At 43.4% G+C, this 125,963-nt stretch overlaps 4 protein-coding genes across 8 annotated transcripts in view; 2 read left to right on the top strand and 2 right to left on the bottom strand.

Moving 5' to 3' along the window:
- TMEM42 (transmembrane protein 42) overlaps window positions 1–14,848 on the bottom strand; it is a 15,776-nt gene extending 928 nt beyond the window's left edge. The window contains exons 1-2 of the mRNA XM_084620324.1: window positions 14,629–14,848; window positions 1,459–1,605 (exon numbers count right to left, since the gene is read on the bottom strand). Of these exons, the coding sequence (XP_084476450.1) occupies window positions 1,459–1,605; window positions 14,629–14,787 (306 nt within the window). The 5' untranslated portion in view covers window positions 14,788–14,848. The remainder of the gene's footprint in view (window positions 1–1,458; window positions 1,606–14,628) is intronic.
- Window positions 14,849–24,045: 9,197 nt separating this feature from the next.
- Window positions 24,046–60,142, bottom strand: ZDHHC3 (zDHHC palmitoyltransferase 3). 5 transcript variants are annotated; one of them, XM_084620706.1, is made up of 7 exons: window positions 60,124–60,142; window positions 49,326–49,767; window positions 46,643–46,767; window positions 40,036–40,132; window positions 37,690–37,771; window positions 33,025–33,155; window positions 24,046–25,095 (listed from the first exon to the last, which is right to left on the bottom strand). In XM_084620706.1, the coding sequence occupies exons 2-7, from the start codon at window positions 49,629–49,631 to the stop codon at window positions 24,856–24,858; spliced, it is 981 nt and encodes a 326-aa protein (XP_084476832.1). In that variant the 5' UTR covers window positions 49,632–49,767; window positions 60,124–60,142; the 3' UTR covers window positions 24,046–24,855. The 5 variants fall into 5 exon arrangements, with proteins under 5 accessions (XP_084476832.1, XP_084476831.1, XP_084476830.1 ...); XM_084620705.1 differs by lacking the exon at window positions 60,124–60,142 and adding an exon at window positions 59,865–59,958; XM_084620704.1 differs by lacking the exon at window positions 60,124–60,142 and adding an exon at window positions 58,030–58,286.
- A 92-nt stretch (window positions 60,143–60,234) lies between these two features.
- Window positions 60,235–96,244, top strand: EXOSC7 (exosome component 7). The gene is made up of 8 exons (XM_084620709.1): window positions 60,235–60,391; window positions 61,856–61,957; window positions 63,858–63,952; window positions 78,964–79,129; window positions 84,164–84,234; window positions 90,343–90,466; window positions 92,557–92,712; window positions 96,045–96,244. The coding sequence occupies exons 1-8, from the start codon at window positions 60,335–60,337 to the stop codon at window positions 96,147–96,149; spliced, it is 876 nt and encodes a 291-aa protein (XP_084476835.1). The 5' UTR covers window positions 60,235–60,334; the 3' UTR covers window positions 96,150–96,244.
- Window positions 96,245–112,396: 16,152 nt separating this feature from the next.
- On the top strand, window positions 112,397–121,261 carry CLEC3B (C-type lectin domain family 3 member B). The gene is made up of 3 exons (XM_084620341.1): window positions 112,397–112,644; window positions 118,739–118,837; window positions 120,748–121,261. The coding sequence occupies exons 1-3, from the start codon at window positions 112,539–112,541 to the stop codon at window positions 121,146–121,148; spliced, it is 606 nt and encodes a 201-aa protein (XP_084476467.1). The 5' UTR covers window positions 112,397–112,538; the 3' UTR covers window positions 121,149–121,261.
- Window positions 121,262–125,963: the final 4,702 nt, after the last annotated feature.

Consider the following 125,963-nt stretch of genomic DNA (forward strand, 5'->3'; position numbering starts at 1 on the left):
TTTTTAATAATTCTGACAGATAATGTTGACTTTTAAGCATTCCCCCCCCCAATTTACATATTCACAGCTGTGGGAAATTATGGGGTGTCAAGACAATTATTTAATGACAATAGACGTTGAGATTCAAACAGCTAAAGCTTTATAATCATTAAAACACACAACTGTCAACATCACGTCAAAATATACAAAATAAATATCTTTACATCAAACTTTAAATATGTTCTCAAGCAACATTCTTCTTACTTTGCCCAGCTGTAAATTTGAATGATCCCTGATGGAAATATATTTCAGTGGTTTGTGTGTGTATGGCAAAATTGACGTTTACGGACATTTACTGATTTACTGATCCTTCCAAGCCTTCTCTTAAATGTCCCAAGGGATGGGACTATCCTGAAACACTATTCTGCAGATTAAGATGGGAATATCTTCTTCATATTTGACTTTAATTTTCCTTTTCTTAATTTTATCCCATTACTCTTACTTATAGTCCCTAAATTCTTTTCTCTCTCCTTGGCAAAATTCCCATCAAGTTCAGTGTGCCCAGGATGTCACCTCTCGTATTTAAGTCATCTCTTGGCCAAATGAGCGGTTTTAAACCTTCCTTGCAAATCAATGCTGCAGACCCTGATCTTTTTTGCTGGTCTCCTCAGTAATCTCTGAATATTTTCTATGATCAATATCTTTCTGGAAACAAGGGGACTGATCTAAAGTTCACTGAAGTCAACGGAAAGACTTCACTGGACTTTGGACCAAGCCCATAGTGCTAAAAACTCGACAAGAGTTATCTAAAGAAGGGAAAAAGAGATTAATATATCAGTTGAAGAGTTACAGGTAAGCAGGGACAAGTGTAAAACACCCCATATTCCTAAATGCATCATGGTTTTGGCTTGGGGCTTGGTAAAGAGTGATGCAAAGTAAAAGCGAAACCTTGACAGTGTCTCTCCTCTCCAGGTCTTAAGCATGCACAGTGACAAGGCCAGTCTGTTTCCACCTATCAGAAAATTATGATAAACACTAAACCAACCACTAGCTATTGAGCAAGATAGCGTTCGGTTATGTAGTAGGGAAGAATAATTTCCCTACAGAAATTACTAGGAGAAATTCTATGGCCTGTGTCATGTAGAAGATCAGACTAGATGATCCTTGGTGTGATTATCCCACATCTGCCTAATCTGGAGTTCTTACATTTTCCTCTGGAGTATCTAGGGTGACCAGATGTCCCGATTTTATAGGGACAGTCCTGATTTTTGGGTCTTTTTCTTATATGGGCTCCTATTACCCCCCAACCCCTGTCCTGATTTTTCACATTTGCTGTCTGGTCACCCTAGGAGTATCTGGTGCTGGTCTCAGTTAGAATACTAGCCTAGATGGACCCTGGGGGGTCTGATCCAGGCTGGCAATTCCAATGTCACAGAGGTCCCTTCTGGCCTTCAAATCTATGACGTCAGTTCTACTCACCGAAGAGATGAAGTTGGAGGCTGTTGTTGTCACCGTGGCGGTCGCTGAGGAAGAGGAGTAGTGCAGGGCTTTTGCAAAGAAGGTCCACATGACAGCATTGCACGCAAACACCAGACCGACACATCCTACTCGGAGCACCACATGTAACTGCAGAAGGGGGAGGTGGAAATACAGATTTTTTTCACTGATAGTTGACTCTCCCAATTATTTTGCAAACACTTTATGCAAAATAAAATGTCACAAACTGTGAAATGGCCTGGACCTGAATTACAAACATTATTTTGTGAAATCTCAACTGTTGTGTTTCTACATTTGCCAATATGCTGTATAAAAAGGAGGCAAATTATGAAGACTGTTCTGACATTTTAAATGGATGATACATCAGAGGATGCCCTGTTTTTTCCCACACCACAAAAGAAAGAAAATCTGGAGGGGAAAAACAAAAAGACACACGTGGGAAAAACAGAACGGTTGCTCTTCTGTTTACCACCTACCACTGAATGAAGGAGAATCCCTCAGTAAGTGCTTGATCCTACAAGAAACCAAGCACCCTCAACTCCTATTAGCTTCAAAAGCATTTGATGGAGCACATAACCCTGTAGGACAGGGGTGGGCAAACTTTTTGGCCCGAGGGCCACATCAGGGTGCAAAACTGTACGGAGGGCCGGATAGTGATGAGCTGCCAAAATCTTAACAACAGGTTCCCTCCTCACCCCATGAGGGGGTCGTTGTGCACCCCTGCCACCCAGGACTCCTGCCCCATCCAAACCTCCGGCGTTCCTTGACGCCCCCCGCCCAGGACTCCTGACCCATCAACCCCCCTCCCCTGGCCCCTGACTGCCCCCTGAACCGGGCAGGAGGGTCTCGTTGCCCACCATAGTGGGTACCCACCCCACCCCTAAGAGCCAGAGGCACCTGCCGGAGGACGAGGTGGGGAGTCCCGGCGGTGCTTACCTGGGGCAGCTCCCAGGAAGCATCCGGCAGGTCCCTCTGGTTCCTAGGGGCGGGGAAGCGTAGCTGGGGGGAGCAGGGGGAGCGGTCGCTCCCGCCACTGATCACATCAAAAGTGGCGCCTTAGGTGCTGACTCCCTGGGTGCTCCGGGGCTGGAGCACCCACGGGGAAAATTTGGTGGGTGCAGAGCACCCATCGGCAGCTCCCCATCCCGCGCCTGGCCCCAGCTCACCTCTGCCTCCTCCCTTGAACCCACCGCCCCGCTCTGCTTCTCCGACCCCGTCCCACCCCCGCTTCCTGCGATCAGCTGTTCAGCGGGAAGCCGGGGAGGACTGAGAAGCAAGCCACAGCTTCCCGCTCAGGCCGATGGTGGCGGAGGTGAGTAGTTCCCCTGCGCGCCCCCCACCCCGGGTTACCTGCTGCAGCATGGGTGGCCTGACTCGTGCCCCCCGCCCCCCCCCTGAGCTCACTTCCGCTCTACCTCCCTGGGCCTGAGTGGGAAGCCGCCTCCTGCTTCTCAGCCCGCCTCGGCTTCCTGCGCGAACAGCTGATTCGCAGGAAGCCTGGGGGGGGGGAGAAGCAGAGCGGGGCGGCGTGTTCAGGGGAGGAGGCGGAGCGGAGGTGAGGTGAGCTGGGGCCGGGGAGCTGCCGGTGGGTGCTCTGCACCCACCAAATTTTCCCCTTGGGTGCTCCAGGACTGGAGCACCTGTGGAGTCGGCACCTAAGGTGCCACTTTGGGCCGGTTAAATTTAGAAGCTCTTTTAGAACTGGTTGTCCCTCGCAGAACAACCGGTTCTAAAAGGGCTTCTAAATTTAACAACTGGCTCTAGCGAACCAGCTCCAGCTCACCACTGCGGCCGGGTAGGGAAGGCTGTGCCTCCCGAACAGCCTGGCCCCTGCCTCCTATTCGCCCCCTCCCACTTCCCTGACTGCCCCCTCCTGGGACCCCCCAACCCAAACCACTCCCCCCCCCGGGATCCTACCCCCTATCCAACCCCCCCGTTCCCTGTACCCTGACTGCTTAGACCTATCCACACTCCCACCCCCTGACAGGCCCCCCTGGGACTCCCACGTCCTTTCCAACCCCCCGTTTCCCGCCCCCTGACCACCCTATCCAATCTGCTCCCTGTCCCCTGACTGCCCTCCAGGACCCCCCGCCCCCAACTGTAGCACTGCTGCGTGCACGCCGCCACCGCCCCCTTACCATGTCGCTCAGAGTGGCAGGAGCTTGCAGCCTCACTGCCCACACGGCGGTGTGGCACAGCAGGGCAGGGGCCGGGCAGGACAGTCCCACGGGCCGGATGTGGCCCCGGGCCATAGTTTTCCCACCTCTGCTGTAGGAGATGTTGAGCTTCTGAGCAGACTTGGAGCTTCTGTTTCTCAATTTCCTTGGCCTAGACCCTGGAGAAGTAAGTACCCTCCAACTGCATCCAAGCTCCACATGTTCTTTATCTTGTGATCAGACTCTAGTTCCTCGGGTGGGGTGGGGTGGGGTGAACTGGAGACTGCTTCATGGAGGAAAATTCCCTCAGAAATGGATCTATCCTTGCTGGAATATCCCTTAGAAATGCATTATCTGAGAGACCTGCTCTCAGCCTTTGAGCTTCAGGCTACCAAAGAGGAACCAGAGGCCAAAGTTCTTCAAAATCTCAGTCCCCGGATTGACTGTTCTGGGCTGAGAGGAGAAGAAAGGAAACTGAGTGCCTGTGCCCATCTGCCAGTTGCTGCTGTATGTGGGTGTGGGGGGGGGGGTGTCGCTGGAGCAGAGGCAGTGGGATGTTGGCATATGGAGGTGCTTGTTCTTTGCCGCTGTTGCTCAAGTGATAAAGAAGGAAGAGAAAGCTGTTAGGAGACTAGATAGCTCAGGGGATTGTTCATGGGAATCAGCAGTATTCAGCAGCTGTTCAGGAAATCAGTTCAGTTCAGGCCTATACCGAGTATAAATTAAAGGAGTATTTGTGGCACCTTAGAGACTAACAAATTTATTTGAGCATAAGCTTTCATGAGGGCATTCACCTCATGAAAGCTTATGCTCAAATAAATTGGTTAGTAATTGGTTAATTGCTCTGCACCCACCAAATTTTCCCTGTGGGTGCTCCAGCCCCGGAGCACCCAGGGAGTCAGCACCTAAGGCGCCACTTTTGATGTGATCAGTGGCGGGAGCGACCGCTCCCCCTGCTCCCCCCAGCTACGCTTCCCCGCCCCTAGGAGCCAGAGGGACCTGCCGGATGCTTCCTGGGAGCTGCCCCAGGAAATTTATTTGAGCATAAGCTTTCATGAGGGCATTCACCTCATGAAAGCTTATGCTCAAATAAATTGGTTAGTCTCTAAGGTGCCACAAGTACTCCTTTTCTTTTTGCGGATACAGACTAACCCGGCTGCTACTCTGAAACCTGCGTATGAATTGTTACCTTCTGGCCATTTGCTCAGTTACCAATCTGAAATGAGCTGGTCTTCCACAATTCCTAGAGAACAGATAGCCGCTCCACCAAATCTCCCCCACAACCTGAGTCCTCAGCAGAATGGCCAAAAGGATGAATGGTCCTGCAGAGTGAACTTCTGCCTTGCTAGCAGTGGATCCTGCAGAGCAATACTGCGGAGGCGTGGTTGTAGGGGATCTTACACTGCCACTACCTGTAGTGCTGTACTACACGAGGACTTCTACCTTTGTGGCTGTCAATCGGCACTTTTCATGACCACTAGAATAACTCCCCACTTTACGTTACATTAAAATAGAAAAGGGAAACGAGCCGCATATAATTGTGTGTCTCAAACTAAACAAATAAGTAAAAGAACATACTAAATTGCAGGGGACAACTAATGCCACCACAGAAGGAAGCAACTGGAATGTGGATGTAACAATCACAGATGGAGAATGACTCACTGATAGATTATGCGATAAAATCCAGCCCCTCTGGCTAGCTCAGACTACAAAACGTATGGAAAACACGAACGGTCCTATACTGCTAAGGAAAACAAAACAATCTAGAAAGCCCTCCGATTCAGGCTTCAATGCGTCTAAACCACTTATTTCCTGCGGCACACAATGGGCCGAATTCAGTCCTGGCCTAAGAGAGCGCATTGAACCCTGGAGTTGTGCTTGTTTAAGAAAGGCTGAATTTGATCCAGAATCTGTCCAAAGCATGATACGAAAATCAGATAGAAACCAATTCAGGATCAAACCATTGCTCCTTACAACCCTTCTGCTAGCTATTCTGACACAGTATCTGCAGGGAGACATTAGAGCAGAGGCAAATCACGTTTCTGCTGAGAGGCATTTGAGAGAACAAAGTTGTGTTGTAAATGGTTCTGCACACTCCAGGGAGAGCAGACCCACCAGAGAGAGATCTCTGCGCTACAAGGCAAACATCCAAGTGCAATCCGGCGACTGCTAAATTCAAGCACCTTCCAACACTAGCAAGTTTCTAAGACAAAATGAACCTGCGGGCGTGATTAGAAATAAAACCCAGGGTGTGATCCTGCCATGAGCTCTGGGTGGACAGGCCCGTCTCTCTGTGCATGGCTTGTTGTAGGATCAGGGCCTCCGTCTGGAAAAAGGCTGCAGTTTTGTTTTATTTAAGAACCTTATATTATTTGCAAATCTCCCACTTCCCCCATTAATATACCTGGGTTTCATGCCCTAATCTGCTGTATGTTATGTCCTTGAAGTAAGAATATAGAGAGGTGAGGGAGGAAACTGCAGTGGCAAAAAAGACCTGCAAACATCCCATGAGTGCATGAGGGCAGAAAACAACAGTTTTTTTCTGTGCGCTAGATTAATGGCCAAGCCTTCATGGTATATACCTTGTGCTAGACACAACTAAATACCTAAAAGAAATCAATCTTCAATTGATATTGGTGTATGAGCCTTTGAACAAACACACTTGGAAGGTGTTGCCTTCTCCATGGGGATTAACTGCTCTTTGCCTCATGCTCAGGTGCCTTAAATAGCAAGGCCCAGGAGGAGGCCTACGTTCATGGTAGGGACAAACTGTTTCCTGCTAACAATAGAGGCAATTGTATTTTGTGAAGTACACAATACCTCGTGGTCAAGATTAAAGACAATGGCCCACATAACAAATTCAGAGACTGGCTTAATTCTACAAGTTTTTCTTATTAGGGCCCTGCCACAGGGTATCTGCAGGCTTCCGGGGGGGGGGGGGGAGCGATAGCTCAGTGGTTTGAGCATTGGCCTGCTAAACCCAGGGTGGTGAGTTCAATCCTTGAGGGGGCCATTTAGGGATCTGGGGCAAAAATTGGGGATTGGTCCTGCTTTGAGCAGGGAGTTGGACTAGATGACCTCCTGAGGTCCCTTCCAACCCTGATATTCTATGATTCCTCCCTCTTGAGCCTGCGCCCTGTGTTTAGGCTGGTATAATAAAGAATCTTCCACGCCTTCTTTTGCTGGATTGTCCAAGTGTCTTTATTTACAGTGTTTGTGCAGTTCCCAGATCCCCCAACAGCTAGTGACCCACAGACCCTCCCCAGGGTCTCCTGGTTTTTGAGGCTTCCTTCTTTGGTAAGGAGACAGCAATACCCTCTCATGCCTCAGCCCAGCTGTCAGTACTTAGCTCAGCATGTTCCTCTGAGCCAGCCCTCATTAGGGCTTGCAGCTGGGCTCCCTCCTGAATACCTGTGTCTCGTACCCCTGGGCGGAGAGCAGGCTGCAGGCAGCATTTTGGCAGGGCCTTAAAGGGGTCTACCCTTGCCATGCCACAGGCCCTGATTTGACTTTACAGCAGGTCTTTGCATACAGCTTGTTCAGGATGAAACTGCACACTGGTCATGTCTACTCAACCCCAGTGAGCCAGTTTATACCTGTGCTCCATTGTTTATACTGTAAAAAGAAAAGGAGTACTTGTGGCACCTTAGAGACTAACCAATTTATCAGAGCATAAGCTTTCGTGAGCTACAGCTCACTTCCTCAGATGCATATCGTGGAAACTGCAGCAGGCTTTATATATACACAGAGAATATATACACAGTTTATACTGTGTCCTCCAGTGGGCTGACTGTAGGCGACTAGGGTGAGATTTTGAAAACACTCCGCATTGGCCTAACTCTGTTCCCACTGAAGTTAGTGGTAAAGCTCCCTTGACTTCAACAGACGCCAAGTTAGGCTAAGGCTGAGCACATTTGAAATTCCCTCCCTCAAAGTCCTTAACGGGGTGAGTCCTCCCACTCCATACGCACCACTTCTTTGGTGAGCCTTGTCACAAGGGGTGATTGTGTTCAGACACCAACTGCCTCTTGGGGTTTCTCCTGCTGTGTCCTGGGTCAGTGAGTGCTGGGGTGGGCCTGACGATGCTGAATTTGCTTCCCTTTGTGCTAGCCCCTTCTTCATAGCTTGGCCCTCTGCCCCTTTGTCTCAGACAGTCTCAGCTTTCTCAGGGGAGTGTTACATTTCTGTATAGTGTTACTGTTGGGCAGGGGGGTGGGGGAATTTAGAAATAAAAACCCAACCTCTACATTTTAACTAAATTCAACATATTATTTTTATATTTTAAAAGGACCCAACAAGATGTGCCTGTAACAAAAATACTTCTCATTACCAGGCTAGGTGATCATAATGGTCCCTTTTTTGTCTTAAATAATCTAAATTCTAAATAATCTAAGTTCTAAATTCTTGTTCAAGATGGAGTTAGAAACAGGCAATTGGGAGAAACAACTTGCTTTTAAAAAAGAAAATCTGTCATGTACTTCTGTACAGATATGGACTGGCTACAGAGCTTCCTTATACACACCGGATGTGTTCATTGTAAGATCCTTTAATGCTCTGCCAGGTATGGTTAAGGTTAGCTTAAATAAGGTATTTTACAGAGCGGCACCTAGCAAGTGAACAGTACACTAGCGTTTAGCATTCCACTGCACAAAACAGACATGCTGGTCATCCCTGCTTCAAATAAAAATTAGCAAAGCTGGTCACCATTTTTAATTTTTTTCCCGTCATTATGGAGAGGATCAGCGTTTTTTGGAATTTCAAAATTTTGAATATTTTTGAAAATTAAAAAGGGTGGAGGAGGATATGCAAAAAAAATTAACCAGCTCTAATAATTAGAAAGGGTGAATTTCCCATTTCCTGAGTTAGGGCCTGATATGTCCAATCCAGTTTTTTGTGGTTTTTCCTTTGGACCTCAAATTGTTCTAGCCTGTGTAAGTGTCTAGACTCTCTGACATACTTTTTGGTGTGTGCTTTAAAAACTTCACTAACCTCATCATACATAGTTGCTCATTATTTATGTGATGCAAAATAATTGTGGTCTCTTGGCATTTGTAATCCAGCAAGTACAATTTTGGATCTGTCGATAATGTTTGCTACGTGACTAAACAATTCTCCCCATGTGGTTTTTCATATTGCCTACACCTGCAGCCTCACCTCTTGATTTAAATCAGAAATAATCTTTTACTGTATGCGTATGCAAATCCAAACCAGACGTGATACATACTTCTGTTTGTAAACATTGTGGTAACTAAAATAGGAAATCAAAATGTAAAACAGCAAAGACCTTTGACCACTGAACAAAGTTAAACACAGAATCTGAGGCGAGGCATGATGGAAATCAATAACTGCATCTAGTTTTTTTTTTAACGAAAGGAAAAGGAAAGAGAAAAAGAACTGGAAGGAGAAGAGAAAGCTCTTAGCAAGAGAACAAATGTTTCCTGTTTATTTTGAAGTGCAATAATATCCACCAATTACATGAAAAATTATGGAATAAGGCTACAAATAAGATCATTCTGGGTTGGACTGCAGCCATTTCCCATATCATGCTAGCTTCCTCCCTTGTACAGTTTTATCAAAAATGGCACCAGAAACTTTTGATCCTATTTATTTGCTTTATATTCACAGTTACTGCTGTGCATTTGTCAGTCTCATGTTAACTACAACGACATTGCGCTATGAATTGCTGAGTTACAGTATAGCATGTTAAGGAATGATTTTGGCATTCATCTAAGAGGAAAACCACCCAGGCATTCCTGAGGAATCGGTGCAGGGATGCTACATCTAAGAGGGACCTCAGAGACTTTAAGGTCAGAAGGGACCACCATGATCATCTAGTCTGACCTCCTGCACACTGCAGGCCACAGAACCTCGCCCACGCATTCCTGTCACAGACCCCTAACCTCTGGCTGAGTTACTGAAGTCCTCAAATCATGATTTCAAGACTTCAAGTTACAGAGAATCCACCATTTACACTAGTTTAGACCTGCCAGTGACCCATGCTTCAAAGGAAGGCGAACCCCCAATCCCCTCCGGGTCTCTGCCAAACAGACCCGGGGAAAAATTCCTTTCCAACCCCAAATATGGCAATCAGTTAGATCCTGCGCATGTGGGCAAGATCCACCAGCCAGACATGTGGGAAAGAATTCTCTGTAGTAACTCAGAGCCCTCCCCATCTAGTGGTGCATCACCAGCCATTGGAGATATTTGCGGCAAAGAATCAAATAAGCAATTTATTTTCTGTCACAAAGGTACGAACCATGAGAAGAAAAGCCATAACAGCTGAAGGAACAACTCCACAGCCAGTGGTTTCAGAGTGGATACATGAAGGAATCCTGTGAACTTATGATAACGATTTGAATGTATTACAAAGCTTTAGTAGAGAGAGGGATGACCACATTATTTAGAAATACGATTACAGCAACTATCCCAGGGCTATCCATCTCTCTTGCTGTAGGCCATAGCTTTTGTCTATAGCTCTCACTCCCACGAGTGTGGCTGTAAACACTTCACTATTGGTGAAAACACTTAATTCTTTTTTACATTAGGCCCCGTCCCTAGGTGACGCAACATCAGGAATATACAGGAGGAGTCATTCTGCACTGGCTCAGCCAGTTGTTGAACTGCTCCTTGCTGCTGTCAAGGCTCCCTGTGTAGGGTTTCATGAGTCACAGCATTAAAGGTAAGCTGGGTCTCCAAGGATCACAATGGGCATTTCGACTTCCCCTACGGTGATCTTCTGGTCTGGAAAAAAAGTCCCGGCTTGCAGCTTCCTGAACAGGCCAGTGTTCCAAAAGATGCGTGCGTCATGCACCTTTCCAGGCCAGCCTGCGTTAAAGTCAATGAAACGCTCACGGTGATCCACAAGCGCCTGGAGAACCACTGAGAAATACTCCTTCTGACTAACGTACTCTGAGGTCAGGCAGGGGGGGTGCCAGAATTGAAATATGCATGCCATCTATCATAGAATCATAGACTATCAGCGTTGGAAGGGACCTCAGAAGGTCATCTAGTCCAACCCCCTGCTCAAAGCAGGACCAATCCCCAACTAAATCATCCCAGCCAGGGCTTTGTCAAGCCTGACCTTAAAAACTTCTAAGGAAGGAGATTCCACCACCTCCCTAGGTAATGCATTCCAGTGTTTCACCACCCTCCTAGTGAAAAAGTTTTTCCTAATATCCAACCTAAACTGCCCCCACTGCAACTTGAGACCATTACTCCTTATTCTGTCATCTCCTACTACTAAGAACAGTCTAGATCCATCCTCTTTGGAACCCCCTTTCAGGTAGTTGACAGCAACTATCTAATTCCCCCTCATTCTTCTCTTCTGCAGACTAAACAATTCCAGTTCCCTCAGCCTCTCCTCATAAGTCATCCGTTCCAGTCCCCTAATCATTTTTGTTGCCCTCCGCCAGACTCTCTCCAATTTTTCCACATCCTTCTTGTAGTGTGGGACCCAAAACTGGACACAGTACTCCAGATGAGGCCTCACCAATGTCAAATAGAGGGGAATGATCACATCTCTCCATCTGCTAGCAATACCCCTACTTATACTTCCCAAAATGCCATTGGCCTTCTTGGCAACAAGGGCACACTGCTGACTCATATCCAGCTTCTCGTCCTCTGTAACCCCTAGGTCCTTGTCTGCAGAACTGCTGCCGAGCCATTCGGTCCCTAGTCTGTAGTGGTGCGTGGGATTCTTCCCTCCTAAGTGCAGGACTCTGCACTTGTCCTTGTTGAACCTCATCAAATTTCTTTTGGCCCAACCCTCTAATTTGTCTAGGGCCCTCTGTATCCTATCCCTACCCTCCAGCATATCTACCTCTCCTCCCAGTTTAGTGTCATCTGCAAACTTGCTGAGGGTGCAATCCACACCATCCTCCAGATCATTTATGAAGATATTGAACAAAACCGGCCCCAGGACCGACCCTTGGGGCACTCCACTTGATACCGGCTGCCAACTAGACATGGAGCCATTGATCACTACCCGTTGAGCCCGACAATCTAGCCAACTTTCTATCCACCTTATAGTCCATTCATCCAGCCCATACTTCTTTAACTTGCTGGCAAGAATACTGTGGGAGACCATGTCAAAAGCTTTGCTAAAGTCAAGGAACAACACGTCCACTGCTTTCCCCTCATCCACAGAGCCTGTTATCTCGTCATAGAAGGCAATTAGATTAGTCAGGCATGACTTGCTCTTGGTGAATCCATGCTGACTGTTCCTGATCACCTTCCTCTCCTCTAAGTGCTTCAGAATTGATTCCTTGAGGACCTGCTCTATGATTTTTCCAGGGACTGAGGTGAGGCTGACTGGCCTGTAGTTCCCAGGATCCTCCTTCTTCCCTTTTTAAAAGATGGGTACTACATTAGCCTTTTTCCAGTCATCCGGGACTTCCCCCAATCGCCATGAGTTTTCAAAGATAATGGCCAATGGCTCTGCAATCACATCCGCCAACTCCTTTAGCACTCTCGGATGCAGCGCATCCGGCCCCATGGACTTGTGCTCGTCCAGCTTTTCTAAATAGTTCTGAACCACTTCTTTCTCCACAGAGGACTGGTCACCTCCTCCCCCTGCTGTGCTGCCCAGTGCAGCAGACTGGGAGCTGACCTTGTTTGTGAAGACAGAGGCAAAAAAAGCACTGAGTACATTAGCTTTTTCCACATCCTCTGTCACTAGGTTGCCTCCCTCATTCAGTAAGGGGCCCACGTTTTCCTTCACTTTCTTCTTGTTGCTAACATACCTGAAGAAACCCTTCTTGTTACTCTTAACATCTCTTGCTAGCTGCAACTCCAGGTGTGATTTGGCCTTCCTGATTTCACTCCTGCATCCCCGAGCAATATTTTTATACTCTTCCCTGGTCATTTATCCAATCTTCCACTTCTTGTAAGCTTCTTCTTTGTGTTTAAGATCAGCAAGGATTTCACTGTTAAGCCAAGCTGGTCGCCTGCCATATTTACTATTCTTTCTACACATCGGGATGGTTTGTCCCTGTAACCTCAAAAAGGGTTCTTTAAAATACAATCAGCTCTCCCCCTCATGTTATTCTCCCAGGGGTCCTGCCCATCAGTTCCCTGAGGGAGTCAAAGTCTGCTTTTCTGAAGTCCAGGGTCCGTATTCTGCTGCTCTCCTTTCTTCCCTGTGTCAGGATCCTGAACTCAACCATCTCATGGTCACTGCCTCCCAGGTTCCCATCCACTTTTGCTTCCCCTACTAATTGTTCCCGGTTTGTGAGCAGCAGGTCAAGAAGAGCTCTGCCCCTAGTTGGTTTCTCTAGCACTTGCACTAGGAAATTGTCCCCTACACTTTCCGAAAACTTCCTGGATTGTCTGTGCACTGCTGTATTGCTCTCCCAGCAGCTATCAGGGTGATTGAAGTCTCCCATGAGATCCAGGGCCTGCGATCTAGTAACTTCCGCCCCTCCGCAGTTAGGGAAACACATTTGTGCAAAGTCAGCCACAATGTCATGCACGTTACCCAGAGTCATGGTTCTTCTGACCAGGATGTGATTAATGGCCCTTCAAACTTGCCATCAACACGTTTCCAATGGTCGACTTTCACATTCCAAATTGGTTAGTGACCGATCGGTAGCTGTCTGGAGTTGCCAGCTTCCAGATTGCAATAGCCACCCGATTCTCCACTGGCAGGGCAGCTCTCAGTCTCATGTCCTTGCGCCGCAGGGTGGGGGTGAGCTCCTCACACAGTCCCATGAAAGTGGCTTTTCTCATCTGAAAGTTCTGCAGCCACTGCTCGTCACCCCAGACTCGCATGACGATGTGATCCCACCACTCAGTGCTTGTTTCCCGACCCCAAAAGTGGCGTTCCACGGTGGTGAGCATGTCCGTGAATGCTACAAGCAAACTCGCATCATAAGCGTTACTCGAGTCAATGTCATCGTCAGAGTCCTCACTGTCACTTTGGATCATAAGGAGTAACTCGACTGCCAAATGTGACATACTGGTGAGACTCCTCAGCACTTCAGGATCCATTCCCGCAGACCGAAAGGGAAAACAGAGTGCGCAATACAAAAAACGTTGAAAGATGGCGCCAAATGTGGATGGAAGCAAAGGGAATGCTGGGATGCAAACCGATGCATCACAGGGCGTTGGGACAGGACCCAGAATGCCCCACACTCCCCGTCCCCTTTCCACAAGCCACAGCGCCAGAATGGGAAGAGGGGCTCCGTGGGAAGCGCCAGAATGGGAAGAGGGGCTCCGTGGGATAGCTGCCCATAATGCACCATTCCCAATGCCGCTGCAAGTGCCACAAATGTGGCCAGGCCAGTGCGCTTGTCAGCGTGGACACACTGCAGCGCATTCCCTGCTGCACTCTCAGAAGGCAGGTTTAACGCACTGCGCTCTACATCTGCAAGTGTAGCCAAGCCCTGGGACTTAAATTCTTGTCAGTTTCGTTTTCACAAGGGAAGAGGGACACAGAACAGAACTGCTAGGGGCAGCAATATAGGACACAGGGTGCACACTGAAGGGTCTTGCAACGTCCTTCTTTTCTCTCTGAAAGGATGGCTCACAGCTTCATCCAAAATATGGCCTGTCCTTTTAATGGAAAAACTTTACCCCTAAGCACATCCACAGGAGAGGGGACAGGTATTTACGTACACCCAAGGGGAAGGCTGCCCAGCCAGCACCTCTGGATATTACCCTGCTCCTGACAAAGCCATACCCAAGGGTCGGTGGAGTATGTTCACGTTTTATCGGAGCTCTGCCTGAGCTCCCCCAAGGCACAAGGAAGGGCTCGGGGCTGACGGCGCCGGGACGGGTGCGCGCCGGCGTGGCTCTGGGCAGCCGGGAGAGCAACTGCAGCGGTGCTGGGGCTCCTGGGGGACGGGCGGGGGGAGACCGGCTCGGGCACGGACTGCGCGTCTCTTCCAGGGCAGATCACGCAGGGGCTGGTTTCTCCGCCTCCCCGCGCCGCCGCCCCCGATGGGGGAAGCGGCGCCCAGTGGCCAGCCAAGGCCGGGAGCAGCTGCCCGGCTCTTACCCAGACACAGGCGCCGGCGGCCGCCTCCTCCCCTCCGGCCGCAGCGGCACACGCCTCCCGCAGGTAACCGGCGCCCAGAGCCAGTTTAGCGGAGCCGGCGGCCAGCGCCCCCAGCAGGCCGGCCGCGGCCGAGTGCGCGGCGCCCCAGCCGGCCCGCATCGCAGCGCGGCCCCAGCCCGGCGGCGGAGCCACGTGGCGAGGCAGCCGGCGGCTCTTCCGGGTCTCTGGCGAGCTCACGTCACGTGACGGCCCGCCCCGCCTGCTGGCTGCACAGCGCCCCCGCTCCGAGCTTCCTTGTCTGGGGGGGGGGGGGCGTCCGCTGCTCCCGCCCCTGCACTACTCTGCGCACGCGCTACAGCCGGCTGTGGGAGCGAGGCTGGAGTAACTGCCTGACTGGGCACGTGGGAGCTTTGCCCTGCTCGAGCTCCTCTGCGCGGGAGAGAGTCTGCCGGGCTTCGTCGCACGCGCCGCTACGACCAGTCACATCCGAGCCATCGGGGCCTGCCGCTGCAGCGGCTCGACCTGCGTGTGAGCTGAGATCGTTCCAACCAGCTCTTGTCCGGTAGGTCGCGCTCTGGGACCCAGCTGTTGAAAGAGGTGTCCTTGCTCATCAGGGCCGGTGTAGGTCCCAGAGGAGCTGGATCGTTTCATTACTGATGAATGAATGGCTAGGGTTTGGTCAAGGGTATTTTTAGTAAGAGTCACGGGCAATGCACAAAAATTCAGGGGCTGTGAATACCCTTGACTAAATCTTAAGGGGGTCACTGCTGGGGGGAAGCCGGGGGCTGCTGCGAGCGGCTGCACCGGCCGCCCAGAGACCACTGCTCAGGCAGTCCCCTGGGCCAGCCGCACCGGCCGCTGCTTGGGAGGCTCCCGGCAGCTAGCCCCGGGGACTGGCTGAGCAGTGGCCGATGCGGCTGGCTGCGGGGCCGCCAGAACAGCTGGTTGCAGAGCCCCTCCAGCAGTGGCTGATGTGCCCAGCCCCGGGGCCACCCGAGCAGCTGGCCCCAGAACCAGCTGCTTGGGCGGCCCTGGGGTCAGCCACACTGGCCCCCGCAGAAGTCACGGAGCTCTACTGATGGGGTAAATAAAATACTTCACTTGAGAGGAGCAGTCCATGTGTTCTCACATTGGCCCCTGCTCACGAAACCTACCTTGGCTGCCACTATGCTGACTAATTCTAGGCTGAACCTTTCTAGGGAAGGTTAAATACAAAAAAGTATTGGTGGCTTTTCAGCTTGAGTCATAATGAGACAATCTGGTTCTGGACCTCTTCCAGGCTACTTTGTTTTATGAAGACTGCTAACGTGACAGATCTGTGGTCAGCGACTGCTGGGGCCTGATGGCCAATGATCGATCTTGGTCATGCTCCCTTTGTGAGCTTCCATTGGCACTGCTGAACATAGAGTGTTGCTGTTGTAAATAAGGACCATCACACATATTCCAGAATTGTTTCCCTGTACATCAAGTTATGCCTGGAAGGCAGTGGTAATGGCCTAATAGTACTCACTCATAGGCTAAGTTTAATACACCCCAATGCTGTTTTTGTGTGTGGCTTGTTTGCATGTTGATATTTTTTTCTTTTTATATACATGGAGACCTTTCAGCCATGCATCAACATTAGAAATAGGAAAGATCAATTAAGCTCACCTTGCCCCTCTACCTTCCTGGGCCATCCTAGGACACTGAAGGTAAGATTATACCCTTATGAAAAGCACAAGGAAGTCTTTACTGACCACAAGTTGTCATAATACTGAGTTAACAGCAAACGCACAAAGTGACAACTTCAACAGCACAGTGCCTCACACTAGAGCTTTGGTTCAGTACTATATATATATATATATATATATATATATATATATATATTATAATTTTAGTGGGTTGTGTTTATATACATATAATATACACACATTTTAACAAATATATAAAGGGCATAGGTTGTGGGGAGGAGTCAGTTTTCATGGTTTATATAATGTTCAATGGTCTGGTGGAAAATTTTTAGATGCAAACAAGATAGCAAAGACTATATGCATGTGGATGGGTGGCAGGGTATGTAGAAGAGAGTGATCAACATCTTCTGAATTTTCAAATTTCAATTTTTAAAAATTACTAATAATAATCCTCTCTCTCCAGCACACCAGCTCTGGTAGACAGATATAATGCAGAACATCCATTAGAACAAGAAACACATAACTAACCCGAGTAGCCATATTATTCTGTTGTTTTCCACTCCCCCATTTTTCCTCACCCCTTTGTTCGTATTATTGTATCATGTCAATTTTAGACAAGGTGAGCAAAGAGCACCACCTACTTACCTACAGCACTGAATTTTTCCTTGAGAAGAACGGACAAGGTCCCACTCTGTTTAGCTTGCGAAATGAGAGGCTCACAACCTGAGGTGGTAGGTTTACTGGCCAGAATAACCACAGTCAATTTTGTGGAGGTCTTAAAACAAAAATGTAGCCCCAGCTCATTTCCCTATCTCTCTAAACAGAAATTCTTTTCTGTGTGCAGATATAATGGCTCTTCCATTGAAATGGAGCTCAGCTGTCCTCATGGAACTGTCTCTCCTTTCTGAAAGGGGAGAAGGGGCATTGTTCCCCTCTCAGCCCTGTGGGGATTACCCAGTAAAAGCAGTAGAGCTCTTTGCTTTTGCTATAGCAACCCTCTGCACTGCACTTTTGTAAAGGGGGATCCAAGGAGAGCTACAGTCAGATGTGGCTCTGGTAGAGCAGCTCTAATGAGGCTGGACTGCCAAGGAGTGGAGGACAGGAGCTGTTGGAATGTGTATGGGTGCATAAGGTCTTCACCCAGCTGGTCCTCGCCTCCTGCAGACTCCAGAGGATCTGCCGAGTTCTGCAGCGGAACCACAACTCATTCAGCTGAGGCGCACAGGTAGGTAAACCTTGCCACCCCCAGAATGAGTTGGAGTCATAGTTTGGGGGGACCTCCATGAGAAGATCCTGTAACAGATGCCAGCCCTCCCTAACGTCCCATAATTCTTCCAGTTTCTACATAGTAGTCATGAAATTACTAATTGAGGCTTAGATCTATTCATTTTGCAAGCAAGAGCACACACATTTTATATACATAATATATAGAAATAAAATGTGTGTCACTCATTACCCCTGGGGTCCAACAAACAGCAAATAGTGCCACAGGAGGCCGCCTTCTCCACTGCCCCTGTGGTACATGCACAGGCTGCACAGTGAGGGTCTGATAGGAGGCAAGCTATGGCAATCTCGAATGGGTTGGGGCACTGCTGGATTCACCACCCACGTCACAGGCTGTGGTGTTGTGCTCTAACTGCCGCAAGTGGACTCTGCTGGACTATGTTAACCTGCTCTAGGTACCAAGTGCCCTAACCCCTGCTGACGCTCACCAGTTTGCCTCTGGCTCAGCTCCCACTGCGCGGACTGCAGAGGAGGAAAAGAAGCTGGAGGGGCAGGAGGAGCGGTGGTGGCAAAGAGGGAACAAAACAGAGGAGGGAGAAGAGATGGATCATCCCAGGAAGGACCTAGGCCTGGCCATGATAATTAAAGGCCGTCAGTGGCATAGAAGGGCAGCTTTCCCAAGGCTGCTCCTCCCCATGTCCCTGTTTGAGGGTGGGAAGGATCAGGGGTGCAGTGAGGAGGGGGTAGGTCCCCCCTTGGCCACAGATGCAGAGGGGAGGAGCAAGAGGTCCCTGTTTCTCCAGCAGAAGGAGAGATGGGTTGAGAGAGGTCCATGCAAACTCCCTAATTTTATTCATGAACATCCTAGACGGGTGTGTGCAAAGGGGCGCAAGCAGGGGCATGGCCCCGCCAATAATCAGCAGTGGATGCAGAACTCCTCCCTCCCAGGGCTGTGGTGGGGAGAGCGAGAGAGCTCTGCCCACCGCAGCCACAAGGCTGGAGGAGTTCTGTGCCCCTAGCGTGGAGGATTTCTGCATTCCCCACCAGGCCCTGGTGCAGGAGCTCACTCTCCCTGCCGGTGTTGGAACTCGCCCCGGGGTGGGAGGAGTTCTGGGCTCTGCACCTGGGCCCCGTGTCTGGAGGAGCTCTCTGATCCCCTCCTGTTTTGTACTGTGTTTTTGATTCCTAACATGCAGTGTGCAAACTCAGTGAGCTCATACATGTAACCCCATAACATGAGGTTATGGATGCACGTGTGCCTACGTGGTTTGCATATGTTCCCCCCATTAGGTTAAGGAACCTGTATTCTGGGTGCATTACAGGTAGTTCATTGAAATGGTGAATATACTGCCATTTATTTCTTTGCGTATGATGTATGTGCATGTGACATGGTGTAATGTGTATAAAATGCGTGTGTTTAATGTGCCCCCCACGAAAAGCAGTAACATTTAAAATTCCTGCACACGCCCCTGTCCTTAGAAGTCTCAGAGCAAGGTTGGCATCTCTGTTTGTCTGAAAGAGTGGTGGATCCAGCTCTTCTGAATGAATGAAACACTGAATCCAAATTGTGTACAGAAATGGGTAAAAATGCAGAGTAGTTTCCATGGAAAAAATTGTCAATTTTGAAAAAAATTTTTTGCAAACCAGTTCTGTATTGTGAACTGAGAGCTCTAGTTGAAAGACCACTTCCTACTTCTGCAATCCAAACTATGCCTAGGAGGTGCCTCCTCAGACACACAGAGCGGAAAGGTTCTCTAGGCAGCATTTCAATGGTTTAGAATATTTGAAAACAGGAGTCTGAGGTGGATGGAAATATTAATTCTTTAATAAGTATAACATCTACTGAAGGCACAAAATGGAGTTACAAATAGCAAAACAGAACATTTTTAAATATATAAATTCCTTAACTGCATAGAACAGCTGCTTAACAAGACCCACAGATGTATATAAAATATAAGAGTACTTTACCCTGCTGTCTTATCCCTATCCCTAATAAATTAAACATTTGTGCTGAAAGATCTAACATTTTTTTCTCATTCATGTACTCAGAAAGCTGTATAACTCATTCATTTAAAAACACATTGTTCGTGGAATAGATCACTACCATAGGCTAATCAGTATTTTTATAACACTGTAAATATACAGTAGGGCTTTTCAGAGGAAAAAAGACAACATCCCTACTCCAAAGACCTTACAATTTAAGGGACAGATCCTGCACATGCTTACCACGGGGCATAGTGCTTTCTTGTGGAGAGTAGATCTGGAGATTATAAGGGGACTACTCTCAGTAGCAGTCAATACACTCAGTAGGGTTTGAAGGATCAGGCACCAAGTTAAGACACAACTTGACAGGGATGGTAATACACATTGGAAGGGGAAGGGAAAAAAAGGGTTACATTGATAAGAGCCTGTGGTTTTTTTGGTTAACCATGAGTGTTTCTGGACAATTTGGTAAAAACAACAACAAAAATTTGTCTCAGATTGCCAGATAATAAAAGTACAGGCTGAGGCAAAACAAGACTTTCCTATTCATTGTAGGAGACAGATTCCGTGAAGACATTCTATCACTAGCTAGCGGTCTTCTTCAACAGAATCTCAACTGGCTTTGAAAACATTTACATCACGTTCCATTTGGGTTATTTGCTTTCGTGCGCCTCTTTGTTTTGTTTCTTAGTTTCAGGTAGGCCCAGAAGCAGACACAACCACATAAAAATAATAAGGGGAGGAGGAAACAGGGCTGTCGATTAATCGCAGTTAACTCACGCGATTAACTCAAAAATTAATTGCAATTAAAAAAAATTAATAACAGTTGTAATCGCACAGTTAAATTTCAATTGGTATTCTGTTTATTAAATATTTTGGGTCTTTTTCTACATTTTCAAATATATTGATTTCAGTTACAACACAGAATACAAAGTGTACACTGCTCACTTTATAGTATTTTTATTACAAATATTTGCACTATAAAAATGATAAAAGAATAGTATTTTTAAATTAACCACATACAAGTGCCATAGTGCAGTCTCTTCATAATGAAAGTGCAATTTACAAATGTAGATTTTTTTTTGCTACATAACTGCACTCAAAAAAACAAAACAATGTACAACTTTAGCGTCTACAAGCCCACGCAGTCCTACTTCTCATTCAGCCAGTCACTAAGACAAGTTTGTTTACATTTACTGGGAGATAATGCTGCCCACTTATTTACAATGTCACCTGAAAATGAGAACAGACGTTCCTATTGCACTTTTGTAGCCGGCATTGCAAGGTATTTACGTTCCAGATATGCTAAACATTTGTATGCCCCTTCATGCTTTGGCCACCATTCCAGAGGACATGCTGATGACTCTCGTTAAAAAATAATGCGTGAATTAAATTTGTGACTGAACTCCTTGCGGGAGAATTGTATGTCTCCTGCTCGGTTTTACCTGCATTCTGCCATATATTTCATGTTCTAGCAGTCTTGGATGATGACCCAGCACATGTTTGTTTTAAGAACACTTTCACTGCAGATTTCACAAAACACAAAGAAGGTACCAATGTGAGATTCTAAAGAGATAGCTACAGCACTCGACCCAAGATTTAAGAATCTGAAGTGCGGTCCAAAATCTGAGAAGGACAAGGTGTGGAGCTTGCTTTCAGAAGTCTTAAAAGAGCAACACTCCGATGTAGAAACTACAGAACCCGAACCACCAAAAAAGAAAATCAACCTTCTGTTGGTGGCATCTGACTCAGATAATGAAAATGAACGTGTGTCGGTCTGCTCTGCTTTGGATTGTTATCGAGGAGAACCCGTGATCAGCATTGACGCATGTCCCCTGGAATTCTGGTTGAAGCATGAAGGGACATACGAATCTTTAGCGCATCTGGCGCACAAATATCTTGCAACACTGGCTACAACAGTGTCAGGGAAATGCCTGTTCTCACTTTCAGGTGACATTGTAAATAACAAGCTGGCAGCATTATCTCCTCCAAATGTAATCAAACTGGTTTGTCTTAGCAATTGGCTGAAGAAGAAGTAGAACTGATTGGACTTGTAGGCTCTAAAATTTTTACATTGTTTTATTTTTGAATGCAGGGTTTTTTTGTACATAATTCTACATTTGTAAGTTCAACTTTCATGATAAAGAGATTATCATGTACTTGTATTAGGTGAATTGAAAAATACTATTTCTTTTGTTTTTTACAATGCAAATATTTGTAATCAAAAGTAAATATAAAGTGAGCACTGTACACTTTGTGTTCTGGGTTGTAATTGAAATAAATATATTTGAAAATGTAGAAAACATCAAAAAATTTAAATAAATGGTATTTTATTATTAACTGTGCCATTAATTGCATGATTGTGATTAATTTTTTTAATTGCTTGACAGCTCTAGTAAAATACATGAGTCCTGCAGTCACGTTGAGCAGGAACAGGTGAAAATAAAAAAAGGAGAGGGGGAATATATCCCCTTCAAATGGTCACCACTCCCAAAGAAGCTGTGATTGTGCTCATGTCCAAGAAGCAGCAGCACCATTGGAATGCAACAAACATAAGTCTCTCTCACATGGTGAAATCCTAGCTCCACTGAAGTCAACGGACATTCTACTTTCCCCAGGTATTCTCAGGCAGGTCAGAAACAGTAGCTGAAATCTAATACGAAAGCCTGTTTTTATATGATACCCACTCCGACTTCAAAAAAGCTGAATGGCTTGTATCAGAACAGTCAGAGGCTTATCCAAAAAAATGTATTTTAACAAATAATTAATGTACAGTCCCTGCCATCATTTTATTTCAGCAAATATGTAACACGTGTGTGCCAGTTGTTCCTATTTTTCCCCAAGCAAAACAGATCCTATTTCCCATTCTAATAATTAGCCCTGATATAGCATTTCAAAGTAATTTACATTGCAAACATTAATTAGTCCTCACATAATCCAGTGTTGCTCCGGCCTTTTTACAGCTAGGGCAACTAAGGCCATGTCTACACTAGCACTTATGTCGGCAAAACTTTTGTCACTCAGGAGTGTGAAAAAAAAACACCTCCGAGTAACATAAATTTGGCCGGCATAAGTGCTGATATGAACAGCGCTACGTCAGCGGGAGACACTCACCCATCGACATAGCTTTTATGTTGACAGGAGAGCTCTCTTCCGTCAGCATAGAGCAGCTGCACGAGCGCTCTTACAGCAGCACAGCTATATCAGTACGGTTGTGCTGCTGTAAGCTTGTAAGTGTGGACATGGCCTAAGGCTGAGAGGTTAAATGACTTACCTCAGGCCAAACACCAAGACAGAGCTAGAATACATGAGTTAAAAGGTCCAGTCTTATTTTCCCTCCTTAAATGTTCCCTTCCCCCCCCACTAACTCCCCCATGTAGTTTCTTAAGTGTTCCTCTTCGCCCTCTTGCTTTGAAACACTGTTAGATAAAAGTGCACTTTGGGTGCAGAAGAGTGACAGTTGCTCACTTTACTATAGTCAGATACAACTACATCCTGAGCAGTTTACAGAAGAGATGTTCTGTTTGTTTCTGATGACAGAACAACAGCTTAGTATATAGAAGGACAGGTTTTCTTTTAAAGTAAGCTGTAGATATAGGAACAAACCTGATTCTTAATTCCTGTTGACTAGAGCACCTAGAAAAGTTTCAGATTTTCTCAATTTAAAAAGAAGGGAGGAGGCGCAATTTTTCTGAAATGTTTGCTCAAAAAGTTTTCCTGTTTTTCAACAAATTGCTTGTAGCCGCTGCCAGAGTCAGTGCATACTAACCCACATCAGATCATAAGGGGATTTATTTATTGTGACCCATGGCAGGGGACTGGAACAAAGACAGTCTCTTTTCAGTACTCCTGTGTGTCAAGTCATTACACACTAAGGCTGTGGGGTTTTATTTTATTTTAAATTCTGAACATTTTTCAAATGAGGCTGGTTGGTACAGGTTCCATCTGGAACCTCTTTAATAAATAAAATCATCACCTACCTCTTACATCATAATGCCTTTCATCCATAGAGTTCTATGCTCTTCAGAGAGGAGGTAGGTTTCATTATCCCTGTGTTAGAGAAACTGAGGCATTGAGAGGGGAAGCAACTTGCCCAAGGTCACCTGACAGGCCAGTGGCAGGGCCAAACTATGGCTTCCTTGGGTTCTATAGAATTAAATTGATGGTAGCTAAGGTACCTGTTTTTACAAGGAAAAGATGACCGAAAAAGACTATTAAAAAAAGGCTAAAATATTCCTAAAATAAACTTTTCTTCATTCATATTCATTTGCAATATAGAATCTGTGTAGGACAATGTCGTTTGATAGAAAAGATTGTATTGGCCTCCTTTTAGGATGACTCATATAACTCATTTATGACTTTGCCACTCATGGGCTGTGTAACCTTTCCAACCCATGGTAATAAAACTTTTATATCTAGCATGTATTCTCATGTAAACATTTACTAACTATAAATGTGTAACTATCTAAAATATTCAATAGTGGTCACCTTTAAAAAGTCCACTTCTAACCAAGAATTGACAGCTGAATATTTTAAGATATTGACATTTAAGGCAATATTACAGCATGTCAGACACACACTTTAATGGAAGCTACTGTAACTAAGCAGGTTTCCTTCTTAAAAACAATCCTGCTATTAACAGCAAATAGAATTTCATGACACACTGATAAAGACTTGATCTGGCAGATTTACCATGCTGCCAAGATTCACGTATTCATCTGTTTTGTTTACTAAACAGTAGCAATATACCAGATTCACCTGTTATGTCTGCCAGTGAGTCAGTCACCATCACACTTAGGGCCTGATTCAAAGCCCATAGAAGTCAGTGGAATGGCTCCCCTTGCACAAATGAATGGGCATTGGATCAGGCCTTCAAATAGAAGAATCTCAGGCAGTAGCTGGAGTTACTCTGGGCTAAATTTATCCCCAGCACAATTCCAGTGATGTCAATGGAGTTACACCAGGATGAATTTGCCCATCTGTGGATCTGCCCTGAACTTTAAGACAGCTGAAATCTGAACTGGGAACTTCCTGGGTTAAAGGCAGCATCAGCACCTAGTGAGCCAAAAAAGGAGTTACTCCTTGAACAAACAATTAGGAACTGTGCAAAGCTGGGCAGTTGCTCTTTGCTTAATAAAACCTTTCCAGTGGTGGAAATGGAGCTTATACGTTTTACATTATTGGTTGGGCAGTCAGTAGAGATTTGCATTGCTTCTACTAGTACTGCACCTGACTTCTGGACAAATATGTCCAGATGTTTTCTGCACCATGGTCCCTTAAAGCTAAATCTGGGGTGCGAACATTTCATGAAAACAGAGAGCCTTTGTTGACATTTTGGAGAGCATTTTGCTTATTCATTTAACACTTGGACAGCAACCTCTTGTTCCAAGAATTGCTCAAGAGCCTCTTCGGTCACTATTTCAGGTGGAGTGACTGCTGCCACCCCAGATGGTGGAGCCTTTTTGCAACTCAGGCCTGAAAAAGGATTGAACCAGCTCAGGGAGAAATTACCACCAAAAGCCAGTTTCATCGCTTCCCAGCTGCTGACTTTTTCCCAAGTAGGTTTCTGATTCTTAAGACGCTCGATACCCTGTAGATGAAAAAGAAGAGATTTTTATCATTTATTACTGGCAATTATGCAGCACCCATTACTATAGAGGGGGCGCATGCATATGCATACATAATATCTATATCCATACTAATGATTGTGTCGTAATCTCCATTTAAGGCAGGGCAAAAATGTTTTGTTTTATACTTTACCGATTGAATCAAGTTTCCAAGTTTGGCGCGAGCACACACACAAATCTTCAGAGAACAACAATTTTCTATGTAATTCTTGCAGTAAAAGCTTCTTAATTTTTTGAGCACTCCCTAGTCAGCATAGAGTGGCTAAAGAGGAGACTTTACAGTGGCGCAGCTGCAGTGGTACAGCTGTACCGCTTTAAGCTCTCTAGTGTAGAGATAGCCTTGAATTGTGAGTTCTTTGCACCACAAACTGTCTTTTTGTTGTGTGTTTGTTTAGTGCCTATCACAACAGGGCCCTGGTCCATAAATGGGCAGCCTGGGCTTACTGTAACAAATAAATCTAGAGTAAGAACTTCCTCCATCCTTAATTAAAAATATTGGGTCTTTAATAAAGATCTTCTCTCGGAATTCTGCTAAAGTTAAATAGGAACAGAGTCTAAGAATACTCTCCTCTCATTATTGTGATGTTATAATTCTACTGGTTCTCTAATTATCCATAGATTCTTTAAGGAGAACTTGGCTGAAAAATCATCCCAGGCTTTGCTTTTATCTGATCAGAGTGTAACCACCACTTTACAAGTAGGAGGCCTGATAAATAATTTGATACAGGTTTTCAGATAGTGGCAGTTGTAGTTTCAAAATAGAGATTTGGATTTGGTATAGGCAGGCAGGAGAGGAAGAGCACCATGCAGTTCTGTGCATTAAACTGGAACCTTTTTCACAGTTCATTTAGAGCAGTTTTCCATTTGTTCACACAAGCCAGAATTTTAAAAAAGACTTTTGAGAACGCCCGTAGCCTAAACAGCTTCCAGAAGGGATGAGGAACTGCGTGGCTTTGACAACATATTATACACTCTAACAGGAAACCCTTGCAAACGTAGGCACCATTACGGTCATTGCTGCTTGGCGAGTATGGTGCTCAGCTTCTGTTCTTCTGTCAGGCAGTACTGGAGACAGGCAATATTCACACACACAAAAACAATGCCTTTCTAGCCCTGTTTAAAACTATTGCTTAGTTTCTCACAGGGACATGAACAAGTCTGCTTCTGAGTCCTGCAATTGCACTATTGGAGTGGTGAGCTTGAAGCACTTTTCATCTTAAAGCACAGAAGCAGGTTAGGTTCTCTGCAGTTTGCTAGCCAACGCGGAAGCTATCTGCAGTTAGAAACAAACCATTACTATCCTCACTGCTGTTATTTTTAAGAACTAGTGCAAGTGTGTGTAACAGGAAGGGAAGAGATGGGAAACGAAGCTCTTTTTCTATTGCTTAAACTGATTCCCAAACAGCAGAGCCTATAGGCCTGGTTCACCATTGTGTTAATTCCTTTTTCACAGTTCTGTGGTGAAGTGGAGTAACAGCGCTATAACTTTTGGGTAGCATTTTTTTAAATTTTAGATCCCACACATTATCTAGTAATTTAGGCTGTCATGTACACAAGCTCAACAGGAGGTTGTGCTAATTAGACAGAGTGCAGTTAATCTGATAATCCTGTTGTGCAGTACCCAGCAATCCATTTAACATGTATTCAGGACATGGAGATTGCGGACTATTAAAACTCTGTGTCCTGATCTAATATGGTGTCACCTGTGCTGCTGTCAGGACGGTCTAAAGAGATAGACTAGAGAGGGGATGGTTTAAGAAGGAAAAGTGTCTAAGACATGTAAAAAAAGACTCTAAAAAGAAGAGAAATAGTGATACAAAACTAGGAAAAAACAGCACCTTGCACAAAGCTTAGTTAGTAATATTCCAAAGTCATTGGTTCACGAGTACTCATTTAAAGTTAGTTCTCAAATGAAAACACAGGAAATGCTGCTTACCATTTGAATGCATGAGAAAGGCAGGAGAATTTCAAAAATAAAGTCAAGTAATGTATCACTTCTGGGAATTAAAAAAAAACGACTTACCTTGACACAATTTGGTAAGTCTGCCTCTCACACATTCAAATACTGAGCTGCATCTCACTGTACCTCCTTCTGGGAAGTATCAGTAAAATGACAGACCATTGGTCACTGTCAGATATACACAGTTCTGGAAATAGAGAAAACCACGGGTATTTCTAAAAGCTGTTTTGAAATTTCACTTAAAAGAAAAGTGTACTATATTACTATATGTAATCACAGCAGTTATCCTCCAAATAACCATTGTCTGATAACATTTGGATTTGAGAGGAAAAAAAGTTTACCAAATGTAAAACCAATAAAATGTTCTGGCATTTTAGTTACTCATGTAAACTACCCTGTGGTATGTAAATATAATTGCTATAATGCATGAGAAAGGCAGACCACAAAAGAACTAGAAACAAAAAGGAAAGGAGTACTTGTGGCACCTTAGAGACAAACCAATTTATTTGAGCATGAGCTTTCGTGAGCTACAGCTCACTTCATCGGATGCATACTGTGGAAACTAAGGTGCCACAAGTACTTCTTTTCTTTTTGCGAATACAGACTAACACGGCTGTTACTCTGAAACCTGAACTAGAAACAGTGGAATTTGCCAGTCAGAGAAATGTTAAAGGGTAAACTAATATAGCAAAAATACACGTTTTTTAATTTTCAGTTTTAATAATCTGGATTAACATACTGGATTGTGTTTTTAAAATGTTACAGGACCAGAGTGTAGGCAGGTGTAAATCAGTATAGCTCCATGCTCTCACTGGCTAAGCCAATTTATATCAGCTGAGGATCTGACCCATGATTTTTAACCAGACAGCATCACTCATTAAATCCTCTATCATACCACAAATTAGAATTAAAGAGGTAAACATATTCTGGGGTTTTCAAACACACACATGAGAATGGGTTTCCCAGTAGAGATTGATAATAAAGAAAAATAAAAAAAGTCTTTCTGGTCCTGTAACTGTCCCTTAAGAACTGTGTGCATGCTAAAGGTATCTTTCTTCCACCAATGTCTCCTGTTGAAGCATATAATGAGGTCATAGAAGCCTCTGTGTGCATTCCTAGAGCAACAGATTGAGATATATGAACACACTACTGTGGATTTACTCCTCAGCAAGCAGGAGAAAAATATGGGGTCTGGATGTAGTAAATGTAGTTAACCTTTAGGTGGTTAAATAGCTAACAGTGCATTACTGATTAACTACTTTTTAAACTTAAAAACTGGAGCACCAAAGTTATTTCACCTTCATGCTTCTCCCAGCTTGGATGCAGACGAAAATTTAAAGACATTTAAATTGTGCAAACATTTAGAGTAGGAAAGGAGCAGAAACAGTTTTTGGAAAAGTTTTATTGCATTTGTTTTCCATATGGAAGCATTGACAGAATTGAAAAGATGCAGCATTCACATTACTTTCAAAGTGAGACAGATCCATTAGCCTTTTCCTCCCTGTACTTCCCTCCCTCCGCCCCCATGGCTTCGATTCAGCCTAATAGGTCATTTTACAAAATAAAAGTGTTTTTAAAAAAAGGAAAGGTTACACCGGAATCTATGGATACAACTTATTTACACTTTTCCTTTATGATTGATTGATGGGTCCGACTGGCACTATGCTAATTGCCCCTTTTCAAAATGATCCAGAATATAATAAAATTCCTGTCCAGATACAAAAACATTAGTTTCAGTCACATAAGATTTAGTTTTACCTGAATTTGTTTTTGATGGAATGCCCTCTGTCCCTCTGTCAACCGTTTACAGCACAGAGGTTACTATTCACACAGTCATGACAGTAGGCATGCATACTCCTTAACACTGACATTTCCCAATTTAAAATATTTATACGTATGAACATAAGAAGAGATTTTCAAAGTTGTAAAGATGGGTAGTCCTAAGAACAGAAAATTAATTCTCACAGGTAGACCTACACAAACCATCAGTGCTAAGCTTTTATGGCAAATTGTCATGTTCTACATGTTAACACTGTTGAGTAGGCATCACTTCAACAGCTTGTTTATCAAAGACAGACATATACAAACAAGATCTTAAGAGTTTTAAAATGAAATTTCTTTTTTCCTCTAAGTGTAAGGCATTTAATTGAGAAAGTCTTCCACCAAAGCGGCCATATTTTCCCTAGAGGGGCAACATTACCTGCTTACAAGGGAGGGAGCAGACAAAATAATGCCAGAAAGACGGAATCAATTTTGTCTCTGGAAACAAAAAAGGTGGTATTGGCAACATTTGTTTTAAATACTTTAACTGCATGTGACCACAGTATTCATTGGCTCTCGCATAGCATTCCACCCTCGTCTTCCACCTTTCAGTGTTCAATAAGCCAAGTATCTATTTCCCAGTTGAAGTCCTCTCTTACGAAAGAAACTCACTGCCCAGTCAGAGCTGTACACACCATTAGCAGGTCTGAAGAGATCTGTGTAGGAATGTGGCACCGTTGGCACTTACACAGATATCCTCGCAGTCTAGAGACAGCAGGACAGTCTACTGAGTTAGCAGAGACAGGAACAACAGAGAAAGAGGGTCTCCTTCACATTAGTTATGCCATACCAGAAAGCAGATAGAAACAAAGGCAAGTAAAGTTAACAAGTTTAAAAAAAACACAGGGAAAAGAAGATGCTTCAGCCACCAGAGACATAGTATTATCTAAAATTGCCGAACACAGGGCTTTTTTTCTTTTTTTTTCTCTGCAATGAACAGCCTTTAACAGACATAAAAAGAGTTTCTGTTTTCCATTTTGTTCTAAACATTCATATAAAAATTATATAACAGTAGTGCTGAAATGTGGTTTTATTTTAGTGGAAATTCTGGTCAAGAATTCTTCAGACCACATACTGGTAGGGGTCTGCCTTTCCTTGGTCTGGAGTAGCGAATGGGCTAAGCCATGCTATAGAGAACGGATGGCCAAATACTGCTTTCATGTTCATCCATTTTGTTTTTTTAGCCCATCTTCTCTCTTCCTTTTTCAATTGTTCTATTCCCTGAAAACAGAAATATCACACTTTCAGTCAAGCACTTAATTGCTGTGGTTCTGCTTTCAGGAAAAGGATCTCTCAATTACCCCTTATTGCATGGATGGAGTAAGAAAATACAAAATTTACCTATAGAGAGCCTTTCCTTTAAAAAAGGATAGCAAATATTCCTTGGAAAACAAAATTGCCATTTTTGATCACATTTAAAAATATGCTCAAACCTCTTAAAAAATACCCTACAATTGTTACATATGTCAATTTTAAAACAGAATTACAACATGTACTTTCATTGGATGAAAGCATTCCATATGCCTATGTTGGATAAGGGAAAGTTTTATATGAACCCATTTATATATTTGCAGACAAAAAAAACCCAAGAGAATCCCTATAATGCTCCCAGATTCACCATGCAAGTTCAGGAAATGTCCTCTGTTCAGCAGGGCTGAATGTACCCAGTGCCTCTTAAAACTGCTGCCAAAACATGCATGGGCAGACAGCAGGGAGAAAGTTAAATAAGTATACTGAATGAAGAGAAAAAAATTGATATTGGTTTAGTAAAGATTAGAGGGAGAGCAAAAATAAGCTTTCAAGCAATCAGTTGAAACAGTCCTTAATCAATCACATAAAAAAATCCTTATAATATTTGCAATCCATAAAATAAATTAGGTCTTAAGCATACAGCTCTTGTTGCTATAAATGCATTGTTTGGTTTGAGTAGAGAATGATAATCCTTGATTCCAGCTATCTGTAATGGGCAGACCATTTCAGTCTTTAATTTAGAGCCTTTTTGCAAAATCCTCTTCTTCCTGTCTATTGTTAATAAATGGATCCCCTGCACTGCAGCTCAGTGCACTGTAGAACAAGTGTGAGTCTTCAACTCCCAGTCCTGGAAGTTATGTGCAAGCAGGAGTATGGGCAGCTCCAAAGAGGGAATAAGCACTTTGCCCTGCTCACTGGTGATGCCATCTCCATAGGTAACACAAGGAGCAAAATTTCAGGCTCTGTCAGAAACTGATCTAGCCCTCTTCTAGCAGAGGAGAATCACCACTGTGGGGTATATATGAGAGGGTGGGGTGAGGATGGGAGATTCTCAGAGCTCAAGTCTGCATTGGAGGAAACTTACTCCAGCCCAACAAAATGCAAGGTGAAAGAAGAAGTAAAAAAGACCACATTTAATAGCATTTCTTTTCAAAGTGTTCCTCAACATAAGAATCACATGCTAGATAGACGCAACCTTGGTGCTAACAAATGATGTGTAACACAGGTGACATAGAAGGAAGTTGTAAAAGAATAAAAGCCCTCCCCCTGCCTTTAAAAACCTCAGGACCCTATATTCAGGAACCTATATCCATATGTACATAAACAATATAAGTGACTATTTCTAAAGATGCCCAGCGTGTGTGAAAATCAGGGCACTTATTTAAAGTGCCTAGCTTTAGGCACCCATTCAGTAATGACTTTAGAGACACCACCATTAATTTATGTAAGCTGATACATTTTGTCTTGGTAGGAGCCAGTTGTTCAGCAATATACTCTCCTGGGACCCTACTCAGCAGAAAATATCTGCAACTTTCCCTGGAACAAAGTAGACCTGAATGCAAGTATCATGAAGCTAGCTAGGGAATGAAGAGCTGAGAGAAGCAGACTGCTCTCACATGGTCCTGAATGCTGGATTCTAACTTTGTTTAAACTCTCCATAGACTTGCCCACTAAACACAGCGGTTCCCATACTGTCAGCTGCGGGCCACTGACAGTCCCTCTGCCATGGGTGGAGTTTGGGAGGGCATTGCCCCGCAAACTGTATACGTTGATGGAGTGGTGGCCAGTGATGGCACCTGCCCAGGGCCGGAAGAGCCCAGTGCTGCCGGTGGATGGCAGAAGGCGAAGAGGAGCCACCAGGCAATGGGCAGAGGGTGCAGAGAAGGGGCCGGCTCTGAGAGGTAACCGGCGGGTTCCGTCACTGTCGGGCCCCTTGGAGAATCAGGCCTTCACCCTCTCCTCCGCCCCTGGGACTGGGGCTTGGCAGTGCTGCTCTGTTCCCACCTGGACAATGCCGTGATCGGGACAATCAGATAATGGCTGGGCCCAGCCTGAGTTCTTGCCTATGCCTGAGATTGGCGGCCCCCAAGCCCTTCCCTTGTTTCCGGGCAAGGGGTGCCTGTGAGGCACGCCAGGGTGTTGGGTGGGTGACAGGGCTGCCAGGTGACAAGCTCAAAGTACTCAGTAGGCTGCTGAAGTGGAGGGTGTCGGCAGGGGCTGGCTGTGGCCCCTTCACCCTCTTGCTGGCCCTGGTCCCTGCTGAGGCGAGGGACCCCGCAGTGCCCCTCTCTCTGTCAGACACGTGTTGACAGAGGGCCGCAGTGCCCATTGCAGCTGCCCAGGTGGGCCTCAGGGGGAAAAAGTTGGGAAACCCTAAGACACTCAGTTGTGGCCCCTTTAAGGTTATCACTTCCCCCAACCTACCCAATTAGGTTACCTAAGGAAGATCTTGGACTTCTGTTAAGCTATGACAGACACTCTGAGCATGACTGGTGAAGTCTGATACCATTCTCAAGGGTAAAAGTACTATTACAAGTCAGGGACTTCACCTTTGAAGAAGAGGAGGGCAGGATGCAGTGCTGAATAAGGGACTCCACAGTCTCTGTGTAACCTCCACATTGTTGCCTTATGCTGGTTAAGATAAAAATATCACTCACTGTTGCTGTAGTTGCAATATCCTCACACTACTCAACTTCTTATGCTAGCCATCTAGAGTGAACTCAGCCACTGTGCAGGCTTAGTTTATTTTATATCAGCCTCAGAAGATCCAACGCATGCTAGAGCAGTGAAGGAGAACCACATGACATTTCATAGATCTTACAACTGTGAGCGAGGAAACGCATGACCATGGAGAACTCACCGTTTCGTCAGTGCAGATGGAGTGTACCTGGGTCCCAAACATTACAGATGTGAAGATAAGAAACAAGAGAGCCTCAAAACACAAGAGGATAAGAAGGATCACTGTAGTTGGTGGAGAGAAGGAGCTGCATTCTGTGAAAGCATGACAAAACAATGAATACTCAAAAATATGGGACTAGGGAACAGAGCCCACATGTAAAACTACAAACACGTGTTACTAAGCAGTAAATTCTGCCACTGATATTACATATCAGGTTATCTCAAGTTCTCAACAGTTAGTCAAACAAAATTCTCCTATCAAAATAAGAAACTGACATGACTTCCATAATCAGAGGCCTACTGAAAGGGTATGTGATTCCCAAGGAAGTGAGATACCAAGATAATTAGTACTGTTAATTTGAAGAAAAAGAAACTTGTGCTGTGATATGTATGGCATGCAATTTTCTTTTCCAACTAAGCCCCCCTCGAGTGCTCTCATCTGGACCCCACCACTCGCACATTCTATCCGTAGAGTTTTTACTAATTTTCTCTATGATTAAATCCATTAGGAAGGGGCACCTCAAGTTGATGCTCAGGACACAGAGGAAACCAGAGAAGATTACTTCAGTAGCACCAATTGTCCATTATAAAAAGCATAGCATGTTCCTTTCATAACTGACTTTTGAAGACCAAGAAAGATTATATATTCTTGGTTCTTTCAAACCCATCCCCTTTTTCCCATAAGGTTTATCTATACTGAAATGTCCCTGCAAGGTTAAGCAGGGTTTAAAAGGGTAGCTGTGAAAGTCTTATGACTGGAATATTGGTATAGAGGGATATAGCTTATTCAGGAAGAACCAGCAAGAGAAACAGGGAGGAGGTATTGCATTATGTATCAAGAATATATACACCTGTTCTGAGGTCCACAAGGAGGTGAGAGGCAGAAAGTCTCTAGGTAAAGATAAAAGGGATAAAAAAGTAGGAGTGATGTCACGGTAGGTGTCTACTATAGACCTCCAAATTGGGAAGACAAGATCGATGAGGCATTTCCTGAACAAACAACAGAAATATCCAAAACACAAGGCCTTGTAGTAATGGGGGACTTTTAACTACCCAGACACCTGTTGGGAAAGTAATACAGCAAAACACAACATTTCCTATAATTCTTGGAGTGTACTGGAGACAAAGTTTCAGAAAGTGGAGGAAGTAACCAGGGGAGGGAGGGAACAACCATTTTAGATTGATTCTGACAGGAAGAAACTGGTAACTAATCTGAATGTGGAAGGCAATTTGGGTGAAAGTGATCATGAAATGATAGCCTTTATGATTCTAAGGAAAGGAAGGAGTGAGTGAGAGGAGCAAAATGAGGAGAATGGACTTCAAAAAAGCAGACTTTAACAAACTCAGAGAAGTGGTATATAAGGTCCCATGGGGGAAAAAAATCTAAGGGGAAAAAGTAGTTCAGAAGAGCTGACAGTTTCTCAAGGAGACATTATTTAAGGTGCAACTGCAAACTATCCTGATGCAAAGGAAAGACAGGAAGAATAGTAAGAAGCCAATATAGTTCCATCAGGAGCTCTTTAATGACCTTGAAATCAAAAAGGAATCCTACAAAAAGTGGAAACATGGACTAATTGCTAAGAAGAAGTACAAAAGAACAGCATAAGAATGTAGGGACAAAATCAGAAAGTCTAAAGGCACAAAATGAGTTACACCTAGTGAGGGACATAAAAGGCAAAGAAAAAGAGGTTCTTTAAATACATTAGGAGCAAGAGAAAAAATGAAGGAAAGTGTAGGTCCCCTATTTAGCAGGGAAGGAGAGCTAATAACTGATGACACCAAGAAGGCAGAGGTGTTTAATGCCTATTTTGCTTCAGTCTTCACTAAATAGGGCAATGATGAGCAACAAGAGGAAGGAATGCAAGCCAAGTAGGGAAAGAAAAGGTTAAAAGAAGATTTAGATAAGTTAGTTGTACTCAAGTCAGCAGGCCCTGGTGAAATTCATCCTAGCATACTTAAGGAACTAGCTGAAGCAATCTTGGAACGATTAGCAATTATCTTTGAGAACTCATGGAGGTTGGGTGAGATCCCAGAGACCTGGAGAAGGGCAAAACATAGCACCTATCTTTAAAAGGGGAACAATGAGGACCAGGGGGGAATTATAGACCAGTCATCCTAACTTCGATACCTGGACAGATACTGGAACAAATTATTAAACATTTGATTTGTGAACACCCGGAGGATAACAGGGTTATAAGGAATAGCCAGTATGGATTTGTCAAGAACAAGTCATGCCAGACTAACCTAATTTCCTTCTTTGACAGGGTTTCTAGCTTAATGGATGAAGGGAAGTTGTAGACATGATACCTGATTTTAGTAAGTCTTTGATATAGTCCCACATGACATTCTCATAGGCAAACTAGGGAAATGCAGTCTACATTAAATTACTATAAAGGTGGGTGCACAACAGGTTGAGACACCGTACTCAAAGAATAGTTATCAGTGGTCTGATATCAAACTGGGAGGACATATTTAGTGGGGTCCTGCAGGGGTCAGTTCTGGATCTGGTATTATTCAATATTGGTAATTGATAATGGAGGAATGTAGGCTTATAACATTTGAGGAAGATAAACTGGGAGGGGTTACAAGCATGTTGCAGGACTGGATTAGCGTGTCCAGTTCTGGGCATTACACTATAGGAAAGATATGGATAAACTGGAGAGAATCCAGAGAAAAGCAACAAAATTGATAAAAGATTTAGAAAACTTGATCTATGAGGAAAGATTTTAAAAAACTGGGCATGTTTAGTCTTGAGAAAAGACGACAAAGAGGGGACCAGATAGTCTTCAAATATGCTAGGGCCATTATAAAGAAGGAGAACAATTGTTCTCCATGTCCACTGAAGGTAGAAGAAGAAAAGGGCTTACTTTTCAGCAAAGGAGATTTAGATTAGATATTAGGAAAAACCTTCTAATTATAAGTGTAATTAAGCTCTGGTATATGCTTCCAAGGAAGGATGTGGAATCTCCATCACTGGAGGGTTTTAAGAACAGGTTGGACAAACACCTGCCAGGGATGGTCTAGATCAGTAATTCTCAACTTTTGTACTGGTGACCCCTTTCACATAGTAAGCCTCCGAGTGTGACCCCCCCTTATAAATTAACACTTTTTTATATATTTAACCCCATTATAAATGCTGGATGCAAAGCAGGGTTTGGGTTGGAGGCGAACAGCTCATGACCCCCATGTAATAACCTCATGACCCCCTCAGTGGTCCCGACCCCCAGTTTGAGAACCCCTAGTCTAGATTTATTTGGTCCTGCCTCAGTGCAGGAGACTGGACCTGATGACCTCCTAAGGTCTCTTCCAGCCCTGCATTTCTGTGAGTCTAGGAAAGTGAGGGGGAAATAAGAAAAAAGAAAAATGATACAAACAATATTTAATTACTAGCTTATGAATTAATTCTAATATATTCTCAATTCTGTGAAATCAAATATTGAGAACTGCTTAAAAACAGTTCTTTTCCCACAAGTACACCAATTGCAGATATTGCCGTGACCAAGGATTCTAAATTTTACCAGACACCTAATACCCAGAGGCCAATACAGAAAAGATGAGGACCCCATCAATAGGGTCCAGGGTCAGCAGTAACTACAGAAACTCAGATGCACCCCCCAGCTGCTTTCTGCCAGGGTCCTGCCCCCTGAATCCTGCTCAGCGATTCCATACCTGAAAAAGAGAAGCAGCTCGCTTTTCATTAGCTCTCTAGAGCCTGATTATTTTGGAGAGGGAAAGGAACCCTCCTTTATTTTACCACTCCCACAGCCTCCTTCTGCCCACTGTGGGCAGCTGCAGATTTTATCAGTTTAACTCTGTGCCTGCCTGGCAAAGTTATGAGCTGCAGGCTTGCAATACATTAGTTCCCATTTGTAAGGTTTTCTTCACAGTTCTAATGACTAAAATTGTAATTATTTCAAAGTGAAAACTTAAATCCTGCAAAAATTGAAACTCATCCTCCTGCATGCAAATACATGCACATACACCCACCCACCTCTAAGATAAACTTTTCTACTTGGTATTGGCAAGTGGATTGATCAAGCCCTGGCTCTTTTTAAAAATAAATCAATCTACCTAACTACTGTGGATTAAACCTGATGGTTTAAAGCAGCTTTGTAAAATTCTACTCATTGACTTTTCCAGCATGAGGTGTTTTTAGGTTTTGGAGGGCAGGGAGAGTTGTCTGAACATGGGAGAGTGCATTTTTCCATCTGAGCTGATCAGTTTTCTCAACAGTTTTGCAGGGCTGGTTTCTATTATGTGATTGTAAAAGAGCCCATGCATTCTCCCCATCTCACTTTAGCATGCAGGAATTATCAGTGATACATTCATGTATACACTAATCTTTTCCTATGTACTGAGATAGAGCCTTAATATTCTATCTGTTCTCCAGGTTATGTATGGTGTGTGTTTAAATAGGACTTAACCCTTCAGGAATTTTCTGTCCTAACAGGATAGGTGGAATTTTAAAACTCCAGGAATGGTCACAAAAATAAAAAGTAGCTCATAACATTAACAGCATTCTCTGGCAACAAGCAGTAAAAAAAGCTGCCTTTCCCCTAAACTATATCACAATGCTGTCTCTACAGGTTAATTTGGTATTTGAAAGGAATACTGTGTCAATACTCACTTGTCCAGTCTTCTTCAAAGCAATACAGGAAGTGAAATCCCACCATGATTAGGGCATGCATGGAAATTAGTGCTATATACATCTGAAACAACAAGGTATTTAAAATATTTTTAAGCATAGCTGTAAAAGCTGCTTATACACATATGTCCAAATGAACTACATTAAAAATGTTAAGGCTGCAAAGTCGAGCACTAAAAAATTAGGAAATGCCAAAACTAAGGTAGACAATCTTAATTTGGCCCCCTTGGGCATATGCATTCTGATACAATCTTGTTGTATGATAACACCTCTCCCTTATATAGCACTTTTCATCAGTAGATCTTTACTGCTTTACAAAGGAGGTCAGTATCATCATTCCTATATCACAGATAGGGAAACTGAGACAGAAAGATTTAGTGACTTGCCCAAGGTTACCCAGCAGGACAACAGCAGAGCTGGGAACAGAACCCAGAGTTCCTGAATTCCAGTTCAGCTATCTATCCACAAGGCCATGTTGCCTATCATATACTATTTGTAGTCTCTACTGATAATATGTAAAATGAGATTTTTAGAGGCTCATAACTTGGCCAGATTTGGCCTGATTTTCAGGGGGGACAGCAAAAGGCACATCCCTGATACCAGGACAACACGGCCAAATTTCAAGTCGCTGTTCCAAAGCATGGAAGTGCTAGGGCTTTTCAATGTAACAGTTGTAAGTTTTTGTTTGCTGGGTTTTTGGTTTTATTTTTACTATTGGCACAATGTGTTTTTCCTTGATCTCATTCTGAAAAATAGCTGAACCATTTTCACGGAAATTTAAAAATTAAATAAACAAGTATCAACATGAGGCAGACACTTAGCATGGAGAATTTTAAATTGTTAACTACAGGCATTGCTACCCCCACCACTTACAACATACACACATGTACGTAGGAAGGTTTTCATTGTAGTGGTACAGAATGAGACAAATACCAACGAATTAGGGAACATAATATCTTCCAAATGAGGTGCAAGTGAAAGACAGTGGAAAAATATTTTTCTTTTGACACTCTTATGTGCTACCATCCTTCCGCCTCTTGAGCCCTTAAAAAGAGCTTAATAGAAAAACTTGTTTAATCTTTTCCTCAGACAGATTAGGTGTTTAATATGGTCCACTTTGAAATACAGACTTGTCAAATTTAACTGAAACTGAAATCCAACATCCCACATTTGGGATGAACCAGCTAGGAATGGTATTCCAATCTGGTTATTGAAAGGAGAGATTCATTTACATTTCCCTTTTAAGATACTACAGGCTTAATCAGACGGAGGAGAAGAGACTAGTCCAGTGGAAAAGTACCCGGCATAAATATTTTCATGTTTTCTCAACTAAACTAGGTATTGTGCCTCAAAAAGAAAGCTAACTAGCTGTGCCTCTGGCAATATCAGAATACACCATAAAGTGAAAAGCAAATTAAGGGGTTCATACATTTATTTTCAATTCTTACTTCAAGCCTGACTGAAGACTTGCACCTATTTCCTAATATCAGAACAGACCATCTTCCACCCAGAGACTTACCATAAAAGATTACTGATAAAATGGAACAACACTAAAAGTCAATTGTGCAGCTGTAATATTCTCTTGACATGAATTTTTTGGGTGAAATCCTGGGATTTTTGTCATTGACTTCAATAAAGCCCAGATTTCACTGTTTACATGGAAAATATGGTAATTAAGTTTGCACTCCCATGCTTTTTCTCTATATACAGTAGATACAGGACACAGTCCGTCAGAAAATCAGAAGCATTTCTGCCTGATTTTTGAGTGCCAACATTGGCTACTTACAAGTAGAACCCCTGTAATCCTTGCTAAAAAAATGAGGTTTCTCTCCACCCTCGCAGCAAAGAGGTAACAGCAGATGCAATAATGAGGCACAATATTATTATTATTTGTATTACTGTAGCATCTCAAAGCCCTACTCATGGACCTGAAGTCTATTGTGCAAAGTGCTGCATAAATAAAATATCAATACAGAACAAAAAGTCAGCCCCTCCCCCAAAGAGCTTATTGAGACTTCATTATTATTACTGTGGAGGATTTTGTGAGGTATATTTACTGCTACACTATGAATTATACTAACCAATACTTCACAAATTGACAAAATAAATAGCAAAGTACATTTTGTGATGACTTATTCCTGCTCTTTTATAATATTTTCTCCCTAATTATTTAAATTTTGCTAATTTGTAACATATTTCCCAGTTTGGTTATACTAAGATAAAAACAAACAAACAAACAAAAACCTATCTTCACAGCCATTTAACAGTCATGCTTGGAATTTCATTGTCTCTGCTTGGACAGAAAAATTTACTCAATAAACAACTTACTGTAAACAGTACAAAGTACTTCTGGTTATTCTCTCCTACACAGTTATTAACCCATGGACAGTGATGATCCATTTTCCGAATACACCTCTTGCAAACACTGCAATAAAGAATATCTTTATAGTTTGTGGTTTTCAGAAAATACAGCAAGAGTACAAAGAAAATATTGGGCACCTGGAGAGACACACACACACGTACATACGTTAATTTGGCTACTTCTGTTCAAAATTGTCAATCAACCTATGGTCCCAAATTGCAGTCGTACAAAAAGTAAATGTCAAATCACAACAAAGTAACGTTATGATTAATGGTTCCACTAATATACAGAGATTGAACATTATATATTATATTTAAGCAAATGAAATGAAATTGATTTAAATCTAGTCTAGGTTTGACCGCTGGGCTTTGTGAGAGTTTCAGTGTAGTAGAATAAAAAATAAAATCATAGGATACTGCAATGGATAAACTTCTCAGAATAACCTTAGGTACAATTTCAGTAATTTGTTACAATTTATTAAAATTTACTCTGACAGGAGCTTTGTTGAAAAAAAAAATGGAAAATTCAAATTAATTTTTCAGAAAAATACCTGGCAATGAAGTCAATCAGGCACTGGATTAATTTACCAGTGCCTTTCACTGAGACACCATCACCACAATTAAAAAATTAGATTTTAAGCACTCAGCAAAACTGGGCAGAAGCACTCAAGTGTATGTAACAATTCTAATTACAAATTCTAAAAAATAAAAGTCCTGCAAATGCATATTATGCTTAGGAGTCAAACAATCAAAGATGATTAATTCATTGTAATGTTAGTATCTCTTAGCTTACTAGTCACTGCTGCTTCACTGGCATTTTAAATCTCCAACTAACATCATAAAAGGCTTTTTACTCTTCTATCATCTGATAAAGCAGTGAAGAAAGCCAGTCCCCCTGGTACTAAAATGCACAAAAAAGTATGAAAACCAAATATGAAAACCAGGAATATGTGGATTCAAAACAACCCTCACAGGATTTAAACAGAGAAATGGAGGGTTCTGCTTATTTTATTTTTCTTATAAAGTTAAACTATTTGACCTTAAAGAAAAAACTCAAACTCTTAAAGAAACTAATTACAAGAATGCATTGACAATAAAAATAAAACAAAAAAAAGTTAATAAATATTAACATCCTTATTTTGAAACAATCGAGTATTTATTACAGATCCTGGAAGGAAGCAGTCCCCAAAGGCAAGAAACAGAATTCCCAAGATGCAAATAAACAACTAAGATCTTGAACGTCAGACTGTGCAGGCTCAGGACCAGCAGGCTTTGCAGGATTGGGACGTAAGATTTTTTTTCTCTTCAAGCAGACAAAAAGTTACTCAGGTCAATATTTGCTCCCAGATTCAATAGTCATCACTAACACAAGAAGCTTTGTATTGCAGGAAGAAGCTTAAAATTATTGTGATTTTAAAGCATGCATATTTAAAAGGGCACCCTAACTTAAAAACAGAATTAGTTGCTTTAAAATTGTCCTTTTGATAACACACCATCTATGGTGACTAAGATAGAAAAACTATTGTTTTCTGTCAGTTTATTAGGTGTGCACATGCACCTTTGGGTATAATCAGTCTTGCCGTCTTATTGTTTGTCAGTTTCATGTCCTGTCTCATGCACTATTCTGCCAGTAGCTCACATGCACATTCTTCCCATCTCTGCAAGAGTGACACAGCAGTAGAGACTGTCCTGTGTATAAGTCCAGGGCTAGAGAGGCTCTCCTCTTCCCTGGACCTCTGGCTATGGCCCCAAGGAAGACTATTTTTTACTCCCCAAACCTCTGCAGGGGGCAAGAGAGCACTATCAGAAAGAGGTAGGGAACAAGGCATGCCCAGCAGTACCTTCATTAATGAACTCCCATGTGGGTGCAGGAGAGCACAAGGAGAGTAAGGGAAGCCTCTTTCTTTCCCTACACCCATTCACAGAGCTAGGGAATACCAGGAGACATAGGGAGGGAGCAAGTCGTCCTCTTTGTTATCCCTTGGATCCATTTATGAGCCAGAGGGCATACCACAGGAGGAACGGGTACCCTTTCCCCAGGCTGCTCCACAAGATCTTGGAGATAGAGAAGATGACTAGCTGGGAAGTAGGTATCTACCACCTACTCTCTGCAGCACTCGGGGGAAGCCAGGAGACATTGGGTTGAGAGAAGAGGGGGCAGGAGTCCCCTCCAGAGGGATGACGTGGCGCAGCCAGGCCAAGGGGGGACAGAGACTGTAGCCCACACAGGAGTCCTGAGGAGTAGGGATGGGAGGCAGCAAGGGGCTGGAGCTATGACATCACCTGCAGGAGCCAATGGTGGGACAGGGTGAGAACTGGAGCTGGAGTAACTTCCAGGAGCTGAGACAGGGAGTTGGGAAGCAGCAAAGACCCTCCACCCTCAGATGCTTCCAGGGGGCTAGATGGCAGAGACAGGGCCAAAAGGTTAGTAGGGATCACCCTGCTTCCTTCCCAGGGGCACAGCCAGAAACTCAGGGCCAGAAGGAGCAGTTAGTTGGGTGCAGCTCCCTCATACAAGCATGTGAACAGCAGGAACTCTCATGCACATGGCAACCAACACCCTCTGCTGTGCATGCGTATGTTCCTGCTGTGAGAAACACCCACACACAGAACAGCGAATTATTTATTTTAAAGGATTCCCATGGACCTCAATGGGCATTGGAGATGGCCTGAGAACTAGCGATGTAAAATGTTAACCAGTAAGCATTAGTCTTACCGTTTAACCCACCTTAACTGTTAACCCCGGGTTAACATTTTACATCCCTAGGTAGCAGAAGAGGGTTGTTGTTAATGGTAGCTATAGCTTCCCCAAATCTAAAGAGACAGATGGCTACACAAAGCAGCCTAACCCCCCAGAAAGTAACTGCAGTCCCTTCATGCAAATCCTCTAGGAATACACGGGGGGGTAGGGGGAATGACAACGCTCACACAGATCACTTAACTACCCACTGAAACAAAGTTTTTCTAATTTATACTAAAAAAAAAGAATAATTAGAAATTAGTGACCTAAGTAACTGTTTTAATACTAAAAGCTTATTGTGAATAGCTCCCCCAAGGATATTTGTCATATCAAAAAAGAGAGGGAATGGGGGGGAGCCCCAAACTCCCCACCACATGCATAATTTAGGTCCCATAATTTTTGTTTGTCCTTTGTAAATCAAAATATGGAAATCTGAAATTAAATTACCTATTTAAAGCAAGTTTTAAAATTAATTTAGTAGTAATAAAAGGGCTAATTAAAGCCAAAGTCACAAATGCCATCAGGTCCATGAATGAAGATACTAGTGTTTTGAAACATGTCACTTTTTATGGACTTACACACATTTTGATTTCTGACTTCTATGACTTTTTATTTATATGTCCTCTCTGGGTCTTTCCCCTCAGTTCACTCTCTTTCACTCATTCTCTACCTGTTTCATTCCCACATACCCATACCATACTTCACTGATTATCCCGACAACAGAGGACCCAGTGGCAGACTATCAAAGTAAGATGTAATACAGTAAGAGCTATATCAACCTTCTACTGTCTTGCTGCTTATAACTGCAACTTTCATGCGCTCACCGCTGAGCTGTGTGCAACAGCTTTCCCTGTATTTATACAGCACTCTCCCAGAAAACATACTTTCCTTTAACTAATATTATATTTCATATCTGTGAAAAAGTGATTTAAAAATAATTAAGATATTTTTATGCCTTTTAAAACTCCACACTTGTAACAGACAAGTAACTGACATGCTTGGAGAAATTTGGTCCACAAATAAACAATGACAAAGAAAGTACTGTGCAGGACTCACATGTCATTTTCAATTGCTTTTAACCACTGGTGAATAATTCTGGTTCAAATGTGTCTGTGACCCAGGGATCTCTTTCAACCAGACAGGGGTACATAAGGGTTAGAGGGATCCCATGGGTCTGGTATCTACATACAAGTCTGACAAAGAATGTAACGTAAGGTCTCTAAAGAAAGCCAAGTCATCATAATCACTGACTGATGTATGTACAGAAAATATTTGAAGAGTTATGTATATATGCTTAAAAATATATGTTCTATATGTCATAAGAATGGCTATATTGGTTCAAACCAATGGTCCGTCTAGCCCAGTATCCTGTCATTTGACAGTGACTGTTACATAAGAACGAAAAAAGGCCATACTGGGTCAGATCAAAGGTCTACCTAGCCCAGTATCCTGTCTTCCGACAGTGACCAGTGCCAGGTGCCCAGAGGGAATGAACAGAACAGGTAATCATCAAGTGATCCGTTCCATGTCGCTCATTCCCAGTCTCTGGCAAACAGAGGCTAGGGCCACCATCCCTGTGCACCCTGGCTAACAGCCATTGATGGACCTATCCTCCATGAATTTATCTAGTTCTTTTTTTAACCTTGTTATAGTCTTGGCCTTCAAAACATCCCCGGCAATGACTTCCACAGGTTGACTGTGCGTTGTGTGAAGAAATACTTCCTTTTGTTTGTTTTAAGCTGGCTGCCTATTAATTTCATTTGGCGACCCCTAGTTCTTGTGTTCTTGTGTGGAGTAAATAACACTTCCTTTTTTACTTTCTCCACACCAGTCATGATTTTATGGACCTCTAACATATCCCCTCTTTCCCCCCCCGCCCCATCTCTTTTCCAAGCTGAAAAGTCCCAGTCCTATTAATTTCTCCTCATACAGAAGCTGTTCTATGCAGGGCTTTGGAGCAGAGCCCGGAGCTGTAGCACGGAGCAGCTCCAGAGCAGTGGAGCAGCAGGTTTTTGTCTGGAGCCGGAGCGGAGCCGGAGCACAGCTCCAAAGCCCTGGTTCCATGCCCCAAATAATTTTTGTTGCCCTTTCCTGAACCTTTTCCAATTCTAATCTACCTTTTTGAAGATGGGCGACCGCATCTGCACACAGTATTCAAGATGTGGGCATACCATGGATTCATATAGAGGCAATATGATATTTTCTGTCTTATTATCTTTCCCTTAATGATTCCCAACATTCTGTTTGCTTTTTTGACTGCCGCTGCACACTGAGTGGATGATTTCAGAGAACTATCCACAATGACTCCAAGATCTCTTTCTTGAGTGGTAATAGCTAATTTATACCCCATCATTTTATATGTATAGCTGGGATTGTTTTCCAGTGTGCATTACTTTGCATTTATCAACATTGAATTTCATCTACCATTTTGTTGCCCAACCACCCAGTTTTGAGAGATCCTTTTGTAGCTCTTCGCAGTCTGCCTGGGACTTAACTACCTTGAGTAGTTTTGTATCATCTGCAAATTTTGCCACCTCACTGTTTACTCCTTTATCCAGATCATTTATGAATATGTTAAAGAGGACTGGTCTCAGTACAGACCCCTAGGGGGCACCACTATTTACCTCTCTCCATTCTGAGAGCTGACCATTTATCCCTACCCTTTGTTTCTTATCTTTTAACCAGTTACCAATCCATGAGAGGATGTTTCCTCTTATCCCACGACAGCTTAAAATCTGTTTCAGAAGAAGTTAACAGAACAGGGCAATTTATCAAGTGACCCATCCTATCATCAATCCCAGCTTCTGACCACCAGAGTTTTAGGGACACCCAGAGTATAGGGTTGCATCCATGACCATCTTGGCTAATAGCCATTGATGGACCTATCCTCCATGAACTTACTTGGGCTGTGTAAGGGGAGGGCAGGAGAGCATCAACTTCTGATGCTCGCCTCACAGCACAGTCCAGGTGGGGAAAGTGACCTGGATGCAGGGAGCCCTGGCGTTGCTCCTCACATCATAGCCTCCTAAGGGGACACTGAGGAATGTTGTGGGGAGGGGACAAGTAGTATCTGTGCATCATTGCTCACACCCCTGCCCCACGTTCCGCCGCCGAGAGAAATCTGGGCACCCCGCACGTGTCGCCTCTGCGAGTTTGCGGTGTTCCCCTGCCAGCCAGCAGCATGCACCTCTGCACTGCCTCACGGCACAACCCCCACTTCCCCCCCGACCACGGCACTCTGGGCAGTCACCCGGGTGGCCCACCCATAAGGCGGACCCTGGTTGTGTGTGAAGTAGAGCTGTGTTCTAAGGTGAATTAGTAAGCTGTGGTGTACTTTTCATTTGGGAACAGCAGGCCTGGTAATTCTGGGAGTGTCCAATGAAGCAGGGGCTGGACACTAAAGGGGATTCTCGCAGGACTCAGCGGTTGGTGTATCCCTATTGCTAACCTGTAAAGAGAGCACAAGGTCTGGAGGGGAGTGCTTGTGTTGCCAGAAGGGTCAAGGAGCTGACCCCAGGCAAGGCATAGACAAGGGCAGGTAGCGAAGTGCCTCACAATCAGGATGCGACATAATGTCAAAAGGCACAATATCAAAGTATTCTGGAACATGCTACATTTTATGGTCCTCATTGAGCACTGGGATTTTCAGAGGAACTTAACAGAGTTAGGCACCCAACTCACCTTAGGGTTCAATGGGAGTTAGGTGCATAAATCCTTTAAGCCCCCATGGAAATCCCATTCTACAACAGTACACTGATCCACCACATAAGTGCTTTCTTTTAACCTTGAACCACAGCATCACATCATTAAATCACAACACACAAGTGACTGTACCTGCAGTGATGTGCTCTGTCTGGTTTGATGCTACAGCATTTTGGACACTTATAAACCACCTGTCCTGGCTTCAGTTGTAAACTCTCAATGAATTCTTTTGTGGCATTACCTTTGGGCACAGCACCCTGGAAATGAAAACAAAGATTTCAGTACCCACAGTAAGAAAAGGAGTACTTGTGGCACCTTAGAGACTAACCAATTTATTTGAGCATAAGCTTTCGTGAGCTACAGCTCACTTCACCAGATGCATACCGTGGAAACTGCAGCAGACTTCATATATACACAGAGAATGTGAAACAATACCTCCTACCACCCCACTGTCCTGCTGGTAATAGCTTATCTAAAGTGATCATCAGGTGGGCCATTTCCAGCACAAATCCAGGTTTTCTCACCCTCCACCCCCCCACACCAATAACATCAAGAGACCCAGTTCAAGCTCTTGGAAGGGAAGAGAGATGCACATTTCCCTAACATCAACCATAATATTTCACAATTTGATTGAACAAGAGAAAAGATACAGAAAGGACACTATTGTAAGGCCATACTATAGTACGTAAATAATAAGCAGGGTGTAATCCTTATCTGTTTACTTGGACTTGTCATCTGACCTTGTGTCACAGCAAATTGGACATATGCATGTGTTCTCATAAAAGTTACACAACTGAAATGTTTAATGTAAGTAAAAATGTTGCAGACAAACATATTTTGCGTCTGTTCATAAACGGCCAATTTGTTTTGGGTTTTTTAAATGAGAACTCTTAGAGAGATGTTAAGTATACAAATACCACTTTAAAAATAAGGCCCAGAAAAAGAAATAAGATTAGCTAAAATTCTTGCACTCACTGTGATAGTGCAGTTTTTGAAGTCTCCCCTTAAATATGCATCTTTAATATTGCTGAGTTAATGTTACTGAAGGAACCTTAACTCTCAAAAGACAGAAAATTAAAGATCTCCAACCTTAATATTAACAATTTCGGTGCAAAAACGTTAATTAAAAAAGCCTGAAACATACCACACGAATGACTGCTAGTGTGGAGGTACATATTAAAATAAATCTTGTGTTAGGAAAATAACATTACAATTGACTTTTGGTGGAAGAGTTTTTATAGCAACAATGCTTTCAACTACATTTTTAACACTGGACATGCTCTTCCTTGTAGTGACTGGCTCTTTGCTCTAGCCCCACCGCTTCACAGTTTCCTCACCTCTGCCTCACTGCACCTATTCTGTCCCCATCATCTCCTTTCTATGCCCCCCTTCTTTTGTCTTTCTGTTTAGCTGATACTCTCATAACAAAACCCAACCAAATAACTGAAAAAAAACCTTAACACCCATTAGCCCCTCTGCCAGCCACCATAAATAAGTAAATGTCCTGTTAGTTCCACATTTATTTATCACTCTACTTCTGCATTATGTCCCTTTCTTCTACCCTTTGTCTGCCTGTTTTATTTAGATTGGAAACTCTTTATGGCGAGAACTGTCTCTTACTCTCTCTATACAATGCCTAGCACAATCAGACCCCTTAGTGACACTACTGTAATTCAAATAATTTACAATAAAAAAAAAATCCTTCAAAATACGAACTGTATGTAAATTGCTGCAGTGCTGTATTCCTGAGTCTGACGACAAAAGCTTCAGTACCTCCACTATCGCTCATAGTTGACCAAGTTTACAGTAAGCTGCAGTGAAACTGCCCAGAACTAGGTAAGTTCCCTGCTGCTGTTCCTGAATAAGATGCAAGCTAAGCAATAAATACAGGCATTAGAGTTTTCATGATGGGGGGTTTCACCCGCAAAGTGGAGCTTGGGGGAGGGATCAGAGTGTCAGAGACTCTTTCAACATTCCCAACATCAGCCACTAGACTCTTAAGGCAGAAGAGACAAAACTTACTCTCCTTTTTGTCAGCTAGAAGAACAAGAACTTTAAATTTAATCTACTAGCCAAATATGAAAGACAGGGCCATCAAAGAAGATTTAGGGATAGCACTCTGATAAAAAATCCCCTACCAATAGTTCAGAGATGAGAGGAGAAAGGAGGGTAGGACTGTGTTTTTGACCAAGGCAAAGTCCCTGGATACTGCACTATCCATCTTGTGTTTCACATCTAACCTTAGATTGTTTAGCCTTCCAGTTAAAAGGAATCTGGTACATTTTTGAAGCCATGGAGATATGGGCTGATATTATTAGGGGGATTTAATGCTAAAAACAGACATACAAATTAGTAGGTATAATCCAAGAAATTCAGCTATATCATTAATGTGAAAAAGAATCATAACTTTTTCACTACAGAAGTCATTGTAATTTTTTTCCTATCCCATTCCGCTGTAGTGACATTTGATGAGACAGACAATTGAAACAAGTTTTTCTAGCTTTCCGGCTTGTCAGGTCATGACAAGCCAAAAACATTATATCTAGTACTGGTGAGTAAAAGGGTGATAGTGTGAAAGGTGTGTGAGAGAGAGAGAGAGACTAATAGGAAGCTGTTCATACCAGGCTCAAGAGAATCTGAGATTTGGTCCCTTACATTTGGTGAGTCAATCTGACACAACAGAATGATATATTAGCATACCACAACACCAAGCTTACTGATCATGATGACAGACAAGTTATTTAAATCTGCTATTCCACAAGGGCCCAAGTTCTCCCACATCTGACAGGCAAGAAAAACATAACAGTATACTTACTGGATCTGATAGCATAGCTCGAAAATGTGAAGCCAAAGCCAGGAGAGCCAACATGTTGAACAATATCCCATTGATCACACTATAAATGTAGTCTCTTGATGGAACTAACATAACAAGAAGGACTACAAAGTCTGCATAGACGACAAGCATCCAGGTCACCACAGCACATGCAATACCACAGCCATCTCGAATAAACCACATTGCTCCCAAGGAACTATGGCTAGGAGGTGGAACACACTTGTCTGGCTGGAGGTATTCAGGTTTCCTCTCAATATCTCTGAAGCGGTGGATTGGAGTAATCATCATAGGTTATAATGTTCATACTTGCATGTGAAAAAGAATCAAAAATAGTCGTCTCCTGCTTTACAAATGAAACTCAGAAAGCTCCTTCTACATAACGGTGTGAGAAGCATGTAGAAGATTCCAGGCTGCAGAAAGGGAGCTGAAAACCAAAAAGAAAGTCAATGAACATAAAACTGTGTTTTAGAGATAATCTAAAGTTTATATAGAACTTCTTGTCCAGAAGGAGCCCAAGTGCTTTTCAAACTTTAATCAGAAGACTTATAAATTATACATAGGAATCCCTTAACCCACCACTGCAAAGCATCCACTGCTGGGGAGAAGTGCTTCAACTATTTAACAAAACACAGCACAGTAGTTAGGTAGGAGCTGGTAGGAGCAGCTGCAAAAGCAGCCAAACCAGGGACTGCAGCACTGGGAGAGAAGGGGGTAAAATGGTCGCAAGCCAGGGCCGTTCCTCCCCCTAGCACCTCCTCAGATGCACAACTGTGAAATTCCACCACACTACTGCCCAGGTGGTGCCTCCTCTCCATACTGGGTCTTGGAGAAAACCTGCAGAGAAAAAGCAGCCAGGGACCCCAGCTGGAGCAACAGCCAAATGTTTGGGCATTCAGAGAACTTTGTATAGTTCTGACTGGACTTTCTCTGCCCTGTGCTGATTGGCTGTTTGGTCTAGCCCTCTCCTTCACCTTAAGCTTTACTCCACCACCTGTCCCTCTTATCCCCCATCCCCTTTGACCCCTTGATATCCCCCCTCCCCTTTTTCCTTTCCATTTATGTTATCCCCTCCTAACTAAACCCACCACAAAAAAAAATTTAAAATCACATTGTTCACTCTGCGTTCATGTTATTACCCATTTTCTTCACGCAGTGCCTGTCTTGTCTATTTAGATTGTAAGCTCTTCAGGGCAGGGGCTACCTATTACAGTGCTCTGTATCTGTACAGTACCTAGCACAATGGGGCCCAATCCAGTTGGTCTTTATGCACTTATAATGAAAAACTGTATTCATGTGGTTATTTGTGTAGTGTACATGGGGCTATAGCTAACAGCTTTATGAAAATCAACTCTTCTTAGCCAATACATCAGAGGCCAGAGTTTTATTTCTTGATTTGAAGCGTCTGGTTTTGGGTGGAGGTTTAATTGGAGGTGTATATTTCTGAAGAAAGCAGTTGAGCAAGGATAAGTATATGTAAAGAGAACTTTTCCCCAAGGAGTAGGGGGAGGTAGAAATTAGCCAGCTTCAAAGGCAGGCCTGGCTTGTTCGTGAGGTTGAAAATCAGGTCTGGAGACTCATTTCTGACAGCAGCAGATGGGGCTGTATCTAATAGGCAATGAGGAGATATGGTTGCTTAAGAGACACAGAACCCAGTTCTCCTCTCATTTACACAGTGTAAATAAGCAGTAACTCCACTAGTCAATGGAATTACATCAGTGTAAGTGAAAGGAGAATGAGGCCCATGGTTTCTCAAATATAGAGATATAAATATATTTTCTGTCCTAAGTAACAAAGAGCTTTGTTTGTGGTACACTATTTCTCAGAGCAGATGGTAACAGTTTTTGTTTGAAATCTATATAATTTCTGTATGAGTTTACCTTGCATTAGAAGTTATTTTACAGAAAGAATCAATTTATGGTATTTGGCATTGTTTAAAGCACTAACCACATCACCACCTGTTAAGAGCATTTCCACCTTGCTTTGTTCAGGAAGAAGGTAACAAAGAAAGGCGAAATCTGTGCTGGGCGACCTGTCAAATGTAAGGATGCATTGGATCAGGGTGAACCATGTCTAGTAGCAGGTGACGGGACATAAAAAAGATTAAGGGCCTGATCCAAAGCTCATTGATGTCAATAGGCTTTTGATTAAGCACCTGAATAGATCTACGACAGTTTCAGAACATTCAGTAGCATTTAGGAAAAAGAAACCCTACGCACACCACATTTTGACTGCCACTGGAACAAAGAGGTCTGAAGTTTTCTTGTTTCTTAAGATCTTGTGGGCTTAGAAAGAGCTAAAGAAACATCAGCTACTCAAGCTGCAGAAAGAGAGAGGTATAAATCCTGGAAATATAAACACAAAGGAGCTGAAGACCAAAACAGTGAATGGAGACATCTTGCTTTCTGCTGCTGGCTATAAAGCTTTACAAGATGTTGGACAGGAGAAATAAAGCTGGTCTTTTAGACCAGCTTTGCTATTTTGATGCTGGCCCAGGACTTAAAATAGCAAGTTCCAGACCCCAGACCAGTGTAATTCACAATATTCCTCCACTCCGCCGCTGCTGCCAAAAGGTAGTCATCATGAAAAAGCCTGCTTATGTGGTGAATACAATTTTCAGTAAAAAGAAAAGGAGTACTTGTGGCACCTTAGAGACTAACCAATTTATTAGAGCATAAGCTTTCGTGAGCTACAGCTCACTTCATCAGATGCATATCGTGGAAACTGCAGCAGACTTTATATATACACAGAGAATATGAAACAATACCTCCTCAATTTTCAGTATCCATTTTGGGAAACATAATGCTGTAAGGAGCGTGTTACCCAGAGAACCACAGTAGTAAATTTTTAGTGTTGATCGTAAATAAGAAGCTGGAACTTACAACTATAATTTTCAATAGTGTCCAAGACAAGGTGTTAAGGCAGAAAGGGCACTTGGAGTTAAAACACTGGACCAGAGAGAAAATTATACAGCGGTTAGGCCTCTAACCTGGGACTTGGAAGACCTGAGCTCAATTCCCTAGTCTGCCACAAACTTCCTGTGTGATGTTGGAAAAGTCACTAGTGTCTCCAGGCCTCAATTCCCCATCTGTAAAATGGGAAGAAAATTTACCTCACAGGGATGTTGTGAGGATAAATATATTAAAGACACTCACATACTAAAGTGATGGGAGCCATATAAGTACAGTACCTAAAATAGATACACCATGACACATCATGCACATTTTAAAAATATATATCTCTAAACAGTTTTTAGATATACCCTCTCACTATTTCATTTCTATTCAAAGAATGAAGCTGCTGTGAAAATTATTATTTCGTAGCAAGGGGGCCTGTTTCATTATATCAAGTTGGACTGTGAGAATCTCCTTTCCTATTAGAAAGTATAGAAAAATCTGATATTCTTGAAGTTGTAAGGAAAATTCTACAGATTAACCCCAAAATTAATTTTAAAATATCATCTCTAATCTAGAATTTCTTTACTGCAGTTTAAGCCTGGTATTTCTTGTTCTGTTTGCTGAGACTAACTGCCAAGAATAATTAATCCCTGTGCTCATTTTAATGTTCCTTTACATATTACATATTAATAATTTTAGTTGCTATCCTCTGAACATCACCCTTTAAAGTATAGTGCCCAAATGTGAACACAGTACTCCAAGTGAGGTTTAACCAATATGGAGTAAACCAGAATAGTTACGCTGCATGTTATATTGTGCTTTAACAACATGAATATCACAGCTGGGTTGGGATTTTTTTTTTTCCTTTGGCAACAAGCGTCACATTGATAGCTCTCTTGATTTATCACCCATTATAACACCTTGATCTTCCTCTCTCTGGCACTGTACTACTACCTTCCCATTCTTTCTTCATTCTATATTTGCGCATTTGAATATCCCTTCTTTATGTGCACTTCTTTATCTTACCTTTATAGAATCTCAGTGTACTGATTTCAGCCAGTTTTATTTCTGAAGACTGTACTGCATTTAAACCTCATCATCCAATTCACTGAGGAAAATACTGACAAGTGCCCACAGCACCCCATTCAACACTCCTCCATTCATCTGAATGGAGCATTAACACAATCTTTTTTGTCTCTAAGTCTACTCCTCAATACTGCTATATGCTAAGGATTTTCTAGAGGCTTCGGCTATCCCAAAGCCTGTGGTAGCAAGTATTCTGACTAGTCATCTACCTCAGTGGTTCCCAACCTTTCCAGACAACTGCACCCTTTTCAGGAGTCTGATTTGTCTTCCATACCCCCAAGTTTCACCTCACTTAAAAACTACTTGCTTACAAAATCAGACAAAAATACAAAAGTGACACAGCACACTAGTACTGAAAAATTGCTTATTCTCATTTTTACCATATAATTATAAAATAAATCAACTGGAATATAAATACTGTACTTACATTTCAGTGTATAGTATAATTTGTCTGTATGAAATTTGTTTGTACTGACTTCACTAGTGATTTTTACGTAGCCTGTTGTAAAACTAGGCAAATACCTAGATGAGCTGAGTACCCCCTGCAAGACCTCTGCGTACCCCTAGTTGAGAACCACTGACCTAGTGCAGGATATATAAGGGGAGTTGCTGATAAAACTTACTGCACTGCAATATTAAATAGATTGCAAGCAACCTTTTATTCCTTGAGTTCATGCACCCTGGAGTATATTCAACTACAATTAGGATAGTTTTAATTTCTAATCTTCTCTGAAATGACCTTAACATTGAGATTATGCTGATCTAGAGCACAGAACAAAGAGGATTCACTAGCTACTGTTAGTCACATCTGGACTACTTTACCTGGTCAGCTCGTAGAGCAAATTTTTCATACTGTCCTCATTTCAACAGAACGATCAAGTAAGATGTATTACTATACCTCTTTCACAACTAAGGGCAGGAAAGTAGCATTCCGAGATATTATACTAAGATGCTTGTTACACTAAGGCTAAGTGTACACTACAGACCTATGTCAGTATAACTATGTCATATAACCCATGAGCATGCAGTTATACCGACCTTCGCCTCCCATGTAGACAGCACTATGTCAACGGGAGAGCCTCTCCCATCAACATAGCTGTTGCCTCTCGGAGAGGTAGATTAACTGTGCTAATTGGCATAGCAGTGTCTTCACTTAAGCACAACAGCGGCACACCAATGCAACTTTTTAAGTGTAGACCTGCCCTAAGATAAGAAAAACTAGTCATTAAAAATGCAAACAAGCGAACAAGAATGTCATCACAAGACAAGTTCCCACATCTCTCGTACAGAAACCTATTAAGATTTGTAGTCACAGTTTCTTCTCTTAACCTCATCAGAGTAAAGAGAACGGTCCATAGGAAAGGCGAGAAATTGACAACTTTCTACCCAAGAGAGCAGCATAATAATTCTGTCTTCACTGCACTATTATGCCTGGTGAAAAGCATTCCTCTTAAACCCTATTCCTACAGCTGGATTAATAAAACAAATATTGTCATAAAAACTTCTTTGTGAAGGGCTTATCTTATTGAACAAGTTTTTAAATAGGTATGTGTAGTTTATCTATAACTGCAACATTTAAGTAAAAACTAAGAATTGAAATAGAACCTTTATTATTAAAAATGATGCAAAATATTTCTAGCAAGAATTAATATGCTGAAAACCTTCCATTTATTTGGAAAAATAAAGTTTATTTTATGACAAAAAAGATCTGCAATTGCATCAAACTTCTGGGGTCCTTGTCTCTAAATTTCCGTGAACATTTTGTCCAAATGCAATACTTCTTATTATGATCAGTCCCACAGATGAAATAAGAACTACTCATGGTAGTAAATTCTACAGTCAAACAGCACTAGTGTTTGTAGGACTGGCTCTTTAAAGCACTTTTAAAGGCAATGACAGAAACAAACATGTAGCTTCACTTTTACATAAAAGTTTCAACATTGACAGTCATTACCTTATTTTAAAAAAAGCCTTTTTGTTGCTTTCATCAAATACTGAAAAACATAACTTTCACTGAAACTGGCCTCAAGATCCTACTGTCTTGTTGTAGATGGCAGTCATTTGCTGTAAAATATCAACACACTTTCTATGTTACCGTCATAATGGAACAATATGCTGTCATAATTTGAGTGAAAGCCTCTCTCCCTCTGGCTTATTTGCATCTTCATCACCTTGCATGTCCAGCACAGTAGTCTCATTTGTGTGTCTGAAAATATACTTGCCCTTATTTGGATTGGGAGCCAAGAAAAATCTAACAGAATTCTGATCTGCACTCTGGGAACAGATTCAAAAAAGGATTGCAGGTGAAAGATGAGTATTTGTGATTTATTTTCCTAGGTTTTCTCAAATGCTGAAGAGTTCTAGTGAACAATACCAAATTTATATATTTATGGAAAAATTATTTTATGATAATGTTGGAAGAGCTCTAGAAATATTCAAAAGTATTAAAAATAAATCAATAGGAATTACTTTTCACTAACATGCAGTGATTCTCAACCAGGGGTACATGTACCCCCCTGGGGGTACGCAGAGGTCTTCCAAGGGGTACATCAACTCACCTAAATATTTGCCTAGTTTTACATTAGTGATGTAAGTACAAACTAAAATTTCATACAATGGTTTGTTGGTACTGCTCTATATAAGTTACACTGAAATGTAAGTACAATATTTATATTCCAATTGATTTATTTTATAATTATATTGTAAGCATGAGAAAGAAGCAATTTTTCAGTAATCACGTGCTATGACACTTTTGTATTTTTATGTCTGATTTTGTAAGCAAGTTTTTAAGTGAGGTGACACTTGGGGTACGCAAGACAAAACAGACTCCTGAAAGGGATACAGTAGTCTGGAAAGGTTGAGAGCCACTGTCTTGTAGCATCGTAGTTTTAGGATGGCTTATACATAAAAGTGGAGGTCATAACTTTTATACAGTAGTATGCCGTTATAAGCCCCAATTAAACATCAAATGATGTACAAAGCACTTTTCAGATGAGTGCAAGTGTTTAACTGTTCACATACTTGTTAAAGATCTCACCGGCATTCAAACTTCTTTATTTTAATTCAATTCTAGGTTTCCAAGGCACTGTCCAACTGTTGAGGTTGCAGAATTTAAATCCCATGGCACCTCATTAAAGGATGTGTTTATATACTGTTTTGAACAGCATTGTTCAGTAACACAAACAGTGCTGGGATGCTGAAGGCCTAAATGAAGTAAAATAAACTTTTTTAAAATAGGTAAAAGTCTATTTAAAAAGAATAGGATAGGTTCCTGGGTTAGTGTTTTTGTTTTGTGGTTGCTGGTAAACACACACCACAGAAACCTATCCTTGCAACAAAGCCTGTTGCCAACTGTGTCCACATATCTATTCAGGGGACACCATCACAGGGCCTAATCACAACAGCCATATTATCAGAGGCTCGTTCACCTGCACATCTACCAATGTGATATATGCCATCATGTGCCAGCAATGCCCCTCTGCCATGTACATTGGCCAAACCAGACAGTCTCTACGTAAAAGAATAAATGGACACAAATCAGACCTCAAGAATTATAACATTCAAAAACCAGTCGGAGAACACTTCAATCTCTCTGGTCACTCGATTACAGACCTAAAAGTCGCAATTTTACAACAAAAAACCTTCAAAAACAGACTCCAACGAGAGACAGCTGAATTGGAATTAATTTGCAAACTGGACACCATTAAATTAGGCTTGGATAAAGACTGGAAGTGGATGTGTCATTACACAAAGTAAAACTATTTCCCCATGAAGAAAAGGAGTACTTGTGGCACCTTAGAGACTAACCAATTTATTTGAGCATAAGCTTTCGTGAGCTACAGCTGAATGCATCCGATGAAGTGAGCTGTAGCTCACGAAAGCTTATGCTCAAATAAATTGGTTTGTCTCTAAGGTGCCACAAGTACTCCTGTTTTTTTTGCGGATACAGACTAACACGGCTGCTACTCTGAAACCTATTTAAAACGAGACATCTTCCAGGGCTGCTGCATGGGATTTACCTTTTAAATAGTGCCAATGTGAAAATATCAGACTGGTGCAGAGACCAAATGTATGTTCCCTTGGCAGAAACAGCTCTAGTAAATGACATGTTGGGGCCTGATCCTGTGCTGTTTGAACACACCCCAACTCCCTCAAATTTCCATGGACTGCAGTAGACGTTTGAGGACCCCCAAAGAGCGTGGAAATGGGGTCCTGGCCGCCTGTGGGAGTTCTTTATATGCTCTGAACATACGCCAAAAAGACTATCCTTACGGGTGGAATGTGCATGGAGCACTTGTTTGTTTTGTATTCTCCTTAGCCACATACTCCCCGAGATTTCTCTCTCCCCAGCAGCCTGTGCATTGACTCACTTCTTCAGCCCCCACCCCTTTCCACCTACATCTCCCCAGCCAAGCGGAGAGGGATCCCACTGGAGCTCAGGCATTGCACGGCTCGAGCCACACCTGCCCTTGGGGACACCGGCTTCATCTTGCAGGAGCCCCCTGCTCACCCAGGCACGAGACAAGACCAAGCTCCACCTCGAGCTTCCTGACCCGCCTGTCGCCAGCCTGCATCTCCCTGCAGAGGGGGCGCGGCTGCTGCCGGCCCTGGCTAGGTGTGCGCGGCCGCTGCCGGTCCGCCCGCTGGCCGCCTTCCCAGGGCGAGCTAGAACCCCTCGAGCCGCGCTCCCGCGGGGCTCAACCTACCCGCATCCAGAGCCGCCGCCGCCGGTCCCCGCAGCTGCTGCTGGTCCAGCTCAGCGAGCGCGAGCTCCGAACCTCGCAGCCACCCGGGTCAACGTTCCGTCGCCCAACGCAACGTTCCATTCGCCTCGCGAGCCAGGGACGCCAAGCGCGCGACGCCCCGGGGCTGCTGCGGCAGCAGGCGCCAGTGGCTACCCGTGCTGCCCCCTATTGCTACTGGGAGGGGGCGAGACCAGGAAGTGAGCAGCACGGAGAACTTTCACTTCCTCAACACAGCGTCATCTCCTCCTCGGGACCTGGTCCCTCCCACAGAGACTGAGCAAAGCACGTACTCCGGTCCGGCTATTGAGGGAAGCCCAGGCGCGCAATATACTGCAATGCATTGGCCTCGTACAACAGTTTCTGTGCACTCGTTAAGCACCTGCTGTATCCACACACACACTGGGGTTGCTGCTGCTCCCATTGACCGCACTGGTGCAGGACGCATACGCATCTATATGTGCACACATTACATATATAGACATTTCCCACCCAATATCTGGATTGTTCAGTTTATATGTTACAACCTCTTCCCCCTTTTTCTGTTTTGTTTATTTAAACTGCAAAATGTTTGGGACAGGGCCTATGGTGTTTCTTTGGTGCCTATCCCTAATTTGGGGTCTTTCCGTGATACTAGAAAAGAAGAACAAAAAGACTAGCATATGTATATGTAAGCTCAAAAGCTTGTCTCTTCCACCAACAGAAGTTGGTCCAATAAAAGATATTACCTCACCTTGTCTGTGTGTTATACACACATTTTTCATAACATGCATATAAAGACGTGTCCTACATCCACCTTGCGTATTCACATACTGGTACACACTAGTCACTACATATATATATGAGTATGCAACAGGAGTTGCTGCTGCTCAGCACTTTTGTATTTACAGCTTAAGCCAGGCCAAGTGGCTTGTGAGCATCCAAAGTGCTCTAGTATAAAACATGCCAGAATATAGCTGGAATTATAGTCACTTCCATTGACTCACTCCTTATTATATGGGCAGGTAGCACACAGTCCATTATTAAGGTTGCCAGACACTTTCTATTATTTGACCCTGTTTTCAGTCGCTTATAACTTTGTCAAACTTTAACTGTTTGGGGCAGAATTTTACATGCCACAGAGAACATCGTTAAAGAAATATATGTTGCTTTGCCCATCTTAAAAAATTCTGGCAACCTGTTATTTGAGAAGCTCAGGTACCCTCTTGTTTTGGAGCAGGGACATAAAATTGACTGGCATGCATTAAATAAGGCATGGGTCCACACACTGAATTATAAGCAAAAAACCGAAATGTTAAAACACTCAAGGACTTTCCATCCTTTAGGAAAAATGGTAAAGACAGTCATAGTGCAGACACACAAGAGAGGGCAAATTCACGTTGCACATAGGGTTGCCAATTTTGGTTGTATTCCTGGAAGTTTCATCACATGACATCATCTTTAATTAAATATTAATCTTTAATTCCTGAAGACTCTGGGGCAATCCTGGTGGGCTGGCAACCCTAGTTGCACAGGTAACCTTAGCTCTGACATCTCCTAATTTTTGACAGCCTGACTGTGCAATTTAACATAGTTTTTCATGTGCACTATCTGTTGAAGATTTGCAATTTGCTGTGTGACACTGTGTAACCAGGGGACAAAACAAGGACAGACAGACCACAGAACTCAGTCCCCCACTCTGTGCTTTGTCAGCTAACATTTCAGTCCTTTCTTGAGAGTTTTCATCTGTTTTTAATGTATTTATAACACAGAAGGGCTTTGGTCCTCCACAGGGCCGTGCCTCTGAGGTGACACCTTACCCACAGGATGCACATCCGGGCACCATGCAAGACACGCACACCGCGCCACTCCGGTAGGCTCACAGGCAAGAACGCACGTGCACGCACGGAGCGCGTTCACACAGGGACCCCGGGACTCCCCTCTGCGCCTCTACTAGTCCCACGTGGGACCATTTCTTCCCCTCCCCCCACTCAAGCCCCGCCCTCCCCGACCGCCGCTGGGCGTCACACGCTAGGGCCCGCCCAGCTCCCCCCCCCTCTCCGTAACGCGCGCACCAACCGGGCCGTGACTCAGAATCACCCAGAGAGGGCTGGGGGGAGGGGAGGCGGTGCTCGCGCGCCCGGCCTCAGGCAGGCATCACAACGCGGATGACGTAATTACGCGCGGGTGGAGGAAGGAAAGGAAACGTCGCGGGAGTTAGCTTCGTCGCGTTTGGGTGACGGCATCACCGGGCGGCGGCCGGCGTCGCGCCTGGAGCCCGGCGCGCGGCATGGCGTCCGTGGTGCTGAGCGAGGCGGAGAAGGTCTACGTCGTGCACGGTATCCAGGTAGCGGGCGGGGCCGTGGGGGCGGGGCCCGAGGGCGTGGGGCGGACGGGGGTGGTAGTGATTAGCCTCTGCCGTCCTTCCCCTCCCCCCCCCCCCGGCCACTTGTGGCCGGGTGCCCGCAGAGCCGCTCGCCGGTGCGCGTTTGGCCAAGGCGAGATTTGCGACCTGCGCCGAGTGTAGATTGCAGCTGTGATCGGGCCAGTGGGGCACGAGAGCCCGTGATTGTGTCCTTAGCGAGATCCCTGTCCTCTGACCGGCCTCGGCACAGCACCCTTAAATAAACAGCCTGTAGCGGCTCCCCTGAGAGGGAAGATTCTGATCCTGGGTTTTCTGCCAGTGCAGCTCCATTGAGGCTGCGGTGGAGTTGTTTGGGATGTATAGCTATGTAACAAATAGTAAGGTTTGATCTCCTGCCTGCAGTACACATCTCAGATAGTACAAAGCCATGAAAGTTCCTAGATATGTTCTTTCTGCAACAGGATTTTTTTTTTTTTTAACTGGAGTTGCTATCTTAGGTCTGGTCTGCACTTAAAAGTTTTGCCCACGTAGTTGGGTGGGGTGCTTTTTTTTTGGTCAGCATATTTATGCTGGTAAAAGCCAAGGTAGAGACCGTTTATATCATCAAAAAAAGCCTTGTGCCTGTATTTCAGGGAAGAAGGTATATTTGCAAAATAACTTTTTTACTGGTATAAAGTATGTTTACACTAGGAGGGTTTACTGGTATAGCTATTACCAACAAGCATCTTAAGTGAAGGCAAGGTGTATGGACAGTTTATTATTTTGCTTAAAGGCACCGGTAACTTTGGCTGGCAATTCAAACTACCCAGTTCTTTCTCCATAATCAATTTATGTATGTATTCTCTGGAGGCCCCAACTATGATCAGAGCCTCATTATGCTAGTTGCTACAAAAATACAAAGCTATTGCCTTAAAGAGGTTAGCATTTAAGGCCCTGATCCTGCAATGAGCTGTGGACACAGGTTTCCATCTATTCATAGGGAGCTGCACTGAAGCTGAAAGGCATCTGCCCACGTGGAACTTGTTGCAGGATCAAGACTGAAATACTCATTTTCTAAACTTAGTTTCTAATGTATTCCTTACGCCACCCGTTCCTAAACCGAATTTTGAACCCCTTGATAATCTGTACCTTAATCCCTGATAACCAGAAACTTCTATGCTTAAATTCTGAACTGTTTTCTTTTTACTTCAACGTTATCTTAATAAAATTATTACTTTCTATCTCCATTTTACAGTTCATGCAGGAAGTCAGTAACTGAACTGGGAATTAAATTAGATCTTTCAAGTCGTACTCCAGCACTTTAACTACAAGACCATCTGTTTTTCTCCATTTAGCTTTGTTAATCCCAGATAAAAATGTGGAAGTTATTTTAAATTTCCATTTGACTTATTGTTAATATGGATCAGTTATATTGCTTAACAAAACTATGGTAATGGCTATGCTTAGGAGGATCTTCGGGTAGATGGCCGTGGCTGTGAAGACTATAGATGTATTGAAGTGGAAACAGATGTTGTATCAAACACAAGTGGATCTGCAAGAGTGAAGCTTGTAAGTACAGATACGAGGAGTTTTTATGTATTGCTAGTTGAAGCTCCTAAATTATCATGAATCTGAGGTTGTAGGTCAAGTCCAGACCTTATCACAGTGTTTGTATTTTTTAATACTTTTTATTTGTATTTGTATTTTTAATACTTTTTTAACACTCTTTAATACAAACATAAAAATACACACAATAACAGTATTCACTTTATGTATCATTACTATCTGAAATATACACTACAGTATTAACAGAAATTTGACTTTGATGATATGTAGCACAAACTGAAGCTCCCGTTCATTCCCCTGCACCACCTCCTAACTGTCTGTGACAGATATTGCAACCCTGTTCAGTGTCTTTGGGATCCATTGTTTTAAATGAATGGTTTATGTATGATTGTGTTCTGCTCCATGGGGGTGGGCTACAACTGCTCCTCCAGGAACTAAATAACAGAGGGGTGATTAAGGCAAATCAGGCAGGTTGTAAGCCCGGAGAGAAGTACAACCTCCTTGGGGACACTCACATATACTGGTTCAAACTGGACTCTCCAGAGACCAGCAAACAAAGAAGGGACTTTTGGATAAAGAGCCTGACTCAAGGCTGCCTTTCTGATCCAGCAAATGGACAGGACCTTCTGACCTGAAGGATGGGGAGGTGGGGGCAGTATGCCTTGCAGAAGGGTTGGAAGGACTTGCCCTACTAGGGCCCATAAGACTAATGGGTAATCTCTGGTGAGCTTTTAGCATGCATATTGGAACTCTTATGGCTTTTGAAGTGTTTTCTCTGTAATGCTTTTGTTTTAAGAATAAATATGCTTGCTTAGCACACAGCTCCTTCTATCTTATAACTGCAGGCAATATACTGGTCATAGCCTTTGGAAAGAAAGCCAGGCACTGGCCTGGTTAGGCCGTCTGGCTTGCTGGGGATAGTATAGTGCAATCTGCGGAACTGTGCAGCCTTAAAACTCCAGTCAGGAGAGCATGGAACATAGATCTCTGCCCATGAGAGACGCTGGCTGGGAGCCAAAAATTTTTAAGTGAGTGCCCTCAAGGGACTGTAGGGCAGGGGAATACAGGTGGATTGAGCCTGAAACTGTGACACCGTCCATAAAGAATGGTTACTTGGCCCTGGTCTACTCTACAATCTTATGTCAGAATAACTTCATTGCTCAGGGATGTAGAAAATCCACACCACTAAGCAACGCATCATACCAACCTAACTCCCGGTGTAGAGAGCGCTATGTCGATGGGAGGGCTTTTCCCATCGACATAGCTACCGCCTCTTAGAGAGGTGGAGTATTTACACTGACAGGAGAAACTCTCCTATTGGTATAGGTAATGTCTTCACTAAATGCTGTAGCTGAACCCTGGCAGTGCTGTAAGTGTAGACAAGCCCTTGCGGTGAGCGAGATCTATTGACCAAGTACATTGAGGTCAGGGGAAGCTGAAATAATCCACCATGTAAACCTGTGAAAGTAAAGTCAGTAGTATGACTAATAAATAGAGAAATAATTCTTCAGTGTTCATATCCCAACAAAGTAAAACTGCTGCTTTAATGGCTGTTGTATGTATAGACAGTGGCTATCGCTCAGGATATTAGAATAGTTCTGCATATGTTTTTATTCCAGGACTGAATTTATAAAGTCATGGATATTTAGAATGTCCTGTTAGCATAGAGAAATTTTGTGCATACATAGGGTTTATTTCAGGAAACGTTCTCAAGCTTAACACTGTCTCTTTGAAAGCTTTGATTTATTAAATACTGGGTCATGCTCAAAATGCTATTTGGCAGAATAGTTTGTGTAGATAACATAAAGATAAAAATTAATAAAAGTTTGACCCCATGTGGATAAATTGTACAAGCTATGGCGTGGAATATTTTTCTGGTTGAGTGATGCTGGTATTTTAACAGGGACATACGGACATCCTGGTAGGAGTCAAAGCTGAAATGGGAACACCGAAGTTGGAGAATCCAAATGAAGGATACCTTGAATTTTTTGTTGATTGGTAGGTACAACAAGGAAGAGTACCGTAAGCCCAGTACTTTGAGTGAATAATGAGTTTTGAAAAGCTGTTGATCTAAAGTATATTCCTTAATTCCATTGGCCTGCTGTAGTGGTCTACATAGTAGAAATAAGCTATTTTTTTGCTTTAGTTGATGGTAAAATTTGGGGAAATGCTCTGCTACTCCTGCAGAATCACTGTTTTGCTTGATTCTAGAAATGACAAGCAGAAAATAAAGGGACAGTGTCAACTTGGTAAGCAGACTTTTGCTGAAATACCCAAGATTATCATAACTGGAAAAGATTAGAAGAGAGAATTTTTTTTTCCAGTTTGTTTACTCTTTGTGCATTTCAGAACTTTGTAGACAGTTTGTCAGTTCCCCCTGTTCTCTTTGGGACTTTGACAAAAAGAAAATGAGAGAGAGAGAAGATCCATTTTTTAAAAAATGATAGGTACGCTCAGGGTTGGGTATGCTACCTGAAACTATTTTTTCTTTTATTGGATTGCCTAGATTTCAAGTGTACAAATAATTTGTCCTGAGAACCCCTGCTTTAGAGGTTTGATAATAGATGTATTGACGCTGCTTGAGGTAACTGCTCGGTAATCTGTTTGTAATATAAACAAAAGAACTGTTAGTGGGTTGCTTTGATTTGTAAACATTATGGTAATTAGAAGTTGTCCTTTTTTTATTTGAACACAATAACCCTATGAATTCTAGATACAACAGTTACCTGCCTTGAAAATAACATTTTATTTACATTTTATTTACATGAACCAGGGTTCATGTTTAAGCATGTTTCTGACTTTCTTGACCCTGAATGAGGCATTACTGTGGACAGCTTTCCAGTGAGCAGGATTATGGAAGGAGCTAGAGGGAGTCCAAGAGCCCCAGCTTGCAGGTTGCTTTAAGAGTTGTCACAGTCACCACCTAGCGTAATTAAGGGTTACACATGCTGCCATTTAGGTGGGAGCATGGGGCATGTTAGGTAGACTTTCCAAAGCTCTACTTCAGTTACGGAACAGTCACTTTAGACTGCAGCGTTTCTCAAATGCAGCCACCAGGGGCTTTTCTTGCGGCCACAGCTTCCTGGGCTGTTGTTGGGTGGGGGGGGGGAAGAAGAAGCAGCAGCCCCTTCCCCTTCCTGGTGCTCCTGGATGCACTGCCTTGGTGTTGGTTACTGGGGCTTCCAGCAGGGGTTGGGCCTGAACCCCTTCTGGAGACACCTGGGGCACAATGCTGAAGGAGCAGGCAGCCGGTGAGTTCCGCACCTTTTCAGAGGTGGTGGGGCTCAGGCTTTGGGCTTTAGCCCGGGGGTGGCGGGGAGGCAGTCTCCAGCCATGCGGCTTTGGGTTCTGTCCTCTGCGGGGCTTCAGGTCCCCCCCCGCCACATGCCCTTAGCCTCTGCTGCTTCCCCTGATCTTCCATCCAGGGCTTAATTTGTTCCCAGACTTGCGGGGCTGAGTAATTCTGCTGTGAAAAGTGATACTTGTATGTATGGTAATATCACTTTTCATAGCACATTTAGTAGCTAGTAATAAATAAATTCCAGCGCTTTGGATGTGCATATTTATTTTTCCTAAAGCTAATTAAGTATTTTAGGAAAAAGTGTGAGAGTGGCCACAAGCAAGAGTTGGTGGGCGCACTCTGAGGCCATCAAATAATTTGTCCTGAGAACCCCTGCTCTAGAGGTTTTATAATAGAAGTGCTGACGCTGCTTGAGTTAGCTGCTCGGTAATCTGTTTGTAATATAAATAAAAGAACTGTTAGTGGGTTGCTTTGATTTGTAAACATTTGGTAAACTTCTTGACTCCAAACTGGAAGCACCACTTCTTCTCCCCAAGTATAGGGCTCCTTGACGGTCTTCTATAGTTTAGATTTTAGTACATAGAGGAAGTGCAAGAATTGCTTGGGGTGTAGAATTCCAATTATTTTCAATCTCCATTCTACTCCATTCCACTCCCTTCATAAGAATATAGAAACTAAGAGACTGGATAAGACCTGGGGTCCATCTAGTCCCATTTCTTTTTCTCTGGTAGTGGCCAGCACCCAACTGTTTCAGAGGAGGGAGCACAAAACTTTTCAGTAGGCAGATATGGGTAATTTCTGCCCACCTCTGACCTAGGGAAGTCTTTCTTACCTTTAATAATGAAATATTGGCCCTGAAGAATTAGGTTTTATCACTTCCAAATTATGTTTTTAAGTATTTACTATTAAAACTCTGGATATTGCTATCCTTATAAATGGCCAATCCCTTTTTGAATTTTGCTCAATTCTTGGCCCCAGTGACCCTCACCAGGACTTGGTCCCTTACTCCTTCTGTCCATCACATGAGTCTCATGCTATTCCATATTTTTCTGTTTTAAAAAAGAAAAACTTAATTCATTGCACCACAGCCAAAGCTTTGACACTGCGGGAATACTACATTCACATAATGTTCACATATCTCACATGTCACAGAGCCTTTGGCTCTCCAAATTGCAAGATCTAAGTTAGGATCAGAGCCCTGTGTTTGGAGGAGAACATCAACATATGAGTTCATTTTTCTTCTGCAGTTGTTGGTAGAGGAGTGTCTGGCAGGGAGCTTTTTCTTCCCCATCTGGTCCAGCTGCCAGAGAGAGGGAGAGGTCTGGCCTCTGAGTTGCAAAACTTGAAGAGCCCAAAATTGTTTTGTTTGGCTTCAAGGCTGGTCCTGACCAATACTAAATGGAAGAAGCCCAAGGCTGAGAGCTGCTACCTCCTACTCCCTCCTTCTGTCACTCAGTAATGTTGAATGAAACCAACTGCCTGTGAGAGTTTTGTGTGTGTGTTAACAAATGTCCGGTGCTGTTCATCAGTTAGTTTGGAGAGATGCCCAGTAACAAGTACCCTAAGGGGCCACAGAAATTCATTGTAGCATTGTTTTCATCAACAGCTAATATTACAAATCATCAAATGTTTCTTAAATTAGTTTAGTTTTAGATTCTATTTTATAATTGCCAAAGAGATAGAGGCAGATGTGAGGGCTGGGATGATTGGAGAACCTCTCCCTGAACTGGCAGTCCTCGCTGACCTCCTGTATGTAAGGTGGTTTTCCCTCAAGGTAATAACATAAGGGTAAGAGCCTGGCTCTGGAGACCTGAATGTTGAGTTTCAGAATGCCCAAGCCATCAGAGGACATGCATGTCTAGGTGTCAGAAAGATTTTTAAAATAAAATTTGAAGTTTTTGGCATAAGCCTTTGTTTCCCTGTAGAGTATGGTATATCCAAATGTGGTGATACCAGTAATCTTTATGTGTAGTTGTAATGTATGACACTTTTTCAGGCTGCCACTAGATGGTGGTAATTGTGCATAATTTTACAACTGGGTCTCTGTTATTGTAGAAGTTGCTTATATGGTGCTTTTGGTTTTTATTTTTTCAAATTAAGATTTTTTTCTCAGTGCTGATTGTGCCATCCTTATAATGGTTACTATCTGAGATTCTTTCTTGGCTTCTTGTAGATTTTAAAATCTAGTTTACTAGAGCTGATTTAGCCATGCAGACATATGTGATAATCATCTTCCATACCATTTCCTTGCACCACCACCACCCTTTTTTTTCTATCCCCTTATTCTGTTTCTCTCTTCTCCTGAACGGGGAGAGGAACATTTATACCTCTTTAAACTATGCACAGTGCCACTCCTTGGAATGGACGATTTGGGTGCACTGTTAGATGATGATGGAATTTGTTCTGTTTTCCCCAAAAGCAATGTAAGGAGTGGGAGTCCTAGATCTCTGTTACACACTGGAATGCTGCTGCATCAGCAGGATAGCTGCATTTAAAAAAAGTGATGTTTTTCTTGCTTATAACTTTTGTAAAATATTGACTTGTTGGTTTTGTGACTATAATAATCTGTCATTTTTTGTGGTATAAAATAGTAACGAGAGAGAGCCCGTACGACAATTGAATCTGTATGCAGTGATGCTTTCAGAGTACATGCTGGATATTGGGTTTAGAATGAAATTAACAATGAGGGAGAGTTATACCTTTGTCCCCGGGTCTGGCCATTTGCTTCTCCAGGTTGAAGGGAAGACTCACCTTAGCTCCTGCTGGACCTGTTTCTCTAGTACATGCACGGAAATGTAGGGACCACATCCACTTGAGGTGTTTCTTAGGTGTAACATCCTATAGCTGGTGGACTGTTCTGTTGATGACCTCATGCAATATCATAATCATTTTGTTGCTCAGCCATCAGTAAGCCTCTTAAATATTGTTTTCAGATCTCATGTGTCATGTACTATATAGATAACTTCATGATAAATGAAATACAAGGAGTGGAGGCTAAAGTTCTCATAACACTCATGTTTCGAGGTCAGCCAGTTGGGACGTCTCAGTGCTTGAATCGTGTGCTGTGGTTTGTGTGAAGATGAAGAGAATTTATTTTTTCTCTTCATAAAGTCTATGAAGCTTGGTAGATAAACTGCAGTTCTCAACCTTAGGGACATGTCAAACTTTCTAGAGGGTATGGAGCACTTTGTCACTGGAGTTGCAATGCCACTTGTTCAAATTTGGCCTGGCCACTCCTCCGTCATAATGGTGGGGTGGCTGAGCCAAATTTCAGTGAGTGGCATTGTAGCCAAGCATGTGCAGTCGTCATGCCCACTAGCACTCTATGATGCTGAAACTGAGACATACTGGACAGAAAACATTGTGAATATTAATGTATGTCTTTTTAAAAGGTTCCTGGCCTATGCATAGTTAGTTAACAAAAAGAAAAGGAGGACTTGTGGCACCGTAGAGACTAACAAATTTATTTGAGCATAAGCTTTCGTGAGCTACAGCATCACGAAAGCTTATGCTCAAATAAATTTGTTAGTCTCTAAGGTGCCATAAGTCCTCCTTTTTTCTTTTTGCGGTTACAGACTAACACGGCTGCTACTCTGAAACCAGTTAGATAACAGGATCAGAGGACTGATTTACTGAAAGGAGAATCCCATTTGTTGGAATCAATCTATTGATGGCCCCAGTTCCATCTAAATTACATTCAAAATTCCCATTTTGTAAAGGGTGGGCACTCCAAGAAAAGGGGTTGGGAGTGGAGAGGTTGGAGGGATGTATTTTAAAAAATGTTGAGAACCCCTGATTTAGTGGAACTGGCCATAGCAGGAGGAAGGAAAGGGAGAGGAGGGACAGGATGGGCAACTAGATGACTGTTTTTAAGCTGTAGAAGCTCACATTTAGGGGTTTTTTTTGTTTTTTTAAACTCTTTATGAATAGAAGTGCTTTCATTTGGAGGGATTCACTGCATCAGTCTGGCAGAAACAAATGCCACATGTCTGGCTTTTTCAGCCAGTTTAGCTCATCAAAGTTCTAAATGTGCTAAGAGAGCTTCTGGGTGCTATCTGCATGTTAGAGTTATGGGGAGGTCTGGAGCTCACTGCTGATGGAAATAATGAGAGTGCCTCCTTAAAGGATGGCAAGATGTTCTAACCAATTCTACCAGCCTGTAGATGGGGGTAGAGAAGCTTAAAGCAGGTGCCCGTCTAGACCATTTACTTAAGGTACTTTATTTTGTAAATCTGTACTTTTCACTGCAGAAAGTACATGGTCTGTAGTGAGATCTTTTAATTAGGTGCCAATGTAATACAAAAGTTCAAGAAAGCAGATTTGAAAATTGCAGTGGGAACCCCAGCTCTGAATTTCTTGACTTCCACACAATGAAAATTTCATCCTGAATGCATTGGGAATGTAGGTTTATTTTGATGTGCATATAATTAGCTGTTAAACTCCACCAAAATTTACAAACCCAGTTTGCTTTTAATTTAAGACTAAATTGTACGGTGCAAATAAATGATGTATTCATTAATATCTCTGTATACGCAAATTGTCCTTAGAAGCTTCCTATGTTCCTATTTAATCATATAATGAAAACTTAATGTTTTTATTAACTACCTGAGGCCTGAAACAGGAGGGTGGATAGAAGTCAGTAGGAGATGAAATAAACTAAGCTATTCAAGAGGAAGCAGCTGGACTGATAACCTCAGGACTGCTGACATGGAGAGGTAGTCTGTGATGGAGGCTTCCTTACACTGGATTCCCTAGAAACTCTTGATTCTCCTAGAATGTGGCTGAGAGCTGTTTCTTAACTTTGGAGATTTTATTTTAAGTAGTATTCAGGAATAAGAATAGCACACTCCCTTTGGCCCCTGCTAGATCTGTGTGTGTTCTACAAATAAGTTTTTCTGAACTCTACTTCTGAGATTTTTACAGTGGGCAAAGTATTTCAAATGAGTGAATGTGAACATCTCTGCTACTACACTACTGTGATATCCAGTGACCTTAGGGTGGCAGTATTTACCATGTATTTGGAAGTGACGTGGCTAGGTGTAGATCAAGGCTTAGTCCCTTGCAATTAATAAAATGATTAAGGTTATGATAAAATTCAGCGACACAGTTATCCAGATCAAATGCGCTAAGGCCTGGTCTACACTTTCAGATTAGATTGACCTAAATATATTGCTCAAGGCTGTGAAAATCATCTTGCTCTGAGCACTGTGGTTAGGTCAACCGAACCCCCAGAGCAGATGCAGCTAGGTTAACGGAAGAATGTTTCTGTTGACCTAGCTACTGCCTCTCGCAGAGGGGATTTTTCTGCCCGTGTAGGGAAGTGTGTATGCTATAGCGCTCCAGCGGCATTGCTGTAGTGGCTATAGTGTAAGTCTGTCATTTCTTACAGGGACAGTACTCCAGTTGGCCAAGTAAAAATTTCAGCATTTGACTCCTAGTTAATGCAAGTAAAAACTAAAGTTTTGAAAAAATAGCTTTTATACCTGCATTATGAGACCTGCAAAATTTTAATAAGCAAAATTGGGGTTCAGTTTTGCAGTCCTGTTTAGACACGAATGGTTCCACTGGCTTAAATGGGAGATACATTTGCTGAATTGAGCCCTTCATTAGTATGTAATTTAATAATTCTGGTGATAAGGCTCTTTTTAAATTTGATTATAGTTCTTCTGCGTGGGATTATAATTTTGGCTCATCGTTAATTGTGTAATCTTATTACAATGTGGCATTTATACATCTGCAAATGATAACATCCTGCCTTTTATTAGGGACCTGGAGGAAAAGGAAAAACAGTTAAAGCGTTTGAAATGTAAAGTATTAAGTAAGGCCTTCATTTTTAACAGCCTTTATTTCCTTTCTTTCTCTCTGTCACTCTGGAGAGAGATTTTTAAAAGGAACCCCACAGTGTAATGGACAGTCTTTTAGGTGAAAAAGGAGAAATTAGTTGAGATTGGCTGGAGCTGTTCTTGTTGAAGTCTGATCCTGTTTCGTAGAAGACAAAACAAGACACACACACAAGTGGGGAGAAGAGAACAGCAAAGATAGAAAGTGCATTTTCTTTCTCTGGTGTTAACTATTACTTGCAACCTCACTGCTGGAAAAACACAGGCCCAGCACACAGTCTTATCCATCACTCTGAGACCTGGCAAAGTTGTACAATGTTGCACTGTTTAAGGCATTACTTTTGACTGCCTTTTTCTGATCAGAGGCTCACAGCAGTGTTGCAAAATACACAGTCTTAGCCGGTTAAGCCAGACTCTTACTAAACAGAAGGCAAAGGAAGAGAGAAAGGAAAAAAGAAGAAATAAGGTGGGGAAAGAGGACAAATGATGGGAAAGTGTGTCTGTGACAAAGTCTTACATGCCAGGTGTATTCAAGATGTAACCAATGATGGTGGAGGTGTGTTGCGGTTCAAATACAAGACAACACAAAGCTTTAAGCAAGCAAGCAGGCAGGTCTGCCAACGGGCTGCTCCTGTCAGCTTAGGTGTAGCCATGCTAGAGTACTGGGAAGAGAGGTTCGCATAAGCAGCGAGCATCATCTCATTCCCTATTTCCTCAGGGCGATGACATACTGGAATAAGGCACATACCTAACAATTCTTCAGCTGCTACAAAATCAGATAAACAAAAGTGGGTAACATTTGCTATTGAAGCCAATCTTTCCCATAGGTTATATGTCATTCGGGCCCGTAACAGAGGAGGCACTCCCGAGACAACCCCTACAGGAAATAGCAGGCACATAAGGCATACAATCAATACAGAATTAGCAGTGATTTGGGCGAGAATGGCCACAAACAGAGTCTCAGGAGTCTCTGGCTGTTGGCTTGCTGCCAGTCTTTGTTGAGCCGCGGCGACCAATGCTTTCACTGCTCCCCATGTCACAGGCTGGCTTGGGACGCTACGCCTCCTCCGTCTCTGTCCCGCCATTGTCGACCCGGGAGGCACCGCGTTCTCCTCCAAGGTCAGCTAAAACTCCGGTATGGGGTTCGACAGCCCCTGGTGCCACGCCATGCTGTTTCAGTGCCGGTTGCACACACCGGGCCAGAACCCACAACGGTCCTGCAGGGAGAGACACAGCAGCATATCCCTGTCCCCAAGTAATTAAAGGTACTGGGCCCAACCATTGCGGATCGGGCAGCTGACGGTAATAGACACGTGGTCTTTCCAATACCTCGGACTTATGAAAATGCCAATCCGCGGGGGTCTGCTGATCTGTATTCAGTGTTAAATTATTTAAAGGAAACAAAAGGACATGCAATTGTTGCTGAATGTCTCCTAAGGTTCGGAGACGCAGCTCCCCTTGTTTTAATTGTTTGTCGAGCAAGGTTTTTAGCGTGCGATTTGCATGTTCAACAATGGCTTGGCCCGTGGAATTATAAGGGATCCCGTATTTGAGATGGACATCCCATCGGGCACAAAAGGTGGAGAGGGCTGTGGAGCAATAGGCTGGGGCATTATCCGTTTTTATCTGGCTTGGGCAACCCATAACAGCAAAACAGGCTAGCAAATGGTGAATAACTTTGGGAGTGGCTTCCCCATGCTGTGGGGTCGCCCAGAGGAATCCCGAATAGGTATTAATGGAAACATGTAAAAACGAATAGGGGCAGAATTGTGGCACGTGAGTGACATCCATTTGCCACAGCTGATTCGCTGCGGTACCTCTGGGGTTAACGGCATAAGAAAAGGTAGGAGCAGCAGCGGTACAGTGGGAGGCAGGAACGAACAATAGAATGTGCATGATCAGCAGGAATGTGAAACTGTCGGGCCAAAACAGAGGCAGACTGATGAAAAAAAGAATGGCTTTCGATGGGGTCAGAAAAAAGGGAATTTACCTGACCATGTAATGCGCGATCGGCGCGCGCATTGCCCTCAATAAGTAGCCCAGGCAGAGGGGTATGACTGCGAATATGAGCAACAAAATAAGGGAAATTACGAGTGGTGATGAGATACTGTAAGGACAAAAACAGGCGAAGAAGGTCAGCATCGACCTGAGGGGTAATAAGGGCAAGGGGTAAATGATCAATTACCTGATAAATATAATGGGTGTCCACAATTAAATTAAAGGGACAATCAGCAAAAAGTTGAAAGGCCAAAATAACAGCAGCTAGTTCCAAGGACTAGTGAAGCTGTCCAAGCGCTGTGCATGCAAGTGTTATTGCACAAGCGAATGAAGCGCTTTCAGCTTTTCTAGGGGGAGGGGCCACTGGTCAATCCATATGGGCTCTAAGGATTGCCATACCAATGGTAATGCGGAGGGCAAGGTGGGTGGGGGAGGGTTTTGGGCCATTATATATTAATATCGAGGGTGGTGTCCAGCTTTACAAGTAAGTCACGGCCCCAAATATTGAGGTGGACAGGGAGCACAAAAGGGCGGATCGTAGCAAGGGCACGGCCTCCTGGTTTAGAGACCGTGACCCAAGACAAACTTTGGTGCCCGGGTTTGCTACCCCCGATCCCCCACAACTCTTTAGAAGGAACTGTTGGCCAACTGACTGGCCAGTCCTGATCACGAATCACCGTAACGTCAGCTCCAGTGTCCACCAGCCCTGTAAAGGAAAATTATTTAAAAGAAGTGTTAACTGAGGTTTCGAGGGGCGGAGCAACATTGTTAGAGCAACAAGTGGAGAGGACATTTCGTGAGGCGGCGACTGAGACAGCGTTGATCTAAAGCCGCCTCCGCCCTGGGCTCGATCCTCTGCGGCTGGCACCTGACAGGGGACTAAAATCAATTGTGCAATTGACCGTCCACACGGGAGCGACTGCGGAAGATGGGTCCACACCTGAACCTTAATAACGCCAGTGTAATTAGCGTCAAGGACCCCTGGGATGACAAAAAAACCCTGTTTCCCAGCGTGTGAGCGAGGGAGAACCAGACCCACAAATCCGGCAGGGAGAGGTCCCGTCACCTGTGTAGGTATGGCGCAAACCTCCTCCGGTCCTCCTGCATAATCAAATCGAGCCCTGCACTTCCAGCAGTCGCCGCCCTCATGGAGTCTATGGATTTTAAGGCAGAGGAACAGTTTTCTGAGTGGGGAACACCCCCGTTTGGTCCTGGGTTTGGGGGGGACCCGTCGTGCGGTTTCCCGACCCGCTACGATACTGATTAGCCCAGTGATAGCCCTTCCGACACTTGGGGCACTTCATTGAGGGTGGGCGGGCGCCATCGATGAGCGGCACTCCCGCTGAAAGTGACCCTCCTTACCACAGCGGTAACAACGCTTCCCCTCCTTCCCGCTTTTCTGCAGGGCGGCGGCCAGAACCCCAGCTTTATGTGCTTGGGTTCCGATGTTTTGGCACGCCCGCAGTATGTCCGACAGCTCTAGAATTCCAGAGGCTTGTGCCCCCTGGAGAGCACGGTGGCAGTCCTCGTTCGCATTTTCAACCGCCATTTTTAACAGAATCTTCTGAGCTGCCGCAGGGTTATCCACCTGTCAGAGGATAGCCTCCTGCAATCTGTTGGTAAAATCCATAAAGGACTCTGATGCACCCTGACGGATACTGGCAAAGCTTTTGGTAGGCTTGCCTGAATCCGGGACCTTCCGGAAAGCATGCTGGGTGCAGGCAGAAATAATGGGGAAGACAGCCTGCTGGAGTTAAGATTGCATCTGAACAGTATCAAACTGGCCCTCCCCTGCCAAGTGCTCATAAATGACACCTTGCTCTCTATACCTGGGCTTGGCGTTCCATCATCTGCCGATACTCACTAAGCCAAATAACATACTGACTGGGCGTCAGTATCATGCGCAACAGCGCTTTCCAGTCTTCCGGGACCAGGGTGTACCCAGTACCTAGCCCTTCAAGGAGACCACGTACATATGTGCTAGTGAGGCCAAACTCGCGAATCACTTTCTTTACGTCTCTGATCACCGAGTAAGGCAAACTGACCCAGTTTGCAAGTTGGTTGCCCTGGCCATCATCCTGCTAGGTCACCGGGCAGATTGAGACCAGATCAGCTAATTCCTCTGCTGTAAGATCTTTGCTACGTGAACCATTTGTTGCACCAGCGAAAGCCCCTGAGCAGATGCGGACGACCCCCCGGGGGGCCCCGGAGCATGGGGCCCCATGGGGGGATGGTGACCACTCACCAGCTCCAGAAGGGAAGACAAAGGAGGCGGCAGTAATTGAGGCACTGGGGGCGAAGCAGGGGGGGGATGGCTGCAGGAGCGGACGGGGGTGGCAAGATCGGCAGCCCCTCTGTTGGTGCGGGAGAGGGTCTTTCCGAGGCGACACGCTGTGTCGCATCGCCAGGAGGGGGGATGGCTGCAGGAGCGGACAGGAGTGGCGAGATCACCAGCCTCTCTATTGGAGCGAGGGAGGGCCTTTCCGAGGCGACACGCTGTATCGCATCGCAGCAGAGGTGCCAGGCATGTAAAGCCTGCACGGGCGCCCGAGGCTCTTTGTGCAGTGTCTGGCCCAACCACTCCCAGTCCGCTAGCTTAAGGGTTCCGGCTTCAGGGTACCACGGGCATTGGGCACTCACCTCCTGTAGCAGGAGAGTGAGTTCTCGAGTGGGGCAATCATGCTGAACCTTACGCAGCAAATACTGTAGCTCATTGCGGTGTTGCACTTGCAAAGCAGAGAGGGAGCTTCCCATACTTACCACAATGAAAAATACTCATTGGGATCCGCGAAGCGGATGAGTGACGCGTCTGAAACCCTTGCCGGGCGAGGTGAGTGCTGAGGGCCCCACGTTGGGCGCCAGTTGTTGCGGTTCAAATACAAGACAGCACAAAGCTTTAAGCAAGTAAGCAGGCTGGTCTGCCAACGGGCTGCTCCTGTCAGCTTTCCACCCTCTCCTTTATTCTTTCTCTCCCCCCGCGCATTACATTCTCCAACAGATAAAAGAAATACACTGGCTTTGTTTAACATTCTTATTTACCAATTTCTATCTACCGCATTCCTTGCTCTCGGGCCTTGAGCCCAGTCCTGGGAGGCTTCCCACGGTTCATGTCATCTGGGCGAGATTCCAAGGTTCATGCCCTTGAGAGGAGCCGTGTGTGCACTGCTCCTATGCAACACTCCGGGTGTGCCCTGAATGTTGCCAAGTGAATGAAGCTTGTATGAATGCTACAGAGGTGGTAATATCATCTGGATTCCTCAGGACATCTCTCTGGATTATGATGAAGGCAAAATGGTGTCATGCCAGATCTTGGGATCTCAGGAGACTCTGGGGATGGCAGCCATGATGGGGAAGCTTGCTCATTCCCCTTCTTTTAATCAGCCAGCATTGCGATAGCCAGCTTCTCCCCTCCCCCAAAGTCTCTTTCTGAGGACCCCAGAGGGAATGATTGGCAGAATAGCCCGTTTTCTCATTATATTGTCCAGCAATTAGACCTAATTTCTGACACAGCAACTTTAGTTCATTGACTTTATTATAGACCAGTCAGCTTAACTTCAGTATCCCAAAAGATAATGGAGCAAATTATTAAGCAATGTCTTTGCAAACACCTAGAACATGAGTGGGCCTGAAGGCCACATCTGGGTGGGGAAATGGTATGCAGAGCCATGAATGTAGGGCTGGGGCTGGGGCAGGGGGTTGGAGTGCGGGGTGTGTGAGGGGATGCGGTGTGCAGGAGGGGGCTCAGGGCAGGGGGGAGGGGTGTGGGGTGTGGCAGGGGGTTGGGGTACAGGGAGGCGCAGAGTGCGGGAACGGGCTAAGGGCAGGGGGTTGGGGTGCAGGAGGGGTTCAGGGTGTGGGTGCCTGTTCAGTGCCGCTTACCTTGAGAGACTCCGGGGTGGCAGCGGTGTGCAGCAGGGCTAAGGCAGGCTCCCTGCCTGCCCTGGCCCCATGCCGCTCCGCTCCCAGAAGTTTCTGACAGTGGCTCCGGGGGGAGGGGGGGAGCAGGTGGCTCCGCCGTGAGCTGCCCTCACCTCTGGGTACCACCCCCAAAGCTCCCATTGGCCACAGTTCCCCTTTCTCAGCCCATGGGAGTTGCGGAGGGCAGTACCTGCAGGCGAGGGCAGTGTGCAGTGCTCTCTGTCCCCCGCCCCAGGGCTCGCAATCCTGTGGGCTGGATTGGAAGCCTTGACAGGCTGGATCTGGCCCGTGGGCTTTAGTTTGCCCTCCCCGAACTAGAAGATAATAAGGTGTTAATAGGTAGTAGTCAGCATGGTTTTGTCAAGAACAAATAGAGTCAAACCAACCTAATAGCTTTCTCTGACAGGGGAACAAGCCTTGTGGCTAGGGAGAAAGCGGCTAATTCAGTCTGCCTCTCTTTTGCACCTTTTCCCATCAACATTTATCATTATGTGATTGAAACATTTTGTAAACTTTCCCACAATTGAGTTCACAATTAGGGTAAGCTTATAGGCCAGGGGTGGGCAAACTACGGCCCGCAGGCCAGATCTGGCCCGTCAGGGCTTTGGATCTGGCCCGCGGGATTGTCACCCCTGTGGTGCCATGGGCCCCGCACCGCTCCCTGAAGCGGCTGGCACCTACCCCCTCAGCTCACATTGGTCGCGGTTCCCCGTTCCCGGCCAATGGGAGCTTTGAGGGAGGTACCCACGGGCAAGGGCAGCACACAGAGCCCTCTGTCCACCCCTTCCCCAGGAGCCGCAGGGATGTGGTGCCGGCCGCTTCCAGGAGCAGCGCGGGGCCAGGGCAGGCAGGGAGCCTGTCTTTGCCCGGCGCCGCTCCAGGTAAGCAGCACCAGGCCAGAGTCTGCACCCCAAACCTCTCCTGCATCCTGCACTCAACCCCCTGCCCTGAGCCCCCGTCGCACCCCTCCTGCACCCCAACCTCCTGCCCTGAGCCCCCTCATGCATCCCTTCCACTGAGCCCCTTTCTGCACACCACACCCCCTCCCACACTCCCTCTCACACCCCAACCCCCTGCCCCAGCCCTACATTCATGGCCCTGCACACCATTTCCCCACCCAGATACGGCTCTCGGGCCAAAAGGTTTGTCCACCCCTGTTATAGGCCTAGTTAGTTCAGCACACCCATGTTTTTCCTTCTGTATATACGAGAGTAGAATCAGAACAAGATTCAGAATGTTAGTTGGTTTGGGGATTTATTTTTTATAGCTGCCTTTGTTAGATAACACCTTTAGTTTCTAGCTGTGTGTAAGGCCCAAGGCAGCTAGGGATCTTCTTGCATGGATACCCATAAACTGACCTTTGTTTTGGAATTAGGAAAGTGAAGGCTCATGCTATTCTCTGATCTTTTTTAAAAATAGATACTCTTTAGCTGGTACTCACCATAAACTGCGCTTGCTGAGATAATGAGACACTGTCTGCAAGCAACCCCATAACAGAGTATCCAGTAAAGATATTAATCATTAAGGTCATGCCGTTCTAAAAAGTCTCTTTCTTGTCTTTTTTTTCACCCCTCTTCTCACTGGTGTCTTTTGTCCCATTCATCTTTAACAGGCTGTATTTTTAACCATTTGGAACTTACGGTAATTTTCTCTCTTTTCTTTTTTAATCATGAAGGGCAGAGGTAATTAAATATTAGTCTTAAACATTTCTGCAGAAAGTCAAGGAACCGTCCAGTATAGTCTGGTGACTAAAACAGATATTGGACTTCTGTATTCTTTTGCCAGCTCTGATGCTAATTTTGTGTGTTACCTTCATTTCCACCCTTGTAAAGTGGAAATAATACCTCCTTTGTGGAGATGATATGGGCATACTGTTTGTGAAATGCTTTGAGTCCTTGGATAAAGGCTGCTTTAGAAATGAAAAGTATCTATTTTCTTTTACCCCCATCCAGTTCAGCAAATGCCACTCCTGAATTTGAAGGCCGGGGAGGAGAAGAGCTTGCCACAGAGATAGTAAATACGCTCTACAGAATATTTAGCAGTGAGAGCACCATAGACGTGAAATCCCTTTGTATTAATCCCAGAGAACACTGCTGGGTTCTCTATGTTGATGTTTTGGTAAGTGAAGCAAAGAAAAGGTAATTTAAGTTCAAGGGAGTCTTCAAGGTACTGAGCTACAGAACATTAAAAAGAATAATTCAGTAATATTTTTAAAATAGGTACACAGTTTAAATATTATTGCATGTCCATGCCCCACTGTAATGCTGTGTGGGGTGGGGGAAGAGAGGAAAGAAGGGTGGCTAACATAACCACTCACACCATATATCTCTTGACACTGTATTATTGCTGGTGGATCCTTGGAACAGAACAAAAGCTTTATATCGAAGTGATGGGGCTTCTCCCTCCCCCCCCAGAAGGTTTAGATTTTATTATTGAAGTGTGTGTAGAGAGCATGAATACTTGATCTCTTTCTAGAATGGAAGCTAAATTTTGTCCATGTTCTGAAGTTAACCTAATGAGTTGCTAAATCAAAATAATGTGCTTAAAGTTTTCAGAGGGAGAGACAGCAAGACTTGAATACAGGTCTGGGAGCCAGGAACTCCTGAGCTCTATTCTCAACTCTGACACTTATTTGTCTAAGACACAGAGTCAGTATTTCCCTATTTTGTAAAATGGGTAATAACTGATAACTTCTTCCAACAGATGGATTAGTTCATGTTTCTAAAGTGCTTTGAAGATGTAAAGCTCAGTGATAAGTACAGTTGCCAAAGTCAAATTTAGGTCTGTGTTAACAAACAAGAACATTCAGATGCAGACATATCTAAATAAATGATGTATGAAAATACAAATTCATTGTTGTTTTTTTTTAAAAAAAAGGCATTAGTCTAATTATATAGGGATGTGCCTACTGTGACTAACTGTACAGAACAATCAGATGTGTACTGATGCAGTTGGTTACAGCCAGCTTATCAGAACCTAAAATAATTTAATTGAAAATGAGGGGCTGTTTCTGAAGAGTAGCACTGGGAACTTCAATTATTTGGTAAACGTGAACAAAGCTACAGATTATTAGACAATATGCATCAGTAAATCACTTTTAAAATCTCATGTGTCTCTTACTGCACAATATTTCAAACTTCTTGTTTGAATTGTTTATGATACTGCCAAGTTTACCTTAGCAGTAATTCTGTAAACCTCCATGGGTGAGCAGATAATGTTAATGATGGGCATTTTGATTCTTTTTTCTTAGTCAAATTTAAATTGATTCCCACACTTACTTCAGTATAGCTTTAGTTATCTTAGATTGTTAAATATATCAGTATCTCAAAGCTCCTTATGTTATATATCTTGTTGATTCACATACTTTCTTACATGGTCAGGTTTATGCTTTTCGCCCAACTGAAAATTTTATTAGTAAGTCTAATGGAAATGTGTTCAGGACTAGGATTTGTGCTGCATAGAGTGCAAAGGTAGAACTCAGATGATAAGATTTATTGTATTTAAATCTATTGTTTCTTTTGGGGCTGGGCGGTGTGTACCATTGAAGAACTACTTACTCCTGGGGAATTCTGCACCACTGTGCACTTGCAGAGTTCATGTCCTCTGCAGATTTCTTTGCTTCCCCATGGAAAAATGACTTTCTGATGGGGAAGCAAAGGGAAGCCACAAGAACAGTCATACGCCCCTGGGCACATCGTTTTGGGCGCCTGTAGCAGCTAGCAGAGAGGTAAATCACTGCAGGAAGCTGGGGGCGAGTGGTGAGGCTGGGGACGCCCCAGATGGTGTCTCCTACCCTGCGCCAGGCTCAGCTGCTAGTCCCAAGTGGGCTGGAGCGGAGAGGACGGGACTTCTTTTCCTTCCCTTGCAAGGAGCAGCCAGGTCTGGGTCAGATCCACTCCCAGAAAACTCCCCTGGCTGCAGGAAGCTCCATCCCCTCAGACTTTGTGCCCCCATTGTTCCTCAGCCATGGAGGAGGGGACACTGTATGGGGAACTGTTACCCTGTCTGCTCAACCCCCATGCAACTGGGCCCCCCCACCACCACCATACCTGTACCCGCCCTGCACCCAGAACCTCCCACCCCACCAAGCCTCACCTCCTGCACCTGGAGCCTCCCACACCCTAACCACAACCCCTCTGCATCTGGATCTGCTCCCACCCCACCCCCAGCTGAGGCCCATGCACCCAAACCCCCACCCCAGCTAGTCCCACTCTCCTGCACTTGGACCACCCCAACAAGCCCCCCCCCACCCAGACCTCCACCCCACTGAGCCCCAACCAGCTACACCTGGACCCCCCTACAGAGTGTCTTTGCCCCTGTGCATCCGGATTCTCCCTCCCCACACTAAGCCACCCACACCCAGATTGCCCCACACAGAACCCTCTCACCCTGCACCTGGATCCCCCCCCCCCGCCCCCCCACTAAGCCCTTCCACACTTGGATCCTGCCAGGCCAAGCCTGCCTGCCCACACCTGGTGTACCTGCATGGAGGGGCAGGGCTCCATCATGTTTCTGGGGCAGGCCCAGCCCTTGCACTGTGTCAGGACTGGGTGCAGCCTCAACACTGAGTCCGTATCTGAGGAGGGACTGCAGGATCTCCCACCTCTGCAGCCAGTGGACTGTGCTCCCCACTGCCATTTATTGTCCAAATTTGCAGAATTTTAAAATATTGTGCATAGAATTTTTATTTTTTTGTGTGCAGAATACCCTCAGGAGTGACTACTGGTATTGCTACAACAAGCATCATTAATGTACAGATCTTTTCAAATCTCAGTGTTTAAATTGACCAAGATATTTGTGCTATTTCCTATTATAACTATAGGGAATACCATAAGGTAGAGTAACGATGTTGCAATGCAGTAAGGGTCTAATATTTACAGGTATTTCTGCCACACTCTCTGTGAGAGTGCTCACTGTACTACATTTTAACGTTATACTAATGGCACATTACGGACATCTGTAATGTCCACACTAATATCAAGTGGACTTTTCTGTTTTTGAAAGTGTAATGATGAGCAAATTAATGAGAGAACACTTTTTACTGCATTTTCCACTAGATGCATAAGAATAGTTCCTTTTCATGTTAGTGGGAGTTGCACAGTAAGTTGAGGGGAGAATAAACCTCATTAAGTTTCTGTCAGAAGTTTTTAAAAAACCTGCATTCTTGGATATGCAATAGAGTGCATAGAATATATTTGTTACTAAAATAGCTTGTTCTGAAAGATATCTGATTTCAATGGGTTCTTGCGCCATTTCTTATTGACATCTATATAACCGTGCACAATTCCACAGAAGTATCTGAGTTTCAGCTCTTATTTGAAGGTAAGGTTTGACCAGTATATGCAACTTCAGGAGAAAAGGGAGAAGCAATTTCTTTAACAGATGGTGTTGATGTGAAGTCACTCATCTAAAAAGAAAGATACTTTCTTTGTTAATGGCCTGTATTTTATCTCCAGGATAGTCGAGACTTGTCTTACTTGGTTGCACGGTCACACTGTTAACGTTCAGTAGACTGAACCAAAAGGAGTTAATTAGACTACAAATTTGCATGCAGAACCCACCCAGGGGCTCTCAGCTAATGCTCTGGTTGTATGATAGTGGTCTCAAGAAATGATCATTCTATTTTTTTTAGATGCAAAAAATTCCATTACCCCTAGAGCAGCACAGTGAGTACAGAAACACCCTAAGCCATGGATCTGCAGTCTTTTCACACCCACAGTTTCCTTTTGTTGCTGATGCTAAAGACTGGCTTTTAGGAGGCTTTTGTCATGATTGCCACATTTATAGTCCTCTTCACACAAATTGCCCCAGCAATCTGTCGTACTGGATGGGGAGAATGAGCATGGGGTTTTTCCACCTCCTTAACAGCACAGCATACACATGGGAAGACTACATTAGGCTCTAGTAAAATCTTAGCCATTTCCTGTTGAGCATCTGTAGAAGGGGTTTTTCTGTCACTACTGACTTGGAGACTTTTCCTCAAGGAGAATTAGGCTGGGCCAGGTTTAGCATTTTATTTAACCACTCTTGAGTTTATTGTGGTTTGCAGAGGAATGGGTAGCTTTTTTTTCTTCCCACAACTCAACTGAACAGATTGAACAAACAAACAAACATTCGCCATGTAGGAATGTTCGTTTAAAAGATACTGTTTTGAAAAAGTTGTACCATGGGTAGCACAATGGGTCCTGGCCTGTAGGAGCTACTGTATTACAAATAATAAAAGTTTATATTGGAGGTCTGAACATAACCTTCATTACAGTACAGACACATCTCGTTTTTGTTTTAATTATTATAGAGTGGTTTTATTGCATTTATCCAGTAAAATCCAATAACTACTGAAAATGGCAGGCTAATTTCTCTGTATCCAGCATTTGTTGCATAGCAGTAATTTGGTCACCCTGTGTCTTTTAGCTTTGCTTTCACCTTTTGTCAGTTTCACCTTTCAGTCATCAGTCTGTCTTGGTACAAGTAATCAGTCTGAAATGTAACCCTTAGTTAATTTAGCGTTCATTTTCTCGTAGGCTTTTTAGTTTTCTATGCTGATTACATTGGCCATATTTCAGAACTGTACACTGAAACTTAATCCACTATCTTCACATGAGCCAAGTAGATTGGTGCATCCATGCATCTCCTGTTGAGATAGGGGCAGGTGCTTTCGTTGGGTAGGTTTTTAAAAGAAGAAGAATTACATGGATTAAGAATGAATGCCATAACTCTCTTATTCTGAGTTTTTATTTTTAAATATTGCCATAACTACAGCTGGCTGAAATTTCCTGAATTTCACATTTGACAAAAAATTATTTTCAACAACTTATACCCCTTCAATTTTCACTGAAAGTTTTAGAGTTTTTCAAGTAGCTGTAGTGGTAACGAATGCTCTTCTAAAAATAATCTTTACCGCTGCATTTTTGTGATCACTATGCTGTGCACTGTGCTGCCTATATTTGATGGTTTTAAAATTGAAGTTGAAAGCATTCACTTTAAAGTGCAATTTTGGAAAGAAACTGATCTAGTATAGTTGGCTGTGACTTCATAGGTAATGTTGAGTATATTTTAAATATAGAAAGTTTTTTAGTGTTTCAGTGTCACAACAATTTAGGGAATATTTTGATTTTCTTATAATAGTTTATGGGTTTTGTGTTTTTACCTCAGTTATTGGAATGTGGTGGCAACCTCTTCGATGCAATCTCTATTGCAGTGAAGGCAGCTCTCTTTAATACAAGGTAAGGCACAGTTCTTAATTTTCTTGGGAGGATAAATACTTTCTGAGCACTTTTTTAAAGCTTAAACATTAAAACAAAAATTAAGGGATTGGCTGTCTAGGTCAACTTGCATCCAGATACAAAACTGAACATTTACATCCAGCTGAAATGAATTAGTGATTTCGGTCCAGTTTCTGTTGGGCAAGCGTCCTCCTTCATGACAAGGACGCTTATTAGCAAAGCGTTGAAAGATTGAATGAGCGTGGTAACCCTTGTCACCCCTTTAAACATGGCCAACTTCAGAAAAAGCTTATTTTTTGGCGGCAGTGTATAATTATAAAGACCTTCATGTCCTAATTTCCAGACAGGCTGAAGCCCATGGAGGCTGCAGGTGCTTGGCACCTCTGAAAATCACTTCCTCTGTCAATAGGGCTGTCAGACTGTCACCAGCTCTAAATTCCTGTATAAAAAAAATGGAGTTTTTTCTTTTACATTAAACAACATGAATTCTGGTTCATAGTTTCTTCACAGAACTGTTGACTGAGAGAAGGAAAGTGTCGGTGAGTGCCAGAGCTCAGCAAACCTTTGCGCAAGTGCAATGTCATTAACAAAACCATCAATTTTGCTTTGCTACCTACTCTGCGTGATGGAAGGCAGGAAGTCTGGAGCAGAGGCACTTTCCATGCCATTTCTTCATCTGCCTGCTAGCGATAGCTAAATTTGGCAACATGGATTCACACTTACAGGAGTAAGTTAGCCAATACTTCAGCTGAATGGGTAGGTTCTACGTACAACCAGATGAAGAAAGTCCCCAATAGACAAATGTTACATTTCTAGTTTGTCAATAAACCTTTGCAGCAAATTCTTTCCAACAAGAGTGTGATGAGTGATCTTGTGAACAAAAGTTGCCAAATGTTGCATAGTGAGACTCCAGAATAGCTTTCCAAAAGTTAAAGTTTGTTGCAAGCGCAAGAGGTCTGAAGGTGATCTCAAAGTGTTCTACAGCAGTGTAGTGAAACTCCATTGGCTTCAGTAGTTACTCCTGAGTTATGCCAGACTGCAATCCGATTGCAGCTCTATGGTTGAAAAGCATCATACAAGGAAAAAAGCATGGTTTTGAAGACGTATTTCAGGTTGTTAAAATCTGTTTGTTCAGACATGAAGAAAGTCTCTTGAGATTGAGAGAGACAAGATGGGTGAGGTAATATCTTTTATTGGGCCAACTTCTATTGGCGAGAGAGACCAGCTTTCAAGCTTACACAGAGCTCTTCTTTAGATCTGGGGAGCATATTCAGAGTGTCAGAGCTAAATATAAGGTGGAACAGGTTGTTTAGCATAAGTAGTTACCTTGATTAGTCCCTTGAAATGTGTTAACACCCCTCTAGTCCTGGTGTGGGAGAGAGGTTGAGACAATAACTCTGCTATACTTCATTCCTGTTGGTATTTTACTGAACGGTCTCCTGTTTTAATCATCTCCATGGTGGCTTTTTTAAAGGAGTAAAGTGTTCCTGTAATGTGGAATCCATTAAAAGTTATATTCTTACACATTGGGAAGCTGCCAAAGACTTGCGAACTTGCTAAGGGTGAAAAAATGTTGCAAAACGATTTTATGGGAAAGCTGCCTGGATGCTGTTAGTCTAAATTCTAAGTTTAGTTTGTAACAGCTGCTGTTCCATGGTTCTTTTTTAGATCACTTGTTTGTGCTTTATGTACAAGATATCTGGGCTTTTTGAAATGTAGTTTAAACAGAAGTCCTGTTTTGAAGGATACTGTATATAAAGAAAATATAAAAACTAAAACAGAACAGCACTGTGTTAGGAAAAACTTATTGCAAGCTAACACTGGAGGACATGATGCGTGCCGTGCTTGCTTTAATAGTTCTTTAAAAAACAGTGCCTTTTAAACTAGATATCTTTCATCTAGCATTTGAGTTAGCTTCATTGCACTTATGAGAGTGAGAGACTAATGGCTTGAGTTTGGACTAGTGTGGGCAAACACTGTCTAAGCTTCTCCAAAGCCACTGCCAGTACCTTCTTTCAGTTTTGACCTACAAGATTCTTGCTTATTTCACTTTAGCACAACTGGCATTCTCTGCTCAAGTATGAACTGGGAAGAGCTATTGTTGTGAGGAAGGTGAAGAAACCACCAAACTCACTTTTATTTGTGAACTAAGAACTTGAGCTCTGTCCTTCAGAGGTGAAAGGCACTAATCCACTATGCAATCTAGTCATTCTTTCCTTCCCCTTTTCTTAGTTCCAGATATTTACTTCTTTACAGACTACTTTGAAGTTTCCTACAACAGCTACTAGCCCACCAGAAAAATATCACTTCAATCATGTTAGTCCATTTAAAAACTAACTTCAGTATTTTTATCAATGCCAGACAATTCAAATCTAACTGTCCTGAACTTGTCTCTTATAGCTATATTACTTTTCCTTCATAGTAATTTCGTGACCGAGTTTCCATTATAAACCTGTTTTCAAAGGTGTTTATATCAGCTTTAAAAAGACCAGCTCTTGCTTGAAATCTGGAATCCAAATTAGTGTGTTCTGGCTGCCATGTTTTTGAAGCATTTAGTTCTCAAATGCCTATCTGAGCCTTGTAGAGCAATAATTTTATCCTTAGAACCAAGCTTGTATAGCTTCCATCATAGCTATGGGCAATCCTTTCTTTAGGCTTCAAGGAATCCAAGATGGTGACCTAATATGATGGCATATTTAATTAATAAATATTGCATTGTTTAGACAGCTTTAAATGACTCACCGAATACTAACTGAATAGTATTCCTTCAGTTCTAGTACTAAGTAGGTATCTAAAGGCACTTAGGGCACATTCAGCTGTAGTAGAAATCTGTATTTTAGTGGAGCTGTATATATGCCAGGGCTGAATTTGCCCCATTGTATATCCAGTGTTGTGTTTTGGAACACAAACCTCTGTATGTTGGGGCCTGGAACAACATTCCTCAAGTTATTGCATAAATGTGCAAATACAGTGCTGTGGTTTAGCGTATTAAACTATTATGGCATATGTATAATTGTAACTCTGGCAAAAGCTAGATAGATTGTGACTTTAGGCACTTGTAACTGAAAATAGTCACTATATCAACATTAGATGTCACTCTGCCCCTTACTCAATAACAGGGTAGTGATGGACTCCCCCACTTCTCTCCCCGCCTCCCCCGTGGGGCACCAGTAGAGACCACTTGCAGATGTAAAGCTAGTTTTGCAGGTGGCAGTTCTAGACCTCCTGCACTGAATTGAGAGCATTGCTGGTGTGCAACTGGGTACTCATGTGCTGGCTTTGCATTTGCTGCAGTGATGAACCTTCTGCAGGTTTTAACACTATTGTGGGACCTCAACAAATAAGTACAGTGCACAAAAATAGAATGATTAGATTTACAATTTGCTTAGTCTGGGTTCTGGAGAGAAGGCTTTTCACAAGAGATGGGGAATCTGATGCTTTCCAGGAATGCCCTTGATCCTGCAAAAATCTATTTCTACTTCTTGCTTATTTACCAAGGTGGCTTGTAAAGAAGTTACTTCCCACTTCTTTCATGCTACTAATATTTTTCTCTGTCTGCCCAGCTCATGCTGTCCCCTCTTGTCTTAGTAGATGTTTGTTCTTGTCCATGACTTCATCTCCTCTTGCCTTGAGTACTGCAACTCCTTCCTCTAGGGACTTTCCAAATACTAGCTCTTGCAACTGCAGCCTATGGAGATGCATTACTACTTGCTGCCTTCTGTGTACATTGCTTTCCACTTCCTATGCAATTCAGAAAAGGGGTTAAAGATTGCTTTCTATGGGCTTGATTTTAGCCTTCTTTTAGCCTCTCTGCTTGTCTCGCACACTGCTCTGATTCTGTTCCTCCAAACAACCTTGTCGTTGTTGGCTCAAGAGCCTTCTCCTTTATAACATGTCATCTTGTATCAGTCTATGTGTAACCAGCTAACTGTCTTGCCCTCTCAGTTGTAAATAAAGTGGTGTTAATTTTCAGCTGAAAACATCTTATATAAAACCACAAAGTGCTTTAGATGCAGTTATGTAAGACTATACAAAATAGATGCATTCTGTTTATTTTAAAAGATTTTTGTTTTGGTTGGTCAGTATTATGCAGGGAATATGCCTTTTCTCTCTGCAGATGTCTAAGCTGTTATGAAGCACTTGCCATTAGGACTCGATATGAACTGCAACTAAAATAGTTTCCAGGGATTAAAAAAACAAAAGAAAACACTTTGCTCCTGTAAGGAAAAAATGTTCATTAAAGCTGTCCAGATATTTTACTTTAAAAGGTGTTACAGAATGCATAGAATAAGTCTCTCGAGTCTAATTTGTAACACACACAACACTGTGCTGTAAAAGTATTAATATAAACAAATATTGCTGTTAGATGTCATCCAGTTACCAAAGCTAATTTTTCAGAGATGCACTGAGGTGTGTTATATCTTCAAGGAAAGTGCACAGACATGGGAGATCTGTTTTCTTTTTACTGGCCTACAAAGTAAGAGCTTTCATGCTATATTCATCCCTGAGGGGAAGCAGCCTTCTTACACCAGTGGACTCCATCAGAATTGCACCAGGGCCGAACATGGCCTTCACATTATGGGCAGGAAAAATAAAGCAAGTGATTATTTGGAAACTGTTCCAACTGATCTTTTATTCATTACCATAAGAATGTTATGTTCATCTTTTTTTAAATTTCCATGGAATTTATACATACTGTGCATATAATATGGCCAACTATGTCCTATAAGTCTGACAAATTTTAAAATATAGAGACTTATCCTTCACATTCACATTTTAAGTAATATGTGAAATTGAAGATCTCAGGCATTGTTGAACAAAGGGTTTGGGAAAAGTATATATAATTCTTCTTTGTTAAAGTGTAATATCTGTTCTGGATGAAGATGTCTAAAGAATTCATTTCTTTCTCTTGATTAGACTCCTCCTAAGTGGGGAATGTGTCCTAAAACATTCACCTATACAAGGTTATCCCATCCTATATACTTCTCCGAACTTGTGCCTCTTGATTTTCATTGCTGTGGCTGATAGGAATAATGGAATTGATCAAGAATGTGAGGGGGTAATTTCCATTTGGCAGATGTCTAGCAAAGGGACTGAAAAATTGACTGCATGCTGCTTGACACTAGTTGAAGGCCTAAACCTGCGAGCCAGAGGTAGACGTGAAATTTGAAGGTTGAGAGTCAAACTAGCACCTTTGTGAGAGGTCCAGCCCCCTGACATTCCAGTTTTTATGGAGGATGCTGGCATTTCTACTGAAGCTTCTCTTGGGACCCTGCTTGATGGCTCTGTTTTTCATATCTACCTCTACTAGCTGCCAGGAGGCCCTACTGTAGAAGGGGGAGAATCTCTCAACTGGTGAGGAAAGCATTCTGCCACTCTAGCCTTCCCCCAGTAGTTAGTCTCCTTCCTCCTTGAATAACATTAGTGCTTATGTCTGCTTCTGGTCATAGCTTTTCCCAGCATTAGCAGCAACACAAAATTGGCACGAGTTTCACTGCCAGCCACAGGATTATGGATTGTAGCACTGAAAGAAGATCAGAGCTTTGTTAACTTAACTCTGTTCCTGCTTGTTTAAACTATACGCAGAAGCAGCAGAACCCGAGAAGTTGCCATCCGCAGACCCTAGATGACAACATTGCATCACTTGACAGTTGCTTCATAGCATAGTTGTGTAACTGTAACAACAAGAAGCTTTAGTATTTAAATTAATCTAAATTCTGAAGAAATGGATTTTTGTAAGAACTCATTCTTGCCATGTAAGCACTGGTTTCTCCCCTGAGCCCTGACAATGTATAGCTGATCACTTACTTGCTGGTATGTTTAAACAAAAAAAGCATTTTATCATTAACTGATGTGACTATGGAGATCAGAAGCATTCTTTAGAATTAAGGCTAAAATCCTTCAGTACTAAAAACGGGCATGTTTATTTTTGGTGTTTTTTAGTAGTCTTTCATCTGCATTCTCTTTCTTTAAAAAGAAGCATGGAAAAGTTATCTTTACAATGCTTAACAGCTTTATTTTCTCTAGGAATGGGGCAGGCCTATGTAACAGATTGGAGAGTGGTAAAGTAATATCCAGTAAGTTTTGCATATGCTTCTGTTTCAATAGGATACCCAAAGTGCGTGTTTTGGAGGATGAAGAAGGATCAAAAGAGATTGAGCTCTCTGATGACCCTTATGACTGTATTCGACTTAATGTGGATAATGTACCCTGTATCATCACATTAAGCAAAGTAAGCCTGTAGAAGTTTGTAAATTATTTAGCTTGTGACTCTTCTATAGACTTTGGCTATAGGAATTGACCTGCCACTATGAGTTGGGAGAAACCATTTTTCTTTGATGACCAGAGCCATGAGATACCCCCATACTAAAAATAAGTTCTTAGCTTCCATCCTTGAATTTATTTTTTGACTTGGGAGGCGGGAAAGGAAATCTTTGTGGAAAGAGTGTTCCATCTCCCTCTCTAGTTGTGTGTCTTGGTGGAGTGGAAATCTGCAGTAGCTAATCCTGCTGTATTCTTGGCCTGGAACAATTACCTATCCATCCATCAGCTGCTTGCTCATAGTGAAGTGGACACTAGCATTGGTTTCTCCAATATGCTAACATAATATCTGTTAGCCATTTAAAATGTTGCAAACCTATTTGGTGAGCCACTGAAGAAACAGAAACTTTGTTGATGGAGCTCACCTCGTGCCCACCAACACCCTGTGAGACAGGTAAGCGTTATTGCTAGGGCCCTACCAAATTTACTGTCCATTTTGGTCAATTTCACAGTCATAGGATTTTTAACAGAGTAAATTTCATGATTTCAGCTACTTGAATCTGAAGTTCACAGTGTTGTGCCTCTAGGGGTCCTGACCCAAAAAGGAGTTGTGGGAGGGTTGTAAGGTTATTGTAGGGGGGGGGGGGCGGGGGTTGCGGTACTGCTACCCTTACTTCTGCGCTGCTGCCGGCAGCGGCCCTGCCTTCAGAGCTGGCCAGCGGCAGCTTCTGGTCGGGAGCCCAGCTTTGAAGGCAGAGCGGGGCCCTCAATCAGCAGCCACCCAGCTCAGAAGGCAGGAGAGCAGAATCAAGGGTGGACTTGGTCTGGTATTGCCACCCTTCCTTCTGCGCTGCTGCTGGTGGCGGTGCTCCTTCAGAGCTGGGCACCTGGCCAACAGCCCCTGCTTTCTGGCCACCCACCTGTGAAGGCAGCGCAGACATAAGCATGGCAATACCACGATCCCCCTAAAATAACCTTTCAACCCCCCTGCAACTCCCTTTTGGGTCAGGACCCCCAATTTGAGAATCGCTGGTCTCCCAGTGAACTCTGTATAATATAGGGTAAAAGCACACCACACCAGATTTCACGGTGGGAGATCAGATTTCATGGTCTGTGACGCATTTTTCATGGCTGTGAATTTGGTAGGGCCCTAATTATTGCCATCATTCCTCAAATAGAGGGACTAAGGCACAGAGAAACTAAGTGACCTACACACAGCAGGGACTCAGAGCAGGAAGCAGAACTCCTTGTTCATAGCTGTCAAGTCTACTCTCCCTCTCAGTATCTCTATTTTCTTAAATTCTGTAAAGTCAGTTGCATTCTGTTTGTGTGTTGGATATCCCACTTGCATCACTTTGTTTTCTAACAGTGAATTATCTGCTCATCTCTTCAACCTTTCCAGCCACACAGCAATTGCCATAGTGTCAACTGTCCTTCTTGGCTTGGTCATGAGACAGCTTGCATGCTGTCATGCAAATTATTCTGTTTTCTAAGTGTTACATAAATAATAATAAAAGCTGTCACTGAGGCAGAGACTGAATCTCACCTCTCCTGAGCCTCAGGCATGGGTAACTTTTGTGGATAAAATTCCACAGTTGGGGTGAAAAGTTGATCCTTTTCAAAAAATGTGTATAAAATTTTAAAGGAGCTTCTCACTATTGCCAGGTGTTTGGAATGTTAAACTAAGTTCCATGTGGATGAATTAAGAGTCAGAATGTAGGTAAAGTGGCCAAAGGTGCATATTTATCCTATGTACATAGTATGTTTATAAGCACACACACACAGTAACGTTGCACCATCAGCAGTTACAATGCCCTATATCAAGGGGCTATATTTAATGACTGACACATCTGCAGTGACTTAGGACATGAGCAAAACCGATAACCAGACAATATTTTTATTTCTTAGGATTGTAGCATACAGTTAAACTGACAGGTTAGTGGTTTGGTGGCGTTACCTCCAATGCTCTTAATTCCATCACCCAGTAAGGAGCTTTTTCATAATTAGTTGGACACACAGTTTTTAAAAATCCAGAAGTAAAATATGTCCTTGGTTCTGCAGATTGGTTGTCGGCATGTGGTTGATGCTACCCTTCAGGAAGAAGCTTGCTCTTTGGCCAGCCTGCTCCTTTCTGTGACCAGCAGAGGTACCTTCACATGTATGAAGAAATTGGGGAACGGTAGTCTTGATCCAGAGAGTATCTTTGAGATGATGGAGGTAAGAAGTGCTGACTCGCAACTTCTGCTCACAAAATGGAGAAGTGGATCTTGCGCATATGAAAAATTGCAGTGTGGGCATAATTAAAGGGATACTGAAAACTTACTTAGGTGCAAAAAGTGACTTGTGGAAGGTCCCAGACACCTTCCAAGGAATCTGAAATACCTATGGGAATGAATTTCGCTTATGCAGACCCCTCTGACACTGCGATAATCTGGGTTTTCTTTTATATAGTAGTGCCATACTAGCAAAACTTCTTCAAAGTTAAGGTGACTAACATTATTTACAAATCCCTTCTGAGCTTAAAGTCTATGATTCATAAAGAACACGTTTCAAGTCTGATCATTTCTCTTTGAAACTCAAAGGAAAACAAAACTTCTTTAACATACAGCAGTTACCACAGAACAGAACTGGAACTTGTGAACTGGTACTTCACATATTCTTTAATTTTCATAGCTTGTTTTTCATGTTTTTAAATTAACTTATTTAGCTAGTAATCGTTACAATCATAGGACTTTACTTTTCACATTTTGTTTTAATATCTTTGTATCTGTCCCTTTTACTGATGTGATCTTCTTCCCTTTCTATAAAATATTTATAAAGAAATACTGTGGTAGCTGGCTGCAGTTCAAGTTGACTTGGGAATTTCACTTTAAATCCTTCTTTAGGCCTCTCTCAGAAGCTTCTCTTTGGTATGAAATTTCTCATGCCCAGTATATACGTATGAAATTTCTCATGCCCAGTATATACAAATGAAATTTGTACACAAGCTTTGTGTATTTCCTTTGCACTTTAATTCAAAATTGGCTTTGTTTCTGAAAACCTTCACATTTGGCATAAACATGGCCCTAGTGAGAAATAGAGCTAGGTCAGAAATGGTTTCCCCATCGTGTGAAAATTTGAAATTTCAAAAACCTTTCCCCTTTTGTATTGGGATGAAACATACCTTTTTAGAAGCATTGATGAGAAAGCAGAGGGACGCCAGCTCCAGAATTAATAGCTCGGTGGCTAGGGCATGCGGCTGGTATGTAAGAGACTCGGGTTCAAGTCTATGCTCTGAATCAGGTAGAGCAGAGATTTGAACCTGGGTTTTCCACATCGAGGCGAGTGCTTTAACCACAAGGCTTTTAACTATTCTTGGGATTCTCTCTCCCAGTTACATGCTGGACCTGAAACTATTGTCAAAACTAGTATGTTCCTGCAAAACATTTATTTTGACAAATAGGCATTTTCCAGCGAAACAATGTTTTTGTCAAATTCCTCACCAGCTGTAGTGAGGAATGCAGAAATTGGAGCCAGGTGTGAAAGCAACTGGTTAAAGTGGAAATGACATGCTAAGCACGCATGACGCTTCACTTTCTCTTGATGTAATTTAAAGCCTGGGTGTTAATCTTGGCTCTACCATTGAGCTCCTGTTTGCTCTGGAAAAAGTAATTTCACCTCTGTGCCTTAGTGTACCCATTTGTAAAACGAAAATAGTAATTTCTAGCCTGCCTCACAGGTGTGCTCTCAGGATCTGTGTTGGTCCAGAGCTTTGAACATTTAAAGGCGTATGCTCCAAGGGTCAGATACTATACTTCACAGGTATTTAGCACCTAATGATGGAGATAGGAGCCTAATGGGATTTTCAAAAACACATAAGTAGGTGAAGCACCTAAGTCCCATTGGAAAAAAGGCAATTAGGCACCTAACTTACTTAAGGCCAGATTTACAAAAGCTCCTAAATGTTACTGTACAAACAAGTATTGACTCCTGTGACAACCTAAGAGTTAAAACTTAACTCAGTAGCCCACTATGTTATGTTGCCCCTCACTGTTTTAAAGAAATCTCTCCTCCTTAAGTGGTGATGCATTTCACTGAAATAAACAAGACAAGGCTTTGGGGGGAAGCAAAGAATTCTTTCTTTGGCTGGGGGTCTGACTGGTCCTGTTCCCAACACAGCAGCCTGTTTGGGGAACGGATGGAACGAACAAAGCCAAAAGCACAGGGTCTGTGAAATGGAACAGTTTCAGAACTGTTGCTTGACACACTTATATCCTCCAGTGGATTGACTCCAGCCCAGAAAACATTCAGCCTTATCAGCCTTGGGGTGAACAGACATTCCAGCCAGCACATCGCTTTTAGGAAAACAGCATGACTGCTCAGCTTTGGAAAGGTGCCAAAGCTACACCTCTTACTGGATTAAAGTCCTCTATGAGGGAGTCGGGCAGAAATAACTGAGATGACAGTGGGCGAAAGGCAGGACCTGTGCACCAAGCAAGGGTAAAGGAGCCTTGTGTTGGAGATAGTTGGGCTAGACATCTGGTGTGGGAGTGGAGCAGAATACTTCATCCTACCCCCTGGGGCTGCAGCGTTACCCCAGCCCATTGATTGTAACAACTTCTGCACCTTCCTTACATGAGGAGTTTTGGTCAGTGGATCCACATAGTCCTATACCACCCCATCTCTCCCAGGCTTGCCCCAAATGCTCTTCCTGAGGCTACAGAACATTACTGAACGAGAAGGCGCTGGGGGAGTTGTAGAATCCTTCTCAATAGCCTGGCTCCTTGATCAGAGCATCTGCTTCATTTTATGGTTTCATGCCCCCATGTAGAGCTTGGTCTTGCCCCAATTAAATGGTAGGTAGTTTTATGGGTCTCTAGTTATAAAATTGAGGAGCAGCTTTCTTCAGACAACTTGGCCATAGTTTCTATTCAATACCCACAGCTTGAGCTGCCCATTGACCTTTTAAGGACAGTGAGCTGGGTTCCTCTCTGCTCAGGAAATCTTATGGTTCCATGATCCTGTGCCAGCCAGGCCTAGGGGAAGTTCTGATCTACACCACTGCCATAAGATACCTAAGAGATCTTTGCCAGCAGAGGGTGGGTGCAGGCTCTCCTCCCATGTGTGTTTTCTTTCAATATGTCTCTATACTAGAGATATTGGGGAGGAGGTTGGTGCAGGAGTTGCTTCTCTGTGTTTATGCTATTGGAGAGTTCCCTGCTGCAAAGAAAATTTTCTCCTGGCCATTTACAGACCAAATCTAGCCCCTGTGAGGCTCCTGCCTGGGGCAAGGTCATTACTAGGGAATCTGGCCCACTGAGTTTTTGATGAATTGGCACACTTGCCCCTGGTTTGAACAATTTTACTTTGGAGGGTTTTTTCCAAAACTTTTGATCAAGTTAAAAGTCCCCCACATGCTGTTTGTCTTAGTTCAGCTATGCCCTTTACAACAGCTGGTGTATATTACTCATTAAGGGAAAAAATAGTTGACAGAAGGGGAAGTGTTCCACATAAATTCTCTTCCTGTTAGTTGGATGCCTCAGCTTTGTCTTGCCTTCTTTGCATTACAGACAGGAAAACGGGTAGGCAAAACATTGCACGCTTCCCTACAGAAGATCTTAGACAAAGAAGAGAGTCTGGGGACCACACGACAGAAGGTTGGATTCCTAGGATGATGAGTTTCATCAATGCAGATATAAATTTTCAAGTTATTTTTCAAAGCATGATCTTGTCAATTTGTATGTGAAATAAAGGATATTTTTGGTTTTAATATTGTCATGTGTCCTAACCACGTTGAAGAGGTTTTTAAAATGCAGTTAGCAAAGCCTAAGGAAACTTAACTAAGTCTTAAATGAAAATAAATTAATTTGAAATGCTTCAGACTGACTTCTGAATTGTACCCAGGAATTGCACTAATCTAACAGTCAATACAGCTACCTTGTGTGGACACTTCTAAATTAGTTTGTGTGGCCAAAAAAAAATTTCCATCTCTACAAAACAAGAGCAGTTGCACACTGGAAGTCAACATTTGGCTGTAGAAGTTGCTTTATTCACTATACAGATAACACAAATTGAAGTAATAGGGGATTATCTAATTAAAGAACGTTTGATTTCATGAGCTAGTTTGAACTGGATATCTAGCTCTGTGCTTATGAACAATAGCTGAAACGTAAATTCCTAATTTGCATTTAAGACCAAAGTTAGTTTAACCTTTAGAGTCCTATTTCCCCCCTTTTCTAATGTGAAGAGAAGTGTCAAATTTAGCTTCCAGCTCTGACTGGCTTTTCTCCTTTCTGCACCCCCTGCCAAAGCTCCAAATGTGAAACTGAGGTGTGAAGTGGGAGTTTAACTGCTGCTCCCCCCTGAATAGCTTGTCAGACTGCCAGTCCGAGTTAACACTGCACCAGGCAGCACCAGTTGATGCAATGGTGTAACTCCTGAAGAACAATGCTAGTCTCTCCTTGTATGGAACTATTTCCAAACCATTGATCGTTGTTGTTTCCCTTCTGTGAACTTTTTCCAGTTGCACTGTACAGGTATCTTGTTGAGAAGAGGTAACCAGAGCTGGACACAATATTCAAGGTGTGGGTGCACCATGGATTTATATAGTGACATGATATTTTTCTATCCTGTTCCTAACATAGTGTTAACCTTTTTTGACTGCTGCTGCACCTTGAGCAGAAGATTTGGCCTCATGTTCAGAAGTTCTCTGAAGATTGTTTTTGGGTGGTAACAGCTAATTTAGAATCCCTCACCATATAGGTGTAGCTGGGATTATTTTTTTCCAGGGTGCATTACTTAGCACATAATATTCAAATTTCATCTGCCATTTTGTTGTCCATTCTCTCCCAGTTTTGAGAGATTTAACTTTAACTCTGTATAGTATGAAAACTTTGCATTTTACTCTTCACTTGACATCTAACATTCCTCGTCCCTACATGATGATCTCATAAAGCAGAATCTGCTCTAAAGTAGGTTTTGTAGGAAGTTAAGACATCAGTTCATAAGTTTTGATTTCACTCCTTAGCTGAAGTTCTCAAAACTCAGCTGCATATAGGAGAGTAGATGCAGGATAAAATTGTATAGGACAACATCAACCTTTAAGTCAGAGTAGTTTGGACAATGTATGTGCAGCTTCTGTTAGCACACATAGCTAAAAGAATGAGATGTGCTGTATTCAACAGAGAGGAGGAAGAGAAAGCTGGAGGGAAAAGTTTAAATAAATAATTTGAAGAAGCTGAATATTTCAGCCAAAAGCATACAGCTGTTTGGAATGATCCTTTTGCATAAACATTGAGGCCGCTGTCCTCCAGAAAGCAATTAACATGCTTTGGGGCATGTCATCCAAGTTGCTTTTTTTCCAGTTTCCATTATTTAAGCTTCCTAACATTTTTAGTGTAACATCTCAGAATTAAGAACTGAAAGAGAGGTTTCTTTCAGGGGAGGTGGGCTGTAGGTTCTTTTGCAGACCACCATGTTAAATTAGAATTCATATCTGTTATCTAAGTGATTAGGGGGGAAAAAAAAACACACACACACACACACTTTCAAGTCTCCATGAATCCTTTACAGTATATCTGTGTTTCCCACCCCCCACCTCCCCATTGTTGGATAAGAGTTCATCTCAAAATAAATATAAATGCAGCCCTAGCACACATGCTGCCTCTTTAGTCCACTGAAATTCAGCTGTAAGAGAAGTTCTGGGATGGTAAAAATTGAGGCCCCCCCCAGGGGGCTGAAGAACACAGGTTCAGCATAACATTCAGGCTTTCAATATCTGATAGCAGAAGATTATGATAAGAAAAGTGACTCCTGACAACACAAGAACAATGTTTCATCTCATTGCTCTGCCTTATACTACAATTTATGACACATGATTAATGAAGTCCATTGACAGAACAATTCAGTTGCAGGTTTATTTTGTGCAAAGATTTATTTGACCTGAGTAGCAGCTATAGCATATTCCTTAGCCTGCAAGCTATAATATTCTATAGGTGGTAGGAAGGAAAATACAAGGGGTGGGGAAACAGTTAGTCCATGTTCGTATTGCATAATAGGTTTCAAAAACAAAAGCCCCATGCTATACACACGACAGCAAGCATCTAAATCTAGCTGCAAACCTTTCACGCCACCAGCATGACAGCAGCAATTGGTCTAACTGGCCCATTATGCTATTGATTAATAGTAAGGTACCAAAAAGTTGCCCACAGGTATTTTCAGAGTGAATTTTGTAATCTGGCGGTGATAGTCTGCAGTTATGTAGCATCTCAACATGCTTTACAGGCACTAAGGGATCAATGCAGCAGGTCACTTGTGTACAAGGCTCCACAGTTGTCAGGTCCTTGCATCTTCGATCAGTATGTACTGGAGAAGAGAATAAAGTTTCCATACATGGTACTGTTCAGAATCTTAGCAATAGAAACTTTAGGCACCCATCTGTGGAAAAATTGTCTAAAAGTTAGATACCTAAATCCAAGTTTACTTCAATGGGAATGACAGGAGCTCAGCACTTTTGACCATCAGGCCACTTATTCAGGTACCTTTTTAAACAAAAAAACCCCACACCTCCTCCCAAATGTCGGTGCCCAAGTTTGAAATTGTATTAAAAATAAAGGCCAAGATAGTATTTTAAGGAGCTGCTCTGATAAAGGCTTTGCTTTTGTGAATAAGGGGGTAGGACTAGATGACCTCCTGAGGTCCCTTCCAACCCTGATATTCTATGATTCAATCACACCCCACACAGAATAATTGTTCATTCACATTCATTGGAGGCAGTGCATCAGTGACACATCCTTACCTACAAAAATAAGGGGTGGAAGTGACTATAGCTAAAAGCATTACAGACAGCTGCCAATTGTCCTTGCTGCCCTTGGAGATTTGCTGGTACAAAGTCATATCCCAAATGGACCACCACATTTCTTACTTACTGGGGAGAGCCAGAAAGACATATTTAGCCTATGTCACCCCCCAATGGATGCAACTTCTTCCTGCAGATCTTCATGGCACTCTTGTCCTCACACACCCTGCAGAGATTTGACTCTCCTGCCAACTTCAGTTTTTGAGGCATGTATTTAACAAAAACAAAACACCACCCTAAACCAACTAGCAGTCATTTTCTTCATACAAACACCAGTTGCCATGTGGGTTGATGGAAAGTTCAATCTGTTGCTGTGCAGATATTGCCACGTTTTCATTGACAGGAATCCAGTAGCACTAAAAGGAAACATCTGGGGAGCAGGAGAGCTCAGTGTTTGTCCCAGAAAGTTTTAATTGCCGTTGCTCAGAGTGTAGATGGTCCATAAGCTGCATATTAGAACAGAGGATTCTAATAGCACCTCATAGGTTGGGCCAAAAATAAATGAGTAAAATAAAAACAAAATCTCTCTCCTCGTAAATAGCTGACCCTTGTTTTTCTGCTGCTGTGTATTCCAATCTAATGTCCATCTCCAAGCATAGTGTTGGGGCTTGTCTACACAGCATACCACGTAGGGTTGCCAGTTTTGTTTGGATGTAGTCCTGGAGGTTTCGTCACATGACATAATTAATCTTTAATTGCTGGAGACTCCAGGACAATCGTGGAGGGTTGGCAACCCTAATACTACTGCACACTCGAGAGGTCATTTCTAAAGCATGTTGATGTGCTTGACACCACCTGGCCAGTGTGGACCCTGCTGAAGCACACTAAAAATTCCCTAGTGCTCATTAACATAGTGCTATTTGCAGTAGGGAACTTTTAGTGCATGCCAACAAGCTCTACATGTGCCAGTTAGCATCCAGCATGTTGGTGTGCTTTAGAAATCACACCTCTCTTGTGTGGATTTTAGGTCATGGGGCCACCCCACTGAAGCAAAGAAGAGGGGCCTAATGTAGGTCAATAATGCTGTGAAAGGTGTTCTTTGTTTTGGCTTGGTGGAACAGGGATTGGTTTGATATTTCCATGCTTCTATGTCTGTGCATATACAGATATAAAGTACATATATAGCAGACTCACCTAGAGTAGCAGCTCCAGGGTCATGAACCCTTTTTGTGGTAGTTCATGGCAGAGTTAGGTTTTGTTAAAGCGGTTTCAACTTAGCTTCCTCTTCTACAGTCCCTAGTACAATAGGGCCCTAAACTTGGTTAGGGCCTCTAAACCCTTAATTTATTACAAAATAGACAGACAGCACCACTGTCTACAGAGACAGCACCTAGGTGGCGTGGGTTAGTTTAGGGCTTCATCCTGAAATCCTTCTGCATTAACATTAACGGGAGTTTTGCCTGCAGAAGGTTTCCAAACGGAGAGTAATCATTGCATTTTAGGCCCAGTGCCTCAAAGGTATTCAGGTACCGAATTCCCATTGAAGTCCATGAGAGTTAGATGCCTAAATACCTTTGAGGATCTGGGCCTTAATAGACTATTTCACCAGTTCTTTTAACCGGCTGCTGTCCTCACCCACTACCTGACACCACGAGAGTTTTCAGGGGCCCCCACAAGAGTTTTCAGCGGCCCTTCGGCAGCGGGGGTCCTTCCGCTCCATGTCTTCGGCAAAGTGCCCTGAAGACCTGAAGCGGAAGGACTCCCGCCGCCGAAGACCCCAGGCCCCCTGAATTCCCTGGTGGGAGCTCAGGAACTGGAACACCAAGAACTTTGACCCTGATTCAGCACGGTGCTTATTCACATGCCTAACTTTAAGCATACAGATAATCTCATTGAAAGTAATGGCATTCCACGCGCTTGAAGGGAAGCATGTGCTTCAACACCATCAGGGTTTCTGTGATACTAACTTCAGAATAACCACTCCAGAAAAATCCACAGATAGGTGGGTGTACTCCTCAAAATAACTAGGCAGACTGCACATTAAATCATGGCTATAGATATGCCATGGTATACATTTTTTGTCACCCTTATGGAGCAATATAGCCTAGAGGGACAGGAAAATTTGTTTTCCCATCTGTCCTTTTATTAACATTGATGATCCTTTAGATCCAACTAGACCTACTGTTAAACAATCAGAACTGTGGATAATGAGACTCCTACCCTTGGAGACCATGGGTACTGTGACATTCTAGACCTTGGGGGAGTGCCCTGTAACCCCCATATTCCTCATTTATATATAATTGTGATCTTGCATATAAAGCAGGTCAGGTGAGGTATCGGGGAAAAGTTATGATCTGCTGAAAATCATTTCTCATAACTTCATATGCATTAATGATATACAATATGGATAGAGAATTGTGTTGTATGGCTGTCACTAAAACATGCTGTATATTGGGGAATCAGCTGGATATTAGCTCCCCAGAGGCAACAGCAAGGAAAGTAACCAACTCCCAGGCGGGGTGTCAAACAACCCATCAACAGCCTTTGTCCAGCTAGGGAGCTACAATGCAATGACTCACCTGCATGAGGCCGCACCAGGGGAATTCTCAACCTTACCTGGAGACTCAGCAATGCACACCAGACATACCTGGCCTTGTGCTCCCCAAGCACAGGGGGCTGAGGGTATAAAACAGACACTTGGGCCACATGCTTGGCCTTTCTCCTGCCCCCACCTACGCTGCAAGCAACAAGGACACTGAGAAGACTTAAGACTCCAACAGAGGAGACTGGCCCAGCTTTCAAGGGTGAAATCTGTGTACTAGGACTTGCAATATCCAGAGGGGTGAGAAAAATTGCTTAATCTAGAGGTTGCCCAGTCTAATAGGGTTGAGAGTTTAGACTGTGTGCTTATATTTTATTTCTTTTGGTAACTAACTGACTTTTTGCCTATCACTTAAAATCTATTTTTTCAGTCAACAAATTTGTTTCACTGTTTATCTTTACCAGTGAGTTCATATGAAGTGTGGGGCAAATCTGCTCAGGTTTGCAAAGGCTGGTGTATATCCATTTTCCATTGATGAAGTGGTGAACCAATTAATACATTTGCATTGCTAATCTTGAGCAGTGCAAGATGGTATATTCCTGAGGTAGTGCAAGGAGATGGCTGGTGCCTTTCCCTGTGTGATTCATGAGTGGCTCTGGGAGCATTCATGCAATCTAGCTGGGTGTGGGGCTCCACATGCGGGTGTGCTGAGTGATAATGGCACCTGGAGGGGCTTGCTGCTTGTCACTAGCAAGGCATTGTGAGAGAGACAGCCCAGGCTGGAGACAGTTAAGGGGCTACAATGGTCCCACAGTCCCAGGCAGGGCCGTCCTTGGGCAAATTGCCCCACTTGCCCCCCACTCTGGGCGGCCCTGGTCCCAGGTTGCACCCCAGGGAGCCCATCATAGATACCCTGCAGACCAGAACATCAGATCAGCTAGTGCATGCCCACATTTCTTATTGCTAGCTAGTAGCTATGCTGGTAGAGTGATCTGTTTCTGAAAACAGAATCAAGATTAAATCTGTGTTCTGCAGAGAATCACCACTTGGGTAATTGAAGCCAAATGGAGGAGCTAGACACACATGGGTCTAGGTCTTTATGGCCTACTGAAAGACACAATGCACCCACAACTCTAATTAAAGAGAAGTCACCAGGAGGCCTGTCACCTATGCTAAACAACATGGGAGTTAAGCTAGATCAAGTTCAAATCCCTCAGTGACAGACCACAATTGTCTGTAACTACTGACTGGATCTTCTCTTCAAGGCAGAATTGGAAACACTGAAGGGCCGGTCCAGACCTACGAGAAAAGTCCCTTATTCACTGAAGCAACAACCTTGACTAGTGTGGTCCTAATGTCAAAGGAAATCTGGAACCTAGACTGCAATTTTCTTAAGAGGTCATTGAGTCCTACTGCACCTATAATAAATCACACCACACGCTTTCCCTCTTAGGGGCACCACACCTATAGTAAGGGGCTCATTTGGTTACCTCAGGGAATGAGGAAGTTAGCTAATTGATCCCATTTAATAAAAAAAAAAAAAAAAAAAAAAGAAGAAGAATTAATATTCCAGGGCTGGCAAAATGGGAACCATTTTCAGGCTGCAGAGTCAAAAGTTAGGTTCCTGAATCCATAGTTAGGTAACTGGTTTTCAGAAGTACCCATATCGGCAGATGCTATTGATTTCAGGGGGATTTGAGAGGGAGACCACTTTCAGCTAGGTACCCAGATCTGAACCTTTGGAAATTTAGGCTCCGTCTATTTTTGTCAGTCAGCAGGGCTTCTGAATATTGAACAACAAGGATATCCTTGCTGTCCTTGCAAAAAGATGCCAACGCTCAACTATTTGGCTGCTAATGATTCCCAAATGACATTTTTCAACCACAGTTCCATCTACTGGAACATTTTAATAAGTACAGGGTTATCCTCTAAGCTCTATGTACACCTCTCATTGACGGCTCCCATCATCCTGCTTCAGAAAGAGAAGAGATGGACCATATGGACACCCAGAAAATGTCAGGCCATATTTGCATTTGTGCAAATCAATTGATTCCATCTAAGATTTGATGTTCTTTGTCTGAGGCATAACAATTGTTTATTAGAAAAGCTTCAAATGCCACAGCTTGAAAACCAAAACCATTGTAAGCTTTTTGGGGATGTCAAAGACAGACCCCTTTCATTGGGTCTCTATTGGATCACAAGGGAGAGCTGGTTCTTTCACCAGGCTAGTTCACCAGGTACACCCCCATGAACACCAGACCCTATTAAAATAAAGGGTCTCTCTCTATATTTGGGAGAATGTTTTGTTTGATAGTCCCAGCATTGCCAAGCCCAAGCGTTCAAAACTAAATTGGGATTCAACCCCCTTTATCTCCAGAATCACGAGCTTTTAAAAATACATGTTGGGAGGGGTTTTTCCAAGTTTGTTTTCCTTCTGGTTTCTGAGACTTTCGGGGGGGGGGGGGGGAACTTAGGTCACATTTTCAAGCTTGACTTTATAATCACAAGGGCTGGAAACTTACTTTCATTTTTAACTGAAAGCTGGGCTTCTCCTGCCATCTTTTGACTCCAGCAGCTGGGGCTTTAAGCAGAACCCCCTCTCCCACAAGTATTGAGAGACTCGTACTAAGATGGTGAGTTGGTGATGGTGTGGCCCAGGACTCTGCTTCAGGTGTCAATTTTTGTTTAGATAATGATTTGGCTATGCTGATGTTGAGACAGAATTTTATCGTAGGCCTGGCTAACTGTTCCAGGGGTGCCTCAAACCTACAAGCTTCCCCAGGGTTTGAGAGTTGGGCTTTAAAAAAAGAAAAAAAAAAATCTGACTGCAGCTTTCTGTTAGCTTTAGGACATGGTGAGCAGGCACATAAAGGAGGGGAAGGATAACGCAGAAAGAACAAACTTGCTTCCTCACCACAGGAATGGGGGCGGGATTCCATCAGCTCAGCTCCTTTGGAAGCAAGGAGAATTGAGAGGTTGCAGAGATCTTGTGCTTTGCAGATTCCAGCTCTATGCAGAATCCCTGTGGGCAGTGTATGAGTGGGTCCAGTTTAGGAACTGAGGTTTCCCCTCTGCCCAGATCCTTTTGACCTTTGCCTGTTTGAGAATGGAGGTAGGTAGGCTATAGAAACTGCTCCAACCATTAGTTGGAATAGAAGCCCCGGAGTGGCTTCACTGTTTGCTCCAGGATTTATAGAGAAGGATTCCTTCCCTCCTGCAGAGCTCCCCAGCACCAAGGCAGATCCTTCAGACTGGGGATAGAGTTTTGGACTAAGTACCAGAACGTCAGATCTTCCACCATCATTCACAGAGACCACCCATTTACCTTAACACTGTTGCATTTATACTTTTTAAGATGTCTTCTCCCATTGGGGCAGCACTTAGGAGTTCAACTCATCTTCAGATTTAATCCTCCCTCTCCCCCGGCTTTAAATTCTACATTTATATAATCTACCCAGCTGCCCTATTTTCAAATCCTCTGTCTTTGGGCTTGATCTTACTTGCAGCCGTATAAATCAAGAGTTCCACTGATTGCAATCAATAGAACACAACAGCATTAGCTTAGCTCAGACAGTGGTCGATTCTAGTGATTTTCCCCTAACCTATTTCATCACTGTCTGGTTTGGAATGTCTGCTGCAACTTCTCTCTCTGCAATGTTGTGCTGTTGAGACAGAAATCCTGTTTATCCCCAGAGCAGATTCGAAGTGCAAGCCTCTTCACGCTGGCCCAGCACTGTGCCGAAAAGACTGTCTCTCTCTCTCCTTCTCCTAGTCTCCACACCCATTCAGGTCTTTCCATTTTGGTTCAGAGTACCAGCAACTGTGCTAATTAACTCCATACCTGGTTACCAATCTTTGACTCATCTAGTTCACCCTACTGCTGTTCAGCCAGATGCACTCTATCACGTATTGGCTCATCCCTACCTGCTCCTTTCCTAGGGCTAAGCTCAAAATAGCCTCTGATCTCACTGCCCATTTCCTAACCTGGCTGGGCATGACATCACAGGCGTCTACCATCACCAGAACTCTTTAACCTCCTTTCATAGGTCTTATTCCAGTCATTATCTTGCTATCCCTCCAAATTCAGCATCCTGGTCTATTTACCGAGTCCTCTCTCACCCCCACACTCTCTTCCAATTGCTTTATTCATTTCATCCTGCCCTGGAACACTTTCTACACAGACATTTTATTTTTCACTTAATTCTATTTTTCATCTCAGACCACACTTTCTCTGCTGTTGTTGGTCACCGAGTATTTGACCAGCAGACTTGGCACTATATCTCTGGAAAGGGCTCATGTATTAAAGTATGGATCATAATGATCTCACTGACTTTATGTCTGGGCCAAAGAATCAGCTAATCCCATAAGACGTCATTGGTCTATAGATTATTAAAATTGAATGAAAACCTTATGTGCAGTGTTTTGCTAGACACAGAGAGCACCCCTATATTTTCAGTCTAAAGTGACTTTTATTACAGAATAAGAAAAACAAAACCAAAATTTAAGGCTTCATCAGAGAGCACAGATCATGCACCTCTCTCTGCTGTAACAGGCTGCAGCAGCTCTAAGAATAAGATGGGTGCTGTCTCTGCGGACCAGCTGCGCCCTTCAGAGCTGAAAGCTGCAGTACACAAAAAACAAACGTCACTGTTTCATAGCTATACACACCATGGTATGGATTCACCTGTGTGTAAACCAAATAAACTGTTCTATTTGCTAATTTTAAGAGATATGCTTATTACTGTCATGAACTACACTATCCTCAGGAGGAAAGCAGTTTCAGTGCCATTCTGGGAATTTAATATATGTGGAATAGAGATATAACAGCATCCTCAGGGAGAGAGAGAGAGAGAGAGACTGTTTCAACAGAGGGTAGAATATTTTCTAGGCTCTTTTCATCGTTCGTCTTTGTCTTGGATGTTCTTGCCACTGATGTAGTAACATACACGTCAAGGCAACAGACAATGGTCAAAAGAGTGTTTTGGGACAAAGAGTGTAAAGGGACAAAGATGGGTTTTCATAAAACACTTCATTTTGGTTTTGTTTAGCAGTGTGGTTCTTTATGGCCTACTGGCTGCTTCTCTGATCAGTTCTTAAGTCAAGACATAGATAAAAGAGATGAAGGCAAGATTTTTTACTTCCTGCTCTTGGGCAGCGTGAGCCAGAGCTCAACATTTCTAGCCTCAACCCAAGGCAATAGAAAGGGTTAATCGGTTGTTCTCTCCAGTTTCCTGCACTGAATGTTGTATTTCAATTAATAACTTTCAGTGTTAATTATAGAATGCAGAGCTATTGTTTGATTTCTGATCCTGTGGAACAGAACGGCAGAGCTGCAAAAGCAAATAATAGAATATCAGGGTTGGAAAGGACCTCAGGTAGTCATCTAGTCCAACCCCCTTGCTCAAAGCAGGACCAATCCCCAATTTTTGCCCCAGATCCCTAAATGGCCCCCTCAAGGATTGAGCTCACAAGCCTGCTGGGTTTAGCAGCCCAATGCTCAAACCACTGAGCTATCCCTCCTCCCCCATACATTTCAAGTAAATTATTCCTGCTGGTGTGGGCCCTGGGCCTGTTCACAGCTGAATAGAGATGACTGCATGTCCTGGTTTTGCCTGAGAGCTTGATTGAATCATTGAGCTGTGATGAATTTTGGACAGGTGGCTTCTTTCATGATTGATTTAATTTCTGTATTAAATGCAGCCAGCAGTCAAAATGGCTTGGACTAAGGAATCAGCATAAGGAATTAACAATAAGACAAATACAACTGTTAATACATTTCCAATGCCTATTAGCGCTTTACGAACACTTTTAGCTGGCTTTAAAGCAATCAGAAAAAAATAGTCTTGAAAAGAAACATGTAGGGTTCCTTGTTAAATTCTCATCAAAAGCCATACTCGGGCTATAATTTTCAGTCTAGCTAGGGTCCTTCTCTCTCTTTCTGTAATTTAGTTTCCATATGGTGAGGTGTAACATTAATTACCTATTTTTGTAATAGGCTCGGAGATCATCAGAGGTACAATATAAATAATCAGAAGGGATCACAGGTGATACTCGTAAGACACAGTAAGTCTGTCTGGGACACTGACAGGTGCCATATAGTCTAGAGGCATTGGGAGAGTTGAGCCTACACAGAAAAAGTCTTGTTCCTGTGGCAGGTATCAGAGTGACAGCCTTGAAGACTGATGTCCCCTGTGCACAGAAAGGGAACAGTATTAGCAGCACCAGCAAAAGCTCCACCCATGCTGCCCTTCAAGCCTGCCTTAAAAGTCACCCTGTAAGTAGTCAGGCTCAGCAGAGACAAGACTAACCACCACCAGTGCTGATCACGGCATTGGTTTGGGGCGATTTGAGCACTTGTCTGCTAAGAACTGTGCTGAGACTCATGTTCACAGGCCTGGGGGTCTCAAACATTTTATTTACTGTGGGCTACTTCTTAAATTGAGCTATTTCCAGACCACATTCCTTCCTACTGCTACACCTTTCCTGCCAGCACCTGTGGAAACATTATTAAAGAGTCAAAACCAAAACAAGCTCACCTTTTCTACAAAGCTTTGTCTGGGGGATTCCATTCCTCCACTTTGAATGTGTGCTGCTGATAGCCTGTTCCTCCCTCTAAGGCTTTATATTTTTTAGCAGCTAATCTCCTCATTCTCTGCAGCTGCAATTGCTCCAGTCTGCCAGCCACTTTGCAGCTGGGTTCTGTCCTCTGTGTGGGCTCCTCTCCTGTTTAACGTTAAGGGCTCACAATGAAAATACCTGACACGAAAAGACCCAAAGCAGCCACACGGAACCTGTAGCCTGGGATCAATATCTGGTCTGGAGTACAGAAGCTAGACAATTGTGAGGATCCAGTAAAGTGCACTAGGAGGCTGCTGTTTACAACTCTGATCTGTCTTTTTGGTCGGTGAAACGCATAGGCCCAGTCCTGCTGCTCTTGACGTCACTGTCAAAAACTCCAGTTGAATTCAGGAGGTGTAAGGTTGGGTCCTGGACTAGCAATTATTTAAGAAACAAACAGAGGAAAATCATTACCAATGTACAAGCTAGAAAATGGTTCTCTTTGGTCAGACAGCAGCATAATAGTGCTGTATGACCACCGAGCCACAAAGAATGCTTGGCATTCCACTTCCTTTGATGCTAGGAGGTATGGTAAGAGATCACCCTGGCTTAACCAAGAGACCCTCAGTGACCTGAAACTCAAAAGAGAGTCATACAAAAAGTGGAAACTAGGTCAAATTACAAAGGATCAATAGAGGGACAAGCATGTACGGACAAAATTAGAAAGGCCAAGGCACAAAATGAGATTAAACTAGCTGGGGACATGATGGGCAACGAGAAAACATTTTACAAATACATCAGAAGCAAGAGGAAGACCAAGCAGAGTAGGCCTATTACTCAATGAGGAGGGAAAGACAAGGTGTTACATGCCCTTTTGGTTTCTGTTTTCACCAAAAAAAAAGTTAGCAGTGATCAGACAATTAACATAGTGAACTTCATTGTAAATGGGACAAGATCTGAAGCTAAAATAGGGAAACAAGAAGTTAAGAATTACTTAAACAAGTTAGATGTCTTCAAGTTGGCAGGGCCTGATGAAATACATCCTAGAATACTTGAGAAACTGGCTGAAGAGATATAATGTCCTTCTTTGACTTGTCCATAGGGGGGAGCAGTAGATGTGATATACCTTGACTTTAGTAAGGCTTTTGATACTGTCTCACATGAGCTTCTCATAACCATAGGGAAATATAGTCTAAACAAACCTAGTACAAGGTGGTACTCAACTGGTTGGAGAAAACATACTCAGAGAATAGTTATCAATTATTTACAATCAAGTTAGAAGGGCATATCCAGGGTGGGCAAACTTTTTGGGCCAAGGGCCACATCTGGGTGGGAAAATTGTATGCAGGGCCGGGCAGGGGGTTGTGTGTGCGGGAGGGAGTGCTGGGTGTGGGAGGGGGTGCGGTGTGCAGGAACAGGCTCAGGGAAAGGGATTGGGGCAGAGGAGGGGTGTGGAGTATATGAGGGGGCTCAGGGAAGGGGGTTGGGGTGCAGGAGGGGTGCAGAGTGCAGGAGGGGGATCAGGGCAGGGGTGCAGGAGGGGTGCGGTGTCCAACAGGGGGCTCAGGGCAGGGAGTTGGGGTGCCCAGGAGTGCAGGGTGCAGCTGGGAGCTCAGGGCAGAGAGTTGAGGTGCATGAGGGGTGTAAGGTGCAGGCAGGGAGTTGGGGGGCAAGGTGCAGGACGGGTTTAGGTTCCAGCCCAGCGCCGCTTACCTAAAGCAGCTCCAGGGTGGCAGCGGCACGCACTGGAGCCAGAACAGGCTCCCTGCCTACCTGCCCTGGCCCCACGCCACTCCGGGAAGTGGCCGGAACCACGTCCCTGCGTGGCCCCTGGGAGAAGGAGGGGCACAGGGCTCTGCATGCTGCCCTTGCCACGCCTCCAGGTACCTCCCCCGAAGCTCCCATTGGCCATGGTTCCCCATTCCCGGCCAATGGGAGCTGCGGGGGGCGGTGCCTGGAGGCAAGGGCAATGCACGGAGCCCTCTGCCCCCTGTCCTGGGGTCCCAGGGACATGGTACTGGCCGCTTCTGAGAGCGGCGCAGGGCCTGTGGCAACGGGGGGCAATCCCGCAGGCCAGATCCAAAGCCCTGAGGGGCCGGATCCAGCCCGTGGGCCGTAGTTTGCCCACCCCTGGCATATCAAGTGGGACCCCATAGAGATCTGTCCTGGGTTTGGGTCTATTCAATATTTTCATAAATAATTATGGATAATAGCAGAGAGAGGACACTTATAAAGTTTTCAGAGGACACCAAGCTGGGAGGGGTTGCAAATGCTTTGAGGACAGGATTAGAATTAAAAATGATCTAGACAAACTGGGAAGATTGTCTGAAATAAATAGGATGAAATCCAATAAGGACAAATTTAAAGTACTCCACTTAGGAAGGAACAATCAATTGCACAAATACAAAATGGGAAATGACTGCCTAGGATGTAGCACTGCAGAAAAGGATCTGGGGTTTTTCATGGATCACAAACTAAATATGAGTCAACAACGTAACGCATGTTTGCAAAACAAAGTGAACATCAGTCTGGGATGTCTTAACAAGTGTAAGCAAGACACAGGAAGTAATTCTTCCGCTCTAATCAGCACTGATAAGGCCCCTTTGGGAAAGACATGGACAAATTGGAGAAAGTCCAGAGAAAAGCAACAGGTATGATTAAAGGTCTAGAAAACATGACCTGTGAGGACAGATTGAATAAAATTGGGGTTGTTTAGTCTGGGAAAGAGAAGACTGAGGGGGGATATAAAAGGATGTTATAAAGAGGAGGGTGATAATTGTTCTCCTTATCCATTGGGGATAGGAGAAGAAGCAATGGGCTTAAATTGCAGCAAGGGAGATTTAGGTTAAACATTAGGAAAAGTTTTCTACCTGTCAGGGTACTTAAGCTCTGGAACAAATTACCTAGGGAGGTTGTGAAATCTGTGTCACTGGAGGTTTTTAAGAACAGTTAGAAAAACACCTGTCAGGGATGGTCTAGAATAATACTTAGTCCCGCTTCCCTGCAGGGGACTGGAACGTATGACCTATTGAGGTCCATTACAGAGCTACATTTCTATGATTTTATCATTTACCAATGCAAAACTATGTTGAAAATTATACTAAATGCCCTACAGCCAGATCAGACCTTGTGCAGCTGCAGGCTCCTCTGGCCCAAACGAAGGGGAAAAGGGACCAGCCCCCTTCATGGTATTATCTCCCATTCTTCCAGGACATAGTGAGCCAGCATGTGTAAGGGGTGGGATCAGGAGAGGAAAGGATGATGGAAACACATTGTTCCTCCCCTCCACCCCCTGGGGAATCCCATCCCTCAGAAGCTGGTCCAACTATATTAACTTCTGAGATTGTTCCCAGGACTGAGGAGATGGAACAATACTTGTTCTCCACTATTCTCCTCTAACTCCCATTTCTCATGGCAGCCAAGGGTTTCAGCCTGCAGGGAAAGCCATGGCGGAGAGTTGGAGAGAGCTGAAAGGGGGCAGATGGGCAACATGGAGGCAGGGGGTTTCCACGTGAATGGCCCTGGCCTCTAGTATCAGGGAATCTGCAATGTCCGGGGTCCAAAGCCCTCACTTTATTGCAGGCAAGGGGCAGCCCATGCCAAACAATTTGGAGAAAATACCATGATGAGACCCTCCTGTTGTTTTCCTGCTGAAAGGAACCCTGTGGGGGATCCTCATGGGAGGGGACAATCTGGGGTCCCAGCTATAGTCTTAGGAGCCAATTTTACACTCATTTGGCATCCCGAACTCCCAGTGATTCCAATGGGAGTTTGGGATGTATCAGGAACACAGGATCAATCCCTTACAGCTTTACTGAAATCCACAGGAAATAATTCAGGGCACAATAAACATCTATATTTTTAAATCACTAACCAGGTTAATTTGCCTCACATTCTGACATGCTTAAAACAAACACCCTAAGAAATAAAAGAATCATCCCTTTTTTCCTTTGTCCACTGGAATTCTTTGAACTTTCTCTAAGCCCAGGATACTGCATTTGTCCCAGCCCTCAGTGGAATTCTCTCTCCCTCTCGTCCCTGGAACGCTGTGAGCGAGTCTGGAAGGATTTCTTGGACAGACATTTTTGATTAAAGCCTGTGTTAAAAAGGCTGGCTCAGGGCAGATCAACACCACTCCAAATCCACTCGGTCAGGAGCAGCAGCAGAATGAAGTTTCGAGGCGCCTGCTTGCTTCTGTGCCTCTTTTGCCTTGTGCAGGTTACAGTCCAGCAAGCCTCCACATCCAAGCAAAGGACAGCGAGCTCCAAGAAAGGTAGGGAGCTGGGAAGGTTCATTAGGTGGGCCTGTATTTAACAGCATTTTATCAAAATTATTCTAAAAACATATAGACTTTAACAGACCATCAGCTTGTTTTCCTACAGGATTTTTGGACCATCCTGTAGAATTCTATAACAAGGAAATTTAAATTCTATTGCTTGTTTAAAAAAAAAATCCTCCCAAAGTTATTTTCTTCTATTGAGTTGTATAGGATGTCCTCATAATGAACCATTTGTTCTAAAATTCAGATAGCAACATACTATATATATTATCTCTATGTTTCTACCATTTTTTCCTGTATAAAAATCTCATTTTAATGATCCTTAATTTCCCCCATCCCATTTTAAGAGGAAAATAAAATGACAGAAGGGAAAGAGTTGATGTAAATTCTGAGGCAGAGTAGACAGAATATTTTCTCCAAGAAATAGAGGAAGTACATAATTTCTATGATTATATAACTTTATTAACAAATATCAGCAATGGTCTCCAAATCCTATTTTAAAACATTTGCCTCAAGTGTATATTAAGTTGTACTCCAGATACATCTAGTGAAGAGTAATCATTAGCAGATAGAAAAGGAGTACTTGTGGCACCTTAGAGACTAACCAATTTATTTGAGCATAAGCTTTCGTGAGCTACAGCTCACTTCATCGGATGCATACTGGGAAGTATGAAGTGAGCTGTAGCTCACGAAAGCTTATGCTCAAATAAATTGGTTAGTCTCTAAGGTGCTACAAGTCCTCCTTTTCTTTTTGCGAATACAGACTAACACGGCTTTTACTCTGAAACCTGTCATTAGCAGATAGTGTATAGAAAAATAAATGCACTGGGGTTTACTCGCCCATCCCTGTTTCTGCACAATGCAAATAATTGAAGGACGACTTGGGTGAGTAACTGATGACCACTGTGAGCTCACTCCAGCCCTTAGAATTTGTGGGGCAATACTTTGGGGAAGACAGTTTCACAGCTGTATCAGACTGTTCCTCCAGATATTTGAATTCCTTTTAAACATGGAATTTTCATCTTGGAGCAAACCTGAAAGAAGATGTTTAAACAAACCATTTACTTGGGCAGTCATTTTCTGTAGTCTCTTCCCAGTTTGGTTATTTTTCCTCAGAAGTTTGTATTTGAATGAGCTTTTCCTTGTGCTTGGTCTTTCAGTGAAGTCCCTAATCATGTTTATTTTTAAAAAAATATTGCAGTAAGGGTCCAAAACACTCACTCACCTCCTCTGGTGCAGTGTGTGTGTGTACACCTGCTGGTACAAGTTGGGGTGTGCAACACCCCCCCACACACAACTTGTACCAGCCGGTGCATTTGTGTTTCTCAGAGGAATTTTGCTTCACTCATTATAGCAATGGAATTTTTCTCTTTGTAATTGTTTGCTGACAACTGGGCTCTTCAGTAGGATTGGTTAAAAAGTTTCCATCACACTTTTCCTCAATGGAATGAAAATGTTCACTGAAAATGTCTGCTTGCCTCCAAAATTTTCATCCACGCTCCAAAACTTTTTGGCCAAAACCACAACATTGTTTCAGCCTCTGGCACTTTTCAGCCCAAGAGTTTTTTGATTTTCAATGAAAAGTTGAAATTCTCCACAGAAAAATACCAACCCATTTACCAACCAGCTCGACTCTTCAGCAGTGGCAAGCTGGAGGTCCAGGCCTCTCTGGAAAGTTTTCCCCACTAATAAGAGTGGCCAGCATTTTTCAGATTTCAGCAAAGAAAGGGGAGGAAAAAAAGTTACAAAACTGAAACAATGAGGGAGGGAAGTGAAAATTCATGACCAATCAGCTCTACACTCAGGGACATTGGAACATTTTGTATAGTGGGGGTGCCGAGAGCCATTGTACCAAACTCTAAACCTTGTATAGGATGGAAACAGCTTCAAGCTGTGGTAGCTAGATTAAAGGTTGCGTGGCTATGCCTACCTGAGCTTTAACCACACCCCCCTTTGCAGTGGAGACATACCCTTAGCCATTGTCTACACTACCACTTACTTCGGTATAAGTTATGTTATATGCTATTTATGCTATAAATCAGGATAGATTATTTAAAGACAAACAACTGAACAGGAATAGTCTCCATCTGAATCTTTATGGATTTCTTCATGGGGTTCAGTTCAGATGAGTGTATTACAGGTTGTCTTCACTGTTCAATTATACACAGGTTCCATAGAAACGGCTTATCACAGATATTTGGGCAGGGGAATGGGGAAAGTTCTACCAACGTTTGCAGTTACTGTGACCGCTTTTTAAACAATGTATAGGCTTTACTATGATGTCCATAGGCTCTGTCTATCTTTGAGACACAAATTAATCCTCACAACAGCACTGTGAGATAGAGAATAGTTCTTATCCCTATTTTCAAATGGGGAATTGAGGCACAGAGAGAGTAAGCTCTCTCAGGTTCACATAGGAGATCAGTACCAGAATTGGGAATTTAACCCATACCTCCTGCTTCCCACTGCAGTACCTTAGCTACACAGTCTTTCTTCCTTGACGGAGTTTCCCCCTTCCATTTATGAATGACATTATTGACCTCTGCCTCATTCAGCACAGAGGATGATGGTGCACTGTGGCTGAATCAGGGTTGTGTAATGAATGTGGCTGTGGTCTGGGCCTTATTTTTTACAGAAGTTGGAAAGGCACGTAGTGAACGAGGCAGAAGATTGCGGGAAGAGAAGTGAAGGTCCCGTAGTTAAAGAAGTTGAATGGTGCCTTGGAGAATTGGATGCTAACCCTGCCTCTGCCACAGAATTCCTGTGTGATGCTGGGCAAGTCACTTAAACCAAACTTTTCACAGTTGGCTGCCAGTTTAGTGTTCCTCATTTTCTTGGTGCCAGATTTGCAGAGGTGCTCAGTGCTCATGACTGCAGGGAGAATTGCTGTCACCCTTGGCAGATGGGGGAAGTGAGGCACAGAAGGGTTAAGACAAGTAAGTTTCCCAAGAACCACACACAGTGTTTGTGGCAGAGCCAGGAATAGACGCCAGAACTCTTGTGCTTTAGCCATAAAACCATCCTTCCTCTTTCCGTCGTAGTATGTTGGGTTAAGGCTACTAGCCCTTTCATTGCTAGGAAGGCTCCCTTACAATAGCAGCTGTATTAATGAGAAGTTTCCCACGATGTGTTTTCCTCAAAGGTACCAAAATAATAACTAATGCTTCAGTGTTAATGGAACCCATTAAAGTTAATTGAGCAATGATTAAAGCAGTTTAATACACTCCTCTTGATGCTTTTGTTTCCTATTCATGACACGTTATAATCTTCACCGCTTGTCTTTTATAGGGCTTTCAATGTTGCTTTCCAACTGATCTCATGTAGTAACTCTGCTTACTTAATCAATTCACCAGAGCCAGCATTTCCAGGATAGACCTGGACTAAGGTCTGCATGCGTAGATTGTCACATTTGCTTTCACCACATTAGGTTCCCCCATAGAAACACCACCACATTTATGGCAGGATAGGTATAGAAATAGTTTCTTGGGAGCAGCTGTATAGATACAGTGAATACCACCCCGTTATTGTCCTGTTTGCTGCAACATCAAAGGGATAAAAGCTCAATTATTTCTAAATGAGAGTAACCAGAGTACCAATTAGTAGCTGGTTACAGAAGTTGCAATTACTCTAACTAAGCCATAGATCAGTGACATTAGTGGTAATGGCACATTTAATTACATGGGAAATGGCTTCAATAGAGTGACAGAAGAGTACCAAAGAAGAACTAAATATTGTTTTATAATCTTATCACTCCTAAAGGCCAGATCACCCCCACCCCCAGAAAACCCCACATAAGGTACAGAAAATCAGGAGGGAAACCTCATGGAGTCTCCACTGGATCACTTCTTTGGTGAGAGTGAAGTATATAATCTGCATAAATGGACCAAATGATCTTGTCTCCAAAAACAGACTTCCCATTTTTAATAGTGAGGGCCAGTAACCATCCGGAACAGTGATCAGACCAGCTGTTCATCACAGTCCCTTCTGGTCTTCAAATCCAAGAAACTCACGGATCGCTAGGGGGCCACCGAAGACAGGGGCCATCCCTGTGGAGACCTCATAGCTTCTTGCTCCCTCACCCCTCTCTGGCAGGCCAGCTCCTGCAGAGCCACCACTACTAGAAAATTGCCCTTCTCTGGGAATGTCCACACAGCAGCTGAAGGTGAGATTTGCAGCTTGGGGAGGCATACTCCAGTTAGCTTTAATCAGGCTCACATTCTAAAAACTGCAGTGAAGACACGATGACACAGGCTTCCTACTGAATACGAAGTCCCGTTCATGGTCTCTGTCATGACATTCAAAGCCCTTAATGGGACTGGCCCTTGCTACCAGTGACGCCTCTCTCCCAGCATGACCAGGACCTATCGGAAGAACTGCTCTCCACTGGAGCAATGGACAGGACCGGCTCTAGGCACCAGCAAAGCAAGCATGTGCGTGGGGCGGCACAATTCCAGGGACAGCATTCCAGCCACCCTTTTTTCTTTTTTCTTGGGCAGTTGCGCTCTCGGAGCTTGGGGTGGCAAATCTTTTGCTTAGGGCAACAAAAAACCTAGAGCCAGCCCTGGCAACAGAAGTGCCATCCAATGGGATTGGAGGCAGCGCATGATCATGGGTGACAGGGGAAACTCTCCCAGGAGCTGGTCCAAAGCTACAGACCAGGCTTGCAAGAGACAACAACCATTACGGGCCTCAGTCTCTTCACGACTAAATGCAAAACTCATCTCTCTGACTTGCCTCTCTCTCAAAAAGTTCTTCACACCCCACTTCAAGAAAATGAACTAAGCCATTGTCCCTATGGGAAAAAAGCAAGAGCACAAGATTTGGAAGGGGAGGGTTCAGTAGTTTGGAGGGGCTCAGGAAGTATGTAGATAGAGATCACTAGATAAAATAAACTAGTTGGCAGAGGGGTGGGGAAGGAGAAAGAGAGAGAGAATCTAACCTTGCCCAGGGCTCCTAGGAGTGCTGCAGGGAAATTGCACTCGACTCCAGAGATGGGGTGGAGTGGGACTGAGTGCTTCATATTCTTCTCCAGCAATGGAAGCAGAGAACAGTGCTGATCGCCTCTGGTGAGCATCCAGTACTCCATCAACAGTGGGAGAAAAACGGATTCTTAAGCATAGATAAAACTATTACAGGGACCCTACTGAACACAATGACTGTTTCCAAAATCCATTCTTCCCCTAAGAATCTTTGCTGTGTGGAATTCACTACCTGAAAGTTTTGTTCATTCTCACTCATTGGAAAACTTTGTGGATTCTTCAGTTTCTTTAACTACATATGTAACCATGGTGTCTCACTCAAACTTCGGTATGACCTTACTATTCCCCTACTAGAATTGTAGTGTATGGAGTAAACAGTTTTGAAGAGTCTGAAGAATGAAACACATAACAGAATACATGAGTTTTAGTAATAGATTCAACTCAACCACACAAGCAGGAACCAGTGTTCTCTAAGCAGGAGGAACCCATTCCAGGTGATTCTAAGCAACTCCATCAAGGATATTGAAGCCTGATATGCTCTGCTAAAAAAGACATACTTGAGAAGCATTACACCATTAGAACATGCTGTCAGTGGGCAGAGAATACTTGCTCAGAAGCTTCTGGGAACATATTAATCCTTTGGTGTCTCAAGGATTACATACAAATCAAATAATTCTTTAAAGAGTTCGGAGAGAGCCAGAAGAACTCTGTTAAGGACTTCTTCGACAATTCCCTTCTGTTTGTATTATTGATCCAGGAAATTGATCCAAAGTTCATTGAAATCAATGGAAGGACTCTTATTGACTTCAGTGGGCTTTGGATCGGGTCCATAGTTCCACAAACTGCCCCTTTACTGTCCCAAAGTAGTAACACAGTCCATACCCCAGTAGGGGAATGATGTACAGGCACAAGGTGGTAGTGTATAGGCCACTATAATATAAATGCAGTGGCAGGTGGTCAGCCTGCAAAAGAATGCACTGCAGAACCAGTGTCTTTTCAGGAGTTTTTGAAGGAGGAGAGAGAAGGAGCTCTGGTGACACTAATAACCTCAATTGCATTCATTAGATGTACATGAAATGTTTGCGTTCATCTCTTGATTTGTTCCACAGATGGTGTGAGCCTCAAAATGATTGAAGATCTTAAGGCTCTGATTGACAACATCTCCCAGGAGGTGGCTTTACTGAAAGAAAAGCAAGCTCTTCAGACAGGTAAAGAGCTCATTGTTGAATACACAGTTATTGCTTTGAGATCGGTGCTAATTAAAACGTGGTTACAATCTCTCTGTACATGTTGACAAGGGTGTGAAGAGAGGTCCTAGTGTATTTGGGTTAGAATTCCATCATTAATGATGCATTCATAATTAGATTAATGCTATGTGTGGTATTTTCACAACATTTTCAGACAGATGGAGCTGCTCAGACTTTTAATGGCATTAACTGTACAGTACGTGGCTCAATAATTCTTTATATGCTGGAACTTCTCATTAGAAATATTGAGAGTTTTACAGTGGCACTAAATCAGACGGACAAGATCAGTGAGGTAGTATCGTTTATTGGATCAGCTTCTGTTGGCGAGAAAGACAAGCTTTTGAACATCACAGAGCAATTCTTGAGATCTGTGTAGCTCAAAAGCTGGTCTCTCTCACCAACAGAAGTTGGCCCAATAAAAGATATTACCTCCCTCACCTTGTCCCTCTAATATCCAGGGACCAACACGGCTACAATAACACAGAAAGCTAACTCAGACGGTCATTTTTTCTTCATCAGTCAGAAGGATAGAGTATAGGGGATGCTGTACTTTAATATTTCCCACAGTTTTCTCTTTGCTGTGCAGCCAGCCATCACCCTTCTGTCTGAACCGCACTGCAATCAGATCACGTTAGCATATTCTATTATTATTGTTTGTAATACATTATTGCCTCAAATCAGGGACCCAAATCAGGGCTCAGAGTCCTGGTGTGCTAGGACACATAGCAAAAGATGGTCCCTGTTCCAAAGTGTTTACAATCTATGTATTCCACACTAGTATCATGTGAAGAACTTCCACCGACATCAGTAGAAGGTGTGTTGGCAGATCATGCAATAGACCTGAGACCCACAGTGTGGCTTAAAGAGGAGAATTTTGTCCCATATCTAATGATCTTCTTTGAAAAAGAATATGGATTAAATTTAGATTTCAGACACAAGTCCAGGTTCAATGGGACTTTAAAAAACAGTTTGAATATTCATACATGGCTCCTATTAGGGTTTGTTTGTTTTTAAATAAGGTGCCCAGAGGCTTTCAGTGCTTAAAACTTTAAAAATGTGTAATTTCTACTAACAACTATATCATTGTGAGAGAGTAGAAAGTTTAAAAATTCTTAGCAATGGGGCAAGGAGGAAATTTTTCTGAAGAGCTTAAGTTATTCAAGTGCAACATTTCTGATCAAAACCTGTGAAAAAGGGAGTCTCTTTCATGCTTGCATAACTCAAACAGCTGCAGCAAATATGCACAAGTTTTCCAGAACTCTGCAATGTTGTGCCGAGACCAAGGATGAAAAAGTTTAGCCCACAAGGAATTTATTTGGGAAAGTTTAGGAGCAACTTAAAACAAGGGGAAATGGGGATTTGAGTTCTTGCTTTCTATTCAAATTTGGAAGGCACATGGACACAGCTGGGGTTCCACATAACCATGTTTACTAACTATATACAACCATACAAGGCCTCACGACATACATACACTGCTGCTCTGACAGGGTATAGAAGACAGGGTGGCCCATTATAGGGCTTCCAAACTATTTAAAGGGCTACTGTAACCCATGCCTACTGGACGTGGTGCCCTCTAGTGGTACCTAGGTCATCTAGAGATTAATGAGTCTGCTACAGCCTTAACTAAGAGCAATGTGGCTTTAAGCTCAAGCAGTGAGGCTCATGCATTTAGCTCCAGAGGTCCCAGGTTGGACTCCCCTGACGATGACCAGGGGCTGTCAGTGATACACTACTACCCAATTCCTATACAGGGTGTGAGAATAAAATTTTGAATTCGACTGTAACATTTGCTACTGATGACCCCCTCTCAGGCACTGTCTTTACAACATGTTCTTTTTCTGTTTGTACCTGGTCTTTTTGTCATTTCTTAGTGTGTTTGAAGGGCACTAAAATTCACCTCAAGTGCTTCCTTGCGTTTTCTGACACCAAGACATATCACGAGGCCAGTGAAGACTGCATCTCCCAGGGCGGCACCCTCAGCACCCCCCAGAACGGGGATGAAAACGACGCGCTCTACGAGTACATGAGGAAGAGTATTGGGTCAGAAGCAGATGTCTGGCTTGGCGTCAATGACCTGGCAGCTGAGGGCAAATGGGTGGACATGACAGGCAGCAGCATCCGCTACCGGAACTGGGAGACTGAGATCACCACCCAGCCGGATGGTGGCAAACTGGAGAACTGTGCAGCCTTGTCAGGGGTTGCCATTGGCAAGTGGTTTGACAAGAAATGCAAAGATAAATTGCCGTACGTGTGTCAGTTCATGATTGTGTAACAGCAGGGCTCCTACTGCTGACATGTAGGCCAGGTTATTCTGTTTGGCATCAGGAATATATATAAATAGTTTATCTATTTGCACATAAATACATTATATATATATATATATATATATATATATATATATATATATATATATACACACACACACACAAATAGATAAACTGTTTGCAAATAAAGTCATCATGGCCTAGTAATGCATTAGAGCATGTTAGATCTATGCTGCATTTTAATTGGCTAAAAGCTACTTCCAACTCCGTAGCAGCTGCATTGTTCCTTACTAAGGCATGATTTATAGATATATTTTTTTACATCAGAAACTTATTAGGATGGCTTATGTGATTTAATAAAGAACCAGTGCAACACTCTAACTTTGCATATCATAGAGTAGGTTACGTAAGCCTCATTAAATTGTTGCTGTAGATACTTTTCCTGCAATTCCCTTTCCATTATTGCTGATTTTATCAAGCTATCCATGAACTAATCAAATATTTTCCTCCTGCCGATTCATGGCCCAATCCTGCTCCCCTTACTCTGGGAGTCTGGAGTCAGGAGAGACAGTCTGAGCTTTCATTCAGTGAAATCAGAATCCAGTATAATCGAGATCAGAATCAGTTTCATGCTGATGAACATGTTGTTCCAAACAGTAGGGTCAGTTCTTCTTGCCTGACTTTGACACTTACAATAGAGACTACTTGCAGAGTAAAGTACTACTGAGACATTGGCAGGGTTGAGCCCTCTGATAATAGGACATCCTCATGCGAATTAGAAAGAAGTAGACTGATCTATAAAGAAGAAGAGTGGGATTTTCAGAACTCAGAGTTGACCTAAAGTAAATTGATTTCAATGGGAGTGGTTAATCCAGGTGCTTCTGAAAAATCCCACTGGGAAGCTTTATTTTGGAGAAAGTACTGATTATTTACTAACTCATTCATTAAAATATAGTTTGATAAGATGGCCATTAGCTAGGGTCTTTCGGAATAGTAGCGGTATAAAAGATAATTGAATCCCAAGAAAATCAGATTTAGCCTCTTTAAGGATCATGTGATCTATTTTAGCAATGGACTGTGTTGCCCTAGCTGACCCTTGTCATCTGATTGCATAACTGAAATGCTCTCGTATCTGTTGCTTTTGTTTAATGTCCTCTCCACTCAGGGCCAGAGTTTCAGCTGGTGTCAATCAGTGTAGCTTTGTTTGCTCCCCTGGCTTCAAAGGAGCTATAATGATTGACATCAGCTGAAAATCTGGTCTCGGTATTTGTTTTCCAGGAAGAGGATTATATTTCAGTAGACATATTTGTTTTAAAGAAGCAATGATGGAAAAATAATGGCAGGCCTGGACCATGACAGTTTAATGAGGCTTTGATAAAATTGTTTTTCTTAGAGTTTGCTGAAATGTATCATTGGTTCTTTAAGACTGCTGTGCTTGATGATAACCCATTTAGTTGAGGTTACTTATTCCTTGCACTGTCATGCAAAGGCCTCAGATGTAACATGTTCTTCTAAAGCCCACTGGAGAAATATTTCAAGTCACTGCTTTGTTTATAAACAACATGAGCTGGGTGTCTTTCAGAATTGATAGCAGGAGGGCCAAACAGGAAGACAGTGCATACTTCTGAGCCTACCATTACTGCCAAACTCTCTGCTGTTCACATGACTATAAAATAAATCTATATAGCTTTGCTCAGAGAATAAAGTCAATTGATTTTAATGGAATGCTTTCTTCTCCAGCTGCTAGCGTTTCCTTTCAGAGCCGCTCCCCAGACCAGTGTGAGGATCAGAGACATTAAAGATTGAAAAAACCCTATTACATGGCATGGTTTGCAGGATTCTCTCATGTTATCAGGCTATATACACATACTATATATTTCACATGCACAAAGACAGGGATACATTCAGTGAACCCTTTTATAGCAAACTGGGATTTCCTTCCCTCACCATAAGAGAAGTTTTACTCCAATAGAAAGGCCTGCCGGCAAAAGACCTATCTCCTCTCTCCTCACCCACCCCCAGGAGTGGTGGCAGGGCCTCTGGTCACAAGAGGCACTGGTAGCTTTGGCTGGGGGCTTCTGGAAGGCTATGTCTTCACTGTGAAGAGGGTGCAGCCCTATCAAGGCCAACTCCTCTTCCTTCCACACTGGGAGTTGCTGCAGCAAACAATGGGAACCAACACTTCCTCCTGGTGCTTCCCCCTCCTAGGGCAGTGGCTTCTTCCTTCTCCCCTTCCTCCAGCTGAGTGGAGAAGAGACAACATTCCGCCTTAGAATGCAGAACTGAACACCTGCCTGGTGGGCAACAACTGCTGCACTGCCAACGGGATTAGCATGTGTCACAGTTCAGGGCACATCTGTACTCCCCCTCCAGGGTCCCTTGAGGGCATCCACTTAGGCATCTTGCTTCTCAGCCATCACCTCTCCTGGGCAAAGATCAATGTTTCTCTCCCTCCTGACCAGGGTTTTACCAGGCTTCACAGTTCCCTGCCTATCCCCAGCAAGCCAGACTGCCTTAAAGGCCAAAGTCTGCACTTTTCTTTCCCTTCGAAGGTTATGGCATCGCACAGCTCTTTATAAGCAAGCACATTTATTGTTAACATGAAAACATTACAGAGGGAAAAAAGTTCCCATACACTTGTTAAAAGCTTCCCAGAGGTCACCCCTCAGTCTGATGTGGCCTCAGTAGGCCACAGTCCTTCCAGTCTTTCCTATTACAGATTGAGGCCCTCCTTGGACCGAAGGTCCTGTCTGTTTTCTGGATCAGAAAGCAGGCCCTGCGTCAGCTTAAACTCAAGTTATTTAGCCAAAAGTCCTTTGTTTGTCTGTTCCTCTCTGGAGACCCCAGTCTGAACCAGTAAATGTGAACCTCTTCAGGTGGCAGTATTTCTCTGGAGATGTTACAGCTTAAGAGAATTTGCTTAATTGCCCTAACCTGTTCTTAGCTCCTGAAGGAGCTGTGGTCACCCTCCCCCATGGCATTACATACAATTCCTGGGCCACAATGATACATAACTACTTAATAGAGTAGTTGCAAAGATATTGCAGGAAGTTGCCGTATCGGTCACAGCATGGTGATGTAAAACTTCACTAAAAATAGAGTTAAGTCCATTTACTGCAAGAGGAGTGAAAGTCTACCAAGAGCACTGAAGCAGTCTAGAACTTAATTATGGGCAAGATCCTGAGAACCCTCACCATGGCTCAAGCTCAGGCCCTATAAAGCAGCTTCAGTATAAGTGACCCCACTGTATACAGTCTGACTTAGCTTGCTCCCTTGATATTCGGACACCCGCACCCACACATACTGTCCATGTTTTGAAGGCTAACTTACTTGATCACTGACTGAATGCAAGTGACAAGCCTTCAGGCCCAGATTTATGATCAGGGAAATTAATTTAGGTCTTTTAAAAAGGAGCCTTGGAACTGGACATGGAAAAAATGAAACCCTGGGCTCCAGATGCAAACAACTGCAAGCTCTGGGAAAGTTCTGAACTTTATGGCTTGGAGCATCTGTCTGCTTGGAGTGCAAAGTTTAAAAAATTGCCACGGAAGTTGCCAAAAGTGTGTGAGCACAGGAGACAGAGAAGTGAAAATCTACAGGATAATAAGCTCCTCTCAGTAAATTCACCGCCTCTCTCTCTCCCTATATACATATATATGCATGCACACATGCTATACTAGCATAAAGAAATCATACTTCACAAATATATTGCCTTTTGAAAGCCAAAAATATTTCTCTCTTCCCATATTTGGGTGTAAGATGCCAGGACTGGTCCTGGGTTTTGATAGCTCTATTTGTGGCTTTATTATTTTTCTAACCTTTACTACTTGCTGAACTGTGAGCTTTAAAACGGCCCAGACAAGCCCTTTACATCACCAATCGAAAGGCTGTTTGTCATTGAGCTCTAAGAGGTGGACGTGTGGACATTCCTGAGGTTCCCAACCTTTCTTTGGCCCTCTCTCTCCTCCTCTTCTCCTTGAGATGATTCGTGTTCGCACGGCTGACGGAGCTTCCACCAGTGTCTCCAAATGCAATGGAAAACTGATGGAGGGAAAGAGCGAGGATGAGAAGCAACGTCGCACTGATGGCACTTTGGCCCTGATCCACAAAGGTATTTAGGTGCCAAAATCTGGGGTTTAGGTCCTAAGTCCCAGTTTTAGGCTCCATTGTCATCCCACAAAACTCCTGCCAAACCCTGTAGGCGCCTAAACTCACTTAGCGACTAAATTATGAGGGTAAAAGGTCCCTAGGCACCTATGTTTCTGCCTGTGGACATCCTACTGCCTCTCTCTAGGTATCCAGATGCCTATCGCTTGCCTAAGCCCCGGATCAATTCACACAGCCTGGGAAGACAAGCATTCGGCCCCTACGTCGTGTGCAGGACCCAAGCTGGTAGGATCAGGACCCGTTCAAAATTTGGTCACTGCTGGAGGAGCCCACCTTATAGCTTTTAGCCCAGTGGTTAGAGCACACAGCTGGGAGCGTGGCAGATGCAGGTTCAATTTCCTTCTCTACCTGGGGGGGTGGGGGGGAGGGAGGATTTGAACAGGGGTCTCCTGCCTGAATGCTCTAACCACTGGGTTAAAAGGTGGGTATCACCACCTCCTCCTCCAGACATTTTATGTGGTGAAAGACAGGTGCCTAATTCATTCCCCCAAGAAACAACTTAGATGCCTAAGTTGCCTCACTCCAGGCAGCTGGTTCTCACTCGTGGATCGCTAGCAGAGATGGGCACCTATCTCTGAGACAGGGGAGGAGCTACATCCCCCTCCCCCTCTGCATAGGTGGCACATATGTCTTCCATTGGGGGAGGCTTATATGCG

This window comes from Lepidochelys olivacea (genome assembly GCF_965140295.1).
Source record: "Lepidochelys olivacea isolate rLepOli2 genome assembly, chromosome: 2".
NCBI classification, from domain to species: Eukaryota; Metazoa; Chordata; order Testudines; family Cheloniidae; genus Lepidochelys; species Lepidochelys olivacea.

What these genes read in the sequence shown, in the direction of transcription:
- ZDHHC3 (XM_084620706.1), bottom strand. Translation starts at nt 49,631, where the DNA reads ATGATGATTACTCCAATCCACCGCTTCAGAGATATTGAGAGGAAACCT. An exon ending in AGTACTTTGTACTGTTTACA is followed by an intron (nt 37,772 to 40,035) that starts GTAAGTTGTTTA and finishes TTGTTGTTTCAG; the next exon opens with ATGTATATAGCACTAATTTC. An exon ending in CCATCTGCACTGACGAAACG is followed by an intron (nt 25,096 to 33,024) that starts GTGAGTTCTCCA and finishes TTTCATCTACAG; the next exon opens with GGTATCGAGCGTCTTAAGAA.
- EXOSC7 (XM_084620709.1), top strand. Translation starts at nt 60,335, where the DNA reads ATGGCGTCCGTGGTGCTGAGCGAGGCGGAGAAGGTCTACGTCGTGCAC. An exon ending in GATCTGCAAGAGTGAAGCTT is followed by an intron (nt 61,958 to 63,857) that starts GTAAGTACAGAT and finishes GTATTTTAACAG; the next exon opens with GGACATACGGACATCCTGGT. An exon ending in GTATCTTTGAGATGATGGAG is followed by an intron (nt 92,713 to 96,044) that starts GTAAGAAGTGCT and finishes TTTGCATTACAG; the next exon opens with ACAGGAAAACGGGTAGGCAA.
- CLEC3B (XM_084620341.1), top strand. Translation starts at nt 112,539, where the DNA reads ATGAAGTTTCGAGGCGCCTGCTTGCTTCTGTGCCTCTTTTGCCTTGTG. An exon ending in GACAGCGAGCTCCAAGAAAG is followed by an intron (nt 112,645 to 118,738) that starts GTAGGGAGCTGG and finishes TTTGTTCCACAG; the next exon opens with ATGGTGTGAGCCTCAAAATG. An exon ending in AAAGCAAGCTCTTCAGACAG is followed by an intron (nt 118,838 to 120,747) that starts GTAAAGAGCTCA and finishes GTCATTTCTTAG; the next exon opens with TGTGTTTGAAGGGCACTAAA.